Here is a 144179-nt window from a genome sequence, read left to right as displayed (position 1 = left end):
TTCATCCCGAAACTCATCCTGGTGTTCGTTTTTGCATTTGGTTTCAAAAAAAAAAAATTTGGCTTCAAAAAACATTTTGGTTCCTGGGCAGTATTTTTCCTGAGCATTAAGTCACGCGTTTTCCTCCCCAGGAACCAAAAACGCTCGATTTTTAAAAAGTGGAAGCAACACCATTTTTAGACATGGAATTTCATCCCGCAACTCATCCTGGTGTCCGTTTTTGCATTTGATTTAAAAAAAAAAAATTTGGCTTCAAAAAACATTTTGGTTCCTGGGCAGTATTTTTCCTGACCATTAAGTCACGCGTTTTTTCTTCCCCAGGCACCAAAAAGGCTCGATTTTTAAAAAGTGGAAGCAACACCATTTTTAGACATGGAATTTCATCCCGAAACTCATCCTGGTGTCCGTTTTTGAATTTGGTTTCAAAAAAAAAAATTTGGCTTCAAAAAACATTTTAATTCCTGAGCAGCATTTTTCCTGACCGAAGAGTCACGCGTTTTCCTCCCCAGGAAGCAAAAAGGCTCGATTTTTGAAAAGTGGAAGCAACACCATTTTTAGACATGGAATTTCATCCTGAAACTCATCCTGGTGTCCGTTTTTGCATTTGGTTACAAAAAAAAAAAAATTTGGCTTAAAAAAACATTTTGGTTCCTGGGCAGTATTTTTCCTGACCATTAAGTCACGCGTTTTCCTCCCCAGGCACCAAAAAGGCTCGATTTTTAAAAAGTGGAAGCAACACCATTTTTAGACATGGAATTTCATCCCGAAACTCATCCTGGTGTTCGTTTTTGCATTTGGTTTCAAAAAAAAAAAATTTGGCTTCAAAAAACATTTTGGTTCCTGGGCAGTATTTTTCCTGAGCATTAAGTCACGCGTTTTCCTCCCCAGGAACCAAAAACGCTCGATTTTTAAAAAGTGGAAGCAACACCATTTTTAGACATGGAATTTCATCCCGAAACTCATCCTGGTGTCCGTTTTTGCATTTGGTTTCATAAAAAAAAATTGGCTTCAAAAAACATTTTGGTTCCTGGGCAGTATTTTTCCTGACCATTAAGTCACGCGTTTTCCTCCCCAGGAACCAAAAACGCTCGATTTTTAAAAAGTGTAAGCAACACCATTTTTAGACATGGAATTTCATCCCGAAACTCATCCTGGTGTCCGTTTTTGAATTTGGTTTAAAAAAAAAAATTGGCTTCAAAAAACATTTTAATTCCTGAGCAGCATTTTTCCTGACCATTAAGTCACGCGTTTTCCTCCCCAGGAACCAAAAACGCTCGATTTTTAAAAAGTGGAAGCAACACCATTTTTAGACATGGAATTTCATCCCGAAACTCATCCTGGTGTCCGTTTTTGCATTTGGTTTCAAAAAAAAAAATTTGGCTTCAAAAAACATTTTGGTTCCTGGGCAGTATTTTTCCTGACCATTAAGTCACGCGTTTTTTCTTCCCCAGGCACCAAAAAGGCTCGATTTTTAAAAAGTGGAAGCAACACCATTTTTAGACATGGAATTTCATCCCGAAACTCATCCTGGTGTCCGTTTTTGAATTTGGTTTAAAAAAAAAAAATTGGCTTCAAAAAACATTTTAGTTCCTGAGCAGCATTTTTCCTGACCGAAGAGTCACGCGTTTTCCTCCCCAGGAAGCAAAAAGGCTCGATTTTTAAAAAGTGGGAGCAACACCATTTTTAGACATGGAATTTCATCCCGAAACTCATCCTGGTGTCCGTTTTTGAATTTGGTTTCAAAAAAAAAAATTTGGCTTCAAAAAACATTTTAGTTCCTGAGCAGCATTTTTCCTGACCGAAGAGTCACGCGTTTTCCTCCCCAGGAAGCAAAAAGGCTCGATTTTTGAAAAGTGGAAGCAACACCATTTTTAGACATGGAATTTCATCCCGCAACTCATCCTGGTGTCCGTTTTTGCATTTGATTTTAAAAAAAAAAATTTGGCTTCAAAAAACATTTTGGTTCCTGGGCAGTATTTTTCCTGACCATTAAGTCACGCGTTTTTTCTTCCCCAGGCACCAAAAAGGCTCGATTTTTAAAAAGTGGAAGCAACACCATTTTTAGACATGGAATTTCATCCCGAAACTCATCCTGGTGTCCGTTTTTGAATTTGGTTTCAAAAAAAAAAATTTGGCTTCAAAAAACATTTTAATTCCTGAGCAGCATTTTTCCTGACCGAAGAGTCACGCGTTTTCCTCCCCAGGAAGCAAAAAGGCTCGATTTTTGAAAAGTGGAAGCAACACCATTTTTAGACATGGAATTTCATCCCGCAACTCATCCTGGTGTCCGTTTTTGCATTTGGTTTTAAAAAAAAAAATTTGGCTTCAAAAAACATTTTGGTTCCTGGGCAGTATTTTTCCTGACCATTAAGTCACGCGTTTTTTCTTCCCCAGGCACCAAAAAGGCTCGATTTTTAAAAAGTGGAAGCAACACCATTTTTAGACATGGAATTTCATCCCGAAACTCATCCTGGTGTCCGTTTCTGAATTTGGTTTAAAAAAAAAAATTGGCTTCAAAAAACATTTTAGTTCCTGAGCAGCATTTTTCCTGACCGAAGAGTCACGCGTTTTCCTCCCCAGGAAGCAAAAAGGCTCGATTTTTAAAAAGTGGGAGCAACACCATTTTTAGACATGGAATTTCATCCCGAAACTCATCCTGGTGTCCGTTTTTGCATTTGGTTTCAAAAAAAAAAATTTGGCTTCAAAAAACATTTTGGTTCCTGGGCAGTATTTTTCCTGACCATTAAGTCACGCGTTTTCCTCCCCAGGAAGCAAAAAGGCTCGATTTTTAAAAAATGGAAGCAACACCATTTTTAGACATGGAATTTCATCCCGAAACTCATCCTGGTGTCCGTTTTTGCATTTGGTTTCAAAAAAAAAAATTTGGCTTCAAAAAACATTTTGGTTCCTGGGCAGCATTTTTCATGAACATTAAGTCATGCGTTTTCTTCCCCAGGCACCAAAAAGGCTCGATTTTTAAAAAGTGGAAGCAACACCATTTTTAGACATGGAATTTCATCCCGAAACTCATCCTGGTGTCCGTTTTTGAATTTGGTTTAAAAAAAAAATTGGCTTCAAAAAACATTTTAGTTCCTGAGCAGCATTTTTCCTGACCGAAGAGTCACGCGTTTTCCTCCCCAGGAAGCAAAAAGGCTCGATTTTTGAAAAGTGGAAGCAACACCATTTTTAGACATGGAATTTCATCCCGCAACTCATCCTGGTGTCCGTTTTTGCATTTGGTTTTAAAAAAAAAAATTTGGCTTCAAAAAACATTTTGGTTCCTGGGCAGTATTTTTCCTGACCATTAAGTCACGCGTTTTCCTCCCCAGGAACCAAAAACGCTCGATTTTTAAAAAATGGAAGCAACACCATTTTTAGACATGGAATTTCATCCCGAAACTCATCCTGGTGTCCGTTTTTGCATTTGGTTTCAAAAAAAAAAATTTGGCTTCAAAAAACATTTTAGTTCCTGAGCAGCATTTTTCCTGACCGAAGAGTCACGCGTTTTCCTCCCCAGGAAGCAAAAAGGCTCGATTTTTAAAAAGTGGGAGCAACACCATTTTTAGACATGGAATTTCATCCCGAAACTCATCCTGGTGTCCGTTTTTGCATTTGATTTTAAAAAAAAAAATTTGGCTTCAAAAAACATTTTGGTTCCTGGGCAGTATTTTTCCTGACCATTAAGTCACGCGTTTTTTCTTCCCCAGGCACCAAAAAGGCTCGATTTTTAAAAAGTGGAAGCAACACCATTTTTAGACATGGAATTTCATCCCGAAACTCATCCTGGTGTCCGTTTTTGAATTTGGTTTCAAAAAAAAAAATTTGGCTTCAAAAAACATTTTAATTCCTGAGCAGCATTTTTCCTGACCGAAGAGTCACGCGTTTTCCTCCCCAGGAAGCAAAAAGGCTCGATTTTTAAAAAGTGGGAGCAACACCATTTTTAGACATGGAATTTCATCCCGAAACTCATCCTGGTGTCCGTTTTTGCATTTGGTTTCAAAAAAAAAAATTTGGCTTCAAAAAACATTTTAGTTCCTGAGCAGCATTTTTCCTGACCGAAGAGTCACGCGTTTTCCTCCCCAGGAAGCAAAAAGGCTCGATTTTTAAAAAGTGGGAGCAACACCATTTTTAGACATGGAATTTCATCCCGAAACTCATCCTGGTGTCCGTTTTTGCATTTGATTTTAAAAAAAAAATTTGGCTTCAAAAAACATTTTGGTTCCTGGGCAGTATTTTTCCTGACCATTAAGTCACGCGTTTTTTCTTCCCCAGGCACCAAAAAGGCTCGATTTTTAAAAAGTGGAAGCAACACCATTTTTAGACATGGAATTTCATCCCGAAACTCATCCTGGTGTCCGTTTTTGAATTTGGTTTCAAAAAAAAAAATTTGGCTTCAAAAAACATTTTAATTCCTGAGCAGCATTTTTCCTGACCGAAGAGTCACGCGTTTTCCTCCCCAGGAAGCAAAAAGGCTCGATTTTTGAAAAGTGGAAGCAACACCATTTTTAGACATGGAATTTCATCCCGCAACTCATCCTGGTGTCCGTTTTTGCATTTGGTTTTAAAAAAAAAAATTTGGCTTCAAAAAACATTTTGGTTCCTGGGCAGTATTTTTCCTGACCATTAAGTCACGCGTTTTTTCTTCCCCAGGCACCAAAAAGGCTCGATTTTTAAAAAGTGGAAGCAACACCATTTTTAGACATGGAATTTCATCCCGAAACTCATCCTGGTGTCCGTTTTTGAATTTGGTTTAAAAAAAAAAATTGGCTTCAAAAAACATTTTAGTTCCTGAGCAGCATTTTTCCTGACCGAAGAGTCACGCGTTTTCCTCCCCAGGAAGCAAAAAGGCTCGATTTTTAAAAAGTGGGAGCAACACCATTTTTAGACATGGAATTTCATCCCGAAACTCATCCTGGTGTCCGTTTTTGAATTTGGTTTCAAAAAAAAAAATTTGGCTTCAAAAAACATTTTAGTTCCTGAGCAGCATTTTTCCTGACCGAAGAGTCACGCGTTTTCCTCCCCAGGAAGCAAAAAGGCTCGATTTTTAAAAAGTGGGAGCAACACCATTTTTAGACATGGAATTTCATCCCGAAACTCATCCTGGTGTCCGTTTTTGCATTTGGTTTCAAAAAAAAAAATTTGGCTTCAAAAAACATTTTGGTTCCTGGGCAGTATTTTTCCTGACCATTAAGTCACGCGTTTTCCTCCCCAGGAAGCAAAAAGGCTCGATTTTTAAAAAATGGAAGCAACACCATTTTTAGACATGGAATTTCATCCCGAAACTCATCCTGGTGTCCGTTTTTGCATTTGGTTTCAAAAAAAAAAATTTGGCTTCAAAAAACATTTTGGTTCCTGGGCAGCATTTTTCATGAACATTAAGTCATGCGTTTTCTTCCCCAGGCACCAAAAAGGCTCGATTTTTAAAAAGTGGAAGCAACACCATTTTTAGACATGGAATTTCATCCCGAAACTCATCCTGGTGTCCGTTTTTGAATTTGGTTTTAAAAAAAAAAATTTGGCTTCAAAAAACATTTTGGTTCCTGGGCAGTATTTTTCCTGACCATTAAGTCACGCGTTTTCCTCCCCAGGAACCAAAAACGCTCGATTTTTAAAAAATGGAAGCAACACCATTTTTAGACATGGAATTTCATCCCGAAACTCATCCTGGTGTCCGTTTTTGCATTTGGTTTCAAAAAAAAAAATTTGGCTTCAAAAAACATTTTAGTTCCTGAGCAGCATTTTTCCTGACCGAAGAGTCATGCGTTTTCCTCCCCAGGAAGCAAAAAGGCTCGATTTTTAAAAAGTGGGAGCAACACCATTTTTAGACATGGAATTTCATCCCGAAACTCATCCTGGTGTCCGTTTTTGCATTTGGTTTCAAAAAAAAATTTGGCTTCAAAAAACATTTTGGTTCCTGGGCAGTATTTTTCCTGACCATTAAGTCACGCGTTTTCCTCCCCAGGAACCAAAAACGCTCGATTTTTAAAAAATGGAAGCAACACCATTTTTAGACATGGAATTTCATCCCAAAACTCATCCTGGTGTCCGTTTTTGCATTTGGTTTCAAAAAAAAAAAAAATTTGGCTTCAAAAAACGTTTTGGTTCCTGGACAGTATTTTTCCTGACCATTAAGTCACGCCTTTTCTTCCCCAGGCACCAAAAACGCTTGATTTTTAAAAAGTGGAAGCAACACCATTTTTAGACATGGAATTTCATCCTGAAACTCATCCTGGTGTCCGTTTTTGCATTTGGTTACAAAAAAAAAAAATTTGGCTTAAAAAAACATTTTGGTTCCTGGGCAGTATTTTTCCTGACCATTAAGTCACGCGTTTTTTCTTCCCCAGGCACCAAAAAGGCTCGATTTTTAAAAAGTGGAAGCAACACCATTTTTAGACATGGAATTTCATCCCGAAACTCATCCTGGTGTCCGTTTTTGAATTTGGTTTCAAAAAAAAAAATTTGGCTTCAAAAAACATTTTAATTCCTGAGCAGCATTTTTCCTGACCGAAGAGTCACGCGTTTTCCTCCCCAGGAAGCAAAAAGGCTCGATTTTTGAAAAGTGGAAGCAACACCATTTTTAGACATGGAATTTCATCCCGCAACTCATCCTGGTGTCCGTTTTTGCATTTGGTTTTAAAAAAAAAAATTTGGCTTCAAAAAACATTTTGGTTCCTGGGCAGTATTTTTCCTGACCATTAAGTCACGCGTTTTTTCTTCCCCAGGCACCAAAAAGGCTCGATTTTTAAAAAGTGGAAGCAACACCATTTTTAGACATGGAATTTCATCCCGAAACTCATCCTGGTGTCCGTTTTTGAATTTGGTTTAAAAAAAAAAATTGGCTTCAAAAAACATTTTAGTTCCTGAGCAGCATTTTTCCTGACCGAAGAGTCACGCGTTTTCCTCCCCAGGAAGCAAAAAGGCTCGATTTTTAAAAAGTGGGAGCAACACCATTTTTAGACATGGAATTTCATCCCGAAACTCATCCTGGTGTCCGTTTTTGAATTTGGTTTCAAAAAAAAAAAATTTGGCTTCAAAAAACATTTTAATTCCTGAGCAGCATTTTTCCTGACCGAAGAGTCACGCGTTTTCCTCCCCAGGAAGCAAAAAGGCTCGATTTTTGAAAAGTGGAAGCAACACCATTTTTAGACATGGAATTTCATCCCGCAACTCATCCTGGTGTCCGTTTTTGCATTTGGTTTTAAAAAAAAAAATTTGGCTTCAAAAAACATTTTGGTTCCTGGGCAGTATTTTTCCTGACCATTAAGTCACGCGTTTTTTCTTCCCCAGGCACCAAAAAGGCTCGATTTTTAAAAAGTGGAAGCAACACCATTTTTAGACATGGAATTTCATCCCGAAACTCATCCTGGTGTCCGTTTTTGAATTTGGTTTAAAAAAAAAAATTGGCTTCAAAAAACATTTTAGTTCCTGAGCAGCATTTTTCCTGACCGAAGAGTCACGCGTTTTCCTCCCCAGGAAGCAAAAAGGCTCGATTTTTAAAAAGTGGGAGCAACACCATTTTTAGACATGGAATTTCATCCCGAAACTCATCCTGGTGTCCGTTTTTGAATTTGGTTTCAAAAAAAAAAATTTGGCTTCAAAAAACATTTTAGTTCCTGAGCAGCATTTTTCCTGACCGAAGAGTCACGCGTTTTCCTCCCCAGGAAGCAAATAGGCTCGATTTTTAAAAAGTGGGAGCAACACCATTTTTAGACATGGAATTTCATCCCGAAACTCATCCTGGTGTCCGTTTTTGCATTTGGTTTCAAAAAAAAAAATTTGGCTTCAAAAAACATTTTGGTTCCTGGGCAGTATTTTTCCTGACCATTAAGTCACGCGTTTTCCTCCCCAGGAAGCAAAAAGGCTCGATTTTTAAAAAATGGAAGCAACACCATTTTTAGACATGGAATTTCATCCCGAAACTCATCCTGGTGTCCGTTTTTGCATTTGGTTTCAAAAAAAAAAATTTGGCTTCAAAAAACATTTTGGTTCCTGGGCAGCATTTTTCATGAACATTAAGTCATGCGTTTTCTTCCCCAGGCACCAAAAAGGCTCGATTTTTAAAAAGTGGAAGCAACACCATTTTTAGACATGGAATTTCATCCCGAAACTCATCCTGGTGTCCGTTTTTGAATTTGGTTTAAAAAAAAAATTGGCTTCAAAAAACATTTTAGTTCCTGAGCAGCATTTTTCCTGACCGAAGAGTCACGCGTTTTCCTCCCCAGGAAGCAAAAAGGCTCGATTTTTGAAAAGTGGAAGCAACACCATTTTTAGACATGGAATTTCATCCCGCAACTCATCCTGGTGTCCGTTTTTGAATTTGGTTTTAAAAAAAAAAATTTGGCTTCAAAAAACATTTTGGTTCCTGGGCAGTATTTTTCCTGACCATTAAGTCACGCGTTTTCCTCCCCAGGAACCAAAAACGCTCGATTTTTAAAAAATGGAAGCAACACCATTTTTAGACATGGAATTTCATCCCGAAACTCATCCTGGTGTCCGTTTTTGAATTTGGTTTAAAAAAAAAAATTGGCTTCAAAAAACATTTTAGTTCCTGAGCAGCATTTTTCCTGACCGAAGAGTCACGCGTTTTCCTCCACAGGAAGCAAAAAGGCTCGATTTTTAAAAAGTGGGAGCAACACCATTTTTAGACATGGAATTTCATCCCGAAACTCATCCTGGTGTCCGTTTTTGAATTTGGTTTCAAAAAAAAAAATTTGGCTTCAAAAAACATTTTAGTTCCTGAGCAGCATTTTTCCTGACCGAAGAGTCACGCGTTTTCCTCCCCAGGAAGCAAAAAGGCTCGATTTTTAAAAAGTGGGAGCAACACCATTTTTAGACATGGAATTTCATCCCGAAACTCATCCTGGTGTCCGTTTTTGCATTTGGTTTCAAAAAAAAAAATTTGGCTTCAAAAAACATTTTGGTTCCTGGGCAGTATTTTTCCTGACCATTAAGTCACGCGTTTTCCTCCCCAGGAAGCAAAAAGGCTCGATTTTTAAAAAATGGAAGCAACACCATTTTTAGACATGGAATTTCATCCCGAAACTCATCCTGGTGTCCGTTTTTGCATTTGGTTTCAAAAAAAAAAATTTGGCTTCAAAAAACATTTTGGTTCCTGGGCAGCATTTTTCATGAACATTAAGTCATGCGTTTTCTTCCCCAGGCACCAAAAAGGCTCGATTTTTAAAAAGTGGAAGCAACACCATTTTTAGACATGGAATTTCATCCCGAAACTCATCCTGGTGTCCGTTTTTGCATTTGGTTTCAAAAAAAAAAATTTGGCTTCAAAAAACATTTTGGTTCCTGGGCAGCATTTTTCATGAACATTAAGTCATGCGTTTTCTTCCCCAGGCACCAAAAAGGCTCGATTTTTAAAAAGTGGAAGCAACACCATTTTTAGACATGGAATTTCATCCCGAAACTCATCCTGGTGTCCGTTTTTGAATTTGGTTTAAAAAAAAAATTGGCTTCAAAAAACATTTTAGTTCCTGAGCAGCATTTTTCCTGACCGAAGAGTCACGCGTTTTCCTCCCCAGGAAGCAAAAAGGCTCGATTTTTGAAAAGTGGAAGCAACACCATTTTTAGACATGGAATTTCATCCCGCAACTCATCCTGGTGTCCGTTTTTGAATTTGGTTTTAAAAAAAAAAATTTGGCTTCAAAAAACATTTTGGTTCCTGGGCAGTATTTTTCCTGACCATTAAGTCACGCGTTTTCCTCCCCAGGAACCAAAAACGCTCGATTTTTAAAAAATGGAAGCAACACCATTTTTAGACATGGAATTTCATCCCGAAACTCATCCTGGTGTCCGTTTTTGAATTTGGTTTAAAAAAAAAAATTGGCTTCAAAAAACATTTTAGTTCCTGAGCAGCATTTTTCCTGACCGAAGAGTCACGCGTTTTCCTCCACAGGAAGCAAAAAGGCTCGATTTTTAAAAAGTGGGAGCAACACCATTTTTAGACATGGAATTTCATCCCGAAACTCATCCTGGTGTCCGTTTTTGAATTTGGTTTCAAAAAAAAAAATTTGGCTTCAAAAAACATTTTAGTTCCTGAGCAGCATTTTTCCTGACCGAAGAGTCACGCGTTTTCCTCCCCAGGAAGCAAAAAGGCTCGATTTTTAAAAAGTGGGAGCAACACCATTTTTAGACATGGAATTTCATCCCGAAACTCATCCTGGTGTCCGTTTTTGCATTTGGTTTCAAAAAAAAAAATTTGGCTTCAAAAAACATTTTGGTTCCTGGGCAGTATTTTTCCTGACCATTAAGTCACGCGTTTTCCTCCCCAGGAAGCAAAAAGGCTCGATTTTTAAAAAATGGAAGCAACACCATTTTTAGACATGGAATTTCATCCCGAAACTCATCCTGGTGTCCGTTTTTGCATTTGGTTTCAAAAAAAAAAATTTGGCTTCAAAAAACATTTTGGTTCCTGGGCAGCATTTTTCATGAACATTAAGTCATGCGTTTTCTTCCCCAGGCACCAAAAAGGCTCGATTTTTAAAAAGTGGAAGCAACACCATTTTTAGACATGGAATTTCATCCCGAAACTCATCCTGGTGTCCGTTTTTGAATTTGGTTTTAAAAAAAAAAATTTGGCTTCAAAAAACATTTTGGTTCCTGGGCAGTATTTTTCCTGACCATTAAGTCACGCGTTTTCCTCCCCAGGAACCAAAAACGCTCGATTTTTAAAAAATGGAAGCAACACCATTTTTAGACATGGAATTTCATCCCGAAACTCATCCTGGTGTCCGTTTTTGCATTTGGTTTCAAAAAAAAAAATTTGGCTTCAAAAAACATTTTAGTTCCTGAGCAGCATTTTTCCTGACCGAAGAGTCACGCGTTTTCCTCCCCAGGAAGCAAAAAGGCTCGATTTTTAAAAAGTGGGAGCAACACCATTTTTAGACATGGAATTTCATCCCGAAACTCATCCTGGTGTCCGTTTTTGCATTTGGTTTCAAAAAAAAATTTGGCTTCAAAAAACATTTTGGTTCCTGGGCAGTATTTTTCCTGACCATTAAGTCACGCGTTTTCCTCCCCAGGAAGCAAAAAGGCTCGATTTTTAAAAAATGGAAGCAACACCATTTTTAGACATGGAATTTCATCCCGAAACTCATCCTGGTGTCCGTTTTTGCATTTGGTTTCAAAAAAAAATTTGGCTTCAAAAAACATTTTGGTTCCTGGGCAGTATTTTTCCTGACCATTAAGTCACGCGTTTTCCTCCCCAGGAACCAAAAACGCTCGATTTTTAAAAAATGGAAGCAACACCATTTTTAGACATGGAATTTCATCCCAAAACTCATCCTGGTGTCCGTTTTTGCATTTGGTTTCAAAAAAAAAAAAAATTTGGCTTCAAAAAACGTTTTGGTTCCTGGACAGTATTTTTCCTGACCATTAAGTCACGCCTTTTCTTCCCCAGGCACCAAAAACGCTTGATTTTTAAAAAGTGGAAGCAACACCATTTTTAGACATGGAATTTCATCCCGAAACTCATCCTGGTGTTCGTTTTTGCATTTGGTTTCAAAAAAAAAAAATTTGGCTTCAAAAAACATTTTGGTTCCTGGGCAGTATTTTTCCTGAGCATTAAGTCACGCGTTTTCCTCCCCAGGAACCAAAAACGCTCGATTTTTAAAAAGTGGAAGCAACACCATTTTTAGACATGGAATTTCATCCCGAAACTCATCCTGGTGTCCGTTTTTGCATTTGGTTTCATAAAAAAAAATTGGCTTCAAAAAACATTTTGGTTCCTGGGCAGTATTTTTCCTGACCATTAAGTCACGCGTTTTCCTCCCCAGGAACCAAAAACGCTCGATTTTTAAAAAGTGTAAGCAACACCATTTTTAGACATGGAATTTCATCCCGAAACTCATCCTGGTGTCCGTTTTTGAATTTGGTTTAAAAAAAAAATTGGCTTCAAAAAACATTTTAATTCCTGAGCAGCATTTTTCCTGACCGAAGAGTCACGCGTTTTCCTCCCCAGGAAGCAAAAAGGCTCGATTTTTAAAAAGTGGAAGCAACACCATTTTTAGACATGGAATTTCATCCCGCAACTCATCCTGGTGTCCGTTTTTGCATTTGGTTTCAAAAAAAAAATTTTGGCTTCAAAAAACATTTTGGTTCCTGGGCAGTATTTTTCCTGACCAGTAAGTCACGCGTTTTTTCTTCCCCAGGCACCAAAAATGCTCGATTTTTAAAAAGTGGAAGCAACACCATTTTTAGACATGGAATTTCATCCCGAAACTCATCCTGGTGTCCGTTTTTGAATTTGGTTTAAAAAAAAAAAATTGGCTTCAAAAAACATTTTAGTTCCTGAGCAGCATTTTTCCTGACCGAAGAGTCACGCGTTTTCCTCCCCAGGAAGCAAAAAGGCTCGATTTTTAAAAAATGGAAGCAACACCATTTTTAGACATGGAATTTCATCCTAAAATTCATCCTGGTGTCCGTTTTTGCATTTGGTTTCAAAAAAAAATTTGGCTTCAAAAAACATTTCAGTTCCTGAGCAGCATTTTTCCTGACCATTAAGTCACGCCTTTTCTTCCCCAGGCACCAAAAACGCTTGATTTTTAAAAAGTGGAAGCAACACCATTTTTAGACATGGAATTTCATCCTGAAACTCATCCTGGTGTCCGTTTTTGCATTTGGTTACAAAAAAAAAAAATTTGGCTTAAAAAAACATTTTGGTTCCTGGGCAGTATTTTTCCTGACCATTAAGTCACGCGTTTTTTCTTCCCCAGGCACCAAAAAGGCTCGATTTTTAAAAAGTGGGAGCAACACCATTTTTAGACATGGAATTTCATCCCGAAACTCATCCTGGTGTCCGTTTTTGAATTTGGTTTCAAAAAAAAAAAATTTGGCTTCAAAAAACATTTTAATTCCTGAGCAGCATTTTTCCTGACCGAAGAGTCACGCGTTTTCCTCCCCAGGAAGCAAAAAGGCTCGATTTTTGAAAAGTGGAAGCAACACCATTTTTAGACATGGAATTTCATCCCGCAACTCATCCTGGTGTCCGTTTTTGCATTTGGTTTTAAAAAAAAAAATTTGGCTTCAAAAAACATTTTGGTTCCTGGGCAGTATTTTTCCTGACCATTAAGTCACGCGTTTTTTCTTCCCCAGGCACCAAAAAGGCTCGATTTTTAAAAAGTGGAAGCAACACCATTTTTAGACATGGAATTTCATCCCGAAACTCATCCTGGTGTCCGTTTTTGAATTTGGTTTAAAAAAAAAAATTGGCTTCAAAAAACATTTTAGTTCCTGAGCAGCATTTTTCCTGACCGAAGAGTCACGCGTTTTCCTCCCCAGGAAGCAAAAAGGCTCGATTTTTAAAAAATGGAAGCAACACCATTTTTAGACATGGAATTTCATCCTAAAATTCATCCTGGTGTCCGTTTTTGCATTTGGTTTCAAAAAAAAATTTGGCTTCAAAAAACATTTCAGTTCCTGAGCAGCATTTTTCCTGACCATTAAGTCACGCCTTTTCTTCCCCAGGCACCAAAAACGCTTGATTTTTAAAAAGTGGAAGCAACACCATTTTTAGACATGGAATTTCATCCTGAAACTCATCCTGGTGTCCGTTTTTGCATTTGGTTACAAAAAAAAAAAATTTGGCTTAAAAAAACATTTTGGTTCCTGGGCAGTATTTTTCCTGACCATTAAGTCACGCGTTTTTTCTTCCCCAGGCACCAAAAAGGCTCGATTTTTAAAAAGTGGGAGCAACACCATTTTTAGACATGGAATTTCATCCCGAAACTCATCCTGGTGTCCGTTTTTGAATTTGGTTTCAAAAAAAAAAAATTTGGCTTCAAAAAACATTTTAATTCCTGAGCAGCATTTTTCCTGACCGAAGAGTCACGCGTTTTCCTCCCCAGGAAGCAAAAAGGCTCGATTTTTGAAAAGTGGAAGCAACACCATTTTTAGACATGGAATTTCATCCCGCAACTCATCCTGGTGTCCGTTTTTGCATTTGGTTTTAAAAAAAAAAATTTGGCTTCAAAAAACATTTTGGTTCCTGGGCAGTATTTTTCCTGACCATTAAGTCACGCGTTTTTTCTTCCCCAGGCACCAAAAAGGCTCGATTTTTAAAAAGTGGAAGCAACACCATTTTTAGACATGGAATTTCATCCCGAAACTCATCCTGGTGTCCGTTTTTGAATTTGGTTTAAAAAAAAAAATTGGCTTCAAAAAACATTTTAGTTCCTGAGCAGCATTTTTCCTGACCGAAGAGTCACGCGTTTTCCTCCCCAGGAAGCAAAAAGGCTCGATTTTTAAAAAGTGGGAGCAACACCATTTTTAGACATGGAATTTCATCCCGAAACTCATCCTGGTGTCCGTTTTTGAATTTGGTTTCAAAAAAAAAAATTTGGCTTCAAAAAACATTTTAGTTCCTGAGCAGCATTTTTCCTGACCGAAGAGTCACGCGTTTTCCTCCCCAGGAAGCAAAAAGGCTCGATTTTTAAAAAGTGGGAGCAACACCATTTTTAGACATGGAATTTCATCCCGAAACTCATCCTGGTGTCCGTTTTTGCATTTGGTTTCAAAAAAAAAAATTTGGCTTCAAAAAACATTTTGGTTCCTGGGCAGTATTTTTCCTGACCATTAAGTCACGCGTTTTCCTCCCCAGGAAGCAAAAAGGCTCGATTTTTAAAAAATGGAAGCAACACCATTTTTAGACATGGAATTTCATCCCGAAACTCATCCTGGTGTCCGTTTTTGCATTTGGTTTCAAAAAAAAAAATTTGGCTTCAAAAAACATTTTGGTTCCTGGGCAGCATTTTTCATGAACATTAAGTCATGCGTTTTCTTCCCCAGGCACCAAAAAGGCTCGATTTTTAAAAAGTGGAAGCAACACCATTTTTAGACATGGAATTTCATCCCGAAACTCATCCTGGTGTCCGTTTTTGAATTTGGTTTAAAAAAAAAATTGGCTTCAAAAAACATTTTAGTTCCTGAGCAGCATTTTTCCTGACCGAAGAGTCACGCGTTTTCCTCCCCAGGAAGCAAAAAGGCTCGATTTTTGAAAAGTGGAAGCAACACCATTTTTAGACATGGAATTTCATCCCGCAACTCATCCTGGTGTCCGTTTTTGAATTTGGTTTTAAAAAAAAAATTTGGCTTCAAAAAACATTTTGGTTCCTGGGCAGTATTTTTCCTGACCATTAAGTCACGCGTTTTCCTCCCCAGGAACCAAAAACGCTCGATTTTTAAAAAATGGAAGCAACACCATTTTTAGACATGGAATTTCATCCCGAAACTCATCCTGGTGTCCGTTTTTGAATTTGGTTTAAAAAAAAAAATTGGCTTCAAAAAACATTTTAGTTCCTGAGCAGCATTTTTCCTGACCGAAGAGTCACGCGTTTTCCTCCACAGGAAGCAAAAAGGCTCGATTTTTAAAAAGTGGGAGCAACACCATTTTTAGACATGGAATTTCATCCCGAAACTCATCCTGGTGTCCGTTTTTGCATTTGGTTTCAAAAAAAAAAATTTGGCTTCAAAAAACATTTTGGTTCCTGGGCAGTATTTTTCCTGACCATTAAGTCACGCGTTTTCCTCCCCAGGAAGCAAAAAGGCTCGATTTTTAAAAAATGGAAGCAACACCATTTTTAGACATGGAATTTCATCCCGAAACTCATCCTGGTGTCCGTTTTTGCATTTGGTTTCAAAAAAAAAAATTTGGCTTCAAAAAACATTTTGGTTCCTGGGCAGCATTTTTCATGAACATTAAGTCATGCGTTTTCTTCCCCAGGCACCAAAAAGGCTCGATTTTTAAAAAGTGGAAGCAACACCATTTTTAGACATGGAATTTCATCCCGAAACTCATCCTGGTGTCCGTTTTTGAATTTGGTTTTAAAAAAAAAAATTTGGCTTCAAAAAACATTTTGGTTCCTGGGCAGTATTTTTCCTGACCATTAAGTCACGCGTTTTCCTCCCCAGGAACCAAAAACGCTCGATTTTTAAAAAATGGAAGCAACACCATTTTTAGACATGGAATTTCATCCCGAAACTCATCCTGGTGTCCGTTTTTGCATTTGGTTTCAAAAAAAAAAATTTGGCTTCAAAAAACATTTTAGTTCCTGAGCAGCATTTTTCCTGACCGAAGAGTCACGCGTTTTCCTCCCCAGGAAGCAAAAAGGCTCGATTTTTAAAAAGTGGGAGCAACACCATTTTTAGACATGGAATTTCATCCCGAAACTCATCCTGGTGTCCGTTTTTGCATTTGGTTTCAAAAAAAAATTTGGCTTCAAAAAACATTTTGGTTCCTGGGCAGTATTTTTCCTGACCATTAAGTCACGCGTTTTCCTCCCCAGGAAGCAAAAAGGCTCGATTTTTAAAAAATGGAAGCAACACCATTTTTAGACATGGAATTTCATCCCGAAACTCATCCTGGTGTCCGTTTTTGCATTTGGTTTCAAAAAAAAATTTGGCTTCAAAAAACATTTTGGTTCCTGGGCAGTATTTTTCCTGACCATTAAGTCACGCGTTTTCCTCCCCAGGAACCAAAAACGCTCGATTTTTAAAAAATGGAAGCAACACCATTTTTAGACATGGAATTTCATCCCAAAACTCATCCTGGTGTCCGTTTTTGCATTTGGTTTCAAAAAAAAAAAAAATTTGGCTTCAAAAAACGTTTTGGTTCCTGGACAGTATTTTTCCTGACCATTAAGTCACGCCTTTTCTTCCCCAGGCACCAAAAACGCTTGATTTTTAAAAAGTGGAAGCAACACCATTTTTAGACATGGAATTTCATCCCGAAACTCATCCTGGTGTTCGTTTTTGCATTTGGTTTCAAAAAAAAAAAATTTGGCTTCAAAAAACATTTTGGTTCCTGGGCAGTATTTTTCCTGAGCATTAAGTCACGCGTTTTCCTCCCCAGGAACCAAAAACGCTCGATTTTTAAAAAGTGGAAGCAACACCATTTTTAGACATGGAATTTCATCCCGAAACTCATCCTGGTGTCCGTTTTTGCATTTGGTTTCATAAAAAAAAATTGGCTTCAAAAAACATTTTGGTTCCTGGGCAGTATTTTTCCTGACCATTAAGTCACGCGTTTTCCTCCCCAGGAACCAAAAACGCTCGATTTTTAAAAAGTGTAAGCAACACCATTTTTAGACATGGAATTTCATCCCGAAACTCATCCTGGTGTCCGTTTTTGAATTTGGTTTAAAAAAAAAATTGGCTTCAAAAAACATTTTAATTCCTGAGCAGCATTTTTCCTGACCGAAGAGTCACGCGTTTTCCTCCCCAGGAAGCAAAAAGGCTCGATTTTTAAAAAGTGGAAGCAACACCATTTTTAGACATGGAATTTCATCCCGCAACTCATCCTGGTGTCCGTTTTTGCATTTGGTTTCAAAAAAAAAATTTTGGCTTCAAAAAACATTTTGGTTCCTGGGCAGTATTTTTCCTGACCAGTAAGTCACGCGTTTTTTCTTCCCCAGGCACCAAAAATGCTCGATTTTTAAAAAGTGGAAGCAACACCATTTTTAGACATGGAATTTCATCCCGAAACTCATCCTGGTGTCCGTTTTTGAATTTGGTTTAAAAAAAAAAAATTGGCTTCAAAAAACATTTTAGTTCCTGAGCAGCATTTTTCCTGACCGAAGAGTCACGCGTTTTCCTCCCCAGGAAGCAAAAAGGCTCGATTTTTAAAAAATGGAAGCAACACCATTTTTAGACATGGAATTTCATCCTAAAATTCATCCTGGTGTCCGTTTTTGCATTTGGTTTCAAAAAAAAATTTGGCTTCAAAAAACATTTCAGTTCCTGAGCAGCATTTTTCCTGACCATTAAGTCACGCGTTTTCCTCCCCAGGAACCAAAAACGCTCGATTTTTAAAAAGTGTAAGCAACACCATTTTTAGACATGGAATTTCATCCTGAAACTCATCCTGGTGTCCGTTTTTGCATTTGGTTACAAAAAAAAAAAAATTTGGCTTAAAAAAACATTTTGGTTCCTGGGCAGTATTTTTCCTGACCATTAAGTCACGCGTTTTCCTCCCCAGGCACCAAAAAGGCTCGATTTTTAAAAAGTGGAAGCAACACCATTTTTAGACATGGAATTTCATCCCGAAACTCATCCTGGTGTTCGTTTTTGCATTTGGTTTCAAAAAAAAAAAATTTGGCTTCAAAAAACATTTTGGTTCCTGGGCAGTATTTTTCCTGAGCATTAAGTCACGCGTTTTCCTCCCCAGGAACCAAAAACGCTCGATTTTTAAAAAGTGGAAGCAACACCATTTTTAGACATGGAATTTCATCCCGAAACTCATCCTGGTGTCCGTTTTTGCATTTGGTTTCATAAAAAAAAATTGGCTTCAAAAAACATTTTGGTTCCTGGGCAGTATTTTTCCTGACCATTAAGTCACGCGTTTTCCTCCCCAGGAAGCAAAAACGCTCGATTTTTAAAAAGTGTAAGCAACACCATTTTTAGACATGGAATTTCATCCCGCAACTCATCCTGGTGTCCGTTTTTGCATTTGGTTTCAAAAAAAAATTTTTGGCTTCAAAAAACATTTTGGTTCCTGGGCAGTATTTTTCCTGACCAGTAAGTCACGCGTTTTTTCTTCCCCAGGCACCAAAAATGCTCGATTTTTAAAAAGTGGAAGCAACACCATTTTTAGACATGGAATTTCATCCCGAAACTCATCCTGGTGTCCGTTTTTGAATTTGGTTTAAAAAAAAAAAATTGGCTTCAAAAAACATTTTAGTTCCTGAGCAGCATTTTTCCTGACCGAAGAGTCACGCGTTTTCCTCCCCAGGAAGCAAAAAGGCTCGATTTTTAAAAAGTGGGAGCAACACCATTTTTAGACATGGAATTTCATCCCGAAACTCATCCTGGTGTCCGTTTTTGAATTTGGTTTCAAAAAAAAAAATTTGGCTTCAAAAAACATTTTAGTTCCTGAGCAGCATTTTTCCTGACCGAAGAGTCACGCGTTTTCCTCCCCAGGAAGCAAAAAGGCTCGATTTTTGAAAAGTGGAAGCAACACCATTTTTAGACATGGAATTTCATCCCGCAACTCATCCTGGTGTCCGTTTTTGCATTTGATTTTAAAAAAAAAAATTTGGCTTCAAAAAACATTTTGGTTCCTGGGCAGTATTTTTCCTGACCATTAAGTCACGCGTTTTTTCTTCCCCAGGCACCAAAAAGGCTCGATTTTTAAAAAGTGGAAGCAACACCATTTTTAGACATGGAATTTCATCCCGAAACTCATCCTGGTGTCCGTTTTTGAATTTGGTTTCAAAAAAAAAAATTTGGCTTCAAAAAACATTTTAATTCCTGAGCAGCATTTTTCCTGACCGAAGAGTCACGCGTTTTCCTCCCCAGGAAGCAAAAAGGCTCGATTTTTGAAAAGTGGAAGCAACACCATTTTTAGACATGGAATTTCATCCCGCAACTCATCCTGGTGTCCGTTTTTGCATTTGGTTTTAAAAAAAAAAATTTGGCTTCAAAAAACATTTTGGTTCCTGGGCAGTATTTTTCCTGACCATTAAGTCACGCGTTTTTTCTTCCCCAGGCACCAAAAAGGCTCGATTTTTAAAAAGTGGAAGCAACACCATTTTTAGACATGGAATTTCATCCCGAAACTCATCCTGGTGTCCGTTTTTGAATTTGGTTTAAAAAAAAAAATTGGCTTCAAAAAACATTTTAGTTCCTGAGCAGCATTTTTCCTGACCGAAGAGTCACGCGTTTTCCTCCCCAGGAAGCAAAAAGGCTCGATTTTTAAAAAGTGGGAGCAACACCATTTTTAGACATGGAATTTCATCCCGAAACTCATCCTGGTGTCCGTTTTTGAATTTGGTTTCAAAAAAAAAAATTTGGCTTCAAAAAACATTTTAATTCCTGAGCAGCATTTTTCCTGACCGAAGAGTCACGCGTTTTCCTCCCCAGGAAGCAAAAAGGCTCGATTTTTGAAAAGTGGAAGCAACACCATTTTTAGACATGGAATTTCATCCCGCAACTCATCCTGGTGTCCGTTTTTGCATTTGGTTTTAAAAAAAAAAATTTGGCTTCAAAAAACATTTTGGTTCCTGGGCAGTATTTTTCCTGACCATTAAGTCACGCGTTTTTTCTTCCCCAGGCACCAAAAAGGCTCGATTTTTAAAAAGTGGAAGCAACACCATTTTTAGACATGGAATTTCATCCCGAAACTCATCCTGGTGTCCGTTTTTGAATTTGGTTTAAAAAAAAAATTGGCTTCAAAAAACATTTTAGTTCCTGAGCAGCATTTTTCCTGACCGAAGAGTCACGCGTTTTCCTCCCCAGGAAGCAAAAAGGCTCGATTTTTAAAAAGTGGGAGCAACACCATTTTTAGACATGGAATTTCATCCCGAAACTCATCCTGGTGTCCGTTTTTGAATTTGGTTTCAAAAAAAAAAATTTGGCTTCAAAAAACATTTTAGTTCCTGAGCAGCATTTTTCCTGACCGAAGAGTCACGCGTTTTCCTCCCCAGGAAGCAAAAAGGCTCGATTTTTAAAAAGTGGGAGCAACACCATTTTTAGACATGGAATTTCATCCCGAAACTCATCCTGGTGTCCGTTTTTGCATTTGGTTTCAAAAAAAAAAATTTGGCTTCAAAAAACATTTTGGTTCCTGGGCAGTATTTTTCCTGACCATTAAGTCACGCGTTTTCCTCCCCAGGAAGCAAAAAGGCTCGATTTTTAAAAAATGGAAGCAACACCATTTTTAGACATGGAATTTCATCCCGAAACTCATCCTGGTGTCCGTTTTTGAATTTGGTTTAAAAAAAAAATTGGCTTCAAAAAACATTTTAGTTCCTGAGCAGCATTTTTCCTGACCGAAGAGTCACGCGTTTTCCTCCCCAGGAAGCAAAAAGGCTCGATTTTTGAAAAGTGGAAGCAACACCATTTTTAGACATGGAATTTCATCCCGCAACTCATCCTGGTGTCCGTTTTTGAATTTGGTTTTAAAAAAAAAAATTTGGCTTCAAAAAACATTTTGGTTCCTGGGCAGTATTTTTCCTGACCATTAAGTCACGCGTTTTCCTCCCCAGGCACCAAAAAGGCTCGATTTTTAAAAAATGGAAGCAACACCATTTTTAGACATGGAATTTCATCCCGAAACTCATCCTGGTGTCCGTTTTTGCATTTGGTTTCAAAAAAAAAAATTTGGCTTCAAAAAACATTTTGGTTCCTGGGCAGCATTTTTCATGAACATTAAGTCATGCGTTTTCTTCCCCAGGCACCAAAAAGGCTCGATTTTTAAAAAGTGGAAGCAACTCCATTTTTAGACATGGAATTTCATCCCGAAACTCATCCTGGTGTCTCTTTTTGCATTTGGTTTCAAAAAAAAATTTGGCTTCAAAAAACATTTTGGTTCCTGGGCAACATTTTTCCTGACCGTGATAGTCTCACAAGTGTGTGTGTGTGTGTGATTGTGTGTGTGATTGTGCCCAAATTCCCCTCCCGTTGTAGCAGAGTTGACGTCTCCAGGTTATTTATTAGGGATTTGGCACCCACGCTCAAGACGAATTCACTGGCAGCCTTGCCCATCCTTAAGAAGGGTCCGTTGGCCCGAAATGCCAGCCCCCGGAGCCCGCTCTGCTTATGCTCAGAAACCCTCTGCCTCCTTTTCCTGGGGATCCTGGCGAGATTAGCTTCCCCGCGACCTTCTTGGCGTCCTGCGTAAAGTTTGGATAGATTCCCAAAGCGGCACCTTTGCGCTCTGGTGCGCCTGGTGCGCTTTGTGCATGCTCAGAGGCAATCCCAGGCACCCGTGAGGAGGGGGGCTTGCTTGCCCCGGCGGAGGAGACCCCCCACCCCCAGGACCTAAGTCGAAGAGCCGCGGGATCTCCCGACGGGAGATGTAGTCGCCAGCCTCGGCTGAGTCGCTCATCGCCCTGCTGGGACGCTCGCCTTTCCCTTCTCTTCCTTCCCTTCCCTTCTTTTACTTGTCCAGCCCGGTTCTGGCGGCCGTTCTCGGCTCGGGGCGGGGAACGGGGGCGGAAGGTCGAGCCCAGGACTGCCCATGTGTAGCTGGGTGGAAAGAGCGACTCTGAGCCTGTGCAGAGTGCTGTCCAAAGCTGGCGGAGTTGTTTTTAAGGCTCTTTAAAACTGCCTCCAACTCTCTCTCTCTCTCTCCCTCTTTCCCTTTTTCTTTCTATCTCTTTCTCTCTCCTCCCTTTCTCTCTCCCCCTCCCTTCTTTCCTTCCTTCCGTCTCTCTCTCTTCTGTCTCGTTCCCTTTCTTTCTCTTTCCCTTTGTCCCTCCTTCCTTCCTTCTCTCTCTGTATGTCTTTTCTCTGTCTTTCTTCCTCTCATCTTTCTTTCTCTCTCTCTCTTCTCTTCTCTCTCTCCCCCTCTCCCGGTTTCTCTGTCTGCCTCTCTCTCCATCCTTCCTTCCCTCCCTCCTTCCTTCCCTCTCTCTCTGTATCTCTGTCTTTTCTCTGTCTTTCTTCTCTCATCTTTCTTTCTCTCTCTTCTCTTCTCTCTCTCCCCCTCTCCCGGTTTCTCTCTCTGCCTCTCTCTCCCCGTCCCTTCCTTCTTTCCTTCCTTCCTTCTCTCTTTTTCTCCCCCCCCTCTCTCTCATCTGAGCTACAGCCTGGCACCACTCTCCACCTCAGGCTCTCTGATGACACTTCCCATCATCCCCAGCCCGAGGCTCTTTCCCTCTCAAAATTCTGCACTAAGTTTCCCAACTAGCTAGCATGATCCGCCTTTTCGTTTAAAAACAACAGAGAAATCACACCAATGTTCTTTTTTTTTTTCTTTTAGAAAGACCCTCCAAGCCCAGAGAGAGACCTCCAGCCCTGCTTCTTCCCACATAATTTAGCCTCGTCTGCAGAGGGTCCTTGCACTGCTGAAAAAACAGGCTATGGGCACACAGCTCCTTGCCCGGCTTCTCCCCTCCTTTCCTCTTTTCCCTGTTTTGAATTTTTTCCAGGCCATGTTGCTGGAAACGGCCTCGTGTTGTGCAAAGCCAGGACAGCCGGCATAGCTTCCAACGGCATTTATGGGAAACGCACAGCCTCAGGATGTGGGAGTGTGGTTGGTCTCGGTCCAAAAATGGTTCGGAAAAATCTGGTGATTCCCAGAGGAAGTAACAGCCCTCGAAAGACTTCAGAAAAGGGGTCAAATCAGGGCTGGGTTGCTGGGGGTTCGGGCGAACCTCTAGCTAAGATTCTGTGCAGTTCAGAGAATCCCCAAATCCTGCTCCTGGCTGGCTCCGCTCACCCTTCCCCTCCCTTCCCAGGAGTCCCCACGTGGCCCATTTTGGATGCAGGTAAGTGCAGGGCGTGCATGGAGGCTCGGAGAGGGCGAAAAATTGGCCTACTGGAAGTTTAGCCTCCAGAGGGCCTCCAGAGCCTGGGGAGGCCGTTTTCGCCTTCCCGGAGGCTCGAGAAAAGCCTCTGGAGCCCGGGGAGGGCAAAAATACCCCCCTCACAGTGGTGCAGGATGACAACTAGGCCACGCCCACCATGGCCATGCCCACCCAACAACCAGGCAGAGAACCCCTTGCTAAAATTTTTGAAGCCCATCCCTGGATCAAATGAACAATTTCCTCTTTCCTTCCCCATCTCTGCACCGGTATTCTCGCCGTATCGGGAAACTAAACTGCAATAGAGGCAGTCTTGAATTTACGACCGCAGTGGAGCTCCCAAATTGCTGTTGCTAAACGTGTTAAGGGAGTTCTGTCCCATTTTATGACCTGTCTTGCCACCGTTGTTAACTGAGCCACTGCAGTTGTTAAATGAGTAACCCGGTTGTTAAGTGAATCCGGTCTTCTCATGTCAGGTCACAAAAGGGGGTCATGTGACCCTGGGACACTGCAAACCGTCATAAATAGGAGCCAATTGCCACGCGTCCGAATCACCTGACCATGGGGATGCTGCAACGGTCATAAGTGTGAAAAATGGTCCTTTTTTCAGTGCTGTTGGAACTTCAAACGGTCACTAAGCGAATTGTGATAATTCGGGGATTACCTGTACTTTTAATCTTGGTTAGTTCTTTTTGGGTTTAACAGATTGTCGGTATTGAGTGAGTTATTTTCTGAAAAACATACTCAAGATCAGAAGAACGGAAGCAAGGATGAAATAGAGTGCCCTGGATTGTTTCAATTACAGTGGATATAAATATGAATTTAATGAAGTAAAACCAAAGCTAATCTGGAAGGTGGTGTTAAATGTGTAATCAGTTTAGAATGGTTGTGTAGCCACAAGTCCAGCTCTCTGATTTCTGTTAACCTTTCTTTAGCCCCAACTTACTTTACACTGTTAGTTGATCTGATTCTTGTCTAAAAGGTAAAGGTAAAGGTTCCCCTTGCACATATGTGCTGGTCGTTCCCGACTCTAGGGGGCGGTGCTCATCTCCGTTTCAAAGCCGAAGAGCCAGTGCTGTCTGGAGATGTCTCCGTGGTCATGTGGCCGGCGTGACTAAACGCTAAAGGTGCACGGAACGCTGTTCCCTTCCCACCAAAGGTGGTCCCTATTTTTCTACTTGCATTTTTTACATGCTTTCGAACTGCTAGGTTGGCAGAAGCTGGGACAAGTCACGGGAGCTCACTCCATTACGCGGCACTAGGGATTCGAACCGCTGAACTGCCGACCTTTCGATCGACAAGCTCAGCATCTTAGCCACTGAGCCACCGCGTCCCTTATATTCTTGTGTCGAGATAGCAATAATGAACTTTTATGTGCTTGGAATTCAATCAACGCTCCTGGATATATGCGCCTGACAAAAGTGCATTCGTTCATACTATGCCTTTAACGACATTCGCTCCAGACTTTCTCTCCCTTTGGAATTGCCACTTTCTGATAACTTTGCCCTCAATAGGCATGGCATCACCAATTCTGCATTGGGCAAAGTGTGGCTTTTTTGGGGGGGGGGCTTTCTGCCTGGCACAGTGCCAGCTACGGGGCTGAGAAAAGACGTAATGCTGCACTCCAATGATGTTGCCCACCCCCTCAAAGTGCATTACGTCATCTGCTGGCACTGTGCCAGGCAGAAAGGCAAGAAAATCCAGGTTTTCCCCCTAAAAGAAAAGATGATGTAATGCACTTTGGGGAGGCGACATTGGCTCTAGTCCAGGGATCAGCCACCCTGTGGCTCTGGAGCCGCATGTGGCTCTTTCACCCCTCTGCTGCGGCTCCGTCACTCAAAATATGCATCACAGCCGCCAATGTGCGACACCCACAGCACACGATTTATGGCGCTTTTCAACCCCCGGTAGGCCAACCATGGATAAATCCAAGAAAAATTTCAGAAGAAAACAGAAGGTTTAATTCAACCACATATGCTAGTTTTGTGGCAGCTCAAGAAATCGTCAGGCACGGGAAGGGTTTTTGTGGCTCCCGGTGTTTTCTTTTCTGTGGGAAAAGGGTTCTGTGGCTCTTTTGAGTGTTAAAGGTTGCAGATCCCCTGCCCTAGTCTTTTCTCAGCCCCCAGCTGGCACTGTGCCAGGCAGAAAATTCAGGCTTTTTCCCCATAAAAGAAAAAATGACATAATGCACTTTGGGGGCGACATCATTGGAATGCAGCATTACGTCGTTCTAGCTGGCACTGTGCCAGGCAGAAAGTGCATTACATCGTCTTTTCTTTTTGGGAGAAAAGCCTGAATCTTTTGCCAGTTAGGAAAACCCTGAGATTTTGGTTTTTTTTTTTTTTGCCCCCATTTGAGATTAGAAAAATCTTAGGGTGACGTCATAATGCATTCCAATCCCTTCGCCTCTAAAGTGGCCCCTATCCCCCCTTCTTCCTTGGGAAAGCTTGGCTTTTTTGCCCTCCTCGGAGTTGAGAAAAAACCGGGGCGACGTAATGCTACATTGCGGTGATGTCGTTATTCCCTCCCCTCCCCCAAAGTGCACGCCATCTCCCTACCGCTTGCCTTCCTGGTTTTGCCCAGTGTTGACTTTCTGCCAGGTTTGGGGGAAAATAGATGGTATGGATGATCGTAATGGCATCGGATGTCCCCACAATGCCTAAGTCCCCCTCCGTGCCAGCTTAATCATTCCTCTCATCTTGAGCCAAGAAATGGTTGAAAACCCTCCAAAGCCTGGCATCCAAATTCTCCGCCTTGCATCTGTTTTGTTCAAGAGAATAGAATAGAATAAGAAGGAATGGAATGGAATGGAATGGAATAGAATGGAATAGAGTGGAATAGAATAGAAAATAGAACAGAGTAGAACAGAGTAGAATAGAATAAAAAATAGAAGAGAGTAGAATAGAAATAGAAGAGAAGAGAATGCAGAATGGAATGGAATGGAAATAGGAATAGAATAGAATAGAGTAGAATAGAATAAGAAAGAATAGAATGGAATGGAATAGAATAGAATAGAAAATAGAACAGAGTAGAATAGAATAGAATAGAGTAAGAAAGAATGGAATGGAATAGAATAAAAAATAGAATAGAGTAGAATAGAATAGAATAGGAATAGGAATAGAATAGAATAAGAATGGAATGGAATAGAATAGGAATAGAAGAAAATAGAAAATAGAATAGAGTAGAAGAGAAATAGAAGAATGCAGAATGGAATGGAAATAGGAATAGGAATAGAATAGAATAGAATGGAATAAGAAAGAATAGAATGGAATGGAATAGAATAGAAAATAGAACAGAGTAGAATAGAATAGAATAAAAAATAGAATAGAGTAGAATAGAATGGAATAGAAATAGAATAAAAAATAGAATAGAATAGAATAGGAATAGAAGAAAATAGAAAATAGAGTAGAGTAGAGTAGAATAGAAATAGAAGAGAATGCAGAATGGAATGGAATGGAAACAGAATAGAATAGAATAGAATAAGAAAGAATGGAATGGAATGGAATGGAATAGAATAGGAATAGAATAGAATAGAAAATAGAATAGAATTCTACAGAGTAGAATGAAATAAAAAATAGAATAGAGTAGAATAGAATAAATAAAAAATAGAATAGAGTAGAATAGAATAGAATGGAATAGGAATAGAATAGAATAAGAATGGAATGGAATAGAAGAAAATAGAATAGAGTAGAAGAGAAATAGAAGAGAAGATAATGCAGAATGGAATGGAATAGGAATAGAATAGAATAGAAAATAGAAGAGTAGAATAGAATAAAAAATAGAATAGAGTAGAATAGAATAGAATAAAAAATAGAATAGAGTAGAATAGAATGGGAATAGGAATAGAATAGAATAAGAATGGAATGGAATAGAATAGGAATGGAAGAAAATAGAAAATAGAATAGAGTAGAATAGAAATAGAAGAGAATGCAGAATGGAATGGAATGGAATGGAAATAGGAATAGAATAGAATAGAATAGAATAAGAAAGAATAGAATGGAATGGAATAGAATAGAATAGAATAAAAAATAGAAGAGAGTAGAATAGAAATAGAAATAGAAGAGAATGCAGAATGCAGAATGGAATGGAATGGAATGGAAATAGGAATAGAATAGAGTAGAGTAGAGTAGAGTAGAGTAGAATAGAATAGAATGGAATAAGAAAGAATGGAACAGAACGGAACAGAATAGAATAGAATGGAATAAGAAAGAATGGAACGGAACGGAATGGAATAGAATAGAAAATAGAACAGAGTAGAATAGAATAAGAAAGAATGGAATGGAAATAGGAATAGGAATAGAATAGAATGGAATAAGAAAGAATAGAATAGAATAGAATGGAATAGAAATAGAATACAATAAAAAATAGAATAGAATAGAATAGAATAGGAATAGAAGAAAATAGAGTAGAGTAGAATAGAAATAGAAGAGAAGAGAATGCAGAATGGAATGGAATGGAAACAGAATAGAAGAGAATAGAATAGAATAAGAAAGAATGGAATGGAATGGAATAGAATAGGAATAGAATAGAATAGAAAATAGAATAGAATTCTACAGAGTAGAATAAAATAAAAAATAGAATAGAGTAGAATAGAGTAGAATAAAAATAGAATAGAGTAGAATAGAATAGAATGGAATAGGAATAGAATAGAATAGAATAAGAATGGAATGGAATGGAATAGAATAGGAATAGAAGAAAATAGAATAGAGTAGAAGAGAAATAGAAGAGAAGAGAATGCAGAATGGAATGGAAATAGGAATAGAATAGAATAGAATAGAATAGAAATAGAAGAGAATGCAGAATGGAATGGAATGAAAATAGAATAGAATAGAATAGAATAAGAATGGAATGGAATAGAATAGGAATAGAAGAAAATAGAATAGAGTAGAAGAGAAATAGAGAAGATAATGCAGAATGGAATGGAAATAGGAATAGAAATAGAAGAGAATGCAGAATGGAATGGAATAGGAATAGAGTAGAATAGAAAATAGAAGAGAGTAGAATAGAATAAAAGATAGAATAGAGTAGAATAGAATAGAATAAAAAATAGAATAGAGTAGAATAGAATGGGAATAGGAATAGAATAGAATAGAATAAGAATGGAATGGAATAGAATAGGAATAGAAGAAAATAGAAAATAGAATAGAGTAGAATAGAAATAGAAGAGAATGCAGAATGGAATGGAATGGAAATAGGAATAGAATAGAATAGAATAAGAAGGAATGGAATGGAATGGAATGGAATAGAATAGAAAATAGAACAGAGTAGAATAGAATAAAAAATAGAATAGAGTAGAATAGAATAGAATAGAATAGGAATAGAATAGAATAAGAAAGAATGGAATGGAATGGAATAGAAGAAAACAGAAAATAGAATAGAGTAGAATAGAAATAGAAGAGAAGAGAATGCAGAATGGAATGGAAATAGGAATAGAATAGAATAGAATAGAATGAATGAGTAGAAACTCACCTGTATTGTCCTGGATGTAAAATTCTTCCCAAATTTTAATCCTGAACCCCAATCCGACACTCCGGTCTCTCTCTCTCTCTCCTTCTGTGTTATTACTCTTTCCCCAGAGTTCTTTCTCAACCGCCACTTGTCAACGCGGCGTTAAAAAGACTCATTCAAAGAATCAGCCCCGAGAATTAATTAGTTTCAAATCAACCCCAAGAATTAATCGGTTCTATTTACCAGCCGGATGTCCATCCATTTTTTTTTTTTTTAAACTTGAAGGTAGATCTTCGAAAGAAAGAAAAAGATCAGCCTATCACAGTTTGGGAGATCCATTTTTAATTATTGATAGTGAAAACATGAACGTCTTAAGTTGGAAGCATAGATAAAATGGGTTGTCCTCTTCGGTTCTTCAAGCTAACAACGCGTTGTGGTGTTCAGCTGGACAGCAGGGACCGCGGATGGCACCACCAACCTTTTCTCCCTCCCACCGTCACTTCCATTAGTTGAAGAAGGCACCCCAACGTGAACCAAGAACAAGAAGTAGATCCTGGACCCACTGATGCAAACTTGACTCCCTGTTCCTGGTCCAAATCTCCAAAACCTGAGAATTCAGGCAGCCCGCCTGCAGAAGCACCCAAGTCTGGAAAAATCAGTTCTGGATGCTACTCAGACAACTTAGTCCTACGCAGTGGTGAAATGTTCTGTGGTTTGCCACTGATTTGTTGCCCGCGCATTGCGCGCCACGTGCCAAACGCACGCTGTGCTTGCATGTGTAATGCGCCCCGAATGCACACTGCGTACAGAAAAAGGAGGCTTAAGAAGAGCGAGGGGAGAGGGAACAGCTGTGTGGCGCGATTTAGAATATAAACCGCGCAGAACAGCTGATCATCGGAAATACCAGTTCAGACGAACTGGTAGCTTTTTTTAAACTACCAGTTCGCCTCGAACCGGTAATTTTTATTACTACCAGTTTGCCCAAACCGGTGCGAACCGGTAGTATTTCACCCCTAACTCAACAAGACATTCCTGGGGAGCAACACACCACCTTCTGCATTTTACACCACGTAAAACACATTCCTGCCCAGATTATCCCGTTAATAAACAGTTGGAGAGTCAAGATTACAACTCCCTTTGGTCTTTATCCCAATAAATAAATATATTCTCCCCACACACACCACCCTGGCCCTCCCCACCCCCCCACCCCAAAAATCTGAGGAAGCCTTTTTCAGAATCCAGCATGTCCCCATAAATATTTACATCACATTTCATTGAGGACATGGAGAAGAAAAAAAACTGGCGTGAAGTACGAAGAGGTTGTTGCGAGATAGCAAAACGCAGGAACAGAAATAAATCTCTATAGTGCTTAGCTGCTTTACCCTTTACAATCTCCGTGACTTCAGTTTACGGTTTCTACCTTTCGGTTTTATTTTTACACCTAAAATGTCTCCGGGTTGGAATGGAAAACATAATTGCTTCGAAAACAATCATGGGTAGAAAGTCTACCCTCTTTTGGTAGTGAAGGCACAATCCAGGGGCAACTTCTCCCACAGAGTCAACGAAGGAACCCATCACAACGAGGACTTCACCTTCTAGATTTGCCCTATCTTCTTGCTACGAACTCTCCTGGTTTTCCCGAGCCCACCGCCCCCCTTTGCAAAGTCGGTGCGAGCTCTGAGTGGTCCCCTTCTTTCTGGCCATGTCCTCATCTCGCTTTTTCTTGGGGAAGTTGGGCTTCCTAAGTCCATCTCCTGGTTGGACGTCATCGCTCAAGATGACCATCTCAACTCGAGGGCATCCTTCGGGCAATTCCGAGTCGCAGGACGCCCGCCGTTCAAGCGATTTCCACCAGCCGGGAACGTTCGCGGTTGTTTCGGTCCCCCCCAAAACACCCCGCCTGCCTCCAGAAACATCCACTCGGGTCCTCCTGAGCTCATAAGGGGCGTTCGAAGGTAGCTAGATTCAAAGTGGATGGGAGGCTTACGGCTGAACCCCAAGACCTGATCCATAGTGCAAAGCATAAAAAGAGGCCCGTCTATCGTACAACTATTGCTGTGGTTTTTCAAGAGCAAAGGGGTGGGGGGTGGGGGAGGGGTGAAGGGGGCCTATTGCTTTTGGGATGCTGGAGGAAGTCCGAGGATTTTAAAATATTCTATACAAACCGCCCTTCCCTCCCTCCCTCCCTCCCTCCTTCCCGTCCGGAGTCTCGGTTAGCTCTTGCTTTTTGAAAATTTCTCGGGTGGGAAAAAGCACCCTTTGGAGCTCCTCTTTGCTCTAGAAGTCAGAGAAGAATTCCTGAGGCCCCAAGTGAATTATAAAAGGCGTCACGTCAAATGGTTGGCAGTAAGGACTGTCAATGAAACAGCCACCTACAGCACAGGGAAGAGCAGAGAGGCAAGACAAGGGGGGGGAAAGAAGAAGGGGAAAAAAGGAAGGTTAATTTTATTAAAAAAAAACACGGGACAGCACCCCTTCAATTTCTCTGCTCTTTCCAGCTGTGGGTGGAGTTTCCATTGCAACAACAGGGTGCGTGGGAAATGTAGTTCTTAGCCACTTCCCAAATGCCCTCGCCCCCCTCTTTTATTTTTCTAGGCAAAGATTGTTCTGGATCTCAAACACACACAAACACAAAAAATCCCACAACTAAGGTAACTTAGGAATGGGTTAGTTTCTCACCCCCCAACAGTAAAGCAGAGTAGTGTAAAATATGCAGCAACTTACAATGTTGTTAGTAAGCTCCCAACATGAGAAATCAATCAGTCAATCAATCAAAATAAATAAATGGAGAGGGGGATGGGGGAAGAAAAAAAATATGACTTCATATCGATTGTTGGATATGACGGCCATTGCGTTGGAAAAAAAGCAGAGCGCTCGAGAGAGCCCAACCGGCTAACCGTGAGAGGCCCACACCCAGGAAGACAAACTTCTCCAGAACTTTGGGACTGGGGAAGGGATCCATTATAAAGGTGGGCGGGGAAGAATTTGGTGGCCTTCTCACAGAACGGGCCACCCCCCTCCAAGGAATCGATCCGTCCGCCAATTTGCAGGGAACGAAACAGATCCGGTCGATCCTCCGATCGATCGCCGTGCTTTTCCAAGCTCTGTGATGGCGCCTTTTTCATCCATAGGCCAGCAGGCAGTCTGTGTTTTCACCAATGCTGTGTCCGTCCCGTCCCGTCCCCCCCTCGTGGGAAAGACAACCACCCCAAGGAGGATTAGGATCTCTACCCTCCCTGGTAGAGGGTAGGAAGGCATAACACCCACAAAAGGGGTGGTCGCTGCGCTGACCGGCAAAGGATTCCCAGGATGGATTAAAGCATCACCACCCCGAACAACAAGGGAAAAGGAGTGTTACACCACCAAGAAGGACGGGGACAATAAAACGGAAGGAGCACATTCCGAGAAGCACAGCCATCACTGGGCAGCCTGGGCTGCGGTCTTCCTTTCTCCTTTCCAAAATCAGCTGTCGTTTCTTTTCTTTCGGCTCTGAGGTTCTCCGACCGCAAGGACCGGTCCTCTCATCTCCATCTCTCCTCCCTCCCATTTTTCCACCCTCCCTTCCTCCCCGCCCAGAAGGTCTGTCCATCGCATCTTTGGAAGGTCAACATGCTTTGAAAAGGGGAGAGGACCACAGATGGGCGAATTTTGAAAAGAGCCAACGGGGTCGCTTTGCGTTCGGGTGGGGAGGTGATGCCTTAATAACCCAACCATCCTTTCCTCGTTCACGGGTCCCTAATTTCGGGAGGGCTCCCCCCAAGGAGAGCAGGAGATTCCTGGGAAGAAAGTAAAGATATGTGCAGGGGTGCCCAGCCGCATGAACGATGAGCTTTTTTGGGGGTACAGAAATTCGAGGCACGATACCGGCCTATGGCTGAAACACTGAACTATTTCACAGCAGTGCTGGACGAGACCAGACAATTAAAATAGCGAGTTTTCATGGGGGGTGGGGGTGGGGGCTGTTGCTGCTTCAGATTCTTAGAATTGAGCAAGGGCTGCCAAGAAAAGGAACCATCGTAGTTTTTATTTTAAGCCCCAGCGGGATGGGGAGAAAACGCATCGACGGGCTATTAAAAAAGAGGCCACAAGAACCGTTTTGATCTACTCGAGGTGGGTTTCTTTTAACAGCTTTGGAACGAAAAAGTCTAATTTCCTTTTTTTAAAAATTGGAATCCCTGCGTTTACACCAAACAAGCTAATGGTCGTCTTTGATCTCCGTAACGGGTTTCCCCGAATAGTCTGGCCGGCTTAGCGCAAAGCAGCTTTCGTAAAAATTTGGCAACTAATGAACAGAAACTCTCGACAAGGTTCAAGCACTTTTTTTTGGTTTCAAATCAAAAAGAAATCAGAACTGAGAGGGGGTGGGTGGGGGGTGGAAAAAGCCTGCTGCTTGGGAGAATCCCAACATAAAAACTACGATTCCCAAGGATTGTTATTAAGCTGGTTATTAACACCAGCTGCCTGCAATTACTGCTGGTTCGAATCTCTCCAAGGCTCAAGGTTGACTCAGCCTTCCATCCTTTCTAAGGTAGGTAAATTGAGGACCCAGTTGTGGGGGCAATAAGCTGACTTTGTATAAATATACAAAAGGATGAAGGCTATTGCTGAGCACATTGTAAGCCGCCCTGAGTCTTCGGAGAAGGGCAGCATATAAATCAAAATTTAAAAAAAAAAAAAAAGCCACAGGTACGGATGGATGGACAGGTGCCTATTTATCGCAATAGCACGTAGACTTACCGTGTTTTCCCGAAAATAAGACCCTGTCTTATATTTTTTGGAACCCTGAAATAAGCGCTTGGCCTTATTGCCATGCGCACAAAAGCCCGATTGGGCTTATTATTGGGGGATGTCTTATTTTGGGGGAAACAGGGTATATACCGCTTCACAGTGCTTTTACAGCCCTCTCTAAGCAGTTTACAAAGTCAGCTTCTTGCCCCCAACAATCTGAGTCCTCAATTTACCCACCTCGGAAGGATGGAAGGCTGAGTCAACCTTAAGCCTGGTGAGATCTGAGCTGCCAAATTGCAGGCAGCCAGTAGGCAGCAGAAGTAGCCTGCAGTACTGCACTCTAACCACTGCGCCACCATGGCTCATATCCCAGATATGTGCCGAGAAAGCCATGGGACGTATTCTTGATTTGGAGGCAGATGTCGTAGGAAAGACCCTCCCCCCCAGGCCTTATGCACTGCTAACCTTAAGGCAAACTTCCTTGATTATAAAACTAACCCTTAGCTTCCTTTTGTTTCTTAAATAGTACCGTATTTTTCAAAGTATAAGACACTCCTGAGTATAAGACGCACCTACCTTTTTGGGGGAGGAAAACAAGAAGAAAAAAATTTGCCTCTGCCTCCCAGCAATTTGCCTCCTTGCAGCAAACAGCCTGTTTCAGTTTCAGTTTCGTTTTCAGCACAGCTTGATTAGCACAAGAAAAAAAAAAACCTGCCTCCCAGCAATTTGCCTCCTTGCAGCAAATAGCCCGTTTCAGTTACAGCACAAACAGCTGATTGATCGGCCTCCTGACGTGGAGGCAGCAATAGGCAATCCCTGCAGCCTGAAACAGCTGATGGTCGATCCAACCAACAATCAGCTGCTTGTGCTAATCAGGCTGTGCTGAAGCTGAAACTGAAATGGGCTGTTTGCTGTTAGGAGGCAAATTGCTGGGAGGCAGAGGCCAAAGGGTGGGAGCCGGAGGGCATTACATTCGGTGTATAAGACACACCCAAATTTTCACCCTCTTTTAGGGGGGGAAAAGTACATCTTATACTCTGAAAAATACGGTAATTTATTGGCACGTCAGTTTCTTTAAAAAAAACACACACACCACAAAAAGAATCCCAAAACAAAAAACACACTGCATCAACGTAATCCTAAAATTATAAAATTTGGGCTCAGGGCTTGGTATTAGGAAACAGGCAAAAAAAAAATATGTTAAAAAACTCTCTATTACAACAAAAACTGTTTTTATTTTGTGATCAGCTTTTTTTTTTTTATAGTCTATACATCCTTCACAAGTTTTAAGGTTTTACATAATTCGGATTAAAAACAAAGCATCTAAGTTTCTTCCCTATCACAGAAGGTTGATATAATATAAGTTATTTTGGAGGTGAAGGGGAGGAAAAAAAAAATGAGGTAACCATTTTCACAGACCATAGTTTCATGTACGTTGGGGTTTTTTTTCCCTTTTCTTCAAGTTTTTAAGAGAGAATTAAGTTTGCGTTTTGTTTAAAATAAAATTAAAATTAAAAAAAAGGTGGAAAAAAAGATGGATCTTTTTTTTTACAAATGGTTTTTGCTCAAGTGTGTCGCGTTTCCAAGGAAAACCAGGATTAAAAGGTAGGTTGTTTGGCTAGCTGAGTGTTCTGTTTCTCATTTCCTTCTAACATCCTGTCTTGGGTTTATGGAAGCCGGTCAAGAGAGTGAGTCGGTCTCAGCCGAAGGCTAAAAGAACGAATAATGGGGCATTGGAAAAGTTGGGAATTTCATAACTGGCAACAGGAGCATTCTCTTGGGCAGACCTATGGAAGGAAGAAACCGAAAGCACTTGGATAAATCTAAGTATCCGAAAAAAGGTAAGCTAGAAGGAGGAGGAGGAAGAAAGCAAACGGATTTGGTCTCCTAATTCATCCCGACATCAGACAGACAGATGGGTCTGGGGGTCAAAGTAAGTCACCCTCCACCACCAATCCCAAAAACCAGAGAGGTCCATCCCTTCCCAACGGACTTCTCGCCGGGAAAGGGATCCTACAAGAGCTACCAATTTCAAGAGCTCGGCAGGTCCCACCAAGTCTTGATCCAGCGCTGCGGACAAGCAAACTCACTATTGCTGCTGAGGGATTCGCAGGGGTTCGGGAGAACCTCTAGCTAAGATTCTGTGCAGTTTGGAGAATCCCAAAATCCCACTCCTGGCTGGCCCCGCCCACCCCAGGAGTCCCCACGCGGCCCATTTTGATATGCGGGTAAATGCAGGGCGCGCGTGGAGGCTTGGGGAGAGCAAAAAACGGGCCTACCGGAAGTTTGGGAAGGCCGGAAACAGGCCTGTTTTTCTGGCCTCCGGAGCCTGAGGAGGCCGTTTTCACCCTCCCGGAGGCTGGAGAAAAGCCTCCGGAGCCCGGGGAGGGCAACACATCCCACCGTCGTGCAGGAGGCCGACTAGGCCACGCCCATCCAGCAACTAGGCAGAGAACCCCTTGCTAAAATTTTTGAAGCCCACCCCTGTCCATATGGCACACCCTGGCTTCCAACCCGGATTGGCCGATTCTTTCCTTGGACGATCACGTGCAGGAAGAGAAGGGAGGGAGGGTGGGCAAGTTGTTTTGAAGGTATTTCTTGGCCTAGTTTTTTTTTTTTTTAAATTCTTGTGGCCTCGCGAGTATCTTTGGGAGATGCTCGGGTTTGGTTTGAAGTACCAAAACGAGAAGGTTTTCCCTGTCGGACAATCTCTCTGAATCGTTTCACCCCCCACCCACCCCCCGTAACTATCGTGTCCGGGTTTTTTTTTTTGAAATCAGAAAGCAGCAACAGCAGGTTTTCCAAGAGGAGCGACAATGGTCCGAGTGAAATTATATATATTTTTTGTTTCCAGCATGCAAACAGCTTCACGCAGGCAGAGAAGAGAAGAGAGAGAGAGAGAGAAAAAAGGAAGGGAGGGTTTCGCAAAATCAGAGGCAGTGCCGCGGCCCCCCAAAAACTCAGCACCACAACCAAGCGACAAACCAACCAACCAACCAGACATTTCCAAAGGACAGAAACAAAGCCAACGAAGGGAGCCCGTGAGAAATGTTTATGCCGAAAAGGAGGGCAGCTATTCTCTGCGTAAGCCTGTTGGGAGTCAGCCATGGACCGCTCGAGTAAGCAGGAGAGGAAAACAGTTGCCTGTCAGCCCTCCCCAACCCCCCCCACCTCCCAAAGTTGGACTTCTGGCCGTTTTGAGGTGTACCCCCACCCACCTCCAATGTTGCACGAGTTGGGGACACCGCAAACTCCTGAGGGCTGGAGGACGGCTATGGGGTAGTTTGGAAGTTCTAAATCAGCATCATCTTTTGCAACGTGGACACTAAATGGGTCTTATTCAGGGTTGGGTTCGTAAGGGTTCGGGAGAACCTCTAGCTAAGATTCTGTGCAGCTCGGAGAACCCCCAAATCCCACTCCTGGCTGGCACCACCCGCCCTGCCCTGCCTCTCCCAGGAGTCCCCACTCGGCCCATTTTGGATGTAGGTAAGTGCAGGGCGCACGTGGAGGCTCGGGGAGGGAGAAAAATGGGCCTATCGGAAGTTCGTGCCCATTTCCAGCCTCCAGAGCCTGGGGAGGGCAAAAACGTCCCGCCATGGTGCAGGATGCTGACTAGGCCACACCCACCATGGCCACGCCCATCCAGCAACCGGGCAGAGAACCCGTTGCTAAAATTTAAAAAGTAGCAATAGCACTTAAGACTTGTATACTGCTTCACAGTGCTTTTACAGCCCTCTCTCTGAGCGGTTTACAGAGTCAGCCTCTTGCCCCCAAGAATCTGGCTCCTCATTTTTAACCCACCTCGGAAGGACGAGTCGATCTCGACTCAGCCGCCTGCCCCCTAAAAGTCCATCCTTCCCATCCGAACGCTTTTTCTGCAGAGCGTGTTTTATTTCTTCCTGAGGGAAGTTGGCAAGATTAAGCGCCATATCCAGCCCAGGACAACTGGCAAGGCGACCTAGAGTGCTATAGAAATTGGGAGTTAAGGTTTGCGGGGTGCAAAGCAGCCCCCCCCAACCTCCGCGGGCTAAGGACCTCCCTTCCAAGAAGAGAGAGATTCAAGAGCTTCTCCGCCAGAAGAATTCGGCAACGCTGTCGGTGTGCTTCCGTGAACAAACATGGCCCAATCCCCTGCAAAAGGCAGACGGGAAGTGGGCCAGGAAATCATGCACGGACGCAACGGGCAGCTCCCAGTTCTCCCATGGATCCACCAAAGCGTCCGGCTACTCAAAGGAAGGCAAGAGCACGGCCATTGCTGACTCCAAAGGCGTTTCCCCTCTTTGCTGCATAAAACTACATTCAAAGTCCTCAACGAGCCAATTCTTTTTTTTTTCTTTTTGTTTTTGTTTGTTTCGTTTTTTCCCCCCTCCCAATGATTCAAAGTCAGGACTTTTTTTTTTAAAAAAAAATCGAGGGCTGACAGGAAGGTCGCCGTCAAAGATCTGTTGAGGTTGTGGAGGGAAGCGTAGATCTTAGCAGCGCCTGTTGGCTCCCCTGGCTTGGGGAGGGAAAAGTGATGTGGGGGGAGGGGGGAGCTCTTGGTCATGACTACGGGTGGATTTTCCAAGAGTGGCGGAGTCAGGACAGGTAGTCCTCGACTTACAACAATTCGTTTAATTTCGGCCTGAAAACAGCCCGAAAAACGGCCTGAAAATGACCCAGAAAATGGCCTGTTTATCATCCGTTTACAGGCCGTTTTCCGGTGCTCTGGCACCCGCGAAGACCAGCTGGCCAGAAATCAGAAGAGCAGCTGGCAACGGCACACGTGCCCACAGAGAGGGCTCTGTGTGCCCCCTCTGGCATGCGTGCCATAGGTTCGCCATCACGGGCCTACAATATCTCAGAACCTGACCCCAAGAGGTGACCCAGCCCTTGGCAAGCCAGAAGAGAGGACCACGGAGGGGAGGCGGAAGAGAAGCCAACTGTTGTGGCCTATCAGCCGCCAGCCCCTCCATCAGCCGTATCAGAGGAGGAGGAGGAGGAGGTGTGGGAGTCAGGATCAGCATCAAGGCAAATGAGAGCTCTGAGGGGGAAGAGGGAATGGAGCTAGCAGAGAGAGAGAGAGAGAGAGAGACGGAGCCTGGGCCGTCCGTCAGCCCTCAGATGGAGAGTCAACAGTTCCCAGGTCTGGAGGTGGCTGATGAGGAGGAGGAGGAACAGCTGGGTCCAGTGCCTGATGCACGGATGAGCAGAAGGCAGAGGAGAGCAGAGCAGTGGAAATCTATGGGCCGGTTCTTGGGACAGAAGAGCCACCGCTGTTAATGAATCCCCACCCTAGCTCTGGGGATAAAAGGCAGGGGGCAGAGATGAATAGGTGTGGCAGACAACTATTCATCTCCCGGCCAGGCGGCCTTGTTAGCCTGCGGTGAGAGAGAAACTTTTCGCCGGAGCTGCCGACACTCCTAATAAAGGAATCTTTTGAGTGAACTCTGAGATAGGAGGAAGATTTGGCCCTTTGAGCAGCTTTGAATGGAGCACAAAATGGCCGTTCAGAAGGCAGGAGGGGGACGGTTCTATGGGTTCTGGCACGGCGGACGAGGGAGCAGGCAGTTAAGGGCAAGCAGCTCTTTTGCGGTCAGGCAGAAGCAAACCAGGAGGAACAAGCCACAGCGAGAAGAGCAGCTTGGCTGATGGCCATCCAGAGAGAACCCTACTTTGCCTCACCGATCCACCCCCCCCAAAAAAGCTGGCCTGAGAATGGGGAAGATACACGTAGACAAGGGAAAGGGAAGGACGTACCGTAAGCCGGTGCAGCGGCAGCTGCCGCGTTGTATCCGTACGGTGCCGCGTACCCTGCAAGGGAAGCAGACAAGACACGGTGACAGGTCCTCCCGGGTGGGCACGGAGGACAAAACGAGCGTAGCAGAGATGCCCGCCGGTGATATTTTACAACGCTAGCAGCATCTTAGCCAAGCTTTCAACCAGCAAAGTTCAAGGGAGAAACCAGATTCACTTAAATATGTATGATTCATTGAATGAACACTGTAAATATGTTGAAAAATCAAGTCCGGTCATGTAAAGATTTGCTGAATGACCACACTGGCAGAGGGTTGCAGGAGGCCGTTGCAGTCAAAAGCGGAGCTCGGGAGCCCGTTTTCACTGGCAGAGCGCTTGGGTCACCACAGGCGCTCCCGACATGAGTGACGTCGAGCTCGCCATGCCTCCCCCCCCCCACGGGCCCTCCAAGGTCAAACACAGCCCTGACGCGGCCCTCAATGAAATCGAGTTTGACACCTCTGGCATAAAGCATTCAGCAGTTCCCAACACCATCCATCCAACACATTGGATGGAATAAAGTATGAAGGAGGCCGTCAGCTCCTCAAAATTGCATTGTTTTCCAAGAACAGGGGTGGATCAGGGGTGAAATGTTATCGATTCGGACCGGTTCGCCAGAACCGGTAGTAAAAAATGCTTTAAAAAAGTAAAAAAAAAAAATGTTCCGATGATCCGTGATCAGCTGATTGTCACAGCTGATGGTCAGAACTTTTTTTTTTTTTTTTTTTTTTACTTTTCTTAAGCATTTTTTACTACCTATTTGCCCAAACCGGTAGTAAAAAAATACTTTAAAAAAGTACAAAAAAAGTTCCGACAATCGCGGGCACAGCTGATTGTCACAGCTGATTGTCGGAACTTTTTAAAAACTTTTTTTAGTGAAAAAATGCTATTAAAAAAAGTATATAAAAAAAAAATTGGCCACGCCCACACAGTCACCTGACACCACCCCCAAGCCACACCTACAGAACCGGTAGGGAAAATTTTTGAATTTCACCAGTGGTGTGGACTCCCTCATGTAAGAAGAGACCTGAGGGTTGTGACTATTGCACAGAAGTCCACATGCTGGAAAGACCTGGGGGTGGTGATCAGAGTAATTTGAGCACCTCAATTTAATTAAAAATGGGACTTCAGCTCTCTAAAAGATCTAAGCAGAAGATATGGACCATCCATGATGATTCGCCCCTGGAAGGTCAACCTCATGGTAGGGCTTATCATTCCCCTCTTACAACCACAGGACAACCCGAGCGGGTTCTACCTGGTGCCAGGTAACTGGTGGCCGCTGCTGCCCCGACAAACGCCCCCCGCATGGGAGACCCTCGTCCTCTTCCTCGCGCTGCCGCAGACATGGCTGTGTTTACGATCCCTCCTTTGGTCTGTGGAGAGAGGCGGAGAAGGATGAACCCCAACCAAGAAAGGTCACAGCTGCTGTTGACTCCCTTCCTTTCGTTTTGTAAATCTTCAAAGGGGGATTCTGGTCCTGGGGGCAGGGGGGGAGGGGTCAGGACCGATTGAAGGAGGGACTGATCGGGCTGCAGATCAGAAGAACGAGATTCTTCAAGAGCAGAGGAGACCAGCTCGGTCTTATTTGGTGGCCAAGGATAAGTGAACTAAGGACCATGTTCTAGGTTCCTTCTGCATGACATCTGAAGATGGCTTTCTCTTCCCCAAGAAGCTGTCATGAAGGGGCACAATTTGTCCTCTCTGGCTCTGCTCAAACCCCTTCCTCAATCCCCCTCAGCTGGATCTACTTCCCTCCCTTCTTCATCATCCCCTTATAACAACCCCATAATCCCTTGCAGGGTGAAGTCTGGGCAACTGAATGGAGCCGAGTGTTTTACTGGCCGGATGCCCTTCCAGGTCGCCAATGCGGAGTTCTATTCAGCAGATATAGTCTCAATGTGTCCCAGAGAGAGAAATATCTGCCTCTACCTAGGATCGAACTCACAGCCTCCTGAAAGTGAGGTGAGAGCTCTACCTCTAGGCCACCGCACCACTCAACTTCCCTCCCTTCTTCTCCACCCCAAAATTCTTCCCGCCCCCACCCCCCAATTCTTCTGGGTTTCTGCTGACTTCAGAAGCTTGCACAGGAACACAGGTCCATCTGATGCAGTCCCTTCCCGCTCACCTGTGGGAGAATCTTTTTCTTCTTATTGGCAGCCGCGTTGGGGCCTGAAAAGAGCTTCTCGAGAGCCGCCAAGGCAGCACTGGCCTTGGCTACTTTTTTGTTGGGGCCAGCCCCTCGGAACCTCTGCCCGTCGACTTCTACCTGGAAGCGAAATTGGTAATTGGCACCCTGGCTGGGTGTGAGCGCCCCCCCCCCGAGGAAGTCCCAAGCCATGGGTGGGTGGGTGGGTGGAGACCCTCCTCACCTCCATCACAAATCGCTTGTCGTGGCTTCCACCCGTCTCGGAGATAAGCTCGTATTTCAGGCCTCGCCGCTTCTCGTTGAGCTCCATTACCGGATTCTTGCCGCTGGCTGTGAGGATGGGACCCTGAGTTCGGACCTAGGAGAAGCAGAGAGGGCTTGAGGGGAGGGCCAGGGGCCACCAGGGCCCTCAGTTTCATCCCGTGCAACGTTTGGGGAGAAGGACGGCTCTCTTCTCCCACCAATTGGTGTGAATCAGAAGGGAGGGAGGTAGATAGGTAGGTATGTTGATAGATAGGTAGACAGATAGATAGATGGATGGATGGATGGATGGATGGATGGATGGATGAAAGGGTGGGTAGGTAGGTAGGTAGGTAGGTTCTTCGGTAGGTAGATGAATGGATGAAAGGATAGGTAGGTGGGTAGGTAGGTATGTTGGTAGATAGATGGATGGATGGATGAAAGGGTAGATGGGTAGGCAGATAGGTAGGTAGATGGATGGATAGATAGATAGGTGAAAGGGTAGGTAGGTAGAAAGGTAGGTACATTTTTTTTATTATTTATATGCCGCCCTTCTCCGGAGACTCAGGGCGGCTTACAGTGCGTTAAGCAATAGCCTTCATACTTTCGTATATTTTATACAAGGTCAGCTTATTTCCCCCACAAACTGGGTCCTCAATTTACCTACCTTAGAAAGTATGGAAGGCTGAGTCAACCTTGAGCCTGGTGAGGTTCAAACTTACAGTAATTGCAGGCAGCTGAATGTTAATAACAGGCTATTAGTCTGCTGCGCCACCAGGCTCTTGCAGGCTCTTATATCTTGTTGGTATATATATATATATATATAGGTAGGTAGGTAGGTATGTTGGTAGATGGATGGATGGGTGAAAGGATAGATAGGTAGATAGGTAGATATGTTGGTAGATAAATGGATGGATGGATGGATGAAAGGATAGATAGGTAGATAGGTAGGTATGTTGGTAGATAGATGGATGGATGGATAGATAGGTGAAAGGGTAGGTAGGTAGATAGGTAGGTACGTATGCTGGTAGATATATATATATATATATATAGGTAGGTAGGTATGTTGGTAGATAGATGGATGGTTGGATGGATAGATGACAGGATAGATAGATAAATAGGTATGTGGTTGGTAGATAAATGGATGGATGGATGGATGAAAGGGAGGGTAGGTAGGTAGACAGACAGACAGACACAGACAGATAGAGCGGGAGAGAGAGAGAGAGGGAAGGAGAGATACAGCAATAATTGGATGGATGGAAGAAAGGAAGGAATGGAATGGAATATGGATAGAGGGAAGAGACAGAGAAGCAGAGAGAGAAAGAGAGGGGGGGAAGAGAGATCTGGATAGATAAACAGAAAGGGAAGATATATAAACAGAATGAAGGAAGACAGGCGAATAGAGACGATCAAGAGATGGACGGATAGACAAGTGGAGAAGAGAAAGGAAGGAAGGAAGGAGCAGCTCCAGATCCCTCTTATCAGCAGAACAGAAACCGCTCTGGCACAAATTCATTACAAGAAGGGGAGGCAGATGGTTCTGCCGGTGGCTTCATCCCTACGAATCTTTCGCTCCCGCGTGTTTTCATACCTGATTCCCCCTGCCCTCCCCCCACTCCCACGTATTTTCAGGAAATGGCAACCGGAGGCACAGGAGACTTCCTCCCGGTTGGGGGAACTGTGTGCCTGCTGCTCCTTCACGGCTGCTGTCCCCATGCCTGCATAATTTGGCATCTTCCCCCCTCCTGGGCCAGAAATACTCGAGGCCAAAGTTTCCAGTTACTCCAAGGCGCCTGCTCTGATGCTGAGCAAGGGGAAGATCATGTAACTGGCCGGCCTGGAGCCACCGAAACCGCCGCAGGCAAACTCTTAAGGTGGATGAAATCATTTTGGTCCTACCTAGCCCCGGCTTCATCTTATTTCTTCTTCTTCTTCTTCTTTTTTTTTTGTTGAAAAGGGAGAAGAAAAAGAGAATGGCAGAAAGAGGCGGGAGCAATAACGACCCTCTGCCTACCGTTAACAGCCTTGGGTGAAGGCCGTGAAGGCCGTGGAGAAACGAAACACACCGTTTTGAGAGTTTCGATCGTTGGTGCCTAAAGAGGCCTCATGGTCTTTCTGTGCTTTCTCTCCTGACTCCGTGTTTTTGAAGAAGAAAAAAAAAAAAAAGGAAAAACTTTTCGATCTCGCAAGAAATGCAAAGAGGGAGGCAGGGAGGGAGGGAGATGAGAGGAAGGAAGGAAGGAAGGAGAGAATGAGAGGAGGAAAAAAGGAGATAAAATGAGACGAAGGAAGGAGGGAAGGAAGGAGATGAGAATGAGAGGAAGGAAGGAAGGAGAGAATGAGAGGAAGGAAGGAGATGAGGATGAGAGGAAGGAAGGAAGGAGAGAATAAGAGGAGGAAGGAAGGAGATGAGAATGAGAGGAAGGAAGGAAGGAAGGAGAGAATGAGAGGAGGAAAAAAGGAGATAAAATGAGAGGAAGGAAGGAAGGAGAGAATGAGAGGAGGAAGGAAGGAGATGAAAATGAGAGGAAGGAAGGAGGGAAGGAAGGAGATGAGAATGAGAGGAAGGAAGGAAGGAAGGAAGGAAGGAAGGAAGGGAATGAGAGGAAGGAAGGAGATGAGGATGAGAGGAAGGAAGGAAGGAGAGAATAAGAGGAGGAAGGAAGGAGATGAGAAAGAGGAAGGAAGGAAGGTGAGAATGAGAGGAGGAAAAAAGGAGATAAAATGAGAGGAAGGAAGGAAGGAGATGAGGATGAGAGGAAGGAAGGAAGGAGAGAATGAGAGGAAGGAAGGAGATGAGGATGAGAGGAAGGAAGGAAGGAGAGAATGAGAGGAGGAAGGAAGGAGATGAGAATGAGAGGAAGGAAGGAAGGAAGGAGAGAATGAGAGGAGGAAAAACGGAGATGAAAATGAGAGGAAGGAAGGAAGGAGAGAATGAGAGGAGGAAGGAAGGAGATGAAAATGAGAAGAAGGAAGGAAGGAAGAATGAGAGGAGGAAGGAAGGAGATGAAAATGAGAGGAAGGAAGGAAGGAAGAATGAGAGGAGGAAGGAAGGAGATGAGAATGAGAGGAAGGAAGGAAGGAAGGAGATGAGAATGAGAGGAAGGAAGGAAGGAGAGAATGAGAGGAGGAAGGAAGGAGATGAAAATGAGAGGAAGGAAGGAAGGAAGGAATGAGAGGAGGAAAAACGGAGATGAAAATGAGAGGAAGGAAGGAAGGAAGGAGAGAATGAGAGGAGGAAGGAAGGAGATGAAAATGAGAGGAAGGAAGGAAGGAAGGAGAGAATGAGAGGAGGAAGGAAGGAGATGAGAAAGAGGAAGGAAGGAAGGTGAGAATGAGAGGAGGAAGGAAGGAGATGAGAATGAGAGGAAGGAAGGAAGGAAGGAAGGAGAATGAGAGGAAGGAGAGAAGGAGAGGAAGGAGAAAGAAGACGCACCTCTAAGGTTGCAGAGGTATCAACTGTGGCATTTCCATTATTATTGCTCGTGGTTGAAGAGACCGTCTCGTTTTTGCCTTCTGTGTCCGACTTCTCATCGGAGCTCGTGCATTCCATGTCCGCATCGAAGCCGGTGGGGTAACCCATCGCTTGTAACACCTGTATAGATTGGCATTATCAGGAGACAAGTTTTCATTCGGCCCAGGAAGCCCACCCATTCCCGAACCCCAACCCTTCCTTACACGACAGACGTCCGAGAGAGCTAGCCGAGAGATGCTTGGCTCACCTTTACGGCGACGTGAAGCTTGGCCGTCTTCTTAGAAGGTCCTGAGGCTTCGTAGGTCGTCCCGTCCACGTCGACCGACATGGTGAAGACCGGGGCATGGACGGGCCCCGATTGAGAGAGCAGCTTATATTGCAAGCCGGGCCGGATCTGATTCAGCCGCATCAAGGCATTCATAAGATCTATTGCTTTGCTATCAAGGACTGCGGAGAAGGAAGCCAAGAAAGAGACAAGAGCTAAGAAAGGGGAGAAGATGGGATGGCTAACGGGGCATCCCAAGGCTGTAAAGGTAAAGGTACCCCTCGGACATATGTGCTGGTCGTTCCCGACTCTAGGGGGCGGTGCTCATCTCCGTTTCAAAGCCGAAGAGCCAGCGCTGTCCAAAGACGTCTCCGTGGCCATGTGGCCGGCATGACTCAACGCCAAAGGCGCACGGAATGCCGTTCCTTTCCCACCAAAGGTGGTCCCTATTTTTCTACTTGCATTTTTTAGGTGCTTTCGAACTGCTAGGTTGGCAGAAGCTGGGACAAGTCACGGGAGCTCACCCCATTCCATGGCACTAGGGATTCGAACCGCTGAACTGCCGACCTTTCGATCGACAAGCTCAGCGTCTTAGCCACTGAGTCACCACATCCCTTAAGCCTTCTGTAGGGAAAACAGTAAAGATCTGCTTTTCTTAAGCTCTTTGAGAGTCTTGAAGATTCCCTCCTTTGTCTCTGAGAAACTAAGCAGGGTCAGGAGGCCACTGGGCGATCCTAGAGCTGAAGATTTTTTGTCAGGAAAACTGGGAATTCCAGAAAAAAGGAGACACTCCTTTTATATTATTGTCTGAATGGAAGAACTGAAGAGGCTGATGTTTTCTTTATTCTTTTTCTTTATTCTTTATTGGCCAAGTGTGATTGGACACACAAGGAATTTGTCTTTGGTGCATATGCTCTCAGTGTACATAAGGAGAATAAAATACATTCATCAAGAATAAAAAGATACAACACTTAGCGATAATCAAGGTTACTAATAAGCTATCAAATCATACTAGGAAACAAATAAAAACAATATAAATTTAAAGATACAAGCAACATGGTTATAGTCATAAGTGGGAAGAGATAGATACTAGTAAGGAAGAGAAGAATAATAGTAATACAGTAAATTATTGGGATAAAAACTCTGCTTAACAACTAATTCCCACAACACTGTCAGTGTTGTGGGAATTAGTTGTTAAGCAGAGTTTTTATCCCAATCCAAAGTGACTATGCTGATATTTGGAAAAAAAATAAGTCCAGTAATCTTTATATCAGGGGTCGGCAACCTGGGGCTCTGGAGCCGCATGTGGCTCTTTCATCCCTCCGCTGCGGCTCCCTGTCGCTCAAAATATGAGTCATAACCGCCAATGTGCGACACCCGCCTGGCACGTGATTTATTGAGCTTTTCGACCCATCTTTTTTTTTTTTCCGGAGTTTTGTTGCACAGAGAAATACAAATTTGTTTTCTCTGTAGGAGATCATTGATTTCATAAATGCAACACACTATAGTTTTTTTATACAGAGCATAAAGGTAAAGAACGATATATGCAGTGTTATCTTCATTTTAGATGTCAAAAGGGTTTTGTGGCTCCCGGTGTTTTCTTTTCTGTGGGAAACGGGTCCAAACAGCTCTTCGAGTGTTTATTATTATTATTATTATTATTATTATTATTATTATTATTATTATTATTATTATTATTATTATTATTATTTATTGGTTAATCTTTAGAGAGATTCACAGCCTTTGAGGCTGGTTAATAGCTCAGCAGCTTGAGTCCTAACCAAGGACCTAGGAACTGTTAAGGTATCGTCGGAGGATGTAAGCTGTTCCGAGTAAGGTGGTTTTTTGGAGAGTCAAAATGTTCAAGTCCGGCAAATTTAGAATTTCTAAATAGCGGGGTTGCCCTTTGGGTATTGCTCCAAGGGCTCCAATTACAATTACAATTACAATTACAATTACAATTATTATTATTATTATTAGTTAATCTTTGGTGAGATTCACAGCCTTTGAGGCTGGTTAATAGCTCAGCAGCTCGAGTCCTAACCAAGGACCTAGGAACTGTTAAGGTATCGTCGGAGGATGTAAGCTGTTCCGAGTAAGGTGGTTTTTTGTAGAATCAAAATGTTCAAGTCCGGCAAATTTAGAATTTCTAAATAGCGGGGTAGCCCTTTGGGTATTGCTCCGAGGGCTCCAATTACAATCGGGACAACACACGATTTCTTTTTCCACAGTCGCTCAACTTCAATTTGTAAGTCCCGGTACTTTGTGATTTTTTCTTGCTGCTTAACTTCAGTCCGTGCATCACCAGGTATTGCAATATTATTATTATTATTATTATTATTATTATTATTATTATTATTATTATTATTATTATTATTATTATTATTATTAATTGAATTTGTATACCGCCCTACTCCCGAAGGACTCAGGGCGGTGAACAGCCGAATAAAATACATATAATATAAATGTTTAAAAAACCATTAAAATACAATTAGATAATTGGCCCGGAAAATGAAATTTAAAACACCCCAAGTTCATAAGACAAGTTAAAATTTAAAAATTTAAAATTTTTTTTAAAAACAATTTAAAAGAGAGGTTAGGCCAGGCCGGCCTGCTGAAATAGAAATGTTTTGATGGCACGGCGGAAAGCGCGTAGGTCCGGGATCCTCCGTATAAGGATCTGACCCTGTTTAAGGTTGCCGACCCCTGCTTTACACAGAGAAAATAGGGATGTTCTAATTTCATTTCTTTACTAGAGAGAAGCCAAAGATGTGAAATCAGAGCCGTTTGTGGCAGATTCAAAACGCAGAATTAGCATCTGCTGCTAAGCACTGCAAGTATTTAAAGGGCTCGTTTAGTGACCATAATTGGGGCCGGGAACTCGGTCGTTAAGCGGAGCGATTGCTCAGTGAAACCATGACCGGGTTCACCGTCTTACTTCCACTTTCCTTTGTGTTGTAAACTGCTCGTAAATGCAAGCGCACATTTTCATCGCCGTCGTTAACTGCAAACGGGGCAGTCAATAAACGAGGGCCACTAATTCCCCGCTGCAAGAGTGAGCTGACAAGTGGAGCAGAAATGAACAAAGGGCAGCTTAGAAGAGTCTTGGTAGTACAGTGGTCTAAGGCACTCTGTTATTAAGCTGGTTATTAAGACCAGCTGCCTGCAATTACTGCAGGTTCGAATCTCGCCAAGGCTCAAGGTTGACTCAGCCTTCCATCCTTTCTAAGGTAGGTAAATTGAGGACCCAGATTGTGGGGGCAATAAGCTGACTTTGTATAAATATACAAAAGTATGAAGGCTATTGCTTAACGCATTGTAAGCCGCCCTGAGTCTCCGGAGAAGGGCGGCATATAAATCAAATTAAAAAAAAAAAATTAAAACAAAAGAATGTGTCGGTAATAAAAGCGAAGGAGAAGAAAGAAACCTCCTTACTTTTCCTCAAATTCCTCTTCATTTTCTTACTGGGGTCTTTCTCGTCCCCCAACCCGTCTTCAAAAGGCCTCTTTAGGGCAGACGAACCTGCGCCTGGAAAGAAAAAAAAAAATATATATATATTTTTGTGTTCAATTGCATAAAAGGAAAAGGCGAGCATCGCTGATGGATACGATGCAGCTGAGCCGTGTAAAAGCATTGAGAAAAAAACCCCTTTTGCATGAAGGAAGATTGGCTGTGGGCCCTGCACTTTGGATGCCAGTTTTCTAGGATAGTTAGAGAAAGGATTCTTTGGGGAGGGGGTGGGTAGGAATCTCTATTAAAATATATATATTTAAAAGAACGTTAAACGACTCCAAGGCGGAGGAATAAAAAGTAAAACACAACCGAATCAAGGAGGGAGTTAAAAACATCACGGAGATTATAATTTTCCAATAAAGGTTCCCCTCGCACATACATGCTACTCGTTCCTGACTCTAGGGGGCAGTGCTCATCTCCATTTCAAAGCCGAAGAGCCAGCGCTGTCCGAAGACGTCTCCGTGGTCTTGTGGCCGGCATGACTCAACGCCAAAGGCGCACAGAACACTGTTACCTTCCCACCAAAGTTGGTCCCTATTTTTCTACTCGCATTTTTTACCTGCTTTCGAACTGCTAGGTTGGCAGAAGCTGGGACAAGTCATGGGAGCTCACCCCGTTACGCGGTGCTCAGGATTCGAACCACTGAACTGCCAACTTTCTGATCGATAAGCTCAGCATCTTAAGCCACTGAGACACCGCATCCCTCTAATTTTCCAGTACACAAGTCAATTAGTTGCAATTAATTAGACCGTGATTGTATCACTGGAACGATCAGCTGTCCAGGAAAGGGAGAATGAACAGAATAAGAGAGTTGGAAGGGACCTTGGAGGTCTTCTAGTCCAACCCTCTGCTTAGGCAGGAAACTCTATTCCATTTCAGACAAGTGGCTGTCCAGTCCCTTCTTAAAAACCTGAGGTTTGATGGCTAATAACAATACTTTTTTTTTTTTTGAGTTTCAAGATAACCTTTTTAAAAAAAATTTATTTATAACACAACACAATATAACAAACACAAAACACAAAATATAAAGTCCTTTTTTACAACTGTTTCATAACAGTCCTTCTCATATTTACATCATTTCCCCTTATATTGTACTTTTCCTTCTTGTCCCTTTTTCTCTTATTTACATTATAATTCCTAACAATCATGATATTAATTTTGTACATTTTATACATTGTCCTATAAACTTTTTTACATTTATGATTTCTCCCCTTTCATTATTGTTCACTATTTCTAACAGGGTGGATTTGATTTAAATCGAGTTAATTTAAATCGAGTTGATTTAAATCACAATTTAAATCATGATTTAAATCACTAGTAAAAAGGCTTGATTTAAATCAACTCGATTTAAATCATAATTTTTAAAGAGCAACTGTCATCTCTGTTACTCCTTTGACCCACTGTTGACTCACCGATAGTCCCAGTGTTGCAGAATATACAGCCTCCTGCTACATAACTAAGCTCCGTTTCATGCTGAATAAACTAAATTATTTATGGATCTTAAATAGAAAACTATCTTACGATAGATTTTTACCCCAAAAGTTTTTTACTAAAATAAATTCGATAAAAATAAAAAAAATCCGATTTAAATAAAAAAAATCCATTTTTTTTATTTTTTTTTTAAAAAATCATTGATTTTTATCCACCCCCGATTTCTAATCTCCAGCCAGTTGTACCATTTGTTCCATATTACATAGCATTCCGTATCTTCCTTTTCTTTTAAGTTCTTTTGTTAATTTGCCCATCTCCGCACACTTTTAAGATTTTTTTTAATCAATTCTTCCTCTGTTGGTGTATTTTTATTTTTCCAATTTTGTGCAAATGATATTCGCGCGGCCGTTATAATATGTAAAATCAAGTATTTTATTTCTTTAGTATATTTTCTAGTTTTGGGTTAAAATCAAGAAATGGCTAGAAAAAATAACCTATTGATAGGAAACCAGAGACATTTTTATTAGGAATATTCACTGGAGTTTCAAGATAATCTTATTCCACTGCTGGAATGGCCTGAGAATAGCCCAGACCTTCACCCAATGGAAAATCTATGGATTTTCCGATGAAAGAAACTGGTTAGTCAGAAGTGACACAGCAATAAAACCCAGTTAACAGAAGCCATCATTCAATCTTGGTTTCACATGATAACAGCCGCAGAACTCAAAAGACTTGGTTCACTCCATGGGAAGACGTTTTAAGACCATCATTCATGCTGAAGGTTACCCAACTAAGTATTAACTGATATGGTGATCATTTTTTATATCTCGTTTCTTCTACGTGTTTCGCTTTTCTTCTTTGTACTGTAACTGCTATTCTAATAGCAAATCCTTCCAAAGTTATTGCATTACATTCTTGATTAAATTCTCTTTCCATTGATTAGTGGAATCAATGCTATAATGTCTATAATTTTAGGCACTACTCCAAAAAAAAAAAAAATGGTTTTATTAGCTAGTTCCCTCCTTGATTGGTTTCCATCCGTTGCTTCTTGTCCTGCCTTCGGGTGCACCTACCTTCTTTGTCGACCCCCGACCACGAGTATTTCTGGAACGACTTATTGGAAGGGAGAGGATCCATCTCCAGCACCTTGTAGATTTGGCCGAAAGCCGAGAGTCTCAGGGCATGCTGTGGAAACCATGAAAATGGGTCAAACATAAGGCGGTGAAAGGACATTATTTGGTGAGTCGGCCCCAACTCCGATACCAAAGAGAACTCTGCTCCACAGATTGGGCAGCTTTCCACCAGGGGTGGGCTTCAAAAAATCTCAAGCAACGGGGTCTCTGCCTGGTTGCTGGGTGGGCGTGGTGGACGTGGCCTAGTTGGCCTCCTACACCACGGCTGGGGTGTGTGTGTGGCATTATTTGCTCTCCCCAGGCTCTAGAGGCTTTCCTGGAGCCTCCAGGAGGGCAAAAACGGCCTCCCTTGGGCTCTGGAGGCCCTCTGGAGGCCAGAAACGGACCTGTTTCTGAATTTCTGGTAGGCCCGTTTTTCGCCCTCCCCAGGCTCCAGAGCCTTTCCTGGAGCCTCCGGGAGGGTGAAAACAGCCTCCCCCAGCCTCCAGAGGCCGGAAACAGTCAAATTTTGGCCTTCTGGAACTTCCCAGAGGCCCGTTTTTTACCCTCCCTGAGCCTCCACGCAATCCCTATACTTACCTGGCATCCAAAACGGGCCGCGTGGAGACTCTTGGGAGGGGAGGGGTGGGGTGGGAGGGGCCAGCCAGGGGTGGGATTTGTGAGCAGAATCTTAGCTAGAGGATCGCCCAAACCCGTGCGAACCCCCAGCAGCCCACCCCTGCTTTCAACCCATCACCCTAAGCAGCGGTGTTGGGTGCCTTTAATCCACGAAGACCCTCGTTCTCCATTGCTGGAGGGAAAAGAGACCAACCTAGGTGGCTGGCATGTTTTTACCTGGGCACTATGGGTTATGGCTTCCCTTTGTGGAACAGTCACGCTAGACAAGGCATCCGTTGGCTCTCGTTCGCAGGGGTCATGCACGCCGGGCCCACCTAGGTACAAGGAAGGAGTTCAACCCTCAGCCCTCTCCAATGGACCCTCAAAACCATAATCCTGATGCCACAGAAACAACAACAAAAAAAGAGCTACCTGGGAGGGAAATGGCTAGTTAAGAGATGAACGTCTGCCAGTGGTGGAATTCAAATTTTTTTTACTACCGGTTCTGTGGGCATGGCTTGGTGGGCATGGTTTGGCTTGGTGGGCATGGCAGGGGAAGGATACTGCAAAATCTCCATTCCCACCCAACTCTGGGGCCAGCCGGAGGTGGTATTTGCCGGTTCTCCGAACTACTCAAAATTTCCGCTACCGGTTCTCCAGAACCTGTCAGAACCTGCTGAATTTCACTCCTGGGCGTCTCTTACACAATGTTATCAGTTGACTTTGTTATCAGTTCTGCATATGGATTTCAAAGAAAGGTCTAAAGAGAAAAGCTGTGGAGGCAGCTGGGGATGGAAAAAAAAATGGCTCCCCCCCAACCATCCTTGACTTGTATCAGCCAAGGTTCCTCAAGCCAACCTCAAAAATGAGATTGTGTTTTCAGAAAGGTGAACAGCTATGAAAAACTGCACTGTGTTTTACGTTGGTGTCATCACCCCACGATAACAGATCTGAGAAGAAGACCTTTGCCCGCTCTCAAGAAGGATGGACAACCTGTTCCATTCTCCTACTTAGAGAAGACCACACATTGGGGAGTTGTTGTGGCCCGCCAGCAGCCAGCAGAGCTGGCAGCAGATTCGGACAGTGAGGAGGTTGGGGAGGAACGTGGGCCAGTCCTGGAGTCTGGGGAAGGCTCGGATGAGGGCTCTGAGTCGGAGACAGAGAGGGGGCCAAGTTCTTTGCTGCCTCCGGAGTCTGACATCAGTGAGGCAGAAGAACAGTATGAGCCTGTTCCCAGAGTGCGCATGCGCAGAGCTGCCAGGAGACAGGAACAATTAAGGAAACAGGGTCGACTTGGGAGTAAGGCTTGGAGATGATTGGCCCCTCCCATAAGACATAAAAGAGGAGCGAACGGGACATGAGCTTTTGCAGGAAACAATTAGTTCATCTGGTCGCTAAAAGCTCTGGAAAAGTTCTGTTTGTGACTCTGTGCCAAGTTTGGCCTTGCCCTGCGTGTGGCAATTAGTTTTCTGGCAGCGTTCCAAGGGAGATAAGGTGGGTGTTTGTAAACACTCCTCTGAAAGACTGTTTATCAATCCTTGCAGACTGTAAATGAAAGTAATTTATAGCCGTATGAATTGAAGAGGTTTGCCGGGACTAAGTTTGTGCCGTATACTTTCTAAGGAAGCCTAGGTCAGAACAGGAGTTGTCTTCTAAACTCAACAGGATCGGCAAACCAGAAGACGGCCATCCAGATAGGACATGCTAGCGCGGTCCATCAATGCACGACCGGTCAACCTTGGAGAAAAAGCTTGGCGGATCTTACCTGGCAACAGGATGCCGGAGGCCAAACACTCCAACACTCGCCGGAGAGCTTCTCCTGCACCCAACGGCCTGTTACAGGTGCCAATGGCTTTCTCGCACAGCAGCTCCAGGGGCTGGAAGACAACTGGACGGTGTCAGTACTAATGGTATGAAAATATCACAGAAAGAAAGACTGATGGACAGACAAGGCAAGCCCAAAAGCAGGAGGTCAGAAAGGCACGGAATAAATTTCCATCCGTCGTTGCCATGGTTCGAAATTCGGCCCTCTTTCTTTTGAGGTATCTGAACTTTTGGACCCACCAAAGGAGAATCATTTCCTGTTCTGGCGATTGGTGTTTTGAGATTCACTCACCATTGAGTGTACCATGGGCAGAAGCAGCAGTATGTGTGATCCAAATTCAACGTTTACATCAGAATAACAGAACACAATTTCTGTAGGGACTCTTTTATCAACCAGCACATCAATCGGGACCAAGGAGAAAAATCCCTCATATGGAATATGTAAAATATACATACATACATACATACATACATACATACATACATACATATATATCTAATAATATTCCAGGATGGGGGAAAAGGAATTGCTCTGTAGCAGAGATAGGTGCCAACAAGGATGCCCCTCATTATTGATGTTAAAGAGGGCTGGGAAAATATCTACAGACCCCTCGCATCCTGGATATAAAGTGTTTCAACTCCTACCCTCAAAACGACGCTATAGAGCCCTGCACACCAGAACAACTAGACACAAGGACAGTTTTTTTCCCGAATGCCATCACTCTGCTAAACAAATAATTCCCTCAACACTGTCAAACTATTTACTAAGGCTGGACTACTATTATTCTTCTCTTTCTTACTAGTATCTATCTCTTCCCACTTATGACTATAACCATGTTGCTTGTATCTTTCAATTTATATTGGCTTTATTTGTTTCCTAGTAAGATTTGATAGCTTATTTAGTAACCTATGACTATCACTAAGTGTTGTATCTTATGATTCTTGACGAATATATTTTATTTTTTCTTTATGTACACTTGAGAGCATATGCACCAAAGACAAATTCCTTGTGTGTCCAATCACACTTGGCCAATAAACTATTCTATTCTATTCTATTCTATTCTATTCTATTCTATTCTATTCTATTCTATTCTATTCTATTCTATTCTATTCCTTATTCTATTCTATCCCTTATTCTATTCTATTCTATTTTATTCTATTCTAATTCTTATTCTATTCCTATTCTATTCATTATTTCATTCTTCTATTCCAATTTCTTTTCTATTCTATTCCAACTTCTATTCTATTCGTTTCTTTTCTATTCCAACTTCTATTCTATTCTATTCTAATTCTTCTTCTATCCCTTATTCTATCCTATCCTATCCTATCTATCCTATTCATTATTTCATTCTTCTATTCTATTCTATTCTATTCTATTCTATTCTATTCTATTCTATTCTATTCTATTGCAATTTCTTTTCTATTCTATTCCGATTTCTTTTCTATGCTATGCTATGCTATGCTATGCTATTCTATTCCTATTCTATCCCTTATTCTATTCTATTCTATTCCGATTTCTTTTCTATTCCAATTTCTTTTCTATTGTATTCCAACTTCTATTCTATTCTATTCTAATTCTTCTTCTATCCCTTCTATCCTATCCTATCTATCCTATTCATTATTTCATTCTTCTATTCTATTCTATTCTATTCTATTGCAATTTCTTTTCTATTCTATTCCGATTTCTTTTCTATGCTATGCTATGCTATTCTATTCTATTCTACCCCTTATTCTATTCTATTCTATTTTATCCCCTATTCTATTCTATTCCTTATTCTATTCTATCCCTTATTCTATTCTATTCTATTCTATTCTATTCTATTCTAATTCTTATTCTATTCCTATTCTATTCATTATTTCATTCTTCTATTCCAATTTCTTTTCTATTCTATTCCAACTTCTATTCTATTCCAGTTTCTTTTCTATTCCAACTTCTGTTCTGTTCTGTTCTATTCTATTCCGATTTCTTTTCTATTCCAATTTCTTTTCTATTCTATTCCAACTTCTATTCTATTCTATTCTAATTCTTCTTCTATCCCTTCTTCTATCCTATCCTATCCTATCTATCCTATTCATTATTTCATTCTTCTATTCTATTCTATTCTATTCTATTGCAATTTCTTTTCTATTCTATTCCGATTTCTTTTCTATGCTATGCTATGCTATGCTATGCTATTCTGTTCTATTCTATTCTAATTCTAATTCTATCCCTTATCCTATCCTATCCTATCCTATCCTATCCTATCTTAGTCAGCTGGGTAATGATACATCTGCCAGCCAACAATCAAGATCAGAAGGCACCAAGACCTCCACTGTTCAACCCTGAGGTACACATCTGCTCTTCTACTGTCTCTCTAGGACTTCTGTTTTGGATCCATCACTTTTTGGACAGAAGTGTCCTTGCAGGACAAACTTGGGAATTACCATGTGGTAGTTGTGAAAACTTTGGTCCTCCTTGCTCACCAAAAGGGGTTGCTCTTTTGTTTTCAACAGGCCTAACTTAGGAGACAATCCTGGGACCACAGATGGTCGAGGAGAAGTTCTTGAGATGTTTGTTCAACTGGGTGCTTGCCCTGAAGATTCTGTCTTACGGACAGGTAACCTAACCCCATTCCACAGAAAGTACTAAAACCTGCAAGGATTATTTTTACCAAAAGGAAATTGACCGGGGTTGAACTGAAGTGCTGAGGAGGAGAAATTAGAAGAGGCAAAAAGATGTAATTACGGACCGCATTGCAAATTTTTGCAAACGTGGACGAAGCGACACTCACCCAACCTTTCAACGGCGCCCAGGAAGGAACTCGGTTGCATAAATCTCTCAGGATTCGCAGCACAATCACGCACGATTTTAGCCCGTTTGCTCTGGCCTAAAAAAAACCAGAATTGTCCCGTTCTTGTCTGCAAGGGTGGTCCAACCTAAACGACTACGGTTTTATATTTTTTTTGTTATGATTATTATTTTTTAAAAAAGAAACTTTTGAAAAGGCTACGATAGGTAAGAACAAAATGCCGAACCTGGAACCATTTGGCGTGTCGCAGAGACGCCAAAGCTTCGAGGCACTTTTGCCTGCTGAGTAAATCCGAAGAATCTTTCACCGGGACATTGTCTACTGGGAAAATGGGAATATGAAGAGAAAACAAAAAGAGACATGCAGAGTTGGAACAAGCGGACAATTCTGATGCCCCAAACACAGAACAAATGCCAGCAAGACAGAAGAGGTTTTTTTTTTAATAAGACGCCCAGAATTGCACTGGCTTTTCCATTTTAACTCCGTAATTTTTGTCCTGTCAAGGAGGCATCGCGTATTTTTTTTTAAAAAAACAAAACCACATAACACATGTGCCAGGTCCTTCTTTTTTTTTTTTTCTCTTTAAAATAGTATAGTAATTAGGCGTGTTGTACAAGGAGCAAAATATAGGCCGTGTTTTTGTTTTTGTTTTCTTCCAGTGTTTGCAGACAATCTGGGATCTTATTAATTGGTTAAAAAGAACTCGGGGCAGACGATACAAAGTGTGCTGCTTTGCATCATTCTCGTGATTTCTCAAGGCAAAAAAGAAAATTTGGAAGCAGAGAGAGAGAGAGGGAAAGAGAGGTGGGGAAAGAGAGAGAGAAAAGAGGGGAAGAGAGGGAGCGAGAGGGAGAAAGGGAAAGAGAGAGAGAGGGAAAGAGAAAGGGAAAGAGAGAGAGGGGGAAGGAAAGAAAGAGGGGAAGGGAGGGAAAGAGAAAAACAGGAGTGGGAGAAAGAGAGAAAGAGAGGAGAAAGGGAAAAGAGAAAGAAGAGGGGGGGAAAGAAAGAGGGAAAGAGAGAGAGAGGAAAAGAGAGAGGGAGGGTGGGAAGGAAAGGGAGAGAGGAAAAGAGAGGGAGAGGGAAAGAGATAGAGGGAAAGAGAAAGGGAAAGAGACAGGGGGGAGGGAGGCAGAGAGAGGGAAAGAGGGAGGAAGGGAGGGAAAAAGAGAAAAAGAGGAGGGAGAGAGAGAGAAAGAGAGAGGAGAGAAAGAGGGAAAGAGAAAGAAGAGGGGGGAAAAAGAAAGAGGGAAAGAGAGAGAAAGGGAAAGAGAGAGGAAAAGAGAGGGGGAGGAAAAGAGAGGGAGGGTGGGAGAGAGAGAGAAAGAGAGAGAGAGATTTTCAGCGGCTTCTCTGCTCCTTGCAAAAGGCTTGAGGGTTTGCTTATGTACTCATCTACTTTTTCAGAAAAAGCAATGATCGGCAACCTTCAGAGCCAAGACGCCTGGAAAACCAGGAATCTGCGGAGAACTTTTGTTATTTTAAACGTTCTTTTCACAAATTTGGATGAAGAAGCAACAAATCGTTGAAATTTACACTCTTTTTTCCTTTGGAAGCCTTGTGGCGTGGCCCACAAACTTTGGAAGGCGGGAAAATCTGTCGGTTTCCTCCAATTTTCTCTTTTTTCTTAGATAAGACCTGGATTGGCTGCAGCAAACATCAAAATACTTTGCCGGTTCGTTAGGTAGAAGTATTTTTTTGGGGGGTGGGGAAGACATTTGCTGAGAGAGATCTGTGAACAAATTCTTGGGCCTCGTCCCTTGTCATCAGATCATAGGTTTTCTGGGTAAGATTCTGCATCCACAACTTTTAAGAAATTTTGCGGGTGCTAAAACGGGCAACGAATCCATTCGGGACCCCGGACAAATTCAACCTTCAGCTTCGGATGGCGACCAACCACACCCAATTTTTATTTTTTATTTTTTTAAGACGACAAGCCAATGTTGTGTTTTGAACTTTGCAATAAGAATGACAACTTTTTCAAAGTTGAACCAAGAGCTTCCACAAAGCTCTCGAGAAAGAGGAAACTGGGGCGGAAGTTTTAAGGGTGTGTTTGTGTGATTCTCCTGAAAAAGTTCCCCAGAACAACTGCCGTTTTTTTGGGGAAAGGAAGCAATGGATGGGTGTGAATCAACACACACAAACAGATATTGCTGGCTGGGAAAAGTATAAAAGGTAAAGGTTCCCCTCGCACATACGTGCTGGTCATTCCCGACTCTAGGGGGCGGTGCTCATCTCTGTTTCAAAGCCGAAGAGCCAGCACTGTCCAAAGACGTCTCCGTGGTCATGTGGCCAGCATGACTCAATGCTAAAGGCGCACGGAACGCTGTTCCCTTCCCACCAAAGGTGGTGCCTATTTTTCTACTTGCATTTTTTTACGTGCTTTCGAACTGCTAGGTGGGCAGAAGCTGGGACAAGGAACGGGAGCTCACCCCATTACGTGGCACTAGGGATTTGAACCGCTGAACTGCCGACCTTCCGATCGACAAGCTCAGCGTCTTAGCCGCCGAGTCACTGGGTCCCCTTTGTGCTACAGTGCAAATTGTGGTCGGAAGGGGCAATTTTATAGTTTTGTATTTTCTTGTGTTTTCAGCCATACCTTTACTCCAGGGGGTTTCCAACCTTGGGAACTTTACTACCACTTGTGAACTTCAACGCCTAGGATTCTGGGAGTTGGAAGTCGACAAGCCGTAAAGTCGCCAAGATGGAAGACCTCTGCTTTACTCAACAGTGGGCCCGCCGGGGCATAAGGAAGCTGAAAAAAGAGAATAAACCTCAAAAATAAATAAATAAATCTGTCTTGCGTTCGCTGTTCTTGCCTTGTTGAGATACCACAAAGCCTCACACAGTTACCGTCGACCCTCTTATGAACTTTGCAGCGTTGTTTTTTGTTTTTGTTTTTTCGATTCGGCGGAGGGAGGGAGAGTTACTGGCGTGACCGGTTTTGTAAGACGGCCCAATAAAAGCTGCAAAGTCATCCACAAGATTAAGCCCTCAAGAGGCTCACAAGCAACAACAAGGACACAACTCTAGTTTTGGGGGATTTGGCGGTCGGTTGGTTTTCCAGGGGGAAAAAAAAAACGAAGTTAAAGCTGTAGTTGTTGTTTTTTGTTTTTTCTTTTCTCTCCTCAACTTTTAGTCTGCAACGGTTCCTTCTCCTATGAGGGGAAGGACCACACTGGTCACCTTCCATGGATAACTTGGGGGGGTCATTTGGATCCGATAAAACGTTTGTACTTCAGGGAAAGCGAATGGTGCTTATTGATTAATTGATCGAATTTGTAAGAGTGGCCTTTTCACAAATCGCGGCCCAGACGCGGCAGAACGATCTGCTCAAATTGTACAGCAACTGGCGAGTAAATTGAAGACTTTGCTTGAAAGGCATTTGAGGGGAGGTCAAAAAACAACAACTACAGATTGTCCGTCTCCAAGGCCATCTCACCAACCACGAATGGTCCTAAGCAGCTTCCTTCACTGAATCGTGCAGTTGGGTAACCATTAACACAGAGCGAAGGAAAGGCAAAATGGCAGATGAAGTTTTTTTGAGACCCACACGGTAGCTTTTCTTCTGTCTTAATGGTTCACCCGGAGGAAGATAAGACCTTCCCCTCAAAGTTGCTGGTTAATGCTTACTTGAAGGAGCCATGCTGAAAGAGGTTTGAGGGAAGACCTTGGAAAACAACAGGGGTGGGGAGAAGTTATGTTGTGGTGTTTCTGAAAAGGTTGTGCCTCTTAGATTGGAGACAGCGATTGTGAGAGAGTGAAACTCTTGGGAGGAGGGGAAAGGGGGTAGTTGGTGGGGGGGGAAAGAGAAGAATGGAAAGAGGAGCTGGGGTGGAGGAAGAGAAGGAGAGGACCAGTCGGGAAAAACCATGGGTAGAAAACGGTCATCGGTTTCATGCCTGGTCCATCAATGGTGGTGAAAGGTTAGTAAGGGAAGTTCTAGGTAAGGTTGAGGAGATACAAAAGGTCATGATTTACTCCACAAAGGAGACCAGGGGGTGAAGAAAGAAGAGGCATTAGCATTGCAAAAGGATGTAAGGTGGAATCTGTGTCAACATGAGTCCTTCCTCTAAAGGTTAATTGACTTCTTCTTCTTCTCACTTGGGTTTCTTTCTTGGCCAGACCAATGGGCCACGTCAACTTACGCCAGCTCACTTTTATCCAGAAGAAACCCAGGTTTTCTTCAGAAGAATCCATCTCTTTTTCTCCAGACTTCAAGCCATGGAGTCCATTAAACAACCGGGGCTGGACTGAGGGCAGAGTGAGGAGGAAAGAGACACGTATCTACAGTAGTGGCCAAAATTGTGGAAAAAGTGTATTTTTGAAGTTTGATGGCTAACAACACCACTTTTTTTGGGAAGAGTTTCAAGATAATCCTATTCCACTGCTGGAATGGCCTGGGAAGAGCCCAGACCTTCACCCAAGTGAAAATCGATGGAGCAGCCAACGAAAGAAACTTGTTAGTCAGAAGCGACTCAGTAATAAAACCCAGTTAATAGAAGCCATCATTCAGTCTTGGTTTCACATGATAACAGCTGCAGAACTAAAAGACTTGGTTCACTCCATGGAAAGGCGTTGTAAGGTTGTAATTCATGCTAAAGATTACCCAATGAAGTATTAACTGACATGGTGATAATTTTTACATATCTCGTTTTTTCTAGGGTGATCATTTTTGTAGATCTAGGTTTTTTTCTATGTATTTCACTTTTCTTCTTTATACTGTAACAGCTATTCTAATAGCAAATCCTTCATAAAAGTTACAGCATTACATTCTTGATACAATTACCCTGTTTCCCCCAAAATAAGACATCCCCTGATAATAAGCCCAATTGGGCTTTTGAGCGCCCGGCAATAAGGCCGAGAGCTTATTTCAGGGTTCAAAAAAATATAAGACAGGGTCATATTTTCGGGGAAACACAGTAGGTAAGTAGGTAGGTAGGTAGGTAGATAGATAGATAGCAGAGAGATAGCAGATAGATAGATAGATAGATAGATAGATAGATAGATAGATAGATAGATAGATAGATAACTGATAGAATAGATATAGATAACTGATAGATAGCTGATAGATATAAATAGATAGCAGAGAGAGATAGCAGATAGATAGATAACTGATAGAATAGATATAGATAACTGATAGATAGCTGATATAGATAGATAGCAGAGAGATAGCAGATAGATAGATAACTGATAGAATAGATATAGATAACTGATAGATAGCTGATAGATATAAATAGATAGCAGAGAGAGATAGCAGATAGATAGATAACTGATAGAATAGATATAGATAACTGATAGATAGCTGATAGATATAGATAGATAGCAGAGAGAGATAGCAGATAGATAGATAACTGATAGAATAGATATAGATAACTGATAGCTGATATAGATAAATAGATAGATAGCAGAGAGAGATAGCAAATAGATAGATAGATATAGATAGATAGAAATAGATAGATAGACAGATAGATAGCAGAGATAGCAGATAGATAGATAACTGATAGAATAGATATAGATAACTGATAGATAGCTGATAGATATAGATAGATAGCAGAGAGAGATAGCAGATAGCAGATAGATAGATAACTGATAGAATAGATATAGATAACTGATAGATAGCTGATAGATATAGATAGATAGCAGAGAGAGATAGCAGATAGATAGATAACTGATAGAATAGATATAGATAACTGATAGCTGATATAGATAAATAGATAGATAGCAGAGAGATAGCAAATAGATAGATATAGATAGATAGAAATAGATAGATAGACAGATAGATAGCAGAGATAGCAGATAGATAGATAACTGATAGAATAGATATAGATAACTGACAGCTGATAGATATACATAGATAGCAGAGAGAGATAGCAGATAGATAGCAGATAGATAGATAGATAGATAGATAGAGATAGAAATAGATAGATTAGATAGATACCCTGTTTCCCCCAAAATAAGACATCCCCTGATAATAAGCCCAAACTGACTTTTGAGCGCATGGCAATAAGGCCAAGAGCTTATTTCAGGGTTCAAAAAAATATGACAGGGTCATATTTTCGGGGAAACACGGTATCTTTCCATTGGTATATAATTTTATGGTACTAGTCCAAAAAAAAAATAAAAATTGGTGTTATTAGCTAGTTTTAGAAAATACACTTTCCCCCAAAAGGTTCCCACAATTTTGGCCACTACTGTAGGAGAACCCATAATGATAGCAAATCAACATCTTCAACAGCCTTGGTTATTCTGGAAGTGGAATTGAAGAAATATCTGAAGGTTGGGTCAGGCCAAGTGGAGGTCCATGAAATCACAGTAAGCAAATGTGATGGGGGGGAGGGAGTTGAGTTGGGTGGGGGGAGGGCTGTCGTTCATTGCTCCCAGCAGCTGGTACAGGGCAGGGAAAAGGGAGATTCCTCCCACCACCCAAGGACAGGGGAGAAAAAAAATGGACAAAGGAGCCATTCATCCAGATAACAGCCCATCAAGAAAAACACAGATTTTTTTTTTTTTTACTACATCGAAAAACTGCCAGCAAATGGACAAAAATTAATAAATGGACTCGCAATAGAAAACGCTTTTGTTTTGTTTTTCTAATTAAAAAAAAAAACAATAGTAAAAAGAGCGTTTTGTCTGCATGGCACAGTTTTGGGAAGAGTGACAACCGAACACCGGGTGTCCAAGTTTTGCTGCTGAAGTGATTCAGTGGGTGGCATCGGGAGGTGGGAAAATCCAATTCGTGTCTTCCGCAATAGAATTGGTGCAATGCCTAAGATTTGGGTCTAGAAACGTGATGGCGAACCTAGGGCACACACGTGCCCGAGGTGGCACGCAAAGCCCTCTCTGTGGGCATGTGTTCCAGCTGGTGTTTGCGGGCGCCGGAGTGCTGGAAAACGGCCTGAAAACAGCCTGAAAAACAGCCATTTCAGGCCATTTTCAGGGCGTTTTGGGGGCTGTTTTGGGGCCATTTTCAGGCTGTTTTGGGCCCAAAAATGGCCTGAAAACAGCCGAAAATTGCCTGAAAATGGCCAAAAAACAGGCATGAGGTCACCGGCCAGCTGGTTTTTGGGTTTCAGGTGCTCCAGCGTACATGCGTTCCAGTTTGGGCACTCGGTGCTGAAAAGGTTCACCATCACTGGTCCGGAATGACAGCACCAACCACAAAAATAAAATGGAGTTGAGGCTAGGGCATGGAAGAACTCTCAAATCTGCTCTGGGCTCCTTTTCGGATCAGTTGACCCATCCAACCAAAACTGTCAGAAGTTCTTGGCTGGTCTGCTCCAAAAAAGCAGAAGATCCAATATCAAGAACAGCGATGTCGGCTTGATACTGCATGGAGGAATGGCAAGCAGATGCCCATGAGGTAAACTCAAAAGAGGGAAGATGCAGCGGTGGGCTGCTAGGGGTTCGGGAGAATCTCTAGCTAAGATTCTGTGCAGTTCAGAGAACCCCCAAATCCTGGCTGGTCCCGCCCACCCCACCCTGCCCCTCCCAGGAGTCCCCACACGGCCCGTTTTAGATGCAGGCAAGGGCAGGGCACATGCGGAGGCTCGGGGAAGGCGAAAAACGGGCCTACTGGAAGTTCGGGAAGGCCGGAAACGGGCCTGTTCCCGGCCTCCAGAACTGGGTAGGCCATTTTCGCCCTCCCGGAGGCTCAAAAAAAGCCTCCGGAGCCCAGGGAGGGCAAAAATGCCCCCCCCACCTTGGTGCAGGAGGCGACTAGGCCACGCCCACCATGGCCACGCTCACCCAGCAACCAGGCAGAGGACTCCTTGCTAAAAGTTTTGAAGCCCACCCCTGGCTGCAACCCGTTGCAATCCCTCTTGTCACAATTGGACCGTGTGACGCTTTCGTTCTAGACTGACGTGCCGGCACGTTTGCGGGAAAAGCAGAGACACACATTTTTGTGGTTTCGAGGGAACCCTTGTCTCACGTAATTGTTTCCCCCCCCCCTCCCGGGCCAGCATTTATAAAGCAAACTGACTTGATATTGATTGACAACCGATAGCGAAGTAGAAGAAATGTCAGTGAAGGTTACTTGGTGGGACATAATCCTACTCAAAGGATCTCCTTGTAAGATTATAAAATTATGAAAATAGGGAATGACTTTTAGAAACCTTTCTCTTCCTTTGGCACTAACTGAAATATGACTAGAACTACTCCTAGGACCATTTATTTAGAAAGGAACCAAAAGAATCTGCTTCTTCTACCTCCAAAACAGCATCCAGTGAAAAAGAGGTCACAACCTCCAGAGGCTTTTAATGTCAGGTTACAAATTTTCTCCTCATGCTTAGCCCCAAATCCAGACATCTGAATGCATTCAGAGATGGGAGAGACACCAAAACCCATCTAATCCCAATCCCTTGGGCCTTCGGCCACCAGATTATCCGTTTCCAGACGGTAGAAATAAAACTTTCTACAGTCTTGAAAGTCTAGCTCACTCCAGAAACTGGCTTGTTTCGCACCAAAATATCCTATTTCCCCCAAAATAAGACCCAACCAAAAATAAGTCCTAGCATGATTTTTCAGGATACTCATAATATAAGCCCTACCCCCAAAATAAACATCAGTTAAGATTGTCAGCCAAACGGATGCATTTAGTACTATATTTCCCCCCAAAATAAGCCCTAACCAGAAAATAAGTCCTAATGGATTTTGGGGCAATAATTAATATAAGACCTGGTCTTATTTTCGGGGAAACATAGTCGGTGGCTGCAAATCCAGGCCAAGTCAAATCCTGCCAGTTTCTGATTCAGGGGGCATTATAGGAAATTATAAGTTTCTATCCCTCTAGAAATTCAAGTAGTATCTTCGATGGCTGGGCTGTGCAATACAGTATTGCAGACTAATTCTGCCGATTGCCAGCGATTTGGCAGTTCGATCCTGACCGGCTTCAAGGTTGACTCAAGACTTCCGTCCTTCCGAGGTCGGCAAAATGAGGACCCAGATTGTTGGGGGGCAAGAGGCTGATGCTGTAAACTGTTTAGAGGGAGCTGTAAAGCACTGTGAAGGGGTATATACCCAGTTTCCCCGAAAATAAGACCCAAGTAGAAAATAAGCCCTAGCATGATTTTTCAGGATGCTCGTAATAGAAGCCCTACCCCAAAATTAAGCCCCAGTTAAGATCGTCAGCAGACGGAGGGGTTTAGTACTGTATTTTCCCCAAAGTAAGACCTAACTAGAAAATAAGCCATAAGGCGTCTTTTGGAGCAAAAATTAATATAAGACCCAGGCTTATTTTGGGGATAACACAGGTAAGTCTAAGTGCTATTGCTATTTGGTGACCAGAGACTCCTCTAAGCTTAGTGTCCCACAGGAAGACTGGCTCTACTCTGGGTCTACCACTGAGGTCAGCAGCTATGCACCCTTCCCTTGTGGCCAAGTGAACCCCGTTGCACCCAAGATCAGCCCCTTCCTTCCAACGTCTCTCTTTACCTCCGTCCTTCTTCTCGGCTTCATCACGGATTAGCGGAGAGGTGAGGGTCACCTTGAGGGTTAGCGGGAGCCCTGTTGTGCTACGGATGACGATGGACGCTTCGCTGGGATGGTGTTCTATGTGGTACTTCTCTTCGGTGAGTTTCTGAAACGATACAGAAAAACGGGCTCCGTCAAGCCGCAGACCCTGTCTTATATTTTTTTGAACCCTGAAATAAGCACTTGGCCTTATTGCCATGCGCTCAAAAGCCCGATTGGGCTGATTATCAGGGGATGTCTTATTTTGGGGAAAACAGGGTATCTATTTATATAATCTATCTATCAGTTATCTATATCTATCTATCTTTCTATCTATCTATCTGCTATCTCTCTCTCTCTGCTATCTATCTATCTATCTATCTATCTATCTATCTATCTATCTATCTATCTATCTATCTATCTATCTACTTACCTACCTACCTACCATGTTTCCCCGAAAATAAGACCCTGTCTTATATTTTTTTGAACCCTGAAATAAGCGCTTGGCCTTATTGCCATGCGCTCAAAAGCCCGATTGGGCTTATTATCAGGGGAGGTCTTATTTTGGGGAAAACAGGGTATCTATTTATATAATCTATTTATCAGTTATCTATATCTATCTATCTTTCTATCTATCTATCTGCTATCTCTTTCTCTCTGCTATCGATCGATCTATCTTCTATCTATCTATCTATCTATCTATCTATCTATCTATCTATCTATCTATCTATCTATCTATCTACCATGTTTCCCCGAAAATAAGACCCTGTCTTGTATTTTTTTGAACCCTGAAATAAGCGCTTGGCCTTATTGCCATGCGCTCAAAAGCCCGATTGGGCTTATTATCAGGGGAGGTCTCATTTTGGGGGGTGGAGAAACAGGGTAGAAAGGAGAATCTTCCCGACAGTGAGAACAATTAACCAGTGGAACGGCTTGCCACAAGAAATTGTGGGTGCTTCATCACTGAAGGTTTTGAAGAAGAGATTGGACAGCCATTTGTCTGGAATGGTATAGTGAGCAGGGGGTTGGACTAGAAGACCTCCAAGGTCCCTTCCAATTGTTTAAGCAAAGAGGCGGACTAGAAGACCTCCGAGGTCTCTTCCAGCCCTAGGATTCTGTTGTGTTTCTTTCTTAAGAAGGGAAAACATGGGAAACACAGTGGAAGTGATTTTTTTTTTTTACAACTGGAAACTGAAGCCAGGACATTAATGGTGCATTTACATGGGAGAGCTGGTTTACTGCCACCCTCCCCACAGAAATAACACCGCCTTGGCCAAGATATTTTGGGTGGCAGCCTGGGGCTGCTGAGTTAAGGGATACCCGACACTCCCATCTTGGAGGCAACTTAACTTGTTTGTTTGCGGAGAGATGCTTTCTGCATACGAGCTGAAAGTCACAAGGACGACTGTATTTCCTATCTGGTGCAGGATTTGTTTAGAGGGCAGACTTTTGAGCAGCGGACAGCAGGGGGGGGGGGCTGCCCTTGCTCAGCTCAGAAAAGACACCTCGCCAAGAAAAATGGCCTTCCAAACGCTGCTTCCAGCAACCGGCAGCAAAAGGGGGAAGGGAAAAAAAACAAAGAAACCTGCACTGTTTTTTTCTCACCTTCTCTGGAGACCAACCTGTGTTACCGAGAAAAATGGATGCAGATTTTTAAAACTGCCCCAGTTTTTCTTTGGTTAAGGAAAAAAAAATACACTGGGAAACAGAGGTGGGATTCAGCCGGTTCGGAGCAATTCAGGCAAATCGGTAGCGGCGACGGTGGGACGTAATGACGTCCTATTGAGCCTTGTTTTCGAGGCCAGGCGCATGTGCGAGCAAAGCCTATGCATGGAAGGCCGGGCACATGTGTGAAAGGCGCATATGCACCTAGTGAGCATGCAGAAGACTGGGCGCATGCGCGGAAGGAGCACGAGCGAACCGGTGGCAAGAATATGTGAAACCCACTGCTGCTGACAAACATTTCTTCTATACCCAGATCAGTAGTGGGTTCGCCCCGGTTAGGCAGCGGCGGGAGTGGCTGGAGGCTCCTCCCACCTGCCTGTACGTCATCACGGATGCGGTAGGAGGATCCGCCCACCTGCCTGGATGTCATCACAGAAGGTTCTATGCATACGCAGAAGCGCCCTGTGTGCGCGCTCACAGTTCCGAACTGGTAGCAAAGGTAAACAGAACCCACTACTGGCCCAGATAATATAAAACATGGAGCAGCAACACCCGGGGATTAATTATAAATGCGGGCTTCTCGAGTTTAGCTCACCTGGATTTGGACAGGTAGATTGTCTTTGACGAGGGATAAGAGGGTCTCTGTGGGCTTTTCTTTGCACATCAGGACCAGTTCCAGGTCCATGTCGTCCTTTATCAACAAGCCTTTGGCCACCAAACCAATCCTCATCACGCCGCACAAGATCCGGCCACCTTGCTCCCTGTGGAGGAGGAAATGTCATGTCATTATGATTGGTTGCACAGTCAGCCAGATGTTTAGATTGGATTTGGCAGGTTTTGATCCCTCCTATGGAGACCTTAAGGACGCGGTGGCTCAATGGCTTGGACGCCGAGTTTGCCGATCGAAAGGTCAGTGGCTCAGTGGTTCGAATCCCTAGCACTGCCTAATGGGGTGAGCTCCCGTGACTTGTCCCAGCTTCTGCCTACCTAGCAGTTCGAAAGCACGGAAAAAATGCAAGTAGAAAAATAGGGACCACCTTTGGTGGGAGGGTAACAGCGTTCTGTGCACCTTTGGCGTTTAGTCCTGCCAGCGACATGACCATGGAGACGTCTTCGGCTTTGAAACGGAGATGAGCACCTCCCCCTAGAGTCAGGCACGACTAGCACATATGTGCGAGGGGAACCTTTGCCTTTACCTTTATGGAGACCTTCCCAAAGACCTGAGATAGGCAGATGTGGACGTTTTAATGGTGCTGAAAGCTTCTTCACAGGATGTAAGCTGTTCTAAGCAAAGCTGCCTGCTGCAATTGACCGATGGGGATTTTGTCAATGCCGGTGGTAATTCAAATAATAAATTACAGATAGTCCTCGACTTAGGGCCACAATTGAGCCCAACATTTCTGTGGTTAAGCGAGACACTTGTTAAGTGAGTTTTGCCCCGTTTTATGACCTTTTGTGCCATAGTTGTTAGGTGAATCACTGCAGTTGATAAGTTAGTAACCCGGTTGTTAAGTGAATCTGGCTTTCTCATTGATTTTGCTGGTCAGAAGGTTGCAAAAGGTGGTCACATGACCTCAGGACACAGCGACGGTCATAAATATGAACCAGTCGCCAAGCATCTGAATTTTGGTCACATGAGCATGGAGATGCTGCAAAGGTTGTGTGAGAAACGGTCGTAAGACATGTTTTTCAGTGTCGTTGTAACTTCGAACAGTCACTAAATGGACCATTGTAAATCAAGGACTACCTGTATTATGGTTCACTGCACTGTCAGCAGATTATTTAGACTGGGTCTGGCATTTTTGTCCACCTACTGAGACCTTCCCAAGGACCTGAGAAAGGCTGATGTTGATGCTTGGAGGTTTTCAATGTCTCCTGGCAGGATGTAAGCTGTTCCTAGTAAAGCTGCCTTCCGCAATTGACCAACGGGGATTTTTGTCAATGCCGACGGTGCTCGTAACGGTACTCAAGTTGTTTTGGGGATCGCACCGAAGACTCTCATGACTATGGATGCCACCTCTGCTTTCTTTTTTTGCCACAGTCTTTCTACTTCGGCTTGCAGTTGTTGTTGTTGTTGTTTGTTGTTGTTATTATTATTATTATTGTATTTTGCACCCACCTGCTTGGCTCTCTTAAACCCAGAATGTTTGACAAGAGATGTGCAAGGCTTCAGAGCATGGAGAAATGTGAACGCCAGACTGTTAACTCATTAGAGCAGCTGCTTTGGCTTCCAGAGTGTAACGCAACTCACACCAAAACCATTGTGTCAATAGCTCAGTGACGGGTGGCTGGGATTTCAGAAAATGCTAGACCGGCAGCTCAGCTCAGCTCTCTCTCTCCCTCTCCCCCCCACTTTCTCTCTCTCAAACACACATACACCGAGCAGCTGAAGGGCAAATGGAAGCCGACAGAGGCTCTTACGCAGAGTAGCCTCTTCAACGAGGCAGCTGCTGCTTCTGAAAATCCCACCGTTGATGTAAGGACACGGCACAGCTGGGCCACATAATCTGCCACGTCACCGTTTTTTAACCACTAATAAATTTTGCATTTAAGGCTCCACACCATCCTCCTTCACAGCCACTGTCCCTTTTCTGCTCCAGAAAATCTGGGATATGTTGGGGGGTTTTTCCCCCCTCGTCTTCCTTGTGGCAAGGAGGGAAGGGAAAGGGCTTTGACTCATTGCAGGAGCTTTTAAGTACGCACTCTCTCTCTCTCTCCCTCCCCCTTTCTCTCTCTCTCTCTCTCTTTCTTTCTCTATCATTCTCTTTCTCCATCTTTCTCTCTTTCTCTCTCATTCTCTTTCTCTTGCTTTTTCTTTCTTTCTCTTTCCTCTCATTCTCTTTCTTTCTCTTCCTCTCTCATCTTTCTCATTCTTTCTTTCTTTGTCTCTCATTCTTTCTCTCATTATCTCTTTCTCATTCTCTCTCTTTCTCTCTTCCTCTCTCATCTTTCTCATTCTTTCTTTCTGTCTCTTTCTTTCTCTCATTATCTCTTTCTCTCTTCCTCTCTCTTTCTCATTCTTTCTTTCTCTCTCTCATTCTTTCTCTCATTATCTCTTTCTCATTCTTTCTCTCTCTTTCTCTCTTTATTTCTCCCTCTTTCACTATTCTTTCTTTTTTTCTCTCCCCTTTCTCTTTCTCATTCTCTCTCTTTCTCATTCTTTCTTTTTATTTCTTTCTTTCTCTCTCTCACTCATTCTTTCTCTCTTTTTTCTCTCCCCTTTCTTTCTCTCTCTTTCTCTTTCTTTCTCTCTTTCTCTCGCCCCCTTTCTTTCTCTCTTTCTTTCTCTCTCTCTAAAAAAATGTGGAGAATGGATAGAAAGAGCTACCAGAAGGCTGGCATCATGAAAAGTAAATTAGGGCCAAGAGGTAGAACATCAACCCAATACCATTGAATTCCCATGCATGCTTCCCTACAGTCAACCTGCTCCTTTTAGGGGACATCTGGCCAAAAGCATTAATCCACCTGACGAAGAAAACAGCACCCCAAATTTAGCACGAGCTCATGTTATAAAAAAAAAAAAAAAAATCCAGCATAGAGAACCAGAGGAAAAGAAGCTCCTGGAGTTTGCACCATCGGCAGCTGTTAAAAATGTAATCATAACCTCACACAAAAAGAGAGAGCAAAGGGGAAGATGTCGCACGTTCAATGAACAACTTCTGCCCTTCATATTTTCATTTTCTGGTCTTCCTTCCCAACTTCCTGGTGATGCCTCCTGGATATCTCGTGCTTTAACTAGGCCCAGATTTCTCTTAATCAAGCAGGATCAACTCTCCCCAAATGCCAGGAAGATCTCTTGATTAGTTAGTGTATACTTGAATAATCAAATAACGATAGATTATAACTTAATATAAATGTGTATTATTATATATTAGAAATATATAATTTGGTTGAATGTAATAATTACGATTAGAGACACGGTGGCTCAGTGGCTAAGACACTGAGCTTGTCGATCGAAAGGTCGGCAGTTCAGCGGTTAGAATCCCGAGTCCCGTGTAAACGGGGTGAGCTCCCATGACTTGTCCCAGCTTCTGCCAACCTAGCAGTTCGAAAGCACGTAAAAAATGCAAGTAGAAAAATAGGGAAGGTAACAGCGTTCCATGCGCCTTTGGCGTTGAGTCATGCCGGCCACGTGACCACGGAGACGTCTTTGGACAGTGCTGGCTCTTCGGCTTTGAAACGGAGATAGAATCGGGAACGACTAGCACATATGTGCGAGGGGAACCTTTACCTTTTTACCGGACAAGGAAATTCTGTATGTTCCTTCACGATAATGGTACTTTGGAAAGTGATTTGAAAACATAACCGGTCTCTTCATTTTTTCCTTGGCATCAAGGGTGCCTCCCATCGCATTAACTTCCAAAGTAAGTTACCCCAGAGTTAGAATGTAAGAAGATGTTCCCAGGATTAGAAGGCTGCACATGTGCAGAGAGAGATGCAGAATGGCATTGCTGCAACTGCAGATTATCGATACGACTGCAGGTTCTGCAGGATTTCCCTGGGCAAATGCCATGCGGACGCTTCAGAGGGGCAAAGCGGGGGGGGAGGGTATTTTCCACCCCCAGCCTCCTTTGGACGGTGTGACATCAGCGCCATTAATTACAACTCAAACCAGGAAGCGGGAGGTCAGGAGTGGAGAGAAGTCAAGCAAATTGGTGCTCTGGGACTCCTTCGGATAGCCATCAGCAAATCCATCTTATCCTAAGCATAGATTATTTGTTTTGCGCCATTGACTTTCTATCTCCCCGACAATTTGTTTCGTGCACGCATCGATGGCTTCACAGCGCGTCCAGCCTCGAAGCCCAAATGTGTGGTCTGTGGGCTTTAAAAAAAAGCAAGTTAAAAAACCCCCCAAAAAACAACCAAAAACTCAATGAAGTGGACCAGCTGCTCTGGCTCTTTTGGAGCAAAAACTGACCAGGCTGGGAATACCAAGCTTTCCACTTGGAGAGAGGAGAGGTAGACTTTCTACCCTGTTTCCCCGAAAATAGGACCCAACTGGAAAATAAGCCCTAGCATAATTTTTCAGGATGCTCGTAATATAAGCCCTGCCCCCAAAATAAGACCCAGTTAAGATTGTCAGCCAGATGGATGCATTTAGTACCGTATTTCCCCATAAAATAAGACCCAACCGGAAAATAAGCCCTAGCATAATTTTTCAGGATGCTCGTAATATAAATTTCAGGTTTGGAAGCCGTATTAGGCCGGAAGCTTCCATGCTGCCATCTTCTCATGTGTGGGAAAGTAGGAGGTGGGATTTAGTAGAGGGTTTTGTCTTTAGACATAATAGCATTCTTCCTGTCGGTCAAGGTCAGGCCGATCCGGCATCTGGAGAAGGAGTGGTTGGAGTGATGTCTCGAGATGAGACGGCGGTGGATTGGAGCATGTGATCGACTGAGGACTGAGGGGATGGTTTTTGGGGTTATGATTTACTGAGGGAAAACCCGGACCGCTCAAATTCGGGTTTTCCCAGATGTGCCAGTTTACCTATTCTGGTAAATAGAACTTTGAAAAATGCTTGCTTCAGAGTCTTTACTTGGAGTTGGGTTTTTTTCTGGAACGCTGACATTAAGCCAGGGGGCAGAGGTCGACCCCGAGGCCCCTCGTATGCGGGGTGCCGCAAGGGTCCGTCCACTCACTCCTCCTGTTCAACGTTTATGTGAAGCCACTGGGCGAGATCATCCGTGGTTTCGGGGTGAAGTACCACCAGTACGCTGATGACACCCAGCTGTACATCTCCACCCCAGACCACCCCAATGATGCCCTTGAAGTGATGTCCCGGTGCCTGGAGGCCGTGCGGATCTGGATGGGGAGGAATAGGCTCAGGCTCAACCCATCCAAGACCGAGTGGCTGTGATTTCCGACGTCCCGATATAGTCAGTTGGTGCCATCATTGACTATTGGGGGCGAATCATTGGCCCCCACGGAGAGGGCGTGCAACTTGGCCGTCCTCCTGGATTCACGGCTGTCTTTAGAAGAGCACTTGATGGCTGTGACCGGGAGGATTTTTCATCAGGTTCGCCTGATCCGCCAGTTGCGTCCCTTTCTGGATCGGTCTCCTTACGCACGGTCACTCATGCCTTCGTCACCTCCCGCCTGGACTATTGTAACACTCTCTACATGGGGCTCCCCTTGAGGTGCACTCGGAGGCTCCAACTGGCGCAGAGTGCAGCCGCGCGGGTGGTAATGGGAGCGACATGGTGTTCCCATGTAACACCCTCCTGCGCGAGCTGCACTGGCTCCCGGTGGTCTTCCAGGTGCGCTTCAAGGTTTTGGTCATCACCTTTAAAGTGCTCCATGGCTTAGGACCTGGATACTTGCGGGACCGCCTACTACCACCAATAGCCTCCCACCAGCGGTACGCTTTCATAGAGAGGGGATCCTCCGGGTGCCGTCGGCCAAACAATGTCGACTGGCAGCCCCCAGGCGGAAAGCCTTCTCTGTGGGGGCACCTACTATCTGGAATGAGCTCCCCCCGGAGATACGGAGGATCCCGGATCTGCGCACCTTCCGCTGCGCTCTTAAGACCTTTTTATTCCACTAGGCGGGCCTGGCCTAACTTTCTCCCTCTTTTTAAATAATTTTTAATATTTTTAATATTCAGAGTTTAATTTGTTTTAAATTGATTGGGGTTTTTTAATCTGTCTGGGCCAAACTATTTAATTCGATTTTATTTCTGCTTTTTAAATTTTGTATGTATGTATTTTATTGTTGGCTGTTCACCGCCCTGAGTCCTTCGGGAGTAGGGCGGTATATAAATCAAATAAAAGTAAAGTAAAAGTAAAAGTAAAAGTAAGCCCTACCTCAAAAATAAGCCCTAGTTAAGATTGTCAGACCGATGGAAGCATTTAGTACCGTATTTTCCCCAAAATAAGACCTAATTGGAAAATAAGCCCTAATGCATTTTTTGGAGCAAAAATTAATATAAGACCTGGTCTTATTTTCGGGGAAACACGATAGGTCCATGGGTAGCTTCCTTCCTGGTAGGACGCCTCGTCCTAGCTAATCCAGGCAGAGATTTTAAGCTCTCCTACAACCGCTCATCTAGCAGAGGCCCCCCCACAGCCATGTCAGGTTACATGTTTGAACTCCACCATGTCAGGTTACATGTTTGAACTCCACCGACTTGGAACTGAGCACCAAATGCTACTCAGCAGCCCTCCCTTAAATTGTCTCCTTCGGCCAGGCCGGTCTTGCCTTATTTAACCCGGAGACTCCTCAACTGACAGCTGCACAAAGCGCAGTGGACAAATGCTGCATGTCCTTGGAGAGCATGGGGCAAATGCCCCTCACTGCCAGCCCTCTTTGCTTACTGACTCTGGAAGACAGATAGCACAGCTCCTCTCTTTCTCCATAAACTCCGGCCGAGGAGACCTCAAGATTGCAGAAGGAGATACAAGAGGAGCTGGTTACTCAAGCCTAACCCTGGTTCTTTCCTGGCCACAGAGAAGAAGACCCTGTCTTCTGCCAGGAAGGTGATGTCCCTAATATTCTCCATACCAATGAACCTTCCAAGCCCAAGTAGATCACTGCGCGATGAAGAGATAATTAAGAACAGGGTGGATAAAAATCGATGACACGATAGGGGAGACATGAGAGCAGTCTTCCAATATCTCAGGGGCTGCCACGAAGAAGAGGGAGTCAAACTATTCTCCAAAGCACCTGAGGGCAGGACAAGAAGCAATGGGTGGAAACTCAAAACAATAGCTACCAACCTGCTTCCATGGAGGATCTGTATACTGCCCAAGTCAAAAAGAGGGCTGTGAAAATATTTACAGACCCCTCGCATCCTGGATCCTCAAAACGACGCTATAGAGCACTGCACACCAGAACAACTAGACACAAGGACAGTTTTTCCCCAAACGCCAGCACTCTGCTAAACAAATAATTCCCTCAACACTGTCAAACTATTCACTAAGTCTGCACTACTATTCATCTTCTCATCGTTCCCACCACCCATCTCCTCCCACTTATGACTGTATGACTGTAACCTTGTTGCTGGTATCCTTATGATTTATATAGACTGTTTCCTAATATGATTTGATTGCTTATTTGTTCCCTATGACTATCATTAAGTGTTGTACCTTTTGATTCTTGATGAATGTTATCTTTTCTTTTATGTACTCCAAGAGCGTATGCACCAAGACCAATTCCTTTTGTGTCCAATCACACTTGGCCAATAAAGAATCCTATTCTATTGTATTCTATTCATCAAGGAGAGAAGGAACTTAGAACTCAGGAGAAATTTCCTGACTGTTAGAACAAGTAATCAGTGGAACAACTTGCCTCCAGAAGTTGTGAATGTTCCAACACTGGAAGTTTTTAAGAAGATGTTGGACAACCATTTGTCTGAAATGGTGTAGGGTTTCCTGCCTAGGCAGGAGGTTGGACTAGAAGACCTCCAAGGTCCCTTCCAACTCCGTTATTCTATTCTATTCTATTCTATTCTATTCTATTCTATTCTATTCTATTCTATTCTATTCTATTCTATTCTATTCTATTCTATTCTATTTTAAAAAAAATTGGATTTTTTTTTTAAATCAGATTTTTTAAATTTAAATTGGATTTTTTTATTTAAATCAGATTTTTTTTTTTAGTTTTATCAAATTTATTTTAATAAACTGCTTTTGGAGTAAAAAATCTATCTAAATATAGTTTTCTATTTAAGAAACATTAATAATTTAGTTTATTCAGCATGAAACGGAGCTTAGTTATGTAGCATGAGGAGGCTGTATATTCTGCAATATTGGGACTACTGCGGGATAAGAGACGACAGTTCCTCTTTCAAAATTATGATTTAAATCGAGCTGATTTAAATCACGATTGAAATCACTAGATTTGATTTAAATCCAGCTGATTTAAATCATGATTTAAATCACTAGTAAAAAGGCTTGATTTAAATCGAGTTGATTTAAATCAAGCCTTTTGACTAGTGATTTAAGTCGACTGGATTTAAATCAAATCCACCCTGATTAAGAAGATACTAGACTGTGCATAAATGGATAGATTGACATTGAAAATTAAGCAGAAAAAAAAGACACAGAATACTATCAAAGATGGAATCTATTTTACCAGTGGTTGGAAAAAAAGGGGTGGAGATTAAGAATGTAATCAGAATGGTTAAGCAAATTAAATACCCAGACAACACGATGTTTATTAAGCACTAATAAATGTAATCAATAAAAAAACCCAACAAAATTTGGAGGGAGAGAGAGAAAAAAAAATTGCAGAAGGAGCTACAAGATGAGCTGGTTACTCAAGCCCAATCCTGGTTCTTTCTTGGCCGCAAGGAAGAAGAGGGGAGACCCTGTCTTCTGCCAGGTGTCAACTGGCAAGCATCCCTGGCCTGCTCTCAAGTAGCCATAGACCAGTGGGGATGGGAAACCGGGGAAATGGCAGCCAAAGACAGATGCACATTCCATGCTTATCTCTCTCAAGGCTGTATTCCAGAGTTACCTACAGCAGCCGGAGGGGAGTGACCTCTACAACCCGCGAAATTGCTCTGTCACCAAATGTGATTGATGACACACCCTGGGGGGAGGGGGGAAAACAGGGTCATAATTGGGGCGTAAATTACGTAGGGTCAGAGCTGGCTTTCACTTGGGAACGTGCCGACATGAAGCGCCTAATAAATAACTGGATTTCTTTTGAACCTTGGCTCGAGGCTCATGATTGAATTAGGGCATCCGTCGGGACCCTGACACCAGGAAGATGATGTAACGTTCTTCCCTAATATTCTCCATATCAATGAACCTTCAAAGCCCAAGTCGATCACGCTGAAGTGTGCATGGAGTAAAAATTTCCACCCAGCACTTAGATGGTGCACCTCAAGGATTCTAGCTAAAATATAAAATGGGTCAGCCCATGTTTCGGTCACTCACTTGCTACTCCGGCCATCCGCCGTTTCCTCTTTCTCCTCCAAGCTGCCTTCCACCCGAGAAGACTTGCTGGTCTCGTCCATCCAGTCGGAGACCTGCTTAAGGGCACATTCGACGGTGGAAACCATGTTCTGGACGGCTTCGAGTTCCTCCGGAGACGGATAAATCGTTGAATGTTTCATCATTACGTGCCGGTCATCGTTAGCAAACGATCGGATTGATCTCTGCGGGGAAGAAAGCAGGAAGGAACCCAGGTCAAGGTGAGAGGTTCCCCAAGATGATAAGAGAGAAACCAAGGAAGCAAGATGACAACGTGTGTGTGTGTGTGTGTGTGTGTGTGTGTGTGTGTGTGTGTGTGTGGATGCTTTTTGTAGGTTTTAGCTCTGCAGGGGTCTGCCACCTTAAACATTAAAAGAGCCATTTGGACCCGTTTTTCCCACAGAAAAGAAAACACCGGGAGCCACAAAAATCTTCCCGTGCCTGACTATTTCTTAAGCAGCCACAAAACTAGCAAATGTAGTCGAATTAAATGTTCTGTTTTCTTTTGAAACTTTTCTTTTCTTGGATTTATCCATGGTTGGCCTACCGGGGGTTGAAAAGCTCAATAAATAGCGTGCCGCACATTGGTGGTTGTGACGCATATTTTGAGTGCCAGGGAGCCGCAGCAGAGTGGGGGAAAGAGCCACATGCGGCTCCAGAGCTGCAGGTTGCTGATCCCTGGTCTAAATTTATGGATCTTGGGTTTTCTTATTCAATCTGCCTTTGGATTATGGATTTCCTGTCTGGCCGCTCTCAGAGGGTCAGATTAGGTAATCATATCTTTTCAGCCCTTATTCTTAACAGTGGTACATCACAGGGTTGCTTGTTGAGTCCCTTACTCTATACTCTTTATATGCACGACTGCATTCCCACTCACGCCAGTAATTTGCATTGATACAACAGTGGCGGGACTCATCTCTGGGGGAGGGGGGGGCATGACTCTGCCTATCGAGATGAGGTGGACCGGTTGCTTTCGTGGTGTGGAGGCAATAACTTGGTCCTTAACACCAATAAGACCAAGAAGCTTATAGTGGACTACAGAAGGAATAGATCAAGACATCCTATGACCTTAATGACTATCATTAAGAGTCATACCTTATGATTCTTGACGAATGTATCTTCTCTTTTTATGTACACTGAGAGCTTATGCACCAAAGACAAATTCCTTGTGTGTCCAATCACACTTGGCCAATAAAGAATTTAATTCAACTCAATTCAACTCAACAACTCAACTCAACTCAACTCAACTCTACCCTACCCTACCCTACCCTACCCTACTCTATTCCGGTCATAAGTCACTTTTTTCAGGGCTGTTGTAATTTGAAAGAGTCATTAAGTGAACTGTTGTAAGACGAGGGCCATCTCTGTCCCAAACTAGGGTTTGGATTACTAGAACTGGTGGGCAAGTCTCTTTCATCCACCCCAAGGGATAACATCTGGAAAAACCAGTTTGACCAAATCAAGGACTGAATCAATGGTGTCTTCAAAGCTATACATATACATACATACATACAGAGAGAGAGAGAGAGAGTGAGTGGTGAGATTCAAATTTTTTTACTACTGGTTCTGTGGGCGTGGCTTGGTGGGTGTGGCAGGGGAAGGACACTTCAAAATCCCCATTTCGTCCCCATCAGCTGGGACTTGGGAGGCAGAGAATAGATGGGGCCAGTCAGAATTTTTACTACCGGTTCTCCGAACTACTCAAAATTTCCGCTACCGGTTCTCCAGAATTGGTCAGAACCTGCTGAAACCCACCTCTGATACACACACACACACACACACGTCTGTTTGTCTATCTATCTATTTTTCTCTATCTATCTAGATAATATCTATCTATCTATCTATCTATCTATCTATCTATCTATCTATCTATCTATCATCTATCTATCTCTATCTAGATATCTATCTTTATCTAATCTCTCTCTCTAGATAATATCTCTTTCTTTCTCTCTCTAGATAATAGATCTCTCTCTCTCTCTAGATAATATCTATCTATCTTTCTCTATCTAGATAATATCTATCTTTCTCTATCTAAATATATATCTCTCTAGATAATATCTATCTTTCTCTCTCTTAGATAATATCTATCTTTCTCTCTCTAGATAATATCTATCTTTCTCTCTCTCTCTAGATAATATCTCTCTCTCTCTCTAGATAATATCTATCTTTCTCTCTCTCTAGATAATATCTATCTTTCTCTCTCTAGATAATATCTCTTTATCTAGATAATATCTTTCTCTCTCTAGATATCTCTATCTAGATGTCTGTCTGTCTATCTTTCTCTCTAGATAATATCTATCTATCTTTCTCTCTCTAGATATCTATCTTTCTCTATCTAGATCTTTCTCTCTCTCTCTCTCTCTCCAGATAATATCTCTTTCTCTCTCTCTATCAAGATGTCTGTCTGTCTATCTCTTTCTCTCTCTCTAGATAATATCTCTCTCTTTCTCTCTCTCTATCTAGATATCTCTCTCTCTCTCTCTCTCTAGATAATATCTATCTATCTATCTATCTATCTATCTATCTATCTATCTATCTATCTATCTATCTATCTATGAGCTCTCTCCACCCCCCACTGCCCTGGGAAGGGTGCTTTTTTAAAATGCCATATCGCTGCCATCTGGCAGGGGAAAGGAAAAAAAACCCCAAAAAATCTCTTCAAACCACAGCCGTGGCGAACCCCCAGGGAAGAGGATAACCCCTCCCCGCGGACCTTCCGAGTTCAAGGTTACCACTCGCAAATGTCACTTTTATTAGGAAAGGTTATTTATGCCCATCCTTCTGCTCTGGCCCCTTAATAATTCATGCCACGGCAGCCTCCACACTGTGGGATTTTTTCCTACAGTGTCCCTGCTATAAATCAAGGTCTGTTTGGTTTTTTATTCTTTTTCCCCCCACAGTTTAAGAGCCGGACAAGCCTTTAACGCAATTGGCTGGCTGGTTTATCAAGCTGGTTTACTAGGCCGGGAAGAAGTTCCTCCGTGCCTCCAGGCCAATGTTTTACCAGCCAGCAGGACCTACCATGGCTACAGCAGGTTTCACCTCTGGTGCTCTTCGCCTTTCTCCTTTTCCCTCCTCCTGGGTATCTTGGCTAGGCACTGAGACTTCGGCCAGCAGCTCCACATAAGCCTCCGAGTCTTTCCCCCAAGCTCAGGTGTGGCGTTCCTGGAGTCAGGTTCCACCAGGCACCTGCAAAGCCCAGAGAGAACAAGGGAGATAATTCAGAAGCGGAAGAAATCAGAAACCAGTTTCCATGGGAGATGGCTGCGGTTCTTCCAGGAGAAGGGAGACGCGCATTTTCTGCGGAAGGCAGAAATGTCCCCCAAAAGCAGGGGTCACCAACCTTTCGGGCCTCAGGGACCACTAAATCCGTAATTTTAAATCCCGCGGACCGCTAATATAAGCTGCCTAACAACCGGCTGGGTGGTCGTGGCCAGGTGGTCATGTGACTGGGTGGGCGTGGCCAACTCAATGTCACTCAGGTTGAGGGGCACCTTGCCAGACTCTACTTGCCCCTCCCCTCCCAGCTACTCCTCGCCTCCCCTCCAGGGCTCTTTAAGGCCCCAACAGGAAGCAGTTGCTGGAGCTAAGCAGCCACCACGAGAAAGAGTTGGCAAAAAAAGCTCAGTTCAAATTGGATCTGGCTGAGAAGGAGGCTCAGCAGAAGCACCTCACTGAGGACTAGGAGCATAGGCTTTCCAAGCAGAGGGAAGACCTATGAGAGTGCAAGGCCAGGTACTGGCGCCTGGAGGCTCAGCAGGCTGAGATGGTCAGCCAGTTCCAGGCCATGATGCAGTCCCACTGGAACGAGGCCCTCCGACTCTTTGCCACCAGCGGCTCTTCCCTCCAGCCTTCGCCCAAAGCCCCACACCAGGAGGCCGAAGCAGACCCCGAGTCGGAATTTCTGTCCCCCTCCGACCCACACAAAAAGACCCCCAAAGGGGGAGACTCTCTGCAGCAACACAAACGTTCATTGCATGTATCTGTCCCAGGGGCCGTAGTTTGAGGACCCCTGATTTAGTGCAATAGGAAAAATGCAAATAATTTTTCTGCGGACCACCAAAATTTTCTCGCGGACCGCCAGTGGTCCACGGACCACCAGTTGGTGACCGCTGCCCCAAAGGGCTGACCTTCAGTAGCTCTTCGGCCCCAACTGCCTTCCCTCCAGCTCCTTTGAAACTTTCATCGGGTTCCTCTTCTACCTCACCACCTAAAATCAGGAGACTCCCCACATTGCATAAAGAAGAAACATTTAAGGTCCATCTTTTTTAAAAAAGTTTTTTTTTATTTTTTATAAACATATCAAATCGATGCGTGAACTGTGTGGCACCTGGGTGTCATACATTCTAATACAAAATAAAAAACCTAGTAGAATTAGTTATAGTTATTACATTCAATCAACTTATATATTTCTAAATTTATTTATTTCTAAATTTATTTATTTCTAAATTTAATTAATTAATTAATTAATTAATTAATTAATTAATTAATTAATATACTGCCCTTCTCCTGAAGGACGCAGGGCGGTGAACAGCCAAAGGTAAAAATACAAAATACAAAATTTAAAAGCAATTTAAAATAAATTAAATAATTTGGCCCAACAGTTTAAATACCCCATTAAAATTCAGATTAAAATTAAACAATTTAAAAAATTTAAAAATTAGGCCAGCCCGGCTTGATGAAATAAGAAAAGTCTTTAGGGCTCGGCGAAGAGTTTGTAAGTCCGGGATCGTCCGTATCTCCGGGAGGAGCTCGTTCCAGAGGGCAGGTGCTCCCACAGAGAAAGCTCTCCCCCTGGGGGCCGCCAGTCGACATTGTTTGACTGACGGCACCCCGAGGAGCCCCTCTCTGTGGGAGCGTACTGGCCGGTGGGAGGCTCTCGGCGGCAGAAGACGGTCTCGTAGATATCCAGGTCCTAAGCCAATACACATTTATGTCAAGTTGCAATCTGTCATTGTTCAATTATTCCATGTTTTCTCTTATTATTACTTTTATTTTATTATATAAAAGTGTATACACTAAAATGCCTCATTCTCTTATTTCTATCTCTTATTCTAACTTTTAATAATGTCACCCTTTATTAAAAGGACTTTTTCTTTCTATCCTACCTAACTTCTAGTCATGTCACCTTCCTAAAAAAAAAAAAAGAAAAGGAGAGAGAAAAAGAAAAGCAAATCAGAACAACAACAAAAAAGAGAAATCATCTATCCGTCGTCTCTTGCCCGCTTCAATACTTTAACTGCTATGCTTTTTTTTTTGACTTGCCTCCCAAATTCCTCTCTTGGATCTTTATTTCTGTCTGCATCTGCTTCTTGGCTGTTCCATCTAGGTATAAATATAAAAATATTTAAGGTCCATCTTAAGACACTTGGCCAATTTTGAGGGTCAACCACCAGGAACACATTAATTTTGCACGAGGAAACCCACAAGATAAACTTTGCAAGCTCTTACATCCAACCTCATTTCGGATTTGATTTCCAAGGTGAAGACTGAATTGTTCCATGGCCGCATGCACCCGCCAACATTTGGGGGTGGCAGGGAAGGTTAAAAGCCCGGATGGGAACCTAAAGCTTTTTAGGTACCTCAGGCCCTCCTTAAACTTCCCCAAAAGTCCTGCAAAATGTCTCAACCCTCCAAAAAAGAGAGATAAGACAATTCTAAAACTGACAGAAAATGAGCTCCCACTCTTGGATTACTTGGAAGTTATTTCTAAGCAAAAACTTGCAAATGTGACAAAAACCCAACAACTAGGCTCCTCTAGAAATCCATTCCTACTCCCATCACATTCAAAGGGTGTTCACCCCATATTGTGTAGCTAAAAGTCTGTAGGAATGGATTTCCTGAGGAAAATTTGCAGACTACAGGAACCATTTGCACTACTCAGGTGACCCTGAGGACACAGATGGATCTCCAAATGGCCTCAACGACCCTCTAGAACAGGGGTCAGCAACCTGTGGCTCTGGAGCCGCATGTGGCTCTTTCACCCCTCTGCTGCGGCTCCGTCACTAAAAATATGCGTCACAACCACCAATGTGCGACACCCGCCAGTATGCAATTTATGGAGCTTTTCAACCAATCATGGATAAATGCCAACCATGGATAAATCCAAGAAAAGAAAAGTTTCAGAAGAAAATAGAACATTTAATTCAACTACAGATGCTAGTTTTGTGGCCGCTCAAGAAATAGTCAGGCACGGGAAGGCTTTTGTGGCTCCCGGTGTTTTCTTTTCTGTGGGAAACGGGTCCAAATGGCTCTTTGAGTGTTTAAGGTTGCAGACCCCTGCTCTAGAAGGATACTAAGAACCAGCTATCTGCAAGGAATATAAATCCTTCCATTCCCCACTATCCTGTCAGAGCTGAAGAAGCTTCCTGGATGAGAAGCGAAACGTCTTCAAAAGGAAAAAAACAAGGAAGTCCAGTTGCCTTCTGAAAAAGCACCTTTGGGACAATCATGAACTGGAGGACTACAGAGTTTTAGGGTCCTATTGCATTATTTAAACTTTTCAGAAAGGGGGAGAAGGATATTCTACCGATTTTGTCTGACCTTGAAGTACTGTCGGTGTAACATTCATTTCTAACAGTTGTAAAGACTCTGGCCAGTTTGCAGAAGACAAAAAAAAAAAAAAAAACAACCCATAAAAAGAGCAAAATAATAAAATGAAAATAAAAAATAACGTTCTCCCTGAGAAATCCTGTTAATTCTGATGCTGATTTTGGAGTTCGGTTATTGCCGCGCCGCCCAGCAATTTGGATGGTATAGTGATACCTTATAAGTGATACCTTATGTCCTTTCTTAATCGTAGTCTTCATCTCCTATGCATTTATGTCGAAGGGTGGGAGATTGGAAGACCTTTCATTCAATGCCTGAAGCATTTCTCTAATGTTTATGGAAAACTTGCGTGCACGGAGTTACTCTCCTGGCAATCGCGTCATTGCATATCTATAAATCCATTACAACGTGTGTGTCAGAGTTCCCACGGATGCCCTAATTAAATCATGAGCCTCGATTAAATCATGAGCCTCGAGCCAAGCTTCAAAAGAAATCCAGTTATTTATTAGGAGCTTCATGTCGGCACGTTCCCAAGTGAAGCCAGCTCTGACCCTACATAATTTACATCTCAATTATGACCCTGTTTCCCCCCCCCCCCCAGGGTGTGTCACTCCCCTCTGGCTGCTGTAGGTAACTCTGGGATACAGCCTTGAGAGAGATAAGCATGGAACGTGCATCTGACTTTGGCTGCTGTGCTTTTTCACTGGTTTCCCATCCTTTCCTGCCTGACTCAGCCTTCCATCCTTTCTAAAGTAGGTAAAATGAGGACCCAGATTATGGGGGCAATAAACTGACTTTGTATAAAATATACGAAAGTATGAAGGCTATTGCTTAACACATTGTAAGCCGCCCTGAGTCTCTGAAGAAGGGCGGCATATAAATCAAAATTAAATAAATAAATAAATAAATAAGAATCTCAATATGATTGTGGGTAAATATTTATAGGAATATTGTGTGGTAGTTGGGAATTCTTTTTTCTGGACACACCTTCAATTTTGATGATTTTGCCTCAATGGAGGTTTGTGCTATTATCAGGTGAAAGCTGATGTTCTAAACTATTTATGTATTATATATACATATATATATATAATACGTATATTATATGTATATATATATATATGTATATTATGTATATACAGAGTTACTCTCTGCAATCCTATCTATATCGCTATATTTTTTTCTTTTGTATTTTTTAATAATTTTCAATAAAAAAAATTTTTAAAAAGAGAGAGACTGGAAGGAAGCCATAAACATCGCAATCCCTTCACAATCTGTTCCAATGGAGACATCTTGTACAAGGGGTTGGCTCATGTTTGAACATGATGTGCTAACTCCTGTCCACGTACACCTGTGTGGATTCCTCTCTCTCTCTCTCTTTTTTTAAACTATCCAGAAAAGTTAAATGAACGTGTTAAATTAGATCCTACTCTTTTATTTAGTGAAAGGCACATTTTTCAATATAAAGTTCCAAAACGTAAACATTCAAGGATGGACTCGGCCTTCCATCCTTCCGAGGTGGGTAAAATGAGGACCCAGATGGTTGGGGGCAAGAGGCTGATTTTGTAAACTGCTTAGAGAGGGCTACAAAGCACTGTGAAGCGGTATGTAAGTCTTAAGTGCTATTGCTATTTCTCTCTATATCTGTCTGTCTATTCTTTCTCTCTCTCTCTCTCTCTCTCTCTCTCCCCCCCCCATCTATATCTATCTAAGAGCCATGGTGGCACAGTGATTAAAATGCAGTATTGCAAGGTAACTCTGCCCACTGCCAGCAGTTCGATCCTGACCAGCTCAAGGTTGACTCAGCTTTCCATCCTTCTGAGGTCGGTAAAACGAGGACCCAGATTGTGGAGGGCAAGAGGCTGACTCTGTAAACCGCATAGAGAGGGCTGTAAAAGCACTGTGAAGCAGCATATAAATTTGAGTGCTATTGCTATTTATCTCTATGTCTGTCTGTCTATTATCTATCTATCTATCTATCTATCTATCTATCTATCTATCTATCTATCTATCTATCTATCTACTTACCTACCTACCAACCTATCATCATACTCTCTACATCTACAGTATCTACCTACCTACCTACCTACCCATCATCTCTGTATCTACCTATCATCTCTATATCTATTCATCTATCATCTATCAATATATCAATCTATCTACCTACTTACCTACCTACCATCTCTACATCTACAGTACCTACCTACCTATCATCTCTGTATCTACCTATCATCTCTATATCTATTCATCTATCATCTATCAATCTATCTACCTACTTACCTACCTACCATCTCTACATCTACAGTACCTACCTACCTATCATCTCTATATCTATTCATCCATCTATCTATCTACCTCTACCTATCATCTCTACATCTACAGTACCTACCTACCTATCATCTCTGTATCTACCTATCATCTCTATATCTATTCATCCATCCATCTATCTATCATCTATCTACCTACTTACCTACCTACCTACCACCTACCTAACTAACCTACCTATCATCATCTCTATATCTATCTTTTTTAAAAATATTTTTATTATACAATTTTCTTCGTTTTACCTTACAATTTTCGCTTTGCAGCAGCTCTGCACCTATGTATATCTAGTTTTTTACTCTTATATATGCTAATATGTATACAGTATATAATTATCACCCTAACCCTAACCTTATTTATATTGAATTTTTCTGTCATATCTATCATCATCATCTCTATATCTATCATCTATCCATCCATCCATCCCTCCTCTATCTATCTCCCTCCCTCCAACCAACATTTTTTCAGCAAGCCGGGCTGGCTTAAGAACAAATTTTTAAATGTTTTAATTGGTTTGTGATTTTTAATTTTTGGGCCAAATTTATATATATTTTAATTGTTTTTTAATATTTGTATTTCATGTTCTTAATTCTGGCTGTACACCGCCCTGAGTCCTCAGGGAGAAGGGCGGTATATAAATTGGAAATAAAATAAAATAAAATAAATAAAATAAACATCTGACAAATTAAAAGAATAAACATACATACAAAAAGCAGCCTTAGAAGCTTTCTACCAAAGGGTAGCAACCACGCACGGTGGCCTTTTTACGCAATTTCACAGTAGGAAAGCCCCCAGCTGTTGACCTTCTCGAGTTCAACCCATACCTCCGTTGAAGGTTCTGGATGCTCCAGGCACCGAGCGGCCTCTTCTTCACCCAGGGCAGCCTCTACCTCACGACAGGTAGGTCCTTCCAATTTATTTCAGAGATCAAAAGCTTTTAAGCTGCGGCTTGGCTTTGCCAGCAAGGTGGACCTGTCTGACTACTCCAAGCCTGCTCAACCGGCCTATTTTTTTTTTCAACGGAAAAGAAGGCAAGTACAGAAGGAGTTTTAGGACTCTGCTTCTGAACCTATTTGAGAAAACACCTTTGATTCAGAGCTGCCCGAAGAAAGTTTTTTTTTTTTCCATTCTCACGACAAATTCTTCGTCTAGTCCACAATGAAGTCAGGCCACTTGAGAGTAGTCTTCCGGCTAAAGAGAAGCTCCAGAGACAGCAGTCTCAAAACTGGCCGACATCTTTCACTGTTTTTCACCGCATCAGGGCCAGTCTTGAACTCTGCTTTTCTCCCTCCCGGCCTGGCATTGTTGTTTTGCTTCTCTCCTATTTCCTCTGGCTGGACTTTGGCCCGTCTCGTGCGTCTGGTCCCTGCTCTTTGCAACAATTAACCACTCGGTGTGCATAGTTCCTCCTCGTTGTAATTCCTGGCTCTCTTTTTAATTGCTGCAATACCTGCAGATCGGCGTGTCAGGGTTCCAAGTAATACATCCATTGCGAGCAAAAACTCCCGAGGCAGATGGATTATTCCTCGAAGAATAGCTTTATTGGAAATATCATATTGGCGCAGATCGGGTGAAAACCGACTCTGAAACGTCCCTCAGTTTTCACCTCATTAAAAGTGGAAGTTTTTTTTTTTCTCTCAATCCCAATCAGTCACATGGCCCAATCAAGGCAGAGTTCACTGGTCTGGTGACATCACTCCAGCTTTCTCCAGCCAGGTGTAACAACGTCCTTGATTCCCAAGAGGAAGTATTTTGTTTTGACTACACAACCGCAGCTATCTCTAATCCCTCCCTCCCTATCCCTCAGCTCCAGTGTGGCAACACCGACGCTCCAAGATGGCTTCGGCCAGGCCAGCTTCAGGGTTGACACGGCGTTCTTAGTAGCCGGTTCAAAGCCTGCTTCAAGGCTGGGCACCAGACGCCCAAGGAAAGCTCAGCCTGACACTCCTGGGTTAAATATATCCACGGTCTGCCTTGGAAAAGACGATCCGTCCAAACGTCTCCACCAGTTATGCTGAGACAGACTCGGGCAACTCCTTGTCTTCCAGTGACCTCACTTCATAATAACTCTGCTCCTCACCGTTGCATCATTCGATCCCTTCCTTTGCAGAGTAGCCCATCAAGGAACTTGGCCAACCCACAGCAGTGTCGCAATAAAACCCAAACATCGTTATAAACAACTGGGAAACCAACTGTGGGCGTAGCTTTAGAAATTCCAAGGAAGCACGCCGTCTCCCTTTCAGCAATTTTGGATCCACCGACTACACCTTTGGGGTTGAGGTGTGCCCAACCTGGGCTTCTGAGTCATTCTCTGACTCTCTGTTTCTAAGCAAGGCTTGCGTTCAAAGATGGAGTCCACAGATACTTCTTTTAGCCTCTTGTCAACTCCCTGAAACATGAATTTCTTAAGTAAAAATAAACAGAATGCTGAAATACTCCAAGCTGCCAGTTCCAACCTCAATCTTACGTCCAAAAGTAGATCTGTCCTTCTATATATTTCCTCTCCAAAAAACAACAAAGAATCATGGGTGGGGAAAAACATCTACCCTGTCCATTTATGGAGCTTCTCAATCATCCAAGTCATGGTTGTCCCAAAGGTGCTGTCAACTTGTAAAGCATTCCTGGCCTTGAGTTGCCATTGGCAGGAGGGGGGGAAACTGATGGAGCAACACGGCAGCAACCAGAAGCACATTCCACGCATACCTTTCTCAAGGCCAAATCCTAAATTACCAGAGCCAACCGGAGAGGTGTGTTCTCTACAGCCCTCGAAAGTGCTCCATTGGAGAAGGTGATTTATGACACACCCTGGGAGGAGGGGAGGAAACAGGGCCATAGTTGGGACATAAATTATGTGGGGCAGAGCTGACTCCACTTGGGTATGTGCCGACATGTTGCTCCTAATAAATAACTGGATTTCTTTTGAAACTTGGCTCAAGGCTCATGAATCAATTAGGGCATCCATCGGAACCCTGACAGGTGCTTTTCAAAAGGCAACTGGACTTCCTTGGTGCCTTTTGAAAGGCACCTGTAGGACCGCTATCCTGCTTTGCAGAAGAACAACCCCAAGAGAAAGTTTGAGATGACAAGAGAAGACAGGGCACCTTCAGATCAGTTGGCCACCCCTGCCTTTTTTTGTGAAGAACATCAACCGAATATTTGAAGCTCCTCCAAATATGTCCACCAGCTCTCCAAAGCTGGAGACCCTGATCACAACGGAGGAAGCCAACTGAGACAAAGAGGAAGAAGGCGGACATCTCTTTTGGAGGAAATGGAGATTTCACCCCGTGGTGGGCCTCGAGGCAGCTCGTTCCAGGCAACCTTAACGTTCTGGTGGGTACAACATCTGAAGCAACCCGACTGTCTCTTTCCATGCAGGTGCTGAATTCCATGAAGTGACGCAACGGAGAAGAACTAAGATGGATCTGGTCTTCTGCCAGATGTTCCCAAATTTGGGCTTGCTGGACAGATGGCTTTTCTACTGCAACCCTTGCAACCTACTGAGCCCAATATGTGATCTCTCTACATTTGAAGATCACTTCCTTCCGCCCACATCCCCTTCAAACCAAGATGCTGGTTTTCCTCCCTGCCTCGTTTAAACAGATGCTCTCTTTCTGCCGTCTTCAGGGAGCGTTTCTTACGGTCCGCGCACACCAATGACAAACAATGAAGCCCACCCCGGTTCCTTCTGCACCGTTATTTTAATTTCTGGCCTCCGTTCAAAGTTCTCTCCAGCAGCATCCGTCACAGTGGGGAAACCGTATCTGGGTCATTGTCGCTCCAATGAGCATGCTGGCACTGAACGCTGGCGATAATTTATTTTATTATTTTTGGGTGCTCTTGGGACGAGGCCTGAATCAACCCGGGGGGAAATGAACAAAAGCTGCGCACAAAATAGAAGGAGAACAATCCGAAGAACAAACCCTACCTCAACATTTAATCCTCAAACTGGCCACGTTAATACAATTCAGCTGGTCTATTAACAAAGATTGCCTTATTCCTGAATTCAGGAAAAAATGGACTCCGCAGCCAATTGAGCAATATTTCACCAAATGTTTAAAATATTACTGGGAGAATCCAGCAATATCTGCTCACCTGGGAAAGGAGTAGAAGCATTAGGGATGACGGTGAAACGGAAGATTTTTTCAAACCGGTAAAGGAGAATTTGGGACACACAAGCTATCTGAAATATATTCCCACAGCTGAGTTTTGAGCATCTAAATCGGTGTTTTCTCAATCTTGGACACTTTAAGACAGGTGGACGTCAACCTGTGGCAGGGGAATTCTGGGAGTTGAAGTCCTAAGATGAGACTGTTGAGACTCTAGAAAGAGTGCAGAGAAGAGCCACAAAGAGGATTAGGGGACTGGAGGCTAAAACATATGAAGAATGAATACAGGAACTGGGTATGTCTAATTTAATGAAAAAAAGGACCAGGGGAGACAGGATAGCAGTGTTCCAATATCTCAGGGGCTGCCACAAAGAAGAGGGAGTCAAACTATTCTCCAAAGCACCTGAAGGCAGGACAAGAAGCAATGGGTGGAAACTAATCAAGGAGAGAAGCAACTTAGAAGTAAGGAGAAATTTCCTAACAATTAGAACAATTAATCCGTGGAACAACTTGCCTCCAGAAGTTGCGAATGCTCCAACACTGGCAGTTTTTAAGAAGAGGTTGGATAACCATTTGTCTGAAGTGGTGTAGGGTTTCCTGCTTAAGCAGGGGGTTGGACTAGAAGACCTCCAAGGTCCCTTCCAACTCTTGTTATTCTATATTCTAAGCTGCCAAGATCGAAAAATCCTTGATCTAAATCTCCCATTTGTGGATTTGCCGCAGAAAAAAACACAGTGAACCCTAAACATGGGTTTATTGGCGGGTTATTGCAACGCGCAAAGTTTTAATGAAACCACATTTTTTTTTAAAAAAACGGGGAATTGCCCCCGATGCCAAAAGACTTTGTTACGAGACAATACGTAAATGCTTGAAAGAATAAATCCAACCTCCAGCACGCTATTAGAGACGGTAATCGATGAGCGCAAAGTAGTTATAGAAAGAGTTTGCTTTCGACAAACATCATTTTGGCTACCGCGTGCCTCTAAACAAACTTGTTCTGGAAATGAAGCGGGGGGGAAGTGGGGAGGGGGAATTATTGCTGATGGCATGGACATATTCTGCATAAGATGCTCTCTTAAGTGCATTTTCAAGCAAAGACCGATCTCTGGCTAGCCGGATGCACTAAAATATTTAACAAAAGAGCACGGGGGAAGATAAATTAAATCCAGCGGGCCGTTTTTTGACTTGTTACCCTGCCTTAGGGAGGTTCCAGCAGCTTTTCCTTGGAAGTATCAGGGGGGAATCGGTTGGCAAGCAAAACGGGCATTTTCCGAGCCCTCTATTAAAGCCCTGGCATCTGACGCCAGCTGCGATTAGGAACTTGCTTGGCTTCTTAACATTTGCATCCCTTCTTGAAATGGTAATATAAAACCAGAGGGGCACAGAAACAATAAACCGGCCCGCTATTTAAGTGGAGTGTCATTAATCTTTAAACTAGCCATCGGAGCCAAGGAGAGGCCACTGAACTCTTTTGGAAAAGCAGAGAAACGGGAAAGGCACCGACTTCTTTAAGGGAGCTGGACCATCTCGCTGGAACTGGGTATGTCTAGTCTGATGAAGAGGGACGCGGTGGCTCCGTGGCTAAGACACTGAGCTTGTCGATGGAAAGGTCGGCGGTTCAGCGGTTCGAATCCCTAGCGCCGCGTAATGGGGTGAGCTCCTGTGATTTGCCCCAGCTTCTGCCAACCAAGTAGGGAAACAGCCTGTTTCCCTACTTCTGGTGGGCCCAGAAGGCCTGGAAATCAGCTGGCCGGTGCGCGCATGTGCTCCGGAGATGAGTTCACATGCCCACTGATATGGCTACGTGTTCGCCATCACAGGGATAGCCAGTGTTGAAGCATTTGCAACTTCTGGAGGCAAGGTGTTCCACTGATTAATTGTTCTCACTGTCAGGAAATTTCTCCTTAGTTCCAGGTTGCTTCTCTCCTTGATTATTTATTTATTTATTTACTTACTTACTTACTTACTTATTTATTTATTAAATTTTTATACCGCCCTTCTCCCGAGGGACTCAGGGTGGTGCACAGCCACAATAAAACACGTATATCCATAAAGTTTAAAAACAATTTAAAACATATTAAAATAATTTGGCCCTATATTAAAAAACTAAAACACCCATTAAAATTCATTATTTAAGCCAGCCCAGCCTGTAAAGTCTTAAGGGCACGGCGAAAGGTACGTAGGTACGTACGGAGATCATACGTATCTCCGGGGGCAATTCATTCCAGAGGGTAGGTGCCCCCACAGAGAAGGCTCTCCCCCCTGGGGGTCGCCAGTCAACATTGTTTGACCGACGGCACCGTGAGGAGTCCCTCTCTGTGGGAGCTTATTGGCCGGTGGGAGGCTATCGGTGGCAGAAGGCGATCTCGATTAGTTTCCACCCATTGCTTCTTATCCTGCCTTCAGGTGCTTTGGAGAATAGCTTGACTCCCTCTTCTTTGGGGCAGCCCCTGAGATATTGGAAGACTGCTATCATGCCTCCCCTGGTCCTTCTTTTCATCAAACTAGACATACCCAGTTCCTGCAACTGTTCATCATATGTTTGAGCCTCCAGTCCCCTAATCCTCTTGGTTGCTCTTCTCTGCACTCTTTCTAGAGTCTCAACAGTCTCAGCTCAAGACATTAGCCATACCCAATTCCTGTAACTGCTCATAAACCATTAACACTTTCTTCATTTGAAACGAGCAATCCAGCGGGAAAAATTGGGACTTGCTGGTCTTCATAAAAGTAAGCGAATAAATGACGGCCGGGTGGGGAGATCAGAGCCCCACCTTCCACCTCTGTAATCTCCGTCGGCCAAACAGTGTTGACTGGTGGCCCCCAGGGGGAGAGCCTTCTCTGTGGGGGCACCTACCATCTGGAACGAGCTCCCCCCAGAGATACGGAGGATCCCGGACCTGCGCACGTTTCGCCGTGCTCTCAAAACTTTTCTATTTCAGCAGGCTGGCCTGGCCTAACTCTCCTCTTTTAAATTTTTAATTCGTGATTTTATAAATTGGGTGTTTTAATCTGTGTTTCGGCCAAAATATTTAATAATGTTAAGGGATTTTTAATATTTGTATTATCTGTATTTTATCTTGGCTGTTCACCGCCCTGAGTCCTTCGGGAGTAGGGCGGTATAGAAATTTGATTAATAAATAAATAAATAAATAAATAAATAATAAATCTCAGGATTCACTTACAACTAAGAGGAAAAACCTGCTAGGGGTCTTTCTTGCGAAGCATTTCATTTCCACCCCACAATCTGCAGGTGCCAAAACCTCTATCAAAACAGGTTGGACGATGACAAGACGCTGAATCCATGCATCGCATTTTAGGAGTTTCCCTCCGCCCAGAAGCCAATGTTAAAAAGAGTTTTGTCATGGAAAAAAAAATTTCCCTTTCCGTGTGAAGCTGGCATCCCTCCACCGCACCAAACAGGGATTCCAAACTGACATCCAGTTTTCCAACATTTTCCCGTCTCCACCTCTCCATCTATGCGTAGGATGAGAAGGGCAGTTGCTCATAATGAACGGCAGGATGAGCCATTATGATTAAAAATAATCCCAAAAGATTATGAAGAGCTGCAGATGGAATGTAAAATGACTACGGCAAAAGAAAACAAAGATAACCATCAATAGCCATTGGCACCTTGGGTGCAACCCCAAAAACATCTGGGGGACACCACTGGGATTAATCCAGGGGTGAAATCCAGCAGGTTCTGGAGAACCAGTAGCGGAAGTAAGTAAGTAAGCTTTTATTGCGGTCAGAGACCAAATTAAAATAGAAAGAAAAGGAGCATATTTTATAAATATGGATAGATCATGGGACAGTACATCAGTAGCGGAAATTTTGAGTAGTTCGGAGAACTGGTAGCGGAAATTTTGAGTCGTTCGGAAAACCGCCAAATATCACCTCTGATTGGCCCCAGAGTGGGGTGGGAATGGAGACTTTGCAATATCCTTCCCCCAGGAGTGGGGAGGGAATGGGGATTTTGTAGTATCTTTCCCCTGCCACGCCCAAGCCACACCACACCCACCAAGCCATGCCCATAGAACCGGTAATAAAAAAAATTGGATTTCACCACTGCATTAATCCCCATCGGTCAGTGGCACGAGGCAGCTTATAGGTAGTCCTCGTCTTACAAAGTTTGTTTAGCGACCATTCAAAGTTGCAACAGACTTTTATATGACCGTTTTTCAACCCTTAACGACCATTGCAGCATCCCATGATCACATGATGCTTGGCAAGTGACTCAAATTTATGACAGTCACAGTGTCACATGCGGTGGTGGGATTCAGCCGGTTCGGGTTAAATTGCTGGCTGGCCATACCCCTTCCCAGAGTCCACCTGAGACTCGCTTTTGCTCCCAGGAGGCTGCAGGGAGGCCTACTAGGCCCAAAACGGGGCACGAGGGTACGGCGCACCCCCATGGCCCGTTTTTGCTCCCAGGGGGGTGCAGGAGGCCAAGTGCTGCCTGTCACACCCCTGGCCACGCCCACCATGGCCACGCCCACCAAGCCAGTCATTAGGGCAGAGAACCGGTTGTTAAATTATTTGAATCCCACTACTGGACTACATGATTCCCTTTTGTGACCTTCTGACAAGCAAAGTCAAGGGGGAAAGCCAAGATTCGCTTAACAACCGGGTGACTCATTTCACAGCCGCAGCGGCTCACTTCACAAAATGTTGCAAGAGAGGCTGTAAAAATGAGGCAAAACTCCATCCAAACGACAGAAATTTTGAGCTCGATTGCGGTTGTAAGCCGAGGGCTGCCCGTACTTGGAGCAGCTTACATTCTGCGACGAGATCTCTAAATGCCATCTGACCGCAACATCTGTCTGTTGCAGAATCAAATAGGTGGGACAAAAATGCAACGCGCGGCCTGAACATCTGGACGACTGCAGGGCCGACTGTAATAACAATAATAATAATATAATATATTATAATAATATACTTCTATGCCAAATGATGTCATGGCTACTGACTCCCCTCTGGCCTATTCTGTGGCCCCTTTCCAGAAGCCGAATAAAACACATCTGTTAAGCCTACTACAACACAATCGGTTTGTGTTAAAACTCTGCACTGCAGAGCTAAAAATAGTTGCCTTCTGCAAGATGCTTGCATACTCAGAAATAATTCCAGTGGGACCATTCTTGAGGAACCAAACTAGGTTTGCTGAGGGAGGTTTTTTTGGGGGGGAGCGAGGGGTTGCGGAGGGGGGGAAGTATGGTCAGGTGGGCATTGCAAATATCCATTTGCAATGCTTTTCCTCCAATTTATCTGCCAGCTTTTTTGGCGGGGCGAAAGATCTGCAAAAGGCTTGCAGCTTTTTGAGATGCAGAAAACGCCTTTGGAAACGGGGGGGGGGGGGGGGGGAGAGCTCAAGGTTGGTTTTTTGGGGGTTTTTTTTTTTGCTTTTTTTTTTTAACATCCCCAAATGAAGGGAGGAGATAACAAGGGAGAGAGGGTTTTCTGTGGCTGCTTGCAGAAAATGTTTATTTAAAAAAATAAAAAAAAACGAGAACATCTATTTGTGGAAATGAACACCAGATACCTTTCTTTGCCCATCTCCTGCCCCAACATAGTTGGCAGATTTTTCTCAGCACACCCGAGGACCAGGGAGATGCGTCCAATCCGGGATGTCTTTTTGTTCCCTCTGGAAACTCAAAAGAGAAACTTTGCACCAAGAGAGACGGTCAAATTCTAGCCAGGCCTCCAAAGGTCTCCTGGGGGAAAACCTTAAGGACAAGCCTCCATCCCAGAATAAATATCTAACAGCAGTAGATAGCAGCCTTCCAATATTTGAGGGGCTGCCACAGAGAGGAGGGGGGTCAAGCTATTCTCCAAAGCACCAGAAGGCAGGACAAGAAGCAACGGATGGAAACTAATCAAAAAGAGAAGCAATCTAGAATTAAGAAGAAATTTCCTAACAGTGAGGACAATAAATCAGTGGGACTGCTTGCCACCAGAAGTTGTGAGTGCTCCAACACTGGAGGTTTTTAAGAAGAGAGGGGACAACCATTGGACAGAACAATTACCAAACTAGGTAAAATCCTCAGCATGAAACATCTGCAAGGAAACCACCGAGCCAGAATGGGACAATTCGCCGTGGCTAACTTGTCGTGGCCATGGCCAACCCAGTGTGGCTGTCTTGCAGTGGCCAATTCACCACGGGACAACTTGCTGTCAGACAATCCATGTGGGATAACTCAACGCGATCAATATTATCCGTCATTCTTTCTTTGACGTTATTTCCACGGCCATAAATCAAGGACAGATTCAACCTGGAAATAAGGAGACATTTTACGACAATTGAGAACAATCAACCCATGGAGCAGAAGTTGCCTTCGTAAGTTATGGGAGCTTCGTCCCTGGAAGCTTTCAAGAAGAGACTGGACTGCCATCGAGCAGAAATGGTGTAGGGCCGTGATGGCGAACCTATGGCACACAGAGCCGTATCAGTGGGCACGCAAGCGCAGCTCCGGCAGCTGATTTTTGGGCCTTCCGGGCCCAGCGGAAGTTGGCAAGTGGGCTGTTTCCGGCCTCCGGAGGGCCTCCGTGGGGGTGGGGAAGGCTGTTTTCGCCCTCCCCAGCTCCTACAAAGGCTCTGGAGCCTCAGAAGAGAGAAAAACGGGCCTTCCGGGCCCACTGGAAGTTGACAAATGGGCCAGTTCCAGCCTCTGGAGGGCCTCCGGGGGGGGTGGGGAAGGCTGTTTTTGCCCTCCCCAGGCTCAAAGAAAGCTTCTGGAGCCTGGGGAGGGCAAAAAAATGGGCCTACCAGACCCACCGTTCCAAAAGCAGGGGGAGCCCAGGGAGGTCGTGTGCGCATGCACGGGGGGGCGCATTGAATTATGGGTGTGAGCATGTGTGCACGCGACTCCCCGTGCTCCCCTCGCTTTTGGCACGTGATTGCAAAAAGGTTAGCCATCACTGATGTAAGATCTCCTGTTTTAGCGGGGGGAGGGAGGGTTTGGACTCATCCTGTCCAACTCTGTTAATCTGTAATCTGTGAACGTCACATACGGGGAAGGAAAAACGAAATAAAGTAACTTTTTGGCCAAAGGCAAAGGATGAACCTGGGAAGATAATGGCTAACGGCAAATGTTCACAGAATCCGAAATCGCTCCAGATTCAAAGAAATGGGTGAGCCTTTGACAGTACCGCCTGCTGTGGCGGCTGTTTCCTCGGTTCTATTTTAAGCTAGAAATTCACACTTCCAGAAACAAAATATTACCGAGAACAACTTAAAAACAGCATCCAACAAGGCAGAGCCGAGAGCTGGAATGAACATCCTGTCCGGAGAAGCGCAGAGAACTGCGTTAAGAGCCTGACTGAACCTTGGACAGAGGAGCTATTTCCAAAGGAAGAAAGCACCAGCTAAATCTGATGAGACCGTCCTGCGAATAAAAGGGAATTATTGAATGGGACACTGGCCTCGGGAACCAATCCTCCCATCTGGTGGTAAGGGAAAGGAATGACAGAAAAGAGATTTCCCAGATATTGGGTGAGGTAGGATGGGAGAGTGACACGGTGGCTCAGTGGCTAAGATGCTGAGCTTGTTGATCGAAAGGTCGGCAGTTCAGCAGTTTGAATCCCTGGTGCCGCGTAACGGGGTGAGCTCCCGTGACTTGTCATGCTTATGATTTTACCTCAACTTTACTTTGACGTAGAGAACTGCGAAGGTTGAAAAAATACCAGACGGGATTGTCAAATTACGTTTTCATCACCGTCGTAATGGCAAACGGTTGCTAAGTGAGGACTAACTTGTACCCCCGATGATCCGACATCATTTTCACTCTCCTTAAAAAAAAAAAAAAAACAATCTTGCGGTTTCCTTTTTGGGTGTTAAACCTAGCTGTGATCACACAGGCTTAAAGTGAGAGTCCCCGAAACCCAATTGTGGTTTATTCACGGCAGACATTTTGCAAATCTCGATCGGTCGATAACATGAGCGGACGGGAACGATGGGAACTGTAATTCAAACATCAGCTAGTTGCAAATCAGACACACTTGGGGAAAGCAAAGGAGACGAAAGACAGAGACCAGTCGGTCATCCAACACCTCCCGAAATTTCCTTGTTCCCTCAAATTAAAACATTGGTTTTTTTTTTTTCAATTAATGTCATATTCTTTTCCAGGGACCCAGAGAAACCGAAAGAAAATAGGAAGATGCTTAAGGGAGTCAGTTAGTGACTCTCTTGGTGTCCTATGTTGCAAATGAGAGATATCGGATGACAAACAGTACACTAAATATCGTCCCTTAAATATCTTCTCGGTTCTATTTTGAAGTCATTTGCCCCGTTCCCATCCACTCACCCACCCAACGCCGTTCCGGGAACGGACATCTGAGATTCACAGCAGCAGAAAAACAGCTCTCAGAAATAAATTTAAGGGGTCCTTCCTATTCCGACATCATCCAATTTATTTATTTATTATTTGAAGTTATTTGAGTTGGGGGAAACAGCGTTACCCAACCCCACAAATGTACCAGCTCTGGAAATCCCAGGCACTATATGACTTGTGCTGGCTGGGGATGATGGGCACAGTAGTCAAGAATATCTGGCAGGCAGTTGAAACTAGAAACTAAGAGCCTAAAGGACCTTGGGAGGTCTTCTAGTCCAACCCCATGGTCAAGCAGGAGACCCTATAACATTTCAGACAGGTGGCTGCCAGTCTTTTCTTTAAAAAAAACCCAGTGATGGCCAGATCCACAACTTCTGGTGGCAAGGTGTTCCACTGGTTAATTGTCCTCGCTGTTAGGAAGCTTCTCCTTAATTCCAGGTTGCTTCTCTCCTTGATGTTTCCATCCATTGTTTCTTGTCCTGCCTTCTGGTGCTTTGGAAAATAAGTTGACCCCCCCTCCCCTTCCAACTCAACTCAACTCAACAACTCAACTCAACTCTTCCCTTCTTTGTAGCTGCTCCTCAAATACTGGATATACCCCATCATGTCACCCCTAGTCCTTCTTTTTTCTAGATTAAAAGGTAAAGGGTTCCCCTCGCACATATGTGCTAGTCGTTCCCGACTCTAGGGGGCAGTGCTCATCTCCGTTCCAAAGCCGAAGAGCCAGCGCTGTCCGAAGACGTCTCCGTGGTCATGTGGCCGGCATGACTCAACGCCAAAGGCGCACGGAATGCTGTTCCCTTCCCACCAAAGGTGGTCCCTATTTTTCTACTTGCATTTTTTACATGCTTTCGAACTGCTAGGTTGGCAGAAGCTGGGACAAGTCACGGGAGCTCACCCGGTTACGCGGCACCAGGGATTCGAACCGTTGAACTGCCGATCTCTCGATCGACAAGCTCAGCGTCTTAGCCACTGCGTCCCCTAGATTAATCCTCCAGATTAATCTAGATTAGACTAATCCTCTAGATTAGCCATACCCAATTCCTGTAACTGTTCATAAACCATGAACACTGTCTTAATTTGAAATGAGCAATCCGGGTCTCTGAAAATATATCTATTTTTGTATATTGCCTTCTTTGTTAACTTGCAAATGCCTTTCTCCGTGCCCCCACACAGCGTGCATTCATGGCCCAACGTTAGCAGAAATGTAATCCTGAGCTAATGGGGAGGAAAAGAAAGCGAAGCAAAGATTTAACGCTGATAACCAAGCGATCATTGCTAAATGCCAAGGTGGCATCAGCCAATCAATCCAAGGGAAATGTTACTCTCAGACGAGCGAGAACACTAGAAGTGGGATTCAGATAATCTACCGGTTCGCCCAGCACTAACAATGTGAGCTCACGTGCACGCTCGCTTCACTCGTGCACCTTTTCTGCACACGCTTTGCTGACACACGCAGCTAGCATGCATGCACGCAGCTTAGAAAACATGGCTAAATAGGACGGTGCAGGTCGCTACTACCCAGGGGTCTCCAACCTTAAATACTCATAGAGCCATTTGGACCCGTTTCCCACAGAAAAGAAAACACCGGGAGCCACAAAACCTGTCTGGGCGTGGCCAACTCGATGTCACTCGCTTCCATCGGTCACATGATCCCTCCCTAGCCACACCTACCCAGCCGGTCATTACGGCAGAGAACTGGTTGTTAAAAAACACCGGGAACCACAAAATCCTTTTGACATCTCTCTCTCCCCCCTCCCTCCCCTCTCCCCCTCTCTCTGTATCTCTCTGTCACTGCCCTGGCCGCTTTTCCATCCCCCGCCGTCGCCCTTACTTTCTCAGGCCAGGCGAGGAGTGACTGGGAGAGGAGGGCGAAGGGCGGGGCCAGCCAGTGGTGAGATCACCTGACAGGGAGCCACAGCAGAGAGCCCAAAGAGCCACATGTGGCTCCGGAGCCACAGGTTGCTGACCCATGCTACTACCGGTTCGTCCGAACCGGCTGGAGAACACCATTCTATGACGGAAAAAGAAATCCCGATTTCCCCTCCAAACTTTGTGCGTTCCATAGCAACGAACCGTTTTGGAGAATTGGAGCCTTCTTCCCCCCCCCAAAAAACCTTTGGACGTTTATTTTTGATCTGTCTGGGGGAGAGAGAGAGACGCCATATCTCCTTGAAGTTCAGTTGTGCTAATGCGTTTGCTCTTCTTCCCCGAATAGATCGCTTCTCACCAGATGGGAGGCCTTCAGAAATAGGACAACCACAACGAGGACACAAAGTCTACAGCTCTCTAACGCCCGCCATTGCCATGCATCACTTGCAAAGTGACTTGAGAATGGATTTCTCTAAAATGGAGTTTCATAAACACGGAGCAGATTTGACAGCTAGAAGAGGTCTGGTTTAGTTCAGTTTTCGGTTTTTCGACGTGTGATTCGTGGCCTCGTTTCAAGGACGGGAAGAAACAGGGAAAAGCTGACAAAAATGTAAGTGGAAGTGAAATTTGAACCTTGGGATCAATTGCGTTAAAAGGCCATCTCCTCTATCTGGAAAACATCTTCAGGAAAGGTTTGAAGATGCCTGGAACTGGATGAAATTTGTTTCCTGGCCCTCATCCTCCCTCCACCCGCCTTCCACCGCTTTCTTAAATTCCATCCCCACAGAAATATTAGAAATAGATTCTAGAAATTGAACAAATGCATAAAAAGAAAAAGAGATCTGGGAAACACACAGCCATTGGGCATAGATGGGTAATTTATTTCCTTCCTTCCTTCCTTCCTTCCTTCCTTCTTCCTATGTTCACAAATAGACTGTTAACCCTCTCTTAATTTGAAATGAGCAATCTAGGACTTCCGATCTTCCATCCTTCCCTTCCACTCTCCGTCTTCATCTACCTTCCTTCCCCCCCAACCTCCTTTTCCTTCCTCCCTCCCTCCCTCCCTTTTCCTTCCTTCCTTCCCTCCCAACCTCTTTTCCCTTCCTTCCTCCCTCTTTTCCTTCCTTCCTTCCCTCCCTCTCTTCTCCTTCCTTCTTTTTCTTTCCTTCCTTCCTCCCTTCCCTCTCTTCTCCTTCCTTCCTCTTTTCTTTCCTCCTTTCCTTCCTTTCTCTTTTCCTTCCTATCTTCCCTCCCTTCACCTTCATTCTTTCCTTCCTTCCTTTCTCCCTCCTTTTCCTTCCTCCCTCCCTCCCTTCTTTTCCTTCCTTCAACTGTTCTTCATATATTCATAAATGGTCTGTTAACCCTCTCTAAATCTGAAATGAGCAATCCAGGACTTCTGACCTTCCATCCTTCCCTCCAGCCCTCCGTCTTCGCCTTCCTTCCTTTCTTCTTTCCCTCCCAACCTTTTTCTTTCCCTCCCTCCCTCCTTTCCCTCCCTCCCTCCTTTTCCTTCCTTCCTTCTTTCCCTCCCAACCTCCTTCTTTCCCTTCCTTCCCCTTCCTTCCTCCCTTCCTCTCTCCCTCCTTTTCCCTTTCCTTCCTTCTTCCTTCCTTCCTCCCTCCCCCTTTTCCTTCCTCCCTCTTTTCCTCCTTTTCCTTCTTTCCTTCCTTCTTCCTTCCTTCCTCCCTTTCTTTTTCCTTCCTTCCTCCCTCCCTCCTTTTCTTTCCCTCACAACCCCTTTTTCCCTTCCTTCCTTCCTTTTCCTTCCTTCCTCTCTCCTTTTCCTTCTTTCCTTCCTCCCTCCCTCCCTCACCTCCCTCCCTCTCCCTCCTTTTCCTTCCTCCATTCCTCCCTCCTTTTCCTTCCTTCCTCCCTCTCCCTCCTTTTCCTTCTTTCCTTCCTTCCTTCTTCCTTCCTCCCTTCTTTTCCTTCCTTCCTCCCTCCCTCCTTTTCCTTCCTCCCTCCCTCCCTCCCTCCTTTTCCTTCCTTCCTTCCTCCCTCCCCAAATCAAAATCACCTGGGCCCTCCAAAAATGCCAACTGGATGGACCGAGATAACCACTGTTCACCACCAATGCACATCACTGACGGCGAAAGAGCGCTGGATTCCTCCACACCTGACACCCGTAACATCCGGCGCCAATAATTAACCAACTGTGATCTTTCCATTTGGCAGCCAGGAATTGCTCAGAGCAAAAACTCAACTCTCCTCATTTGCAGCTGCCAATAAACAGTGAGGAAAGGAGCAGTAAACAGCACCGTTTGGCCAATCTGGCCAGATTGTAACAACCTATAAATTTACCGGACAGCAGCAGGAAATGCTTATTCCCGCATAATTTACGGCAGCCACGCAACGGTTGCATATAAAGACACGTGCAGCCGCAGAATGACAACAAGATTTACAGAACTTAAAAAGCCTGCAGAGATGCTGTTGGCACCACGGACGACAACCCTGCGGAGGAGACACAATGCTTTGAAAGCTGGGAGCTGGGAAATGTTTAACAAACGAGTTGATACGTATCTTTTTCAAAGTGTTTTAAAGTGATTCCCGTCAAAATCCCGTCGAAACCCGTTTTTAAAAACTTCGAAGAAAACGGAAGGCAGGAAACAAAACCCCGTCAAAATGGACGCAGTGGCCAGGAAGCACCCTTATTTTAAGGAGGAGTGGTGGTGGATAGAAAACTTGAGTTCAATGGGGAGATAAAAAGTTAAAAATCCAGATTCCTACGTTTTAATCCACAATATTGTCCAGCAAACACATTTAAAATAAATACAAGGGTGGTTTATTCTGCCCTGTCTCCAAATTGAGAGAAAAAAAAGAGAGAATACTTTGCACAAAAAAAAAAAAAAGGACTTAATGCTTCAGCTGGGTCAAAGCCTATTCTTAAATTCTTTCAATTTCAAAAAATGCCAAATTTAATGTGCCCCTTTTATTAGATCCGAAGGCTCCGATTTGAAGTGCAAAGGAGACGACAGAAATCATCCGTTCTGAATTTAACTTTTACCTCCAAATGCCACACCCCAGGAATAATAACATCAGAAATAGCTGAGCTGAAAAAAATAAAAATAAAGAATGACTCAAAGTGTGGCAGAAACACTCTGGAAACATTTTTTGGAGAAGGGTTTGGCTGTCCTCACTACACTACAAAGAACGAACAGCTCAATTTTTCCCTAATTTTCGGCATTATGAAAACACGGCAGCGAAAACTCAAGCGGAGAAAAAAAAAGATAGATAGATAGATAGATAGATAGATGATAAATAGATAAGATAGAACATAGATAGATCATAGATAAGATATAGATGATATAGATAGATAGATGATAGATTAGATAGATGATAGATAAGATAGATAGATAGATTAGATAGATAGATTAGATAGACAGATAGATGATATAGATAAAATAGACATGATAGATTAGATAGACAGATGATAGATTAGATAAGACAGATGATAGATTAGATAGATGATAGATTAGATAGATAGATAGATAGATAGATAGATAGATAGATAATTTATTTATTTTTTTATTTTATTTTTTACTTCAAATTTATATACCGCCCTTCTCCCTAGGGACTCAGGGCGGTGTACAGCCAAATAAAAACACATAATAAATACATTAAGAACAGATTAAAAAGAAATATCTCAATTTGGCCCAAAATTTAAAAAGACAAACAAATTTAAATTTTATTTTATTTTATTTTATTTGTATACTGCCCTTCTCCAACAGGACTCAGGGCGGTGAACAGCCATGGTAAAACACAACATATAAAATTTAAAAGCAATTTAAAAGATAATTTTGGCCATCAATTTAAAATAACCCAGTTAAAACCAATTACAAATTAAAACCGCAAGGATGGGGTCAAGCCAGCTAAGATAGATAGTTAGATAATAGATAAGATATAGATAGATGATAGATTAGATAGATAGATAGATAGATAGATGATAGATAGATGATAGATAAATAGATAGATGATAGATAGATAGATAAATAGATAGATAGATAGATATAGATGATAGATAGACAGATAGATAGATAATGATAGATAGATAAATAGATAAATAGATAGATAGATAGATAGATAGATAATGATAGATAGATAGATAGACAGATAGATAATGATAGATAGATAGATAGATAGATAGATAGATAGATAGAGATAGATAGATAGATAGATAGATAGATAGATAGATAGGAGTTAAAGGATGGCACAAATTTTTTGTTTTTGTTTTTCTTTTTTCCACAGTCCCACCCCATTTTTAAGCAAGCACGCAATTTCTTAAGAGCAATTTCTCCAATGCAAAAGGACGACCTCTCTTGCCATGCCTGGCAAGGAAACCTCCCTTTGGATGACTTAAAAGTTGCCTCATTAAAACAACCCCAAATTTGCATTCTGTCAACCAGCTGCCAGGACTTCTTTTATGACTCATCAAGCCAAAACTACAACTTTGCAGGAGGCCTGTATATCATTTCTCCCCCACATATTGAAGAGCTGTTAACAAGTCCACATCCGAGAGAAAGAAGGAAGGAAGCTAGCGAGATGAATGAAAAAAGTCCATTTGGATTTTCGGGGAAGAAAAGATTTCCAAGCTAGGGCTCCCAGAATGAATTTATGGAACGCACGTGCATCCACATTCCTCCCAATAATTCTTGCGATAAGCTAAGAAGTTGTAAGTCAACAACCTCCACTGATCATCTGCAGGTCTTCTGGACTTGTGGTGGAAGTTCTTGTTCCTAAATCAGCAGGAAGTTGGTTTACGTTGACCAGGTAAGGATGGATATTCCTGGTTGACAATTAGGTTAAGTTTATTATTAGTAAAAAGGTAAAGGTTCCCCTCGCACATATGTGCTACTCGTTCCCAACTCGAGGACGGAGCTCATCTCCGTTTCAAAGCCGAAGAACCAACGCTGTCCGAAGACGTCTCCGGGGTCATGTGGCCGGCATGACTCAACACCAAAGGCGCATGGAACGCTGTTCCCTTCCCACCAAAGGTGGTCCCTATTTTTCCTACTTGCATTTTTTATTTTTAACGTGCATTCGAACTGCTAGGTTGGCAGAAGCTGGGACGAGTCACGGGAGCTCACCCCCGTTACGTGGCGCTCGGGATTCGAACCGTTGAACTGCCGACCTTCCGATCGACAAGCTCAGCGTCTTTATAAAAACCCTAGTAAGAGCACACCTGGAACACGGCAATCAATTTTGGTCATCACTCTACAACAAAAGATGTTGAGATTTTGGAAAAAGTTCAGAGAAAGGCAATGAAGATGATCAAAGGCCCGGAGATTAAAACATATGAAGAACAGCTGCAGGATTTGGGTTGGGCTAGTCTAGAGAAAAAAAGGACTAGGGGAGACATGATAGCAGCCTTCCAGTATTTGAGGGGAGGGTCAACTTATTCTACAAAGCACCAGAAGGCAAAACAAGGAACAATGGATGGAAACTAACCAAAAAAGAGAAGCAACCTGGAATTGAAGAGAAACTTCCTAACAGTGAGGACAATTAACCAGTGGAACAGCTTGCCACCAGAAATCGTGGGCGCTCCATCACTGGAGGTTTTTAAGAAGAGACTGGACAGTCATTTGTCTGCAATGGTACAGGTTCTCCTGCTTGAGCAGAGGGCTGGACTAGAAGATCTCCAAGGTCCCTTCCAGCGCTCTTCTATTCTATCCTAAAATATGAAGGCATCTCTACCATCCTGGATTGATTAAAGCCCAAGCATTGGGATAAGACTTTGCTGTTGTGGTTCGCCAGCAGCCTGCGGAGCTGGCAGCGGAGTCGGACAGCGATGAGGCTGAGGAACAACATGGGCCAGTCCTGGAGGCTGGGGAAGGCCCGGATGAGGGCTCTGCGTCAGAGGCAGAGCTGGGGCCAGGGCCATCGGGGAGTGATGCGCGGACTCCAGAGCCTCCAGAGGCTGACAGTAGAGAGGCAGAGGAACAGGAAGAGCCTGTTCCTAGTGCACGTATGAGAAGAGCTGCCAGAAGGCAAGAGCAGCTCAAGCAAAAAGGACAACTCAGGAGTAAGGCCAAGAGATGATTGGCCCCTCCCATTAGTCTTAAAAGACCAGCAACGGCTCTTGGGCTCTTTGTCGGAAAACAACGTTGATAGACTTGTTCTTGTCTTGTTGCACTTCTCTCTTGTCGGCGTCTTCTGCTCCTGAACTTTTGCCAAGAGAAGCCTTTGGCAGTTTGCCTAATTATACCAAGGTTGGTGATTAGACTGAAGAATTTGTGTTAAGAAGAATTTGTTGTAATTTAGTTTGGACTACGCTGAGAATGAGTTAATTCTCAGCTGTTCTAATAAAGTCTGTTTGTTTTGGAACTGTTTGCGTCGATTACTACCTACTTGGGCCTGGGTCACAACCAGTGGTGGGTTGCTCCCGGTTCGCAAGAACTGGTAGTAAAAATTTATAGTAGTTCGGAGAACCGGTAATAACATTGGCTGACCATACCCCCGAACCGGTCCCCGGCCTGGTCACCGCTCGCTTACCCCGCCTACCTCATCAGAGGCTTTTTAAAAAAAAAACTTTTAAAAGCATTTTTTTCTACCTCTTCGGCCAAAAAAAATGCTTTTAAAAGTAAAAAAAAAGGCCTCTGATGATCACGCGGCTCAGCTGGGATCGTCAGAGGCTTCTAAAAGCATTTTTTCTACAACCTCTTCAGCCGAAGAGGTTGTAGGGAAAAAAATGCCTTTAAAAGCCTCTGGCGATCCCAGCTGAGTTGCCTGATCGTCAGAGGCTTCTAAAAGCATTTTTTTCTGCAACCTCTTGGAACGCTTGAGTGGCGTAGGAGGCTAATGCCTCCTAAGGCAGCATTTAACATCCAGTTGCCTGCAATTACTGCGAGTTCAATTCTCACCAGGCTCAAGGTCGACTCAGCCTTCCATCCTTTCTAAGGTGGGTAAATTGAGGACCCGGTTTGTGGGGGCAATAAGCTGACTTTGTATAAATGTACAAAAGTATGAAGGCTATTGCTTAACGCATTGTAAGCCGCCCTGAGTCTCCGGAGAAGGGCGGCATATAAATCAAATTAAAAAAACAAAAACAAAAACGCAAAATAAGGAATAAGAAAATAAGGAACGCAAAATCCAAACTTGATTTAAAACTTTTTTTTTTTAAAAAAGTGATCATTGTCCCTTTTTTTCAAGTCGTAAGGTATTAAGCGATGACTGCAAAAAAAACCCAAAACCTTGCCTCTCAACGTGCTTTTTTCCTGGATGTGCTTCAAGAAAGAGGTCCAGGAATGAAACGTGGACAGGGGGAGGGGGGGGCGTTCCAAGGCCCCCTTCTCCAGCAAGAGAAACTTGGATGGCACCCCGTTCTTGGATCCCTCACGAGAAAGACGTGGAGAGGAATGGCAAGACGGAGATCCAAGAACGGGGATGCGTGTGAACCTCAAAAGGAAGGCAGCCAAAGGGGAAGAGCAAAATATTGTTGCTGGAAAAAGCAGAGGAACAAATGAAGAAAAGAAACGTAGAGGAGGAGAGAGAGACAAGATTAAAATAAAACGAACAGATAAAACAGAGCTGGAAGGGACCTTGTAGGTCATTTAGTCCAGGAGTCTCCAACCTTGGCAACTTTAAGCCTGGCGGACTTCCAACTCCCAGAATTTCGCCGCCAGCTTAGCTGGCTGCGGAATTCTGGGAGTTGAAGTCCGCCAGGCTTAAAGTTGCCAAGGTTGGAGACCTTTGATCTAGTCCAACACCCACCCACCCCGCCCAAGCAGGAGACCCTACACCAGGGGTGTTAAACACGATTTCATTGAGGGCCTCGTCAGGGTTGTGTTTGAACCGGCTTGGCTGGGATGGGTGTGGCCAGGATGGGCATGGCCAGCTCGACGTCACTCATCAAGGATCCATTTTAGGTTGTGACAGCCTCCTGCAGCCCTCTGCCAGCAAAAACGGAGCTCGGGGAGGCCGCACGCAGCTCACCTGAGCTCCGTTTTCAGCCGCGACGGCCTCCTGCAGCCCTCTGCCAGCAAAAACGGAGCTTGGGGAGGCCGCACGCGGCTCACCTGAGCTCAGTTTTCAACCGCGATGGCCTCCTGCAGCCCTCTGCCAGCAAAAACGGAGCTCGGGGAGGCCGCACGCGGCTCACCTGAGCTCAGTTTTCAGCCGCGATGGCCTCCTGAAGCCCTCTGCCAGCAAAAACGGAGCTCGGGGAGGCCGCACGCGGCTCACCTGAGCTGTTTTCAGCCGCGATGGCTTCTTGCAGCCCTCTGCCAGCAAAAACGGAGCTCGGGGAGGCCGCACACGGCCCACCTGAGCTCCGTTTTCAGCCGCGACGGCCTCCTGCAGCCCTCTGCCAGCAAAAACAGAGCTCCCTGCTGGCAGAGGGCTGCAGGAAGCCATCATGGACGTGGCCCTCCCGAGCTCCATTTTTGCTGGCAGAGACACAGTGGGCTGGTCCTTTGCTGCATCCAGGGCGGCCCCACAAGCCAGATCTAAGCACTCTGCAGGCCGGATCTGGCCTTGAGTTTGATACCCCTGCCCTACACAATTTCTGACAGATGGCAGTCCAGTCTCTTCTTGAAAGCCTCCAGTGATGAAGCTCCCACAACGTCCGAAGGCAACTTCTGTTCCATGGGTTGATTGCTCTCATTGTCAGAAAATTTCTCATTTCTAGGTTGAATTAATCAATCAGAATAGTTAGAAGGGACCTTGTAGGTCATCTAGTCCAACCCCCTGCCCAAGCAGGAGACCCTACACCACTTCTGACAGATGGCAGTCCAGTCTCTTCTTGAAAGCTTCCAGGGATGAAGCTCCCACAACGTCCAAAGGCAACTTCTGTTCCATGGGTTGATTGCTCTCGGTCAGAAAATTTCTCCTTATTTCCAGGTTGAATCTCTCCTTGATCAGTTTCCATTCATTATTATTATATAGAGCCTTGGTGGCGCAGCAGACTAAAATGCTGTTAAGTAGCACCAGCTGCCTGCAATTACTGCAAGTTCAAATCTCACTAGGCTCAAGGTTGACTCAGCCTTCCATTCTTCCGAGGTAGGTAAAATGAGGACCCGGATTGTGGGGGCAATAAGCTGACTTTGTATAAAAAAGAACACCGCTTGGGGGGGGGGCGAAAGTCCTACTAAGCAGGTATATACAAAAGTATGAAGGCTATTGCTTAATGCATTGTAAGCCGCCCTGAGTCTCCGGAGAAGGGCGGCATATAAATCGAATCAATCAATCAATCAATCAATAAGTAAATAAATAAGTAAATAAGTAAATAAATAAGTAAATAAGTAAATAAGTAAGTAAATAAATAAATAAATAAATTCCTTGTCCGGCCTTCGGGTGCTTTGGAAAATAGAACCCCCCACTCCTCTCTGTTGCAGCCCCTCAAGTATTGGAACACTGATGTCGTGGCAACGTAGGACTCCCCATTGATCAATCTCTGATGAGTTTTGAATGGAAGACATGTACTATAGGCACGGAGTTGCAACAGCGCGATCTTAGTAGGGGCGGGAAGCACTTCGGATGTGTAGCAACTAAGGCGACCAGAGTTTTGTGGCCACAGTGATACACAAACGCAAGTAATGAACCCAAACAGCTAAGACACTGCATTACAAACCCAGGAACTCCCTGGTGCAAAGTTAAAACCTTTCCCCACATATCCATTAGGTTCCCACATCACCTGAAGCACCGGTTTAATTAGGGTTTGCTGAACGCATCGTTAAACTCTTCACTTGCAGATGTGCTAAGTCGTAAACTACGGCTGACAATCTGAAAGGACTGCATTCAATCATTTCACACCAAGCGGGCATCAAACATTACTAGTTCAAGCGTGTCGAACCCTGGCAACTTTTAAGCCTTGTGGACTTCAACTCCCAGAATTCCCCACAGCTGGCTGGGGGAATTCTGGGAGTTGAAGTCCACAAGGCTTAAAAGTTGCCAAGGTTGGATACCCCTGCACTTAAGAGCTTAATAGCACACCTGTCTGTCCAATCTTCTGAAATTCTCTACCCATCACAGCTAGGTTCAAGCATCACTTTAAATTCAGGTTTAAGTAAATAAGAGGGATTTGAAGATTAGTGTGAAGTTTAGCTTAAACTTGTTGACTGCTTTTTCCTTCTTTCTTCGTGTGTGTGTGTGTGTGTGTGTGTGGATGGAGATGATAGATGATAGATAATGATAAAAGATAGATAGATAGATAGATAGATAGATAGATAGATAGATAGATAGATAGATAGATAGATGTGTAAAGAGATTAGGTAGGTAGGTAGGTAGGTAAGATAGATAGATGAGATGATAGAATGATAGAGATGATAGATGAGATAGAGATGAGAGAGATGAGAGATGAGAGAGATGAGAGATGAGAGAGATGATAGAAATGGTAGATGAGATGATTGATAGAGATAGATAAGAGATGATAGATGAGATATAAAGAATGATAGATGATAGAGAATGATATAGAGAAAGATAGATGATGATAGAGAATGATAGATAAGATAGATATGATAGATGATAGAGAATAAGAGAGATGATTGATAGATATAAATGAGAGAAGATATAGAGAATGGTAGATGATGATGATAATGATAGATGATAGAGATGATAGAGATAGATAGATGATAGATAGATGATAATGATAGATGATAGAGATGGTAGATGAGATAGATATGATAGATATAGAAAATAAGAGAGAGATTATTGATATAGATAGATGAGATAGAGAATGATAGAGAGAGATGATAGATAGATAGATAGATAGATAGATAGATAGATAGATAGATGAGATGAGAGATAGGTAGACAGACAGACAGAGTTGTAAAAGGAAAGGAGAATTTACTGCTTTTTCTTTTCTTTCAGCACCCAGCCACGGTGGATTCTACATGATCACTTTTTCCTCTCTCTCTCTTTTTTTTTGGTACACCATTTTTTTCTTTTTTGTAATCGTTAGGCATGCTTTTGTTTTGCTTGTTCGTTTTCCTGTTCTGTATTTTATTTTTTATGATAAAACTATACATTAAAAAAAAAGGTTTAAGTGAATCAGCCACGATGGGTTCGATGCATGCAATTTACTAACCCTGGGCTTACACGCCGACACACCTTCGTTCACACAAATCCCTCCAGATAAACCCAGCTTGAACGTTTTGCAAAGATTTCGTGTGCAACAGAATAATCCAGTTATCTCTGCTTTTCAACAGGAGAAAATCTGTGGTCCAGCCATTCGTGGCAGAGGGAGGTCCCACTTTAAGCAGGATGCAAGCGCACACACACACACAAAAAATAATAATTGCGATATGACCACAAAGAGACTGTGAGAACAGAAAGGAGTACAAATTGTGGCCACTTAGGCTGGACAAATAGGGACACGGTGGCTCAGTGACTAAGACACTGAGCTTGTCGATTGAAAGGTCAGCAGTTCAGCGGTTCGAATCCCGAGCGCCGCGTAACGGGGTGAGCTCCCGTGACTTGTCCCAGCTTCTGCCAACCTAGCAGTTCGAAAGCACTTAAAAAATGCAAGTAAAAAAAATAGGGACCACCTTTGGTGGGAAGATAACAGCGTTCCATGCGCCTTTGGCGTTGAGTCATGCCGGCCACGTGACCACGGAGACGTCTTCAGACAGCGTTGGCTTTTCGGCTTTGAAACGGAGATGAGCACTGCCCCCTAGAGTCGGGAACGACTAGCACAGATGTGCGAGGGGAACCTTTAGCTTTATCTTAGGCTGGACAATGTTGATGTCCAGCGTTTGTGGCTGATGAAGGATCGATTTTCTAAACTTCTCAGGGATGGGACTTTCAGAAGTCCCTGCAAATTCCAAAAAGGCCGGAGTGGGGATGGGTAGGTGGGAGGAATGTCTCCCAGGTACCCACAACTCATCTATTTGCGCCCAACCCTGGAAAACAATAACTAAGGGACTTCCTCGCTGGCTCTTTCCAGCATCTTTTCCTTCTCTCCGTTCTCACCACTTCCCAGCACAGTTGGTTCTGCAGCAGATTTGGGGCTGGGGGAGGTGCTGGGGGAAAGAGAGAGAAATGTGTGGGTGCTTTTTTAAAGCAATCGCTGCTATAAAAAGGATTGCGTGTTTTTTTTTTTCTTCTCAAATTTGGCACACGGCGTCACAGATGCTTGCCGCAAAAGGAGCCGAGGAGAGGAACAAAATTGTCCTGAGCATCCACCTGGCTAACTCTCCCCTTGTTCTCCTTGGAGAAGAGAAAAAGGTCCACGCAAGGGTGGGGGTGGGAAAGGAGGGAGGGAGGGGGCTACGGAAAAGTTTCAAGGAAAGGACAAACGGCATCTCTGTTACTCGTGACATTTTTCTTGCGACGGTTGTCAAAATCCGCTCAAGTGAAGGTCAGGCAACACGCTGATATTTTAAGCCGGTGTAAACGCACCTCTTGCCTCTTGTCTTATCGAGATGTCGATTATTTGATGTTCTCCTACAGTTCTTGTTTAGACACGGATAGGACAGCTCGGATCCTATCCGCACAGATGCCAAGATACACCGATCCAATAGTACACGAGCCAATTTTTACCGTTCTTGCAGGAAAAGGAAGCTATTAATACCACTCTATAAAGGAGGCACTAAAAGGAGGCAGTGATGTTACTCTATAAAGCAGGGGTGAAATCCAGCAGGTTCTGGAGAACCGGTAGCGGAAATTTTGAGCAGTTTGGAGAACTGGCAAACACCACCTCTGGCTGGCCCCGGAGTGGGGCGGGAATGGAGATTTTGCAATATCCTTCCCCCAGGAGTGGGGAGGGAATGAGGATTTTGCAGTATTCTTCCCTTGGAGTGCAGTATCCTTCCCCTGCCACGCCCACCAAACCATTTATAGATAGATAGATAGATAGATAGATAGATAGACAGACAGACAGACAGACTGACTGTAGATAGAGATAGATAGAGTAGAGTAGAGTAGAGTAGAGTAGAGTAAAGTAGAGTAGAATAGAATAGAATAGAATAGAATAGAATTTTTATTGGTCAAGTGTGAGTGGACACACAAGGAATTTGTCTTGGTGCATATGCTCTCAGTATACATAAAAGAAAAGATACATTCATCAAGAATCATAGATAGTTAGATAGAACGAGCACTTAAGACTTATATGTCACTTTATAGTGCTTTTGCAGCCCTCTCTAACTCTTACCCCCAACAATCTGGGTCCTCATTTGACCCACCTCGGAAGGATGGAAGGCTGAGTCAACCGTGAGCCGGTCAGGATCGAACTGCTGGCAGTGGGCAGAGTTAGCCTGCAATACTGCATTCTAACCACTGTGCCAACATGGCTCTTAAGAGAGATAAAGAGATAGAGAGATAGATATAGATGGATATAGATACTGTAGATAGATATAGGTAGGTAGGTAGGTAGGTAGGTAGGTAGGTAGGTAGGTAGGTAGGTAGATAGATAGATAGATAGATAGATAGATAGATAGAACAAGCACTTAGACTTATATGCTGCTTTATAGTGCTTCACAGCCTGCTCTAAGTGGTTTACAGAGTCAGCCTCTTGCCCTCAACAATCTGGGTCCTCATTTGACCCAACTCAGAAGGATGGAAGGCTGAGTCAACCTTGACCCTGGTGAGATCCGAACTGCCAAATTGCAGGCAGCAATTCTTGATGCTTTTAGCTCCATCCTTCAGTGGCATGAAACAAACAAACAAACAAAAAAACAAAACCCAAAACCCAAACCTATTTCAAAAGCCTTAAACACGTCTTTCTCAAAGTTGGCAATAAAGCTGGCTGGGGCATTCTGGGAGTTGAAGTCCACGTATCTTAACATGGCAGAGTTTGAAAAGCACCATCTTAAACCGTCTTAAATGGATCGCGCCACCAAATTTTTGGGGCAAATTTCAAGTTGCGATAGGAACATGCAAACCTGGCCAAGGAAACCCACTAGGTAAGAGAGTCAAGAGCTGGCATTTCCACTGGCCAATGTCTGAAAGATTTGCCCATGTGTCAGTCAAGAGAGAGAGAGAGACAGAGAGAAAGAGAGAGAGAAAGAGAGAAAGAAACAAAGAGAGAGAAACAGACAGAGAGACAGAGAAAGAGAGAGAGACAGAGAAACAGAGAGAAGGACAGAGAGAGAGAAACAGGGAGAGCAAGAGAGAGAAACAGAGGAAGAGAGAGAGAAACAGAGAGACACAGAGAGAGAAAGAAAGAGAAACAGAGAAACAGAGAAAGAGAGAGACAGAGAAACAGACAGAAAGAGAGAGAGAAAGAGGGAGAGGGAGAGAGAGAGAGAGAGAAACAGAAAAAGAGACAGAGTCAGAGAAACAGAGAGAGACAGAGAGAAACAGAAAGAAAGAGAAAGAGAGAAGCAGAGAGAGAAACAGAAAGAGAGAGACAGAGACAGGGACACAGAAAGACAGAGAGACAGAGAAACAGAGAGAGAGAGACAGAGAGAGAAACAGAAAGAGAGAGAGAAAGAGAGAAACACAGAGAAAGACAGAGAAACAGAAAGAGAGTGACAGAGACACAGACACAGAGAGAAAGACAGAGAGACAGAGAAACAGAGAGAGAGAGACACACACAGGGACCAAATCCTCCTTCCTTTCCTGTCTCATCAAAAATACAGAAAGAGCAGATGGGTGTTTTCCTGCACCGGAGCCTGTTAACTCAGCAGACGCCAAGATCCCCTCCCAGACATTTAAAAAAAAAAAAAAAAGTTAATTGTTGACAGCCTGCACGATACAATTAATGTATTCATCAATCCCATTAATTAATAATTGATGCTTTCTTCCTCTTCCCAGAGAGAGGCAAAATGGAAAAAAAAAAAAGGAGAGAAGAATTCTGTGTATCCCTTTAAGCCTGCCAGCGATTCTGCAGCAAAAGAGGGAAGGATTTCTTTTCCTTCAAGGATCCGGGGCGCACGCCAACGATCGGCAGGTATATCCAAGGAAAACCAGTTACAACGGGCGTTATGAAATACTTTCCCTTTATCCTGCTAACCCGTGGGAAGAAAACGACAAGGGACAGGTTCTACTGCTTACCGAAAACCATCACAGCCCAAGGAGAAATAGATAATTTTCTGTGTTTTTCCATAACGCAGAATGGAAAACGAGGTTCTTGGGAGGGTTTTCGATGCATAATTCCTTTAAAAAAAAAAAAGGAGAGTTATTCCTTCTACGCTCTGCACATCCATCCTCCTGCATTGTTCGAGGGACCTTCCAGCCTCCTTTTAAGGGGACTGACCTCTAGACCTGAAACCAGAAATATTTCTGTTGGGTATAGTGCCGGAGGTTTAAAAATAAAGGGACTACATATTTAGTTTTGCATGTACTGACAGGAGCAAGGATTGCATTTGCAAAATATTGGAAAAATTAGAACACTCCCATCAGATGAGGATGCAATTCGGAAAATGTTAAGATTGTGCTGAGATGGACAGACCGGCTTTAAAAATGAAAGATGAAGAAGACACCGAATATTACTTGATACGGGAATAGATTCTATGAACGGTTAGAGACAAGAGGTAGAAATTAGATGACGAAAGATAATTGCTATCTATGAATTAAACAGAAAGATGATTTATAATTATAAATACGACAATACAATTAACAGAATTATAAATGAGCCAATACAAAGAGAAATATAGCCAAAACTATTCCGTTACATAACAGGGACGCGGTGGCTAACACGCTGAGCTTGTCGATCGAAAGGTTGGCAGTTCAGCGGTTCGAATCCCTAGCGCCGCGTAACGGGGTGAGCTCCCATGACTTGTCTCAGTTCTGCCAACCTAGCAGTTCGAAAGCACATAAACCTAGCAGTTCGAAAGCACGTAAAAAAAATGCAAGTAGAAAAATAGGAACCACCTTTGGTGGGAAGGGAACAGCGTTCCGTGTGCCTTCGGCGTTGAGTCATGCCGGCCACATGACCACGGAGACATCTTCGGACAGCGTTGGCCCTTTGGCTTTGAAACGGAGATGAGCACTGCCCCTTAGAGTCAGGAACGACTAGCACATATGTGCGAGGGGAACTTTTACTTTTACCTTTATTCCGTTACATTGTCACTATTGCTACTAGTATATGTGTTAATATTTCTTCTTGGTTTTTCCTTGTTTTTCTTTTACACCCTGATGATACACTGTATTCAAAATGTTTATGAATAATAAAAATAATAATAATAAGGGGATTGACTTTCCACTTCCCCTGGTGCACACCGCAATCCACACAACAAAGAAACTTTCCGAGAACCAAAATGCACCAACTCATCCTTTACACCCTTGGGAATAACCCTTCTGCCTTTGCAAGAAGGAAACAGCGCTGAGACTCACAATAAGCTGTTTTTAGCCACTCATCCCTTTCACTAAAAAAAAAAAACCCTTCCCCAAGTTCCTGAGAGGAGACCCCACCCTGAATTTCAGAGAGAAGAAAGCTAGGAACTAGTGTGCTGCAGCTGCCAAAAAAGCCAACACAGTTCTGGGCTGCATCAACGGAGGGATAAAATCAAGATCACGGGAAGTGTTAATACCACTTTATAAGGCCTTGGTAAGGCCACACTTGGAATCCGGCATCCAGTTTTGGTCGCCACGATGTAAAAAAAGGTTTGGAGACTCTAGAAAGAGTGCAGAGAAGAGCAACCAAGAGGATTAGGGGACTGGAGGCTAAAACATATGAAGAACGGCTGCAGGAACTGGGTATGTCTAGTTTGATGAAAAGAAGGACTAGGGGAGACATGATAGCAGTCTTCCAATATCTCAGGGGCTTCCACAAAGAAGAGGGAGTCAAGCTCTTCTCCAAAGCACCTGAGGGCAGGACAAGAAGCAACGGGTGGAAACTCATCAAGGAGAGAAGCAACCTAGAATTAAGGAGAAACTTCCTGACAGTCAGAACAATTAGTCAGTGGAACAACTTGCCTCCAGAAGTTGTGAACGCTCCAACACAGGACGTTTTTAAGAAGAGGTTGGATAACCATTTGTCTGAAGTGGTTTCCCTGCCTAAGCAGGGGGTTGGACTAGAACAGGGGTCAGCAACCTGCAGCTCTGGAGCCGCATGTGGCTCTTTCAGCCCTCTGCTGCGGCTCCCTCTCACTCAAAATATACACCACGATCACCAATGCGCGACATCCGCTGGCACGTGATTTATTGAGAATTTTCAACCCCCGGTAGACCAACCATGGATAAATCCAAGAAAAGAAAAGTTTAAGAAGAAAACAGAACGTTGAATTCAACTACAGATGCTAGTTTTGTGGCCGCTCGAGAATTAGGCACAGGAAGGGTTCTGTGGCTCCCGGTGTTTTCTTTTCTGTGGGAAACGGGTTCTGTATCTTTTTTGAGTGTTTAAGGTTGCAGACCCCTCCCACTCTGTTATTCTATTCTGTCCTGTTCTGAACCATCAGGTAAGTTAAATCTTGGTGCAGTAAATTTAGTTGAAAGATAAACGGAAGTACAATCCTATGCACACAGAAGATTATGGTATATCCTTTAGGTGAGCGAGTTTCTTTTATCGTCCCAAAAATATGTTTGTGTAGGAGGAAATGGGATTGGAATTCCAAGATTTTATTGGGTTTGGTTAAAGCACCAGGCTAGAAACTGGGAGACTGAGAGCTCTAGTTCTTCCTTGGGCACGAAGCTTGTTGAGAGCCAGTCGCTCTCTCTCAGCCCCAAGGAAGTGGCAATATCAAACCAATATCTGAAAAACCTGGTTAAGAAAACGGCAGGGACTCGCCCAGGCAGTCTTTGAGAACTGGGCAGGATTAAACAGAAGAAAAAAAAAAAGGTATTAAACGGAATTTATTCGCTTTCTATTCCCTCTATGAGAAATGAGTCCATTTTACAGAACAGCCATAACTGCCACGTCAAAAGTGGAAGTTCTTCCACTTGTTCTTTTCAGCTAGTCCTGCTTTATTACTTACATTCATAGATTTAATTCTTAGCAAATGAGATCCATGAATACAGTACGTTCCTACTGAACGCTGCATCAGAGCCTCTGAGCATATGCAAAGTGCATCCATCTCCCTGCAGGACAAATAACACCTCCAAGTATCTCACACCGAGTTATAATATTCCTGTTAGAGAAAGCTACTTTTCAAACACACTTAAGAAACATTAAAAAAAAAAACCACCAGTACTTAACATAAGAGATAATTTACATAAAATATTTTTTTAAACAAATAACGACGCGAGATAAGTATTTGTACATCTGCTTTAAAAAAATAAAATTAGAAACGGCCTTTTTCTGCAGCAGCCGGTAAAGCCATCCAGGTTAAATTAAAAAACATCTTTGATGCAATTTGCATAGTGTTGACATCTGATACTACAAGGAAAATGAATTATATATCTAGCCGGACAGTTTTATGGGCCTGACTTAGTTAAGCTGGAAAACCTACGCCAATTTCACAGAACTGCCCAGCTTAAAAATATTAAAATGTTAAAAATATTAACATTATTCAATCCATGACTAGGACATAGCCAGAAGTTACCCATCCGCCATTTGGTCTGCTCTAAGCAAACGAAATAGAATAGAGCTGGAAGGGACCTTGGAGGTCTTCTAGTCCAACCCCCTGCTCAGGGAGGAAACCCTACACCACTTCAGACAAATGGTTGTCCAACCTCTTCTTAAAAACCTCCAGTGTTGGAGCATTCACAACTTCTAGTGGCAAGCTGTTCCACTGGTTGTCCTCCCTGTTAGGAAGTTTCTCCTCAATTCCAGGTTGCTTCTCTCTTTGTTTAGCATCCATCCATCCGTTTATTGTCTTACCTTCTGGTGCTTTGGAGAATGATTGCATGTGGGGATAAGGATTGTCATTTTTTTTTTTGTATTTTTGTGACTTTTTACTACGTTACGGGCCTCTGACATGCCGGGATCCACAGATATATTCGTTCTATGGCAGTGATGGCTAACCTTTTTGCCGTCGTGTGCCAAAAGTGGGGGGGGGGGAGTGCAGGGGGGTGAGCACGTGTGTGCCCACATCCATAATTCAATGCGCCCCCCCCATGCACACATGACCCCCTGCGCTCCCACCGCTTTTGGCCCGTGATGGCCCCGGTAGGCCTGTTTTTTTTGCCCTCCCCAGGCTCCAGAAGCTTTCTAGGTGCCTGGGGAGGGCGAAAACGGCCTTCCCCAACCCCCTGGAGGCCAGAAACGGCCCGTTTCCCGATTTCCGTCCCGGTCTTTGGGTAAATGTTTGAAAGTTAAAAGGAGAAGGCAAAGCCAGAGGCAAAATATGAGTATATTTCTAGTGGGTGGTGAACAAAAGCCAAAGCAAAAATCTTCAACGCTTGCAATTATCCTCGACGTACGACTATCATGGTGTGCCCAAAATTTGGCAGTTCTTAAAGCGAGTCGAGCCCCCGTCGTGATTTTTTTTTTTCCTCCCCTGCCACAGTTGATAAGCGAATCGCAGCAGCTGTTATGCAGATCGTGCAACCGTTAAGTGAATTTGTGACTTTGCTTGTCGGGAAGTCGGCTGGGAAAGTTGCAAACGGAGAATCTGTAGATTTTCTTAGTCGTCCCGGTCATGGTTGTCTTAAAAAGTGCTTTTTCAGGAAACCATGACGTAGACCAGGGGTCTGCAACCTTAAATACTCAAAGAGCCATTTGGACCAGTTTCCCACAGAAAAGAAAACACCAGGAGCCACAAAACCTGAGTGGGCGTGGCCAACTCAATGTCACTCACTTCCACCAGTCACATGACACCCCCTAGCCACGCCCTACCCAGGTTCTGTTGCTCCCAGTACTTTCTTTTCTGTAGGAAACAGGTATGTCTATCTCTCTCTCTCTTATATATATATTATTTATATATATATTATTTATATATATATATATATATATATATATATATAGAGAGAGAGAGAGAGAGAGAGAGAGAGAGAGAGAGAGAGAGAGAGAGAGAGAGAGAGAATGTATGTATGTAAAAAAAGAAGCAGACATACTGCGAACTCTGGAACTTAATTCTTAATTCTTTTAAAATTTTAAAATCTTAAGTTCCGGAGTTCGCAGTATGTCTGCTTCTTTTTTTACTAATATACCTGGAACTCGTATTTTTAGAATAGTTTGTTATACCATAAAAGGGTCAGCGGCATCTGACTATATATAATCAGCAAGTACAGGGGCGCTTCGCTCCCACTCTGGAAAATGGAGCAAGTCTCCATCCTCTGCCGTCACCCTTACCTTCTCAGGCCAGGCAAGGAGTGACTGGGAGGGGAGGGTGAGGGGCGGGGCCAGCCAGTGGTGTTCAGCCAACAGGGAACCACAGCAGGGGGACGAAAGAGCCGCATGCAGCTCCGGAGCCGCAGGTTGCTGACCCCTGACCTAGACGACCGAGAATCTCTACAGACGTTTAGCTATACAATTTGGGATGAACCCCCTTGGAATGGGGTGGGAGTAGAAACGGATTTCCAGAGGGGAAAAAAACTGCAGACTACAGGAACCATTTGCACCACTCAGGTGACCCTGAGGACACAGGTAAACCTCCAAGTGGCCTCAACGACCCTCAAAAAGGATGCAAAGGACCAGCTGTCTGCAAGGAGCATAAATCCTTCCATTCCCCACCATCCAGTCAGAGCTGAAGAAGCTTCTTGGATGAGAAGCCAAACGTCTTCAAAAGAAAAAAATACCAAGGAAGTCCAGTTGCCTCCTGAAAAAGCACTGTGAGGATTACAAAACGGAGATCACGTCATCCCAGGACGCTGCCACCAAGTGTGAAACAGTTACCAAATGCCTGAATTTTCATCACCTGACCATGTGGGGAATGCTGCAACGGCCTTAAGTGTGGAAAAAACGGCTCTAAGTCACTTTTCCCCCCCCCAGTGTCGTCGTAACTTCGAATGGTCCCTAAATGAACAGTCACAAAACGAGGACTACACTTTGTGTGTGCCAGGCTTCATTTTTTTTTAAAGGTCAGGACAAGAGAAGACCATGAATAGGATGATGCCATCGTGCGTCATGGAAAATTTGCACCCTCGTTTTCCGAGACATCACGCCAAGAGCATCCTGCAACGGCTGCCTTGAAAAATGCATGTCCCAAATTCCCAAAGTCCCAAATTCAGCGGGGCTTCTCCAGACCCACCGCAATCGGAGGCCTCACCCCACAAGTGACCCATTAAACCTTGCAAACTTTCCTCAAGACGCCCCAGGCTTTTTACACGCGGCCTTCATCCCCGCCACCGCCGCATCCAAATCTTAATATCGCGAGATATTTATTGTTACCGTCCCGAGTCAAAAAAGACAATCCCGCAACTATATTATTCGGAACCCGTAAACGTCCCGTGCCAAGGGACTCCGTGCGTCATAGCAAGCTCTCTCTTAGATTGAGATGGGGCTTAAACCTGATTAAAAAAAGATGTAATTGACAGAATCTTTTGACGGAGAACTCAGGGGTGACTTCTCCACTCTCCACCCCCCCCCAGTCCATCCCACCTACCCCCCTCCAACCGGATTAATGCAGCTATGAAAAGACACCAACCAGCCGGCTTCTATTGTCGGCAAGGAAAGAAAGGTTGGCCACCTGAAAGGAAGACCCTCATTTTATACCCAATAAACGGAAATCAAAAAGCAACTTCGGATGTTTCCCATCCCAGCTGTATTTCAAGCACTCCGGAAAGAATCCAGAAAAGGGGGGGGCAGAAATATTCCCCAATTTTATCTCCAACTGGGCACGAATTCAGATCTCGGGAGACCCTAGAATCCGTCACAGAGCGAATCCCCCCTTACTTATCGGAGCCAGGAACCGGCTCCCCTACACAGGCCTGACTCTCTCAAGGACAACCCAGGGCAATCTGTGCGCCCCCCCCACCCCCCAATCCCACTGCAGCCCCTAACCCAACTTCCAATCTGCTTTCCCAGCAGATTGCTGGAAGTCACCTCTTAAGGGGGACGGGTAAACCCAGCACCCTCTGAGGGTAGCCCACCCCCCACCCCAATAATTCTGCCCTTGTCCTAGGCCGAGCTTCTTTCTCTCCTTCTTCTGGGGGTCCTTCCAAGCCCCCCTTTGCCCCTACCCCTTTTCCCCCCAATTGCACCCTTCCTGCAGGATTGCTTTCCTCTCCTGCTTCTCCCCCACTCCCCCCCCAAATCCCTTCTCCTCTTCTCCATCTGCTTTTCACACCGCTTCCCAGGTTGCCAAGCTGCCCCTTTGCCCCCCCCCACCCCCCAAAGACCCCCACCCCCAATGCCCTGCCTGGGGGAAAAACTGGCCTTTGCAAATCTTCTCCCATGCCCCCTTCCCCAGTGGGGGAAATTTCCACAGGGTAGTCCAGCCTCTCTTCTGCCCAACTGGGGGGGGGATGTATGGGGGGGTTCCCCTCTCCCCAAAGTCTTCTTCCCCAACCCCCACCCCGACCAGATGCCCCTTCCCCACTAAAAGCCAGTTGCAACCTGGCTTGATGGGAGGGATGGGGGAAGAGGAGAAGCAAAGTGGGAGGGAGAGGGGGGGCTGCTGGCTGGGGATGATGGGAATCGGAACTCTGGAAGGGGGGGAGGCAAGCTGGGTGTGCGTGGAGGACCGCAGCCTGGGAAGCCTTTTGCAAGATCCGCGGCTTCCTCCTCCTCTTCCTCCTCCTCCTCCTCCCCCCCTTGCATCTCCCCGGTCCTCCTCCTCCTCCTCTTCCTCCCCGCCCCCCGGGGACCCTTTTCCCCGCTCGCCTCGCATTGCATTGCATTGCACCACCCCCTTCCATCTTTGCACGCCTCCCTCCTCTTCCTCCCCACCCACCCACCCCCCACTCTTCCCCGCCCAGACCCCTCCTCCCCCCTCTTTGCAACCCCTCCTTGTCTTACCGGCTTCCCCACGCGGGAAAAAAGGTCCCCCGTCCGGTTCCACGCAGCCCCCAACCGCCGCCGGCGGCCCCGTCCCGGCTCCGTCCGACTCTTTTTGCAAAGCGCCGCAGCAAGCAAGCAAGCTAGCAAGCTTTCAGGGGCTCCGGGAGCACGTGACGGCGCCCGGCTCCCTCATAGGCTGGGCCCGGACCAGGGCTGCCCGGGCAACGCTAAGCCCGCCTCCTTCTTTCGCTTGCCCCGCACCTGAGCAAGCGAAGCCGCCTTTACGCTCTCGGCGCAAAGCTATCCCCCGCCGTTGGCGTATCGCTCGGCTACCTGTGCCGCCTTACGCAACCTGCGTAGCGCGTTGCCGCCTCAGCCGCCGCCGCTCTCTCGCTTACCTTTTCGCGCCTCCTTCTGAGGCGCTACGCAAATGGCGTTGCCCTGTCTCTCTCGTTCTCTCTCTCTCCCTCACCCACCCCACTCCTTGGGGAGGGTCGGGGAGAAGCGGGGGGGGGGGTGGTCCTTCCCACACACCCCTCCCTTTTCTTTCGCAAAAAGACGCAAACCTCAGAATCGGGGGGGCACCTGCGGGTTGTGAGGAGGGGAAAAAGCAGCCCTTACGCTGGTGGCGTAAGAAGGAGCGCCCTGCTTTCCCCCTGCGCAAAGTGCGTAAGGGTTGGAAATACTGGCTTTCCTCTCCACCCCCCTTTAAAAAGGAAGGTGCAATGGAAAAAAAAGGGGGGAGACGGGGGAGGAAAAAAGAGGAGAAAGCGGAGTTGGAGGGGGAAAGAGAAGGGGAAAAAAGGGGGGGAAGGAAGCAGCAAAGTCAAGGAAATGGGTTACCAGGTGAGGTGCAATGCAGTGCAAATGGGCCAGCAGGTGAGGTGCAATGCCATGCAAAAGGTGCATTGTTGTTAAAAAAAAAAAAAGAAACAATGGCGATCATCCAAGCAAAAAAATAAATAATAAAAATTAAAATTAAAAAAAAAAAAGCAAAAGAAAGCAAATGAACAAATTTAATTTTGCAAAACCAGGACGACTCCCGGGAGAGGGTCTGGAAGCTTTCCAGAAGAGGAGACGTGTCAGAAATGGTGTAGGGAAGGGTCTCCTGCTCGGGCAGGGGGTTGGACTAGATGACCCATAAGTTCCCCCTTCCAACTCATCTGTAAATCTGGCCTCCCGTCACATTTCCCAGCATTGCAGAAGGACAATTCCCTGTCTTACTTCCCGGTGCCCAAAAAGATAATGCCTGGTAGGGCTTGGAAGAGGAGGCAAACAAGGCAAACAGGAGAAAAGTGCAGCCCCCACCCCCAAATTTCCAGCCATCTGCAAGGACGCCCCTTCCCACAAAGCCAACCAATCGAGAGAAGGTGCGGGCACACCTGAGCTGGTATTTTGAACGAAGAGCTTCATCGATGGAGGACAAATCCTACCTTGGGGAAGGGGATCAACCTCAAACCACAAACATTTTTGAAGGAAGTGGGTTGGAGTACGGCTTCCCATCCTTCCCTGCCAGCGTGGATGTCTCTGGGGGCTCCCCGACACCTTCGGAGGACCCTGAGGGTGAGGAGCTACTCCTGAGACACAACGACTGGGATTTGCACTTTGTGGTGTTGCCAAAACACCATGCAAAACTCAACCAGTGCGCTAACACCGCAGGCAAAGAAAGGAGAGCAGGGTTTTTTGCATAAACACGGGCATGTATAGAATACAATAGAATCAGAATCAGAATCAGAATCGGAATCGGAATCGGAATCGGAATCGGAATCGGAATCGGAATCGGAATGGAATGGAATGGAATTAGAATAGAATAGAATAGAATAGAATAGAATAAGGACTGGACTACAATAGAATAGAATAAGACTGGAATGGAATACAATACAATACAATACATTAGAATACAATACAATACAATACAATAGAATAAGGACTGGACTAGACTAGACTAGACTAGACTAGACTAGACTAGACTAGACTAGACTAGACTAGAATAGAATAGAATAGAATAGAATAGAATAGAATAGAAAGACTGGAATGGAATACAATAGAATACAATACAATACATTAGAATACAATACAATACAATCGAATACAATCGAATAGAATAGAATAAGGACTGGACTAGAATAGAATAAGGACTAGAATAGAATAGAATAGAATAGAATAGAATAGAATAAGGACTAGAATAGAATAGAATAGAATAGAATAGAATAAGACGAATGGAATGGAATGGAATGGAATGGAATGGAATGGAATAGAATAGAATAGAATAGAATAGAATAGAATAGAATAGAATAGAATAGAATAGAATAGAATAGCAGAGTTGGAAGGAACCTTGGAGGTCTTCTAGTCCAGCTCCCTGCTCAAGCAGGAGAACCTACATCAATTTAGATTAAGAAGTGACTGTCCAGTCTCTTCTTAAAATCCTCCAGGGATGAAGCACCATCAACTTCTGGTGGCAAGCTGTTCCACTGGTTAATTGTCCTCACTGTTAGGACGTTTCTCCTTAATTCCAGGTTGATTCTCTCTTGGATTAGTTTCCATCCATTGCTTCTTGTCCTGCCTTCAGGCGGTTCTTCAAGCAATTCAGATAGATAGATTAACAGAGTTCTCTGGCAGCCCCTCAAATACTGGAATACTGTTATCATGTCTCTCCTAATTCTTCTTTTCTTTAGACTGGTTAGTTAGAAGATGTCTGTGGGTCAGGGGCAAGTCGTAATTAATGGCCTTGAGTCTCCAGGTTGTGGCCTCTCGTCACCATTTTGCACCACCCATCAGCCTTGGCCGGACTTGATAAGCGGACTACGACAAAGGTTGCTCTTCGGAAGGCCTTGGATCGAGGACTAGCAGCTAATCTTTGCAAGGACGGCATCTCTTCCTTCCCTTTTCTTCCTGTTTATTGAGCCAAAGGGGTTGCACCAAAAATATCACAATATAGCTGTTCCAATGGCCTGTGAAGAACAGAAGAGAAGTCGAAGGATGCAAAAAGACAGATTAAAAGATGTAAAGAGAAGGTTAAGGTTAAAATGTTTAAACGCTATAGAGGTAGTCCTTGACTTACAACGGTACATTTAGTGACCGTTCGAAGTTGCAATGGCTCTGGAAATCTGGACAAAAGAGCCTCTAATGATCGTGTGGCTCAGTTGGGATTGTCAGAGGCTTTTAAAAGAAAAAAAGCCTCTGCCGATCAGGCAACTCAGCTGGGATCATCAGACGCTTTTAAAAACATTTTTTCTACAACCTCTTCAGCTGAAAAAATGCTTTTAAAAGTAAAAAAAAAAAAGCCTCTGATGATCGCGCGGCTCAGCTGGGATCGCCAGATGCTTTTAAAAGCATTTTTTCTACAACCTCTTCAGCCGAAAAAAATGCTTTTAAAAGTTAAAAATAAAAAAAAAGTTGGCCACGCCCACCCAATCACATTACCCCCCACCACCAAGCCACGCCCACAGAACCGGTAGTAACAAATTTACATTTCACCACGGGCGGGTGGAGGGGGAATGTGTGCGCCCACCCGCGATTTCTGCTACCAGTTCGGGCGAATCTTTCTGAACCGGCTAAATGTCACCTCTGCTTATGACTGTTTTTCACACTCATGACTGTTGCAGCATCCCCAATGGTCATGTGATCAAAATTCAGATGCTTAGCAACTGCTCCATATTTACGACGGCTGCAGTGTCCTGGGGGGGGTCACGTGACCCCCTTTTGTGACCTTCTGATGAGCCAAGTCAACGGGGGAGCCAGTTTCACGTAACCAAGTTACTTAACTTAAATGGTAGCAACTCACTTAACCAGTCTGGCAAGGAAGGTCGCAGAATGGGGCAAAACTCATTGAACAAATCGTCTCGCTTAGCGACAGAAATTCTGAGCTCCGTTGTGGTCGTAAGTCGAGGACTACCTGTATAAGTGTCATAAATTTACAATTCTAGTCTGATCTCGTAACATTGGGGTTTATCTTTTGAATGTTGGGTTTTTTCCGTGAGATGAAACTGACCAACTGATGGACACCCGAGTCTTATTTAAATGTTATTCTACCACTTCTTCTCCTTCTGTGTATCACTGTTATTATTCTTTAAATTTATATGCCCAAAGTGTCAAAATTTCTCTGTTCACTTTCCATCCAAGCCTACCAGAAATGGGTTTCAGCAGGTTCTGATCAGTTCTGTAGAACCGGTCGCGGAAATTTTGAGTAGTTCAGAGAACCGGTAAATACCACCTCTCTGACTGGCCCCGCCCCTGTCTATTCTCTGCCTCCCGAGTCCCAGCTGATCGGGAGGAAATGGGGATTTTACAGTATCCTTCCCCTGGAGTGGGGTGGGAATGGGGATTTTGCAGTATCCTTCCCCTGGAGTGGGGTGGGAATGGAGATTTTACAATATCCTTCCCCAGGAGTGGGGTGGGAATGGAGATTTTACAGTATCCTTCCCCTGGAGTGGAGTGGGAATGGAGATTTTACAGTATCCTTCCCCTGGAGTGGGGTGGCAATGGAGATTTTACAGTATCCTTCCCCTGGAGTGGGGTGGGAATGGAGATTTTACAGTATCCTTCCCCCGCCACGCCCATCAAGCCACGTCCACCAAGCCGTGCCATGCCCACCAAACCACACCCACAGAACCGGTAGTAAAAAATTTTGAAACCCACCACTGAAACTTACCTAACTCCAGTTGACCTGTTACTAACACGGAGTTTAAAAACAAATGTTTAATACAGAATTTATATAAGAGAGTGTGTCATTTTTACATGGAAAACAATGCTTTTTATTATGATTATTCTTCCTGGAACCTCTGAATATGCAGAAGATGAAAACTTATCACTTGGAACCAATGGCACGATAAATATTATGACTACACCCTCCTCTCTCTGCCAAGCCACGGAATATGCTGACTCCGTATAATTTGCAATTTGATATCACCAAAAAAAAATCAATGGGACATTGGAGGGTATTTCTAAAGTAGACTTGCTGTTTTACTCTGCAGAAGTAGAGACGGCCCCTCTCCAAGCCTTCAAACAACTTTTTATGAGCTGTATTTCTGATCCTTAGGTGTCACATCAGATAAAATGTTAGATGGAGGGGAACCGAGCAAGATATAAAGGAATATAAACATTTATGGTCAAACTGCGCAATAGAAAAAAGACAGAAGCATGTTTATCCTTCAATAATACTCATGAGAAGTTTGAAGCAGTAATTTGGTGGTGGGAAAATGAAAGAACTTTAGTGGTTGTGTGTATAAGTGTCGATAAAATAAATCCCATATCATATAATATTCAGTTTGTTCCTTCTCTTTGATTGCAAGTGTTAATCTATTCATTTCTGCACATTCTAATATTTTTCTTTTCTTTCTTTTTTTAAAAATAATTTTTATTAAACAGTTTGTCTTTAAAAACAACACAAAAAACAATCACATATATAAAAACAAAACATGTCAAAACATAACATATTGAACATTACATAACATTAATGGTAATTTTACAGCATTTCGTATCAACTTACGTACTTTGCTTTTGTAGTTCTCTATTCTATCATTTCTATTTACTACTCAATAGTAGAATAATCGCATTACTCCAACATATATATCTATATCTATATCTATCTATCTATCTATCTATCTATCTATCTATCTATCTATCTATCTATCTATCTATCTATCTATATACACACACACACACACACACACACACATTATAATATCATTTGTTCTTATCTACACATTTATATTCATTTATATTTACCTCTCTTTATTTAATGTTGTTCAGTTACTTTAATTTAAGTTTCATCAATATTAAGTTAAACATTTCTTGTTCTTATTTCTATTTTCGAGCCAACTGTACATTCTAATATTTTTCTGATAACATTCTCGTCCGTCGGAATCTCTTTACCAATTTTGTGCAAATACAATTCTAGCTGCAGTTAATACATGGATAATTAAATATACCTTCTCTTTACTATAAATTTCGGGTAGAATCCCCAATAGAAATATTTCAGGCTTGAAGTCAATATGCTGCTGTAATCATCTTTTCCAACCAATATTTTTTGGCTTCTACACATGTCCACCACATATGATAGTATGTTCCAGGTATCTGATGACACTTCCAACATTTAGCTGATTTGTCTTTAAACATCCTTGCCATTTTTTTTTTAATTTGGGAGTCAAACGACCCAAATAAAATGGGCAGAAGGTTAATTGAAGAAGCTTCAATCTCGAATGATACATTAGATCAGCGGTCACCAACTGGTGGTCCGTGGACCACTGGTGGTCCGCGAGAAAATTTGGGTGGTCCACAGAAAAATTATTTGCATTTTTCATATTGCACTAAATCTGGGGTCTTCAAAACTACGCCCCCTGAGCTGGATACATGCAATGAACGTTTGTGTAGCTGCAGAGAGTCTCCCCCTTCGCGGTCTTTTTGTGTGGGTCGGAGGGGGGCAGAAATTCCGACTCGGGGTCTGCTTCAGCCTCCTGGTGTGGGGCTTTGGGCGAAGGCTGGAGGGAAGCGTCGCTGGTGGCGAAGAGCCGGAGGGCCTCGTTCCAGTGGGACTGCATCATGGCCTGGAACTGGCTGACCATCTCAGCCCTCTGAGCTTCCAGGCGCCGGTACCTGGCCTTGCACTCCCGCAGGTCTTCCCTCTGCTTGGAAAGCCTGTGCTCCTAGTCCTCAGTGAGGTGCTTCTGCTGAGCCTCCTTCTCGGCCAGATCCAATTTGAACTGAGCAGGCTGTTTCTTGTGGTGGCTGCTTAGCTCCAGCAACTGCTTCCTGTTGGGGCCCTAAGGAGCCCGGGTGGGCAGGCGAGGAGTGGCTGGGAGGAGAGGGGCGAGTAGAGGCTGGTGAGGCACCCCTCGATGCGAGTTGGCTGTGTCCACCCAGTCACATGACCACCTAGCCACGCCCACCCAGCTGGTCATTAGGCAGATCGTATTAATGGTCCGCGGGATTTAAAATTATGAATTTAGTGAGTTCCGAAAGGTTGGGGACCCCTGCATTAGACATTACTCTGGCTATCAGGAAGCTAGAATGTCCCTCAGATGCTCCAAAGAGGCCCATGTCAGAAATGGTGTAGGGTCTGCTTGGGCTGCGGGCTGGACTAGATGACCTACAAGGTCCCTTCCAGCTCTGTTAATCTGAATCTATCTAGCTGAAGTGACGATGAAGTGTTGCCTGCCAAGCCCAACAGATATTTAATTTTAGGCAAATAATGCCTAAAGTTTAATTTTGGGGATGCATGAATGGACTTTGGGTAAGTTTTATAGAACAAAAACACGTTGAAATCAATATTCAGTGGAGTTCTTCAGGGATTTTGAACGTTGCCTTCAGGTCTTAGCCACCAATTCTAGAATTAATAGGATTTTGTGTCACCCGTTTCTGGATGCAGAGTGAGCCCTTTAATGCCACAAGGGACCCCCCCACTCCCCGGTTTCAAAGAGGTGCATAGCTCACCTCCAGCCCTGTTGAAATCAATAACATTTTACAAGGCGATTTGGTTTTAATGGAACTACCGGCCAAACTTTTATATTAGGAAAGATCTCCTGTGGCCGAAAACAAGGAAAAAGAGCGGATTCATACAGCTCTTGGAAGAAATGTCTATCTGGGTTCAGTTCCAAGTGGGGAGAGAGACACTGGAAACATGGTGGCTGCTTGGAAAGTTGGTTTTAATGGTGGACAGGATCACATGCCTTCAGGGATGGGATTCTACCGGTTCGGGTGAATTGGTAGCTCTGACAATCAGCTGGGAGCGAACCGGTTTGCTCCGACGATCAGCTGCCCCTGTACTTTACTTACCTTTATCTTCGCAGCTGATTAGCGCGGCAGATCGGATTGCTGCGCCTCAGCTGTTTTAATTCCCTAGCACTAACGCGGAAGGCGATTTGTCGTTGAACTGTTCACGCGCAAAGCGCGCGATCACCGAACCGGTTGTTAAACCGGAAGGATCCCGCCTTGAAGATCTTGGGCGTAGAAAAAAAGGGAAGAGATGCCGAGAGTGCCTGGGTTTTATACTCTCTCTGGGCATTTGAATTTGAGCTTGTATTCTGATTGGTTGTCAGTCTCCCATGGGGCCATGCAGAGGTAACTTTGTAGGTTGTATTTTTTTGAGTCCCAAGCTTGGTTGAGCCTTGCTCGGTGATGACGTAATGAAGAGGCTTTGGGCAATTCCTATTATGACCAGGGGTGCTATTCACTTACCTTTGCTACCGGTTCCCAAATGTGAGCGCGCGTGACACCTCCACACATGCGCAGAGGGTCAAAAACGGGACGTGATGACATCCGGGCGGATGGGCGGAGCCTCCTACAGCTGCCGCTACCGGTTCGCCCGTTTACTATTTCCTAAAATATCTCATTTTCCTAGGAGAGGGGTGGGTGCTAACTTCCTACACAACCACGTCCGTACTCTGCTTTGCATAATATTCTGCTCTTTCTTTTTTTAAAAACCCTTTCATTGCAAATCTATCGGTGCTAAATCATTCAGGAAAAATATGCTGTACTTATTTCAAAAGGCACAGCTCCCTGCTCTTTACCTTTTCGGTTAAAGAATTATTACGGTGATTCATCCCGCTTCAGTTCTAAGGACTGAAATGTTTTCAGCTGCTCTGATTACTTATTTAAGGCCTATTGATTGATTTTTTTCCCCCCTCTTTTCTCTCCAGGCTTCTGCCAGGACGAGAGCTGCTGCATGTCGTGCAGATGGCACTAGTATTGCCCTGCAAATTGTGGTCAGTTGGCACAGGATGGCATCTCTCTGCCCTTAATAACCAAGCAAGACTTATTTTAGCCTGAGCTGCTGGTTAAATATTTATGCGGTGGGTTTTAAATACTAAAAAAACTGGTTCTCGGATGGAGAAACAAGGCTGCTTATCAGATTTAAGAGATAGCTTTCCTTTCTACTCTGTTTCCCCGAAAATAAGACCTCCCAGATAATAAGTCCAATCAGGCTTTTGAACACATGCACTAAAATAAGCCCCCCCAAAAATAAGCCCTCCCCGAAAATAAGCCCTCCCCGAAAATATTTTAATAACAATAACAACAACAACAACAACAACAACAACAACAACAACAACAACAATAATAATAATAATAATAATAATAATAATAATAATAATAATTTTATTTCTATACCGCCCTTCTCCCGAAGGACTCAGGGCGGTGTACAGCCTATTAAAAACACAAAACAACATCAGTTAAAATAGTTTAAAATTATTAAATGCCTGTGCAGCTGGTCCCTGCCATTTCCTCTGGTTAGGGTTAGGGAGACAGAGCTGGAAATCAGATAAGAGGAGCCCTGTCTTGTTCCACATGCCCCAAAATAATAAGACCTCCTCGAAAATAAGGCCAAGCGCTTATTTCAGGGTTCAAAAAAATATAAGACACGGTCTTATTTTTGGGAAAACACGGTATCAAGAATTTGGTTTTGCAGGTCTTCAAAGTTGGGGCGAAGAATAATACATAGGAATAACATCTCCGTGGCCTGAATCTTCCTTGCAATTTTTAAAAAATACCCCCAAAATAAAAATTCTTTCCCACCCCTATGTTTTTAAAAAAGTTTTATTAAATATAAAAAATCCTGTTTCTAAATAAACAGTGTGTTGTCTGCCTACAAATAATTTTGAGAAATAATAATCATAATATTTTCAATAATATTCATCCCATGAATATTGCTCTCATAATAATAGTATTTGGAGCCTTGGTGGCGCAGCAGACTAAAGTGCTGTTAAATAGCACCAGCTGCCTGCAATTACTGCAAGTTCAAATCTCACCAGGCTCAAGTTTGACTCAGCCTTCCATCCTTCCGAGGTAGATAAAATGAGGACCTGGATTGTGGGGGCAATAAACTGACTGTATAAAAAGAACACCGCTTGGGGGGGGGGGGCGAAAGCCCTACTAAGCAAGTATATACAAAAGTATGACGGCTATTGCTTAACGCATTGTAAGCCGCCCTGAGTCTCCAGAGAAGGGCGGCATATAAATCGAACCAATATATAAATAAATAAATGAATAAATAAATTTGCTTATCCATTTTAATAAACCTTGCTTATAAAATTAATCCTTCTCTTATATTTATATTTATTTATATTTATACTCTGCTTAACAACTAATTCCCACAACACTGTCAAATAATTTATTAAGATTGCATTACTATTATTCTTCTCTTTCTTACTAGTATCTATCTCTTCCCACTTATGACTATAACCATGTTGCTTGTATCTTTCAATGTATATTAATTTTTACTTCTTTCCTAGTACGATTTGATAGCTTATTAGTAACCTTGACTATCACTAACCTTATGATTCTTGATGAATGTATTTTATTTTTCTTTATGTACACTGAGAGTATATGCACCAAGGACAAATTCCTTGTGTGTCCAATCACACTTGGCTAACAAAGAATTCTATTCTATTCTATTCTATTCTATTCTATTCTATTCTATTCTATTCTATTCTATTCTATTTTATTCTATTCTATTCTAATTTCCATATTTCTAACTTCTCCTTCTATTGGTTAGCCATAGGTAAAACGAGTCCCATGTTAAAAAAGTATTCTGTTTCTTTCCTTTTCCTTAATTTTAAGTGTTAATCTATCCATTTCTGCACATTCTAGTATTTTTTTTTAATGACTGAAATACTTTTGTTTCTCAGAAATCTAGGGCATCTCCCAACATCACTGTCTCGTGAACCTTGCAGGAAAAGTCCGATCCACCCTTTCAAATGTGTTGCAAAGAGATATCATTCTGCAGACTTTGGGCAGAGAGATAAGACAAAGAAGAGAGTTGACACATAAGTCAACAGCTTGGTGACATGAAGATTGACAGCATTGTTATAGAGTAAATAAACCCTCAAAGAGAATTTAAAGTAACTGCCACGCTGCCTTCTTAGTAGTTTTAAAAGAGATTTCAGCAACCCAGGACAAAAAAGTAACCAACCCAGCTGAGTAGAGTTTCCTGCCTAAGCAGGGGGTTGGACTAGAAGACCTCCAAGGTCCCTTCCAAGTCTGTTATTCTATTCTATTCAAGTATTCTATTCTAGTATTTTTTTTTATTCTAGTATTTTTTTTTAGCATATAAAATTTTAAATTTTATATGCTATGTTTTATCTCGGCTGTATACCACCCTGAGTCCCGCAGGAGAAGGGCGGTATAGAAATAAAATAAATAAATAAATAAATAATTCAGAAGCACGTGTGAATAAGATGGGGCATCATCAGTGTTTCTCAACCTGGGTTGAGAACTTTAAGACAGGTGGACTTCAGCCTGGCACTAACTAGGGAATTCTTGGAGTTGAAGTCTAACCGTCCTACAGTTGGGTGGGTTTCGGATCAGAGGTGGGTTTCAGCAGGTTCTGACCAGTTCTGGAGAATCAGTAGAGGAAATTTTGAGTAGTTTGGAGAACCGGTAGTAAAAATTCTGACTGGCCCCGCCCCCATCTATTCTCTGCCTCCCGAGTCCCAGCTGATTGAGGAGCACCCGGAGGCTCCAACTGGCACAGAGTGCGGCCGCGCGGGTGATTACGGGAGCGACATGGCGCTCCCATATAACACCTCTCCTGCGCGAGCTGCACTGGCTCCCAGTGGTCTTCCGGGTGCGCTTCAAGGTGTTGGTTCTCACCTTTAAAGCGCTCCATGGCTTAGGGCCAGGGTATTTACGAGACCGCCTTCTGCTACCGATAACCTCCCACCGGCCAATACGCTCTCACAGAGAGGGCCTCCTCAGGGTGCCATCGGTCAAGCAATGTCGGCTGGCGGCCCCCAGGGGGAGAGCCTTCTCTGTGGGAGCACCCGCCCTCTGGAATGAGCTACCTCCCGGAATACGACTGATCCCGGATGTTCACACTTTCCGTAAGGCCCTGAAGACGTTTTTATTTCAGCAAGCTGGCCTGGCCTGAATAGGTTTTATGGGTTAGTTTTTTAATTGTATAGCTTGGGATTTTAAATTGGGAGGCCGATTAATTTAATTTATTTTTAGTTATCTTAACTTTTATATTGTATGTTATTTTAATTTTCGGCTGTTCACCGCCCTGAGTCCCTTCAGGGAGAAGGGCGGTATATAAATGCAATAAATAAATAAATAAAAATAAATAAATAAATCGGGAGGAAATGGGGATTCTGCAGTATCCTTCCCCCGGAGTGGGGTGGGAATGGAGATTTTGCAGTATCCTTCCCCTGCCACGCCCACCAAGCCATGCCACGCCCACCAAGCCACACCCACAGAACCATTAGTAAAAACTTTTGAAAACCCACCACTGTTTCGGATGTACCCCAAGGTGAGGGGCATTGCATAAAAAGACATACATCAACCGTAAAACATCGCCTAAAATCGAGTCATTAGTGGCAAACATTAAACCGTGAGAAAAAAATCCACAGCAGGCAACAGAAGTAATAAAATAAAGTGAAATAAACGATTGTCTGGAAGGTATCAACAGATAAACATCAAACTCTTTGTTCCCTTAAGAGTTTAAACAGAAAAAGAGGCATTGTTAAGATACCTGTCAAAGGACATTTCCTCCGATAAGATCTGGAGCAGCAGAATATCTAAATCTTTGGGGCTTTTCCAGGGACCGTCCATTACCTAATCAGCTGAATTTGAGGAAATATCTAAGAGACTTCTGTTTCCCTAATGTGTCCTCTTCTTTGTTCCTGGCCTGTTTTGTGTCCGTTGCTCTACAGACACCAGCCCGAAACGTGGTTTTCTGTGATATTGGATAAGTCCATCTTCATATGCTCTTCCTTTTATGTGATGTTTTGTAGACATACAGAGAAAGGAGCACTTTTGTGATCTTTGACTTTTAGGCTGGCTGTCAAACGTCAGCCATCATACTAATGACTGTTTTGAACAATAGGCAGGTTGTATCACACGAATGGCTATTTTATATGTGAAATTATGACTGAAATATTTCTGCACCTATATTGGTTCGCACTCTCAGGAAGTTTCTCCCTAGTTTTAGGTGGCTTCTCTCTTTGTTCAGTTTCCATCCTTTGCTTGTTTTGTCTTCTGGTGCTTTGGAAAATACATTGCCCCCCCCTTCTTTCTGGCAGCCCCTTAAAAGCCTGTTACCTAATTTTTATCATTCAATCTAACATCTTATTCTAACATTCAATATTTTATTATGTAATCACCCTAAATCTTAAAACTTCAAATCTAAACAGCTCTTTATAATATGGTTTTCTAATTGGGTTTAGATTTTTTCTTTTTTTTTCTTTTTTTTCCCCCCTTTAAGATGTTAACTGATGAAATTTGGAATTTATATGTCAGGTTTCGAGGTCGTCTCAAATAAATTGCATTTCAAACAAAGTCTTTGATGAAAACTCTCATTTATTGAGCACGGCAGTCCAAGCCCGACTTCATTGTAGCTAACACTGACTTCCTGACCCAAGACCCTCCTTTTCCTTTCCCCACGCCTCTGCATTCATTGGCCATCTTCCAAATCACTCTACCTCTAATCTACTGCTTCAGCTCAAAGGAGTTTCCCCCCTCCCATCCATCTCCTAGGGGATATTATCTCCAGAGAAAATAAGTAGGTGAAAAGTCAAACGTCCCTTTCCGCTTCTCCTTCTTATGTCAGCACTAGAGTAAACGCAGCTTGAAGTGCTGACGTTATACTTATTTTATACCGGATCAAACCCTTGCTCTAAAAAGATGTTGTTTTATGTTTTATGTTGAAAAATAAATAAAAAATTTTCAAAAAAAAAAAAAAGCCTGTTGCCTATCACACTCTTGGGCAAAGCATGTGAGCCATTTCCTCCTTTCCATGGTCCTTTCCATGAAAGTGCATCTATAGCAGTGGTGGGATTCAGCCAGTTTGGGAGAACCGGTTGTTAACTTTCTGAGCAGTTTGGCAGACTGGTGGTTGGAAGAAATCATTAGGGCAGAGAACCGGTTGTTAAATTACTTGAATCCCACCACTGATCTATAGTATGTAGATAATAAAGTTGAAAAAAGGTGAACAACATTTTTACCGGACGTTGAGGCTGGGTGTGACAAGGAATGGCTGGGAGGGGAGGGGCCAGGCGAGCGACCCCTTGACATGAGTGACATTGAGTTGGCCACGCCCACCCAGTCACATGACCATCAAGCAACGCCCACTGTCACATGACCATCAAGCCACGCCCACAAAATAAGCCACGCCCACAGAACCGGTAGTAAAAAAAATTAGAACCCACCCCTGATTTGCGCCCAGAATACGGTTGCATTGATTCCCAAGACTAATTTATTTATTTATTTATTTATTTATTTATTTATTTATTTATTTATTTATTTATTTATTTATTTATTTATTTATTAAATTTCTATACCGCCCTTCTCCAAAAAGGACTCAGGGCGGTGCACAGCCAAAGTAAAAACAGAGCATACAAAATTTAAAAACAGTATTAAAATAATTAAATATTTTGGCCGTAAATTAAAACAACCCAATTTAAAATCAATTTAAAATTAAACTCAAGCCTAATAATCGTATTATTTCTGCAATATTCCAATTAGGGAAACAATCGTGAACATCTTCACATTGTTCGCAAGATGGACAAAGAGGAATCTGATGCTTGTTGTGCTCTTTGGGAAAGTGGGACCGAATTACCTCTTGAGCTGCCGTCTGCTAAGTGGGTGATTTGAGGACAAGTTAAATCTCGATTCGTGGTTTGCTAATTGAGTGATCTGAGGACAAAACATTGCGTCTCAGAAAGCCATGTCAGAAAGCCGACTAATATCGGGTTTAACTGTGGCCCTTTGGCCTGCTCACCATAAGGTGGGTACGATCGATGGAAGCAAGTCAAATTGTATAGATTTTTTTCACATAGATTGGACATGTTTCAGAGGGCACCAGGCCTTCGTGTCCTCGTGTTTGTTTTGCGCATGAATCATCCCATTAATCCTAAAGCAACCACAGAAGAAAGCAAATCACACAGACAGATTGAATCAGGAGAATCAGAGTAGAGCTGGAAGGGACTTTGGAGGTCATCTAGTCTAGCCCGCTGCTCTAGCAGGAGACCCAATACTCATGATGGTTAACCTTCTTCGACTCTGGCATCTCCTGGTACAGCGATATCAATAAATTGTACACTTCGAATAGGATTATCTTGAAACTCCAAAAAAAAAGTATTGCTATTAGCCATCAAACCTCAAAAATACACTTTTCCCAGAAGGTGTTCACAATTTTGGCCACTACTGTACTTTTCTCCTTCCTTCCTTCCTTCCTTCCTTCCTTCCTTCCTTCCTTCCTTCCTTCCTTCCTTCCTTCCTTCTGACTAACAAGTTTCTTTAGTCGGAAAATCCATAGATTTCCAATTGGGTGAAGGTCTGGGCTATTCCCAGGCCATTCCAGCAGTGGAATAGGATTATCTTGAAACTCCAAAAAAAAGTATTGCTATTAGCCATCAAACCTGAAAAATACACTTTTCCCAAAAGATTTCCACAATTTTGGCCACTACTGTACCTTTCTCCTTCCTTCCTTCCTTCCCTCCTTCCCTCCTTCCCTCCTTTTCTCCTTCCTTCCTACTTACTTATCTTCCTTCCTTCCTTCCTTCCTTCCTTCCTTCCTTCCTTCCTTCCTTCCTTCCTTCCTTCCTTTTCTCCTTCCTTCCTACCTACCTACCTACTTACTTATCTTCCTTCCTTCCTTCCTTCCCTCCCTCCTTTTCTCCTTCCTTCCTTCCTACTTACTTATCTTCTTTCCTTCCTTCCTTCCTTTTCTCTTTCTTTCTCTTTCTTTCCTCCTACCTACCTACCTTTTGCCTTCCTTCATTCCTCCCTCCCTCCCTCCCTCCCTCCCTCCCTTCTTTACTTCCAACTAACCAGTTTCTTTAGTCGGAAAATCCATAGATTTTCCATTGGGTGAAAGTCTGGGCTATTCCCAGGCCATTCCAGGAGTGGAATAGGATTATCTTAAAACTCCAAAAAAAAAAAAGTAGTATTATTAGCCATCAAACCTGAAAAATACACTTTTCCCAAAAGATTTCCACAATTTTGGCCGCTACTGTAATGTTATTTTGTTGTAATTTTTAAACTCCATCCGAAATGGGGTTCCATTTTTTTTCTTTTCCAAAGGCTACCAATCTGCTTTTTCAAACACGTGCCTGAAGATTCTCTATAGGCAGCAATCAAGATAGCCATACTCATAAAGTACGCTGTAATTTGAAAATATTGATTTGTGATTTGCTTTTCTCTGGGTGTTTTTGTGCTGGCTTTGCAACGTTAATGTGACCAGGCCTGACCGAGGAATATCCTTATTGGCCATCCTGGTAGGTAAAAAGAAAATAATAATAATAACAATGCAGAATTGCTGAGCCGGGAAGAAAAAAAAAAACATTCCTGTCTTGGCCAGCTCTGCTGCATTTAACAAAAATGCACAGGCAGGAATTCAAGGTTTGCTGCTGGCATCTCTGCATTTTTCCCACGGTTGACCAGCCATCCCAGTCAATAAATGAGGTCCGTCCAGCCTCTTGATCCTCCATACAAGCTCCCCAAAGTGGCACCTCGAATCGCAAAAGATATAATGAAGGTGCCAAGCAGGGCTAAGGTTAACGTTCACTCCTTCATCCTTCAAGCATTTTTCTCCCACTTCAATTTCGATCCTTCGTCTGAAACCAAGACTCAGAAACAGGGGTGAAATCCAGCAGGTTCTGACAGGTTCTGGAGAACCGTTAGTGGAAATTTTGAGCAGTTCGGAGAACCGGCAAATACCACCTCTGGCTGGCCACAGAGTGGGGTGGGAATGGGGATTTTGCAGTATCCTTCCCCCAGGAGTGGGGAGGGAATGGGGATTTTACAGTATCCTTTCCCCGGGAGTTGGGAGGGAATTGGGATTTTGCAGTATCCTTCCCCCAGGAGTGGGGAGGGAATGGGGCTTTTGCAGTATCCTTCCCCCAGGAGTGGGGAGGGAATGGGGATTTTACAGTATCCTTTTCCCGGGAGTTGGGAGGGAATTGGGATTTTGCAATATCCTTCCCCCAGGAGTGGGGAGGGAATGGGGATTTTGCAGTATCCTTCCCCCAGGAGTGGGGTGGAAATGGGGATTTTGCAGTATTCTCCCGCCAGGAGGGGGATTGAATGGGGATTTTGCAGTATCCTTCCCCCAGGAATGTGGTGGAAATGAGGATTTTGAAGTATCTGTCACCTTGGAGTGGGGAGGGAATGGAGATTTTGCAGTATCCTTCCCTTGCCACACCCATCAAGCCATGCCCACCAAGCAACATCACGCCCACCCAAAAAAAATTTTTTTTAATTATTTTCAGTAAAAAAATGTTGAATTTCACCACTGCTCAGAAACCTGATTTATTGATGTTTCCAATGCTAGGATTATTTAAAACATTCCTAACCTCTTTGGGAGTGGCCTGTCCTTCCAGTGGCATAGCTAAGTACGTTAATCAAAAGCGGTTTAACGAATATTTACGGGGCTTTCTCGTTTGCAAGGAGCAGAATTTTTGCAGAAGACAAGAGGCGAGAAGAAGTCACTAATCTTAACCAGGTTTCATGGAGGCGAACCAATTTTATAATTTTCATTAACTGGTCAAGACGACGACTGTTCAGAGGACGGAGTAACCCTAAGCAGCATTTAATTGGAAAAAGATCTTTCCATTCTCTTCTCTGGATTAGGATTAGGACAAGAACGGGAGAAGCTGTGTGGTCTCTTTTGTTGCAAATCCCAAACCAGTAAATGATGAATGTTGCTTACATTTCCTTCCATCCCCGGATCTAGAAATAGCACTGAAGATCGTTGCAAATTCTTCCAGATTTCTCCACCAGAAATTTTGACCCGTCAACGTCGACCATTTTCCCAGTCATCAAGAATTGTGTGAGATTCATGTGCCCCACAAGAAACATCAGAATAAAAGAGTCGGAAGGGACCTCGGAGGTCTTCTAGTCTCACCCCCTGGCTTTGGCAGGAAACTCTATGCCACTTCAGACAAAATGGCTATCCAATCTTTGCTTAAAAATCTCCAGTGTTGGAGCATTCACAATTTCTGGAGGCAAGGTATAACTATGAGGATAATAGTGATAATGAAGATGTACAAGTATATTTAAAAGAGACTACATTGAATAACTATGAGAACGATGGTTATAATCTGGGTGTATAATATATGTATACTTAAAAGTTGGGACCTCTAAGACATCCTAAAAGGGACGTGGTAGCTCAGTGGCTAAGACGCTGAGCTTGTCGATCGAAAGGTCGGCTGTTTAGCGGTTCGAATCCCTAGTGCCGCGTAACGGGGTGAGTTCCTGTGACATGTCCCAACTTCTGCCAACCTAGCAGTTCGAAAGCATGTAAAATAAAAAATGGCTAATCTAGAGGATTAGTCTAATCTAGATTAACCTGGAGGATTAATCTAGGGGACGCAGTGGCTAAGATGCTGAGCTTGTCAATCGAAAGGTTGGCAGTTCAACGGTTCGAATCCCTGGTGCTGCGTAACGGGGTGAGCTCCCGCGACTTGTCCCAGTTTCTGCCAACGTAGCAGTTCGAAAGCATGTAAAAAATGCAAGTAGAAAAATAGGGACTACCTTTGGTGGGAAGGTAACAGCGTTCCTTGCGCCTTTGGCGTTGAGTCATGCCGGCCACACGACCACGGAGACATCTTCGGACAGCGCTGGCTCTTCGGCTTTGAAACGGAGGTGAGCACCGCCCCCTAGAGTCGGGAACGACTAGCACATATGTGCAAGGGGAACCTTTACCTTTACCTTATACTTAAAAGAGACTTGATACAGACCAGAGGTGGGTTTCAGCAGATTCTGACCAGTTCTGGAGAACCGGTAGCGGAAATTTTGAGTAGTTCGGAGAACCGGTAGTAAAAATTCTGACTGGCCCCATCTATTCTCTGCCTCCCAAGTCCCAGCTGATCAGGAGGAAATGGGGATTCTGCAGTAACCTTCCCCTGGATTGGGGAGGGAATGAAGATTTTGCAGTATCCTTCCCCTGCCATGCCCACCAAGCCATGCCCACCAACCCATGCCACGCCCACCAAGCCACACCCACAGAACCAGTAGTAAAAAAAATTTGAAACCTACCACTGATACAGACAGTACAGTGTCGTTGCAAAAATGGAAACGTGATAATAATAAATATGATAATTCCTATAATAAAGGAAAATGTATAACTAAAAAATAATATTTTAAAAAAACAATATTGGAAGACTGCTATCCTGTCTCCCCTGGTCCTTCTCTTCCCTCGACTAGTGTTCCACTTTGCTTCTTCCGGGGGTGGGTTCTAAAATTTTTTACTACCGGTTCTGTGGGCATGGCTTATTTTGTGGGTGTGGCTTGTGAGGGGGTAATGTGATTGGGTGGGCATGGCCAACTTTTTAAAAAAAAAACTTTTAAAAGCATTTTTTCTACAACTTTAAGAGGTTGCAGAAAAAAAAATGCTTTTAGAAGCCTCTGACGATCAGGCAACTCAGCTGGGATCGCCAGAGGCTTTTAAAGGCATTTTTTTTTCCTACAGCCTCTTCGGCTGAAGAGATTGCAGAAAAAAATGCTTTTAGAAGCTTCTGAGATCCCAACTGAGCTGCACGATCGTCAGAGGCTTTTTTTTTAACTTTTAAAAGCATTTTTTCAGCCGAAGAGGTTGTAGAAAAAAATGCTTTTAAAAGTTAAAAAAAAAAATCCTCTGATGAGGTGGGTGGGATAAGCGAACCGCGATCGGGCCGGGGACCGGTTCGGGGGCATGGCCAGCCAATGTTATTACCGGTTCTCCGAACTACTAAAAAAAATTAACTACCGGTTCTTCTGAACCGGTGCGAACCGGGAGCAACTCACCACTGGCTTCTTCTAAGGATGCTAATGTAGATAAAAAGACCCACAAACACACAAACACACACACACAGACACACACAGAGTCAGCCAGCAGTCGCAGATGAGGAAAAGGAAGAATCCAGAAATCTCCTGTCACATCTTAACGAACAAGATGGTTTTGCTTCCTTCCCTTTTCTTCAAGACCGACGTGCAATTCCTTAAGTGTTCCTGGTTTTTGTTTTTTATCTCTGCAGCTGTGCCAAGGATCTTCGGCTCTTTTCTAGAAGGGCGTGTTTTCCCCCCCCACCTGCTGTGGCTTCCCACTGATGGATCCAGTAAATGCCAGATCGAAGAGGAGCTTGCTCTGTTCCGTCAACGCAAGGCCTGAGCCAGAACTCAGGCGGAAGAGATTTGGGGCCTGAGTAACCGCTCCAGTGCTCTGCCCTGCCCCACGTGTTGGAGAAGGCCTCTCTTTCAGGGGTGAAATGCTACTGGTTCGCACCACTACCAAACCGATAGTGGTAAAAACTACCGATTCGGGCGAACCGGTATTTCCGACGATCAGCTGTGCGGCAGGGTTTATATTTGCTAGAAAGCAGGATTTCCTGCTTTCTAGGGAAGCTAAATCAAGCAGCAGAACTGTTCTCTCCCCTTCGCTGTTCTACTTACCTTAGAAAAGGTTTCTTTTTCTGCGCGAAGTGTGCGTTTGGTGTGCAGTGGGCATGTGTGCGCAGCGTACTTTTGATGCACACTGTGCATGCATGCACACACGCAATGTGCTTTTGGCGCGAACCGGTGGCAATCCGCAGAGGATTTCACCACTGCTCTCTTTCTTTACAACTCAACCTTTCTAATCTCAGCCAGTTTGTGCAAGAGGCTGCCTCATAAATTTACTCCCTTCTCTGCAGGGAGTGAAGCTGAATGGTTGGGAGCATAAATGATACCCTCGGTGTTTTGTTTAACAGAGTTGGAAGGTGTCAGGGTTTGTTGCAACGCACACAATCAGACCCACACAATTAAATGATTCTGC

General features: G+C 43.6%; 1 protein-coding gene across 13 annotated transcripts; it reads right to left on the bottom strand.

The window, feature by feature from the left end:
- Nucleotides 1–29019: 29019 nt before the first annotated feature.
- On the bottom strand, nt 29020–123963 carry STRBP (spermatid perinuclear RNA binding protein). Of its 13 annotated transcripts, none has more exons than XM_034438750.3 (19): nt 123476–123728; nt 80670–80837; nt 77613–77833; nt 68327–68492; nt 66049–66193; nt 60762–60866; nt 56843–56937; nt 56599–56694; nt 53769–53880; nt 52241–52338; nt 51347–51458; nt 48765–48857; nt 45312–45511; nt 45026–45184; nt 41573–41707; nt 41329–41469; nt 40459–40576; nt 39168–39221; nt 30882–31072 (listed from the first exon to the last, which is right to left on the bottom strand). In XM_034438750.3, exons 2-19 carry the CDS (start codon nt 80670–80672, stop codon nt 30978–30980), a joined length of 2148 nt encoding a protein of 715 aa, XP_034294641.1. In that variant the 5' UTR covers nt 80673–80837; nt 123476–123728; the 3' UTR covers nt 30882–30977. The 13 variants fall into 13 exon arrangements, with proteins under 13 accessions (XP_034294643.1, XP_034294644.1, XP_087735608.1 ...); XM_060684086.2 differs by lacking the exon at nt 123476–123728 and adding an exon at nt 87341–87968; XM_034438751.3 differs by lacking the exon at nt 30882–31072 and adding an exon at nt 34644–35215.
- Nucleotides 123964–144179: the final 20216 nt, after the last annotated feature.

Source organism: Pantherophis guttatus, chromosome 16 (assembly GCF_059756535.1).
Source record: "Pantherophis guttatus breed Tessera chromosome 16, ASM5975653v1, whole genome shotgun sequence".
NCBI lineage: Eukaryota > Metazoa > Chordata > Lepidosauria > Squamata > Colubridae > Pantherophis > Pantherophis guttatus.
This window is presented reverse-complemented; position numbering and strand designations above follow the sequence as displayed.

Coding starts and splice junctions, on each gene's coding strand:
- STRBP (XM_034438750.3), bottom strand. Junction 68,493..77,612: donor GCGGATGGCCGGAGTAGCAA/GTGAGTGACCGA, acceptor CCTCCTCCACAG/GGAGCAAGGTGGCCGGATCT. Junction 52,339..53,768: donor CTCCGGCATCCTGTTGCCAG/GTAAGATCCGCC, acceptor CCTTGTACCTAG/GTGGGCCCGGCGTGCATGAC.